Source organism: Podarcis tiliguerta, assembly GCF_965153285.1.
Source record: "Podarcis tiliguerta genome assembly, chromosome: 3".
Lineage (NCBI taxonomy): Eukaryota > Metazoa > Chordata > Lepidosauria > Squamata > Lacertidae > Podarcis > Podarcis tiliguerta.
Genome location: NC_139536.1, coordinates 63,668,793 through 63,812,971, shown reverse-complemented (window position 1 = coordinate 63,812,971; position 144,179 = coordinate 63,668,793). Strand labels below are relative to the sequence as shown.

The 144,179-nt window shown below is 42.8% G+C and overlaps 3 protein-coding genes and 1 long non-coding RNA gene across 9 annotated transcripts; 2 read left to right on the top strand and 2 right to left on the bottom strand.

Annotated features, from left to right (window-relative positions):
* Positions 1-24,862: 24,862 nt before the first annotated feature.
* RSPO3 (R-spondin 3) lies at positions 24,863-77,914 on the top strand. The gene is made up of 5 exons (XM_083435123.1): positions 24,863-25,973; positions 49,282-49,470; positions 50,442-50,588; positions 53,052-53,249; positions 76,658-77,914. The coding sequence occupies exons 1-5, from the start codon at positions 25,877-25,879 to the stop codon at positions 76,846-76,848; spliced, it is 822 nt and encodes a 273-aa protein (XP_083291249.1). The 5' UTR covers positions 24,863-25,876; the 3' UTR covers positions 76,849-77,914.
* A 12,483-nt stretch (positions 77,915-90,397) lies between these two features.
* RNF146 (ring finger protein 146) lies at positions 90,398-104,843 on the top strand. 2 transcript variants are annotated; one of them, XM_083435092.1, is made up of 3 exons: positions 90,398-90,918; positions 100,818-100,972; positions 103,098-104,843. In XM_083435092.1, the coding sequence occupies exon 3, from the start codon at positions 103,099-103,101 to the stop codon at positions 104,146-104,148; it is 1,050 nt and encodes a 349-aa protein (XP_083291218.1). In that variant the 5' UTR covers positions 90,398-90,918; positions 100,818-100,972; position 103,098; the 3' UTR covers positions 104,149-104,843. The 2 variants fall into 2 exon arrangements, with proteins under 2 accessions (XP_083291218.1, XP_083291217.1); XM_083435091.1 differs by lacking the exons at positions 90,398-90,918; positions 100,818-100,972 and adding an exon at positions 101,608-101,793.
* A 2,767-nt stretch (positions 104,844-107,610) lies between these two features.
* Positions 107,611-108,794, bottom strand: LOC310675075. Its single transcript, XR_014509924.1, has 2 exons — positions 108,702-108,794; positions 107,611-107,826 (listed from the first exon to the last, which is right to left on the bottom strand). It is a non-coding gene; the product is annotated as an uncharacterized lncRNA (long non-coding RNA).
* Positions 108,795-109,031: 237 nt separating this feature from the next.
* On the bottom strand, positions 109,032-135,792 carry ECHDC1 (ethylmalonyl-CoA decarboxylase 1). 5 transcript variants are annotated; one of them, XM_083435116.1, is made up of 7 exons: positions 131,148-135,478; positions 131,043-131,090; positions 125,731-125,952; positions 123,911-124,053; positions 119,196-119,248; positions 117,399-117,479; positions 109,032-109,454 (listed from the first exon to the last, which is right to left on the bottom strand). In XM_083435116.1, the coding sequence occupies exons 3-7, from the start codon at positions 125,948-125,950 to the stop codon at positions 109,049-109,051; spliced, it is 903 nt and encodes a 300-aa protein (XP_083291242.1). In that variant the 5' UTR covers positions 125,951-125,952; positions 131,043-131,090; positions 131,148-135,478; the 3' UTR covers positions 109,032-109,048. The 5 variants fall into 5 exon arrangements, with proteins under 5 accessions (XP_083291242.1, XP_083291241.1, XP_083291244.1 ...); XM_083435115.1 differs by lacking the exon at positions 131,043-131,090 and having other exon boundaries at positions 135,477-135,792; XM_083435118.1 differs by lacking the exons at positions 131,043-131,090; positions 131,148-135,478 and adding an exon at positions 135,618-135,792.
* Between the last annotated feature and the right edge of the window lie 8,387 nt (positions 135,793-144,179).

Genomic DNA, 144,179 nt, shown 5'->3' with positions numbered 1-144,179 from the left:
AGGTAGCCCCAACAAGGGCGCGGAGGGGCGCCAGAAGGGCGCCCAGGCGAAGAGCCTCTGCCCGGGCCAGGGCCGCAGGGGATCCCTCAACGCAGTCCTTAACGGCTTTGAGGTCTGTGCCGGGTCATTCACAAGTTGTCTCCTTTCAGTCGGTTTCAGGCTCTGCCCAGCAGGACGATGGTTCAGAGTCATCGGTCGAGGACAGCCTTCCCCCTCCGCCAAAAGCCTCTTCCGGTGGGCACCGGCGCCATAAAAGGAGTTCTAGAAGACGCACCAAGAGGAGGCGTAGGGACACCTCTTCTTCTTCCTCAGGTACTTCATCCCAGACCTCTAGTAGTGATGAGGAAGCCTCTCTTAAGCTTTATTGGGGCTTTGGAGAGGCTTCAGGGCTCCCAAAATGGGCATGGGAGCGTAGGGCAAATTCACACAGGGCAAAGTATGGGGCGGTGCAGGAATGCCGGGAAGGAGTCCTGGTGCCCGACGTTAAGGTCTCCACCAACTCAGCCAGAGACATTATTCCTGGCGCGCACTTGTCCGCCAAGTTGCGCTCCAGGATTTTGGATGGCCGTTATGTGGATATATTTAGCCTGGCCCCCTCGCTGGAGGGCCAGGACTCGCAGGAGAGGGCCACGCCCTCTTCTAGGAAGCGGGTGGTCGTGGCTAAGGCGGATAGGACATTCGAACGCTGGCTGGACAGCTTCCAGGTTTTCGCTGGAGTGGTGTCAGCAGCTTATCCTAGGAGGTCTCTGCACTTATGGGTGTACCAGACTATAGTCCGTTCGGCCTTTACGATGGCTGGACAATCTGCTGCGATATCCTATGATGAGAATTTCAGGCGCAGGGCTGCCAAGATCCCTACGGCCCGTTGGGACCGGAAGGATCTGGATGTCTGGACCACCTATGTGGCCCCATGTATTGATAAAAAGGCACCGGAACCGCAAAAACCCAAGGCTGGCCCAGCGCGGCCAGGTCGCAAGCTGTTTTGCTGGGATTTTAATAAGGGCACTTGCCAACGGCAATTTTGCAGATACTCCCACGTTTGTGAGAAGTGTTCAGGTAGCCACCCGGCGTCCGCTTGTGCTGGGGGACGGCGGCCTTTTCGTAAGGGCGGGGGCTCTCAGCAGCCCTCTAAGTCTGCTCCCCAAGCCCCAGTTGTTGGGGCAGGAAAGTAGCGTGCTCCTTACGTTGGCCGATACCCCGGTCCGGCTTCAGCCGTTGCTTAACTCGTTAAAATCCTACCCGGACCGGGAGGCAGCGGCCTATTTGAGTGATGGTTTTTTGTTCGGCTTTAGAATCCCGGTAGTTTCAGCCCCGGTGGCGAGGAATACGGCAAACCAGAAGTCTGTCAAAGATATGCCAGATGTGGCGCGTAAGAAGATTGGGAAGGAACTGGCCTTACGTCGTATGGCTGGCCCCTTCGTTGCTCCCCCATTTCCTAATTTGCATGTCTCCCCTTTGGGTATAGTTCCTAAGAAGGCTCCTGGGGAATTTCGCCTAATTCATAACCTTTCACACCCTAGGGGCACATCAGTAAATGATGTCATTCCCCCGGAGCTTTGCTCAGTGAAGTATGCTACTCTTGATCATGCGATCAAGATAATTCGGAAGTTTGGGCCTGGGGCCCTTTTGGCCAAATGCGACATTGAATCTGCATTTCGGCTACTCCCAATTCATCCGGATGACTTCTGGTTGCTGGGTTTTTATTTTGATGGGGGATATTATATCGACAAGGCCATGCCCATGGGCTGCTCGGTGGCCTGTGCCGCCTTTGAGTGCTTTAGTTCATTCCTGGATTGGGCATTGCGTAAAAGGACGGGGCTGGGTGGAGTCACCCATTATTTGGATGATTTCTTACTGGTCGCAGCAGGCGATACAGGTGACTGCGTGGTGTTATTACAAGCCTTTGCGGCTCTAACGGAAGAGCTGGGTGTGCCTTTGGCAGCTGGAAAGACGGAGGGTCCTTCTACGCAAATGACATATTTGGGCATCTTGCTGGATACCGTGGCCCAAACTTCCAGCTTGCCGGCAGATAAGATATTCACCTTACGGGCGGTCATTGAGAAGATGCTTCCTTTGAGAAAGGTTACCTTGCGACAGCTGCAGTCGTTGCTGGGGCACCTGAACTTCGCCTGTAAGGTGGTCGCTCCTGGACGACCATTCTGCTCTCGCTTGGCCAGGCTCATGTCGGGCTTGAGAGCCCCGCAGCATAGGGTGCGCCTCTCTAGTCAGGTGCGGGCTGACCTACGCATTTGGCTGGAATTCCTGGCGGACTTCAATGGGGTGTCTCTGTGGCAGGACACTCTAAACTTACAGAATGATTTTCAGGTGCATTCGGACGCTGCGGGATCGCTGGGGTTTGGCCTGTTTTGGGACGGTAGGTGGTGCGCAGAGCACTGGCCGCCGGCCTGGCGTGGGGAAGCTATAACTCGGGACCTAACTTTTCTTGAGTTTTTTCCCATTGTAGTGGCCGTGCATCTGTGGGTCGAGCATTTCAGGAACCGTCGAGTTTGCTTTTGGTCTGATAACATGGCAGTGGTGAAGGTGCTGGCTAAGCAGTCTTCACGATCTCCTAGGGTGTCTGCTTTGTTACGGGCTTTTGTTTTACATTGCCTGCGTTTCAATATCGTGTTCTCTGCCCGTTTTGTACCTGGTGTATCTAACGAGATTGCTGATGCTCTGTCCCGTTTTCAGATGGAGCGCTTCAGGTCCCTGGCGCCAGAGGCTCGAGACCGTCCGGAATTTTTCCCGGATCACCTCTGGAACCTTGGCAGCACTTAGTTTTACAGGGAGTAGCTGCATCCGTTGCGCCCTCCACCTTGCGGTCTTATAAGAAGGCCTGGACTGATTTTTTGCATTTTACGGGGCAGTCAGTTGCGGGGGTGGTTAGTACCCCCCATTCCACCTCTCAGCTACTCCAGTATTTGGCGCATCTGTATCAGATGCATCGCGCAGCTAGGACAATGAGAATCCATGTAGCAGCGATTTCCTTCTTCAGCAAAGCATTTTTTAATAAGGATCCCTGTCGGAAGTTTGTAGTGAGGAAAGCTCTGGAGGGCTGGGGACGCCTTCGTCCATCCAGGCCAACCTCCAGGCGGCCCATCACGTTTGATTTGCTGACAAGGATACGCAGCAAACTAAGGGGTATCTGCTGGACTAAATATGAGGCTCGGCTATTCTCCGCAGCATTTTCTCTGGCATTTTTTGGGGCCCTGAGAGTAGGGGAGGTGGTCCTTGAACCTAGGCGGGACGGAGGTTCGAGGGGTTTACTGTTGCAGGACGTGAGCGTGTCTCCGTCGGAGCTGCAGGTGAATGTCAGAAGCTCAAAAACGGATCAGGTGGGAAGGGGAGCGGTTATTCGGCTCCCGGCAACTGGGGAGGTGGGCCCATGCCCTGTTAAGGATCTCCAGAAATTCCTGGCGGTACGACCTCCAGGTGGGGGCCCCCTGTTGCTACACGAAAACGGGCAATCGTTGACAAGACAACAGTTCACTAAGGTATTACGCAAAGCTATTGCAGCATGCGACCTTACGGCTTCTGAGTTTGCTCCTCATTCCTTCCGGATTGGGGCAGCGACGACAGCCGCTCATTGGGGTCTAACGGCGGAAAGGATTAAAGAATTGGGCCGGTGGAAGTCGGATGCCTTTAGGGGTTATGTGCGGAAATGATGCGTTTTCGTGTGCTTACGTCTTTTGTTTCCACCCTAGGCCCTGTTGCCATTCGCATCTGGATTGTGGGGCACAGTATTGTGCATTGGGCGGCTAGCAGAGCTCGACAGTCCGGATTGGGTGCCGGCCTGGGTCTTCCGCAGCACGTACGAGTGTCTTGGATCTCCAGACGGGGGATGCTGTGGAAAGAACTTTTGCCACTTATACAGAGGCGTGTTTCCTTGGAGGGCCCTCCTACGGCGATGGTGATACAGCTGGGAGAGAATGATATGGTCTCCTCCTCATGTTTTGTTTTATGTGCGGTTATGTTGCAAGATGTGAGGGAATTGGCAGCCTTGCTGCCCGACACTAAAATAGTTTGGTCACAGTTGCTTCAACGTCGCATTTGGCGGGGTAGTCCCTGCCCGGCTGCCACCGAACGAGTCAGGAAGCGGATTAACTCCGCAGTGAGCAAATTGGTGGTTGAATTGGGTGGGCTTGTGATTCCTCACCCTCTTCTTACATTTCAGGCTGTTGAATATTTTAGGATGGATGGGGTTCATCTTTCCTCAGTTGGGAATGACGTTTGGTTGAATTCGGTGGTGGCCAAGTTGAAGGAATGGTTGGGTTTGTGAGTGGTTGGCGGCGAGCGTAAGAGCTCGAGTGGCGGTTAGGCATTGGTTTAAATTGGTTCGAGGAGGGGTATGGATTGGCTGTGCCTGCCCCTCAAAAGCTGCTGCTGCACGGGAATTCCGTTAAAGGAATTCAGGGGCTTACCATCCTTTCGTCCAAACCCCTGGAATCGGGTTTGGGCCGTGTAAGCCCCTAGGAGCATGCGGGGAGAAGCTGAGGGTCTGTGCCGCAGCTCCAGTTATCCCTGATCTTGTTCCTCCACACTGGCTTCCGCTGGAATCCGGGAGTCAGTGCTGTCCCCAGGCGGGGGGGACAGATAGTCATAACCAATGCCTAAGCAACCACTCATAATTTGTATGATTAATAAAGTTGTGGCCAAAATTTATGCCAAAAACCTTAAACAAAAATCATGTGTGATGTGTGAGTTATTGGGGAAGGGTGTTTTGGGGGACCTCAGCACGCAAAGCGTGTTCTCAATAAAGGAGAGCACGTGTTGCGGATGGGGACGGTCAAAACACTCTGTGGTAAGTAGGCAGGTTGGTATTAATGGGCCTGTTTGGATCCTGTTGCTGGGGCAAAATAGATGTTGCCAATTTAGGGGTGGGATCAGAGGGTATTTAAGCAGGGTCCACAGCAAGCTACTTTCTCTTTCGCTGTGGACATCGGATCACCCGCCCGCCCTCCCTTGTTTGGGCTTGCGCTTTTGACCTTGCTATCGCCTGTCTAGGGGTCGTCCGCATTGGTGCGGGGGCATAGTAGGAATTTTCCTGATTGGCTGATTAGTGTGTGCCTTTCGGGTTTTGCCTACTACGTAGCAAATCGTCACAACTTGTAAGGTTGGCGGTTAGGCATTGGTTTAAATTGGTTCGAGGAGGGGTATGGATTGGCTGTGCCTGCCCCTCAAAAGCTGCTGCTGCACAGGAATTCCGTTAAAGGAATTCAGGGGCTTACCATCCTTTCGTCCAAACCCCTGGAATCGGGTTTGGGCCGTGTAAGCCCCTAGGAGCATGCGGGGAGAAGCTGAGGGTCTGTGCCGCAGCTCCAGTTATCCCTGATCTTGTTCCTCCACACTGGCTTCCGCTGGAATCCGGGAGTCAGTGCTGTCCCCAGGCGGGGGGGACAGATAGTCATAACCAATGCCTAAGCAACCACTCATAATTTGTATGATTAATAAAGTTGTGGCCAAAATTTATGCCAAAAACCTTAAACAAAAATCATGTGTGATGTGTGAGTTATTGGGGAAGGGTGTTTTGGGGGACCTCAGCACGCAATAATTTCTGTACATAATAACGAGTCCTGTATTGATATCAGGTATCAGGTTTCCATTGAAGAAAAAAGAAAGTGTGCTACCTGCCATTTCAAATTACTTGCTGTCATGTTTTTTGTTTTTTCCCCTCTTCCTCCTCCCTTGGGAAGTTAGAAATCTTGGAGAAATATGTGCACACTCTTGAAAAATTTCCTGAAGTCAGCCAGTGCCATATGTTCTTAAGCAACAAACTGTTCTCTCTGTGGGTCATTCCTCATGGCATTTAGGTTTTCTAATTAGTGTGTTTGGACACCATGTAGTTTGCATTTTTCTAGGCTCCAGTGAGATGGTGATTTGTCTTCTCTCCCTGTAAAATGTCTTGGTTCTTAATTATTATCACCATTATCATTTATAATTGCAAACTTGCCTTTCATGAACTATATAAATTATGTGTGGCTGGTGTGAGTGCTCATTTGTCAAGTGCTCCAAGCAAAAGAACTGTTTCATGCCTTCAAAGGTTAAAAGGCTATTTGAGGAACTGTATGACAAGGCACCAGTTATAGGCCTTGGTTCTAGCTGGAGGTGGGTGAAAGTTGGCAAAATCTCTGGAACTGATTGTTGACAGGTTTGCTGCTGCTCACCTCAGACCTATCTAGCTTCAATCAGCTAAACAAATGCATCATTTATTTTATTTATTAATGGTGCAATCTTATGACAGTATACTCAGAAGTAATTCCTATTGGGTTTACTTCCAGGTAAGTCTGTAGAGAATTGCAGACTTGCAACACAGTCCTAACCATGTCTACTCAGAAGTAAGTCCTCCTGAACCCAGGTAAATGGGGTTTGGTTGCTGGCGGGGGTGCCAACTTGAATAAAATATTGGGGGAGGCTGCAGGTAAGCCCTGCACCACATTAATTGATCACATGACATGATGCACGCACACCATTTGAATGGCAATGCCCATCAACTTGGGGGTGGGGCTCAAATATTTATTTGGCGGGGTGAAGACCTCTTGGAATTAACAAGCTGTGTCTACTCAGAAGCAAGTCCTATTTAAATCAATTGCGCTTATTCCCAGGTAAGTGGGCTTAGCATGGTAGCATTAATTATGCTCAGAGTAGAGTTGTTGGCATCTGTCTCGAAAGACAATGGAGTGTTACTCGAGGTGTGTGTGAGATTTAGCTCCTTGAAGAAAATATACAGAACTCCCAATGTTGTGTGAATTTCTGCAATGTCTCTGTTAGAAAAAAGTAACCTGTTTGATTTGAAAAAAAGGATAGTATTTGTGAAAATACTAAAGTCTTTCCCTAAAAATGCCATTATCCATGTACTTCAATTGTATTCTACAACATCCCTTCTAAACCCACCCTACAACTGCTCTAAATAAATTCCATCACAAGTGTGGTAGGTTTTCTGATGTAGAGAAAAGTTCACTAGGGACTAATTTGACACCATCAAACTCAATTTCCCTTTATTACCCTTACACAGGAATTAAACTAGTTTTCTAAGGTGAAAGGTTATAACATTAACCTGCTATGCTAGCCCCAGCAGGATTCAACTACTTCACAAGCTAAAGCATTTTTTTTAAGTGCACTTTGCTCAATGAATGCCTTTGGCAATCTTCTATATCCCTTTCATGTTTACTTCGGGCTGTTGTTTCCCTCTGCTTTCTGTGAATTCATATAAAGTCATAGGCAATGATCCCATCCATGCAAAATTACATCATGGTAAATCGCTTTGAATTCAATAGCTGCCATCCCAGTCCCTTAAATTTGCTGGAGCTTAAGGGCATCCATGAGGATCACATGGAGTAAGTGTCATATAACATTTTTTTGCCATATTTAGAACTAAAAATTAAAAATAAATGAATCCTGGTTTCTTTTATGTGACATAGCTACAAGGGATTGAGACCACAAAAGTAATTCATAATTGTTTTCTGGGTGTCATTGCTTATTCAATTAACCAGAACTTTCATCCTATTAAAACTATTTTCTCATGTTGCACTAAGAAATGAAATAATGAAATGAAATGAAATGAAATGAAATGTAAGAGGCTTCAGTCTTAGCAAGGGATGAGCCTAACTCCTGCTGGTGACCTGGTGTCATCTATTCCCTATTACTGTCTGTTCCCAAGTTCATTGCTCGGGAGCCCTTCCCATTACCAGTACCACTACCACTACCCAACAGCACAGAATAGCTGCCGATAAGAATAACATTAAAAACCTATTTGGTCCAGCATCCTACTTCCTGCAGTGCCCAACCAGATGCCTCTTAAGAAACCCACAAGGAAGACATGAAGGCAACATCTTATGCAGAGCCACCTTAAGCATATCCTGCGCCGTGGTGCAAAGATCCCTCCAGCACCGCCCCCCCCCCATTTCCCAGAGTTGCTGACCTTTTTTAGGGAGGACAGCGCTGCCAGTGATGCACCCAGCTTTGCGGGGCTAGAGGAAGCGGACAGTGGCTGGAGGGCTGCTCCTCGGGCAGGGAAGAGGCGGAGGCTGGGTATGGCGGCTCCCTGCTCAGCTGGCCACTTTGTACCATGGTGGCCATGGCAGGCGGGGGCTCTGGGCGCGGTGCTGCTTCAGTGCGGCATGGTGGAGGTGGGTGAGGGCAGTGAGCTGATGCCGGGAGGTGCCACGTCCAACCTCCGCCTCTTCCCTGGCGCCCTCCAGAACTTGGCACCCTGGCGCCCTGTGCCACTAGCCTCTATGGGTAAGACGCCCCTGATCTTGTGGAAGCAAATTCTGTAACTCCCCAGAACACATTCGGCATCAAAGATTTGATTGTGAAATCAGCTTGGAGTGACACCAGCATGGGCAAAGCAGATGGCTTTAGCAGGGAGAGGAGATGTTCCACGGATGAAGTGGATGAAGGATGGTAAAGGCTGCAGTAAATACAACTAAATCTGGGCACTTCCAGAAAGTGCACCTCAGTTTAAGAACAGTTTCAGTTTCAGAACGGACTTCCGGAATGGATTAAGTTCATAAACTGAGGTACCACTTTATTGTGTGGACTGGACCTCTTGATAAGATGGCGTTCTTGAGCAAATGTTATGTTGGATCTCAGCCATAACATCATTTTTGTCAGAAGTCTTCTCAAAATTTGTCGCTAGCCATTTTAGTGTGTTTTACTAATCATCACGACAAATACTTTGAGGCCGAGCCATTGGCTGTTCTTCTCATGTTGCAGGTGTTCAGATGATCGAGAGAGAATGACCTACATTCATTTGTCTACTGTACACAAGGCTGATACAAGGACTGGAATTGTGGCCACACTTGGAATGGACCAAATCCACGAAGAGTCATTTGCCAAAACAAACAAAAAAATTGGTTTTCCTGGTGAACTGGACGTCCTCTTTCCTAGCTTGCTTGCTTTGTTTCTTAAGAGCATAATACACACTGACCTGATTCTTATGAACCGCCTGCATTCGCCGCCATTGTCACCTGCCAGTGGAGATGCCCTTCTTGAGTGACATTTCATTAGCTGATAGTTATACAAGGGTCATGGGGAACAATCCAGCCAAAGTTAATCACTTCTTAATCCCATTCATTTCAATGGGAGAGTTGTTTTTATTCACTTACTTAAGGGATTAACTCTCCTGCTTAAATCAACAGGACATTAAAATGCTAAACTTTGGCTTCAGGGGCCCAATTCTTGACATTTCTTTTCCAAAATTAGTTAATAAAAGGGCATGCCTAAGAGGCAACAGCTGAGAAAATGTCAAATGACTTTGTGTTACAGAGCTATAAATGTATGAATGGTGCCAGAAGAGGAGAAATTAGGACTTTCCACCTTTCTTTTTTCATAATTTTAGACCAGGACATTGCTCAATGCAGTGGGCTTAGAATACACAAAAGGAATGAGCCACTTCTTCACACAACTCATAGTAAATTTACGAAGTTCAATGCCACAATACCTCTACTAGCTTAGATAGAACTCTTATGAGCTGTAAGACAGGGGTAGGGAACCTCCAGTCTAATTACTCCAGCCAGGCTTCTCCAATTAGCCTGCTACACACCCCAGCCTTACATGACATCAAGTGTGAGACAAGTAAATATGTTGCTGGGCCAAATGTGGTTTGCAAAGCCCTGTGCATAGCACTTTGGAAGTGGCAACAAATCAGCTCCATGCATAGAATTCCGCAAACCCTGCCAATCAGCTGATCATCCACACAGGCAAAAATGGGATACCCAATGTCATTGGGACCATGAAGTCTCCATTTCTGAAGTGGTAGAAATTACAATAATCATGGTACCTTCTTCCAGGGGCCTCTTCTGGGTTAATCTTGTCTATAAATTGCTGAACTAAGTGGTCTTTGGTCTGATTGAGCAAGGCTATTCTTCCAATTTTACATTCACTTAATTACTACTGCAAAAGTTTAAGATGGGAAGAGATATGAAGGACCTTAGATGATGATGATGATTTTGCAGTCTCTATCAAGTAGTTGGAACAGCAAAGCAAGGATTACCGTATTTTTCGCTCTATAACACGCACCCAACCATAACACGCACATAGTTTTTAGAGGAGGAAAATCCGTAGGCATGCCACCCATAGGCATTCCCTCCATAACACGCACAGACATTTCCCCTTACTTTCTAGGAGGAAAAAAGTGAGTGTTGTGGTGCAAAAAATACGGTATATATTATTTTTGAAAACTGAAAAGAAATTGCTATTCACTTTCCAAACACCTAGGTGATCTAAACATTTATTTCCAGAACATTGTACTGTCTTTGGGGAAATGACCCATTTTGAAAACAATACCTCTCCATATTTATTTGGTTTATGAAATTTCTTTCTTCCTCGTTCTTAGTGGAAAAAACCCTGTTGTTTAGTTAAAACTTAAAACCAATTCTTCTTTTTTTCAGACTTAAAACCAATCCTTTTTTTCCCAAAGACTATTTAATCTTGTGACAATGACACACAACTTTAAATAATGCCTTTTTGAGTGCTATGTGTTCTTGTCCAATTTGAACATGTACAAATATGTACAAACAAAAGCTACTTATTAATAGGCAGGGATAAAATAGATAAACAGGAAGCACATGGAATGTTTTTAAAAAGGCCCAAGAGCTCAAATGCATGAAACATAAATAAACTTTCTTAGATTTGACTCCCTCTAGAGTATTTTTAAGGGAAAAGCTTCATAGCAGGCTTCATTTTCATTACAGAAAGCAGCATTCCCACAAAAATGCCCCGATTTTGACTTTCTGACACACTTTTATTTTTACTCAATATCTTTCCGCTTCTGCATAAATGATTCAGGGACACTAAATTATAATGACGATTGCCTTCAAGAAGGAATAGAAATAAAATATATGTAAAGACATTGGAAAATACTCAAATTAGTCCTGCAGAAATCAAAGCCACAATCCAACACAGAGTTAATCACACTGTAGTCCATAGGAATCAGTTATTTTCATCTATCTCTGGCCTAGACTTAGGACTTTAGCAACAATGTGCATATACACATTGAGATATCACACAAGCCAGCTCTGTCATCACGTATCTGTTGGGACTATCTGTTGCATTACTTTTTTCTACATGAACTTTTCAAGCATAAGGAGTCAAGTGACTAGGAGATAAAAAAAAGGTAAAGGACCCCTGACAGTTAAGTCCAGTCACGAACAACTCTGGGGTTGTGGCGTTCATCTCGCTTTACTGGCCGAGGGAGCTGGCGTTTGTCCGCAGACAGTTTTCCGGGTCATGTGGCCAGCATGACTAAGCCGCTTCTGGCAAAACCAGAGCATTCCTAGCATGGGGTGTGGAATCCATCGTGCACATATTTAGCAAATGCCCTACCAGGGAATTGACTAAATGCCTAATGACTGATTTCTGATTGAATGAGTCTATGACTTAGATGTCACCTGCCTATTCCCACATTACAAAAATAACTGCTATTGGGATAGTACCCTGTCCTTCTCCATGCAGGTAAAAGTAATATGAGAATAAGCTTTTATTCTGCGGAGCCAATGTGGCAATAGTACCAAGTCACCAGGGATGCCAACTGGATTTCTTGGGTTCAGTATGTTGTATGTGGGTTCCAGCCCCATCTCTGCATCTATTGACAAGAACAGCTTATGTACATACTAACAGCTTATGTACATACTAACTTAGCCTACCTAACAACCTCACAGTATTGTTGCTGGTGGTATTAATACTGCAGCATTAGTCCTTTGATTTCTTACCCTCTCTTCACCGTATGGTCCCACAGCAGATTACGACATTGTAGAATTCATTATTAAAACAAATTTTAAAACAAATTGCACTTAGCAATAATAGGGTGGGTCCTATTGCAAAGATAAAAGCAGGGGAGGGGGGGATAATGTATACAACCTTGAGCTCCTGAGTGGAAATGCAAGATTCATATACATCTCATGTCTTCACAGCAGCCCCCTTGCTTTAACTGCAATATTTCAAAGCCCTGATATTGATAGCAAAATCCTCTCCCCCCCTTTCCCCCCCAACAAGCAAAAAGAAACCCCTCTTATATACAATTTCGCAACTCTCAGCCTAGCCTAGCCTACCTCACAGGGTTCTTATGAAGATAAAAGGATGGAGGGAAAGATGAGAAGCTCCTGGGATAAAATCACGACACAAATCTACAACAACAGACAAATATGTGCAATTTCACAACTCTCAGCGAAACACATACACAAAGCATTTTTCTTCCTGTCTTTGAGAAACAAAAAGTATCATTGTGTTAAGATAGACTCTATGGAGGAGGGAATCTTTTCTGGTGGGAGGGTCAGATCTTTACCTCCCCCACCCCTGGTGGGCTGTCTATCTGCCAATCACCAGATGTCTGCTAATCACCAGGACTAAACTTTATTATGTGGGGATCTTTACAAGAGCGTTCAAGTGAAGCACGTTTACCACTCATACATGCTGTAAAATGCTATGATTGTCATTCTTCTGAATCAATGACAGCTAACAAACCTGTGTGTTGAAAAGACCCAAAGCTGTTTCTCTGATCTCCAATGGCCCCTTCAAAAACTGTTTTAAAGCTGTAAAACAGAGATGCTACCTTTAAAATTACATCTCTTGGAGTGGGGATGGCATGTAATCTGTCTTTGTAAATGTACGAGTTGTTACTTCTGGATGGTATAAACGTTAAGAAGCTGGCTGTTCCCGGACTAGTCTGGAAAAGAAGGGTCCTTGACACTACTGATGTTGGCTGCTGCTGTTCAAGCTGAATCTTATGTTTATCAGGGGTTTTCCCTGCACATACTACAATATTTCTATAGTTCTGACTTCATTACTAGAGCAAACTCTGCTTTCTGTGTTTGTCATAGAGATCAATGTACAAATTACAACATGTGCTAAACAATGTGCATGCTATTACACTGGATAGTTTAAGAGTTGTGTGATGTCCACTAATGCTACCAGACCGACCCCAATCTGAAGTTGCTTGTCTTTTCTGTTTATTTAAATGACACTGTTGTTTGAATTGATTGGAGAGGGGAGGGGGGTCTTCTTAAGTCTTGAGTCATGAATTCTCAGACTGGGATGCTTTGCTGAGCTACTCTTAGCACCTCATTAATTACCAACTGAAGCAAAGTCAAACTGTTTTGCAATTCTGGTGCCTTCCCTGATCAGATCACAATCCTGTGTCGAAATGTTAAAAAGGTTGATTATCTGCCATATGTCCTATGTGGTTCCATGAAACACAATTGGCATTTTAATCCCTGTAAATATAAATACTCAGGGCATTGGCACCCGTTATCAGTCAAGGCAGGCCCTCGGTGCTTTTTTGTGCAAATAACTCTATTTTGAATGCAATATCACATGATGTTTTCACCATTCCTGACAAATGGGTGCACAGCCACTCAAAGATAGGGATATGAATAAATAGCCCTGATGATGGGTGCTTTGCTCTGGAGATAACCTTAGTGCTCAAGACAGCACTAACCCACCCAAGCATGGTTTGAATAAATGCATGCCTTGTGGAGATTGGGAGAAACTGGAGACAGTTCACAGTCTCCAAAGAATAAAAAATAAATACGACTTTAAAGAAGAAACAGATTTCAATTAGTGCAGGCATGGAAGAGTGAAGAGTTGTGAGTCTTATAATTAATTACATCACAAACACCATCCAGGAGTTGGCTGTTGCACTCATCGAAGCAAAACAACAACAACAACATTTCACGCAGCAGTTGTTTCATTTGTTTACTTATTTGATACAGTGACAGAGTGATTAAAACACATTTTTTTAAAATTGCATTACAATTCCATAAAATTCACACATTACAGAGTGATCAGTAGTTTATGCAGCCAAATATCCCACCCTCTGTACAACAAGGATGGGAAGCTGGGGCCATATTTCTAGACTACATTGCCCATCATTCTGACCATTGGCCATGTTAGCTGAGTCTGATGGAAGGTGGAGTACAACTTCTGGATGGCCACAGGTTCCCCCATCCTTGCCTGACAAGATTATGTCAGTGGGGGAGGAATCACCTATTTATTTCCCTAGCAAAAGTTTTCCAATTCAGCACTTCCAGCTTCATAAATTGAATAATATTATATACCTTCATTATAAGGGGGCTTTTTACTTTAGGGGGGAAGGTAGGTAAGGGAGAGAACATGGAGTATAAGGTTATGCATGGTCTGGAGAAAGTAGACAGAGACAGGGGCAAATTCCCTCTCTCATAACATCAAAATCTGGAGCCAGCACAACGCCAACACCACTTTGCAACAGAAAAGATTTGGGAACTCGGTTGTCTAACTTGATATTCTGCGGAAATCCCCTTGGGAGCCTATTTTAGAGGGGAAGAGACACTGACTTATACATTCACTGTACTATAAAGTACAGTGCTGAAGCTGAATTTTGGAAGATTCAGAATGGACAAAAGAAAGCACTTCTTTGCACAGCACATAGTTAAACTGCAGAATTTGTTCCCACAAATTATAGTAATGGCCATCAGCTTCACTGGCATTAAAAAGGGATTAGGCAAAAACCATGGAGGATGAGGCTAAAAGTAGTGACTAGTTCCGATGTTTTGCCTCCACTGCCAGAGGCAAGATGTCTCTGGGTGCCACTTGCTGGGAATCACAAATGAGGAGAGTGATGTTGTCCTCAGGCCTTGATTGCAGGCTTCCCATAGACATCTGATTGACCACTGTGATAGCAGGATGTTGGACTAGATAGGCCTTTTGTCTGATCCAGCAGGGATCTTCTCATGTTCCTAAATTCCTAATTTTCATACTGTGACTGCATTATTTTTTAACGTTAAATATAAAATATATTATCTGTCAGCCAGTCAAAGGCTTATTATTTGTAGCTGCGGAATGATACACACAGCCTATTTCTTTCCACTTATTCGGACTATGATATGGTACCGTAATAAGCCTCTGTTTGCAATGTTAAATTAACATCTTTTGCAATTTATCTTCAGCATAGCAGAAGATTAATTTCAAAAGCTGGATGTCAGAAACAAAAGATCTATGTCCAAAAACATGTGGGAATTGCAACAGGATAAGGAATATGGAAAAGAATGGTTTGATATAGATTTAAATCATCATACCTATGGCATCTCAGAGTTCAAAGACAGTTATTAGCCATAATAACTAAATGAAACCTGTTCAGAGATGGAATGCCTCTGAACACCAGATGTTGGGGACAACAGCAGAAGAGAGAATTGGTGCCTTCATGCCTTGCTTGTAAGCTTTCCAAAAACATCTGGCTGGCAATTGTTAGAATAGTAGACTAGATGGACTTTCAGTCATATATATTGAGGCTCTTCTTATGTTCTCATTGTCCTACAATATTTCTGGCTTTTCAGAATACTGAGCTTTCACTAGCATTATCTCAGAAGCCCTGTGCATTTTGTCACTTGGGATGGGGGATTCTTAAGTATTGTGTGGTTGAGTACATATAAATTTTTTATCTCTCCTGCTCATTCTTGTCTCGTGAGAACATCTTATAGGCAAAATCTTGGTGATGTCCAGCCGTATTGAATTCAATGGTTGTATCCCCATTGGCTTAAGTCCAGGGTTGGGTTGTTTTCATAATCTGCGTCTTGTCTAGTTAAGATTCTGAGAGCTTTTGTCAAGAGAAATGTTATTGCCTGCCCTGTATACAGGGAAGAACAAAAGGAGTTTTACATTTGGAATATGAGTTGGAGACAGGCTTGCCCCTCTGCAAACAGGTGGACTCCTGTTCATGGAGGGAAAGGATCCAGAAAAGGCTCCCTGCTGAATGAATGCCACATAGTGCTGATTTTTCCCAGTTTTCCCCTTCAGCAGCCAAGTTTCTGGGGAAGCTTTTCAGGGGACACAGGGGTAAAGGATAAATCGGTCAATATCACAACCCCTTCTCCTTCATCCAATGCAATCAGAACTCCATGGAGTGCAAGTCTTGGTCAAGCCCTTCACTTTTTTCTCTCTATATTATATTTGTACTCATCCGTCAACCTGCTGATGATCAGGTGTGCATGCTCAAGTAGAGTGAGCGGGCAAGAAAGTAGGCAGCCTAGGCTGGCCTTCCTGAGCTTCTCCTGCCATCGTGCCCACCGCTTACAAGGGCAAGCAGAATGAAGAAAGTTCTTCTCCACTTCATCCATCCCCCTCCACCCGCTGCCAACAACAAGAGAAGGAAACCTAGATTTTAGAATACAGGGTTACTTCTCACAGTAATGGCAAGAAAGTGGACAAAGGGGAGAAAAACATTCACTGCTTTATTTCCTCCCCACCACCACCACCAGTGATGGCAGTGTCAGTGGGAGTGTGGAGATGGGTAAGCTGAGAATGGAGAGGGGGCATTTAGGTGAACTGTAAAGGGGTGAGTTTTCAGGGGTGAGTTGTGATGAGATGGGAAGGGAAGGGGGATTGAGGATGGGCAATCAACACGAACAGAAGCGGTAGTCCCTAGTACATTAAAGATATACTAAATACTTCTGGGACATGGATGGTGCTGTGGGTTAAACCACAGAGCCTAGGACTTGGCGATCAGAAGGTCAGAGGTTTGAATCCCCGTGCCGGGGTGAGCTCCTGTTGCTCGGTCCCTGCTCCTGCCAACCTAGCAGTTTGAAAGCATGTCAAAGTGCAAGTAGATAAATAGGTACCACTCTGGCGGGAAGGTAAACGGCATTTCCGTGCGCTGCTCTGGTTTGCCAGAGTCATGCTTAGTCATGCTGGCCACATGACCCAGAAGCTGTACACTGGCTCCCTCGGCCAATAAAGCGAGATGAGCGCCACAACCCCAGAGTCTTTCATGACTGGACCTAATGGTCAGGGGTCCCTTTACCTTTAATAGATAATTCTATGCTGACTATATTGTACACTGCCATATCTTTTTTTGAATGAGTTGACAGTGTAGAAATACTCCTATAGATAAATAAATGAATATGGTAGACTGTGTAATACATTCTCAAGTTACCAAGCATCTCTTCTCCCTTACATCAGCCAGCTTGTAACTAGTAAGACAATTGCATCGCTCATTAGCAAGACCCAAAAGTGAACGGAGCCAGTATTTTCATGGCTTTAGGATAAGATAATAAGGAATAATCCAATTACTTTTCATTAATATATTTTCTAACTTCATGGAAAAAAATTAATCCATTGTCCTAATTACTACTAGGATTATGCCATGTGCCCTTTCTGGTAACAACTAAAATATTATTCTGCTGAAAAATGTAGGCAAGTAAGTTATTGAAAATATTTAGGAGTACTCTCATTTTCCTACTCATATTGAAATACTGCCCCTCAATGAGCCCAAATTTTGAATCACAAAATGTTTAGGGATAGGCATACCCCTGCGTTCCCCCAGAAAAAAGCACTGCTAGGGTGATTCTCAAATTCTTATTTTGTATTGATACTAGTTCATTAATTCCAGTTTCTAAGTGCTTTTGAAAATCTTTTCATGACAACATTAACATCACGTTGCATGTTAAGGAAAATAAGAGACATAGTTTCGGAGGAGGAGGAGGAGGCAGATATGGAAATAGTGTAGCCTTATCAGTAGTACTACTAGGAACAATAAGTTTCTAAATCACAATTAACATTGTGTTCATATCTCACAACTGCAGTCACAGGTTCTGGATGATGATTTTATGTTAGACATATGTCCATATCAAACTTTACCAAAATTATATATAACATGCACAAAGGCATTTCTTAATTGATTGTCATTTGGAAAATAATGAAAAGTTAATAGGATAGGTTGTTGCTGATAATAATTTACTTAAAATCTTATAGATGAACTTAAGCATATTAAGGTCCCATGGATTTCTATGGGATAGTTAAACATGTGCATAATTCTTTTCTAGTAAGATCAGTGGATCTTTAAAATGTTAATGTTGGGTGTATCGTGCCCAATATGTTTTACTGTGCACGGGAGAAACATTTTATAGGTACTTCTAACACATGGTAACCAATCCAGTTATGCACAGTTAAGGACTACTGAAATCAACATGTATGCCTAGCTTTAAATTGGATCACAGCTAAGAAATATTTATGACAAATGGGTGTTTTCAACTATGTGCATTGAACACAAGCCAAGATCCATTACATATCAAGAACATGTAAAATATTTTGCTTTTCTAAAGCAATGTAAGTTTCCACCAGTCAATTCTCATTTAGTACAGTCCCATTCCATGTCTACGTGAAAATCCTCCAAGATCTATATCTGATTTTAGTGACAAAGATGCCTTTAGCTCTCCATATGTTTGCTTCTTGGGCTCCATGATCACTGCAGATGGTGACAGCAGTCACGAAATTAAAAGACGCCTGCTCCTTGGGAGAAAGGCGATGGCAAACCTAGACAGCATCTTAAAAAGCAGAGACATCACCTTGCCAACAAAGGTCCGTATAGTTAAAGCCATGGTTTTCCCAGTAGTGATGTATGAAAGTGAGAGCTGGACCATAAAGAAGGCTGATCACCGAAGAATTGATGCTTTTGAATTGTGGTGCTGGAGGAGACCCTTGAGAGTCCCATGGACTGCAAGAAGATCAAACGTATCCATTCTTAAGGAAATCAGCCCTGAGTGCTCACTGGAAGGACAGATTATGAAGCTGAGGCTCCAATACTTTGGCCACCTCATGAGAAGAGAAGACTCCCTGGAAAAGACCCTGATGTTGGGAAAGATGGAGGGCACAAGGAGAAGGGGACAACAGAGGACGAGATAGTTGGACAGTGTGCTCGCGGCTACAAACATGAATCTGACCAGGCTGCGGGAGGCAGTAGAAGACAGGAGTGCCTGGCGTGCTCTGGTCCATGGGGTCACGAAGAGTCGGACACGACTAAATGACTAAACAACAACAACATGTTTGCTTCACAATATTCTGGCACCTGAAGGCTTCTTTAAATCCTTCATCTCAAGAGTCTACAGTCTCCCCACCATCAGGTGCTATGGGCACCAGGGTTTGTGGCAGAACTCTTCCACCAAGATATGCATCCTGTATTTACACTGTCAATGTCAACTTTGCCGGTGGTGTAGTAACATGTTGGCGGACATAAAAATAAAATCCTATGCCTACATTACTGTAAAAAAACAACACACCACACACAGTCTTTCACAATGACAGAACTGGATTTCAGTGAATTGTCATCATATAAGACAATTAATTAATATACTTGGCTGGGCCTTGAAAGCTAATAAAGTGCAGAAAATCTGATTTTGAACAGAACTTCCTTTGTTAATCTCCCAGTGTAAAAGAATTCTCCTAAATCAATCAATCAATTATAAATCAATCTCAAAACCCAGTCTTTCTTTTGGATTCTTCTATAATCAGCTAAATAAATTCTGATAAAACCCTCTTCATTATTACAGCTGCTTCTATCAGCAGTTGATCTTTTTATAGTTAGAAACAAAGGGCAAGAAAATGAATTTGTTCAGCACCTATAGCTAAAATGGCATAAGCCTCAACACCAAATTTTACATTTCACTCACAGTCAAAATAGGCACCAACGTGATTTTCTGTTATTTTCTTCTGCAATGCTGGCTTTATTTATTTATGTATGTATTATTTATTATTAGCCCACCCTTCACTAGGGCAGTTGACAACAATTTTCAGTCAATCTTCATTACGGTCCAAAGACCCAACAAATCATTACAAATCAATACACAATTCATACAGCCTACCTCCAGGTTAATCAAACATTTTGTTTAGAATATAGGGCTCATTTGTTCTTGCAACCACCGATAAAAACTTTGCCACTGCTAACGTTCTAGCATTTGTCCAGTCTTCCAGTAGGAACCTGACATAGTGAGCCTCTGATTTTCCCGGGAAAGGTACCAGCAAGGGTAGTATCAGTTCAGCCCTGGCCTGCTCATATTTTGCACAATGCAACAAAATATGATTTATGGAATCGATGCCTTGAGCACACGAGCAAAGTCTGTCCTGGTAGGGAACTCCTCTCAACCTACCTCCATCACTGCAGAGGGAAAGACATTTAGTCTGGCTTTGGTGAAAAGCCTTTGGTAGACAACAATTTTAAATACAACATTAAAAACAATTTTAAAACTTAAAATTACAAAAAATACAATCACAAAAATATTGATATCAATATGCAATAAGCCTTCCCAATTACCTCCAATGAACTAGGGAATTATTGTGTTTTATTTATTATATATATATGTCACTTACTACAAAAAGATTTCTCTGGAGGCAGCTTAACTTAAAAAGAAACACACCCACCATACTGTACCAAATTTGAAATACATCAGAATATTAATAAACTATTAATTATGAACTATGAATATTTTAAGATAGTGTTCAAGTTTTATTTTGCTTCTCGTTTTGGAAGTGCTTAGCAAATATTACTGCGTTTCCCTCCAATATATCAGAGAGTGGGACAGGACCAAGAGTCTAGATAAAACCAAATGCATCAATTAAAATGGACCTGTCTCTGGTTTGAAACAAAGTATGTATTCTCCCTGAGATGGTGCAGTGAATGCAGGGTATAACCCAGTCTGAGCTGACGCTGAGAAGCCTTTTATGCGATCTGCCTAATAACTGGAAGCTGTGCATGAACAGCAATATAATGAATCTATGCAATGTGTCTGCATTGTGAAGCACTCTGGTGAAGGTTAGTCTGGAATACCTCGTCCCTGGAGAGAATGTACTGTTTATGTAATGTTTTCCTTATGTTTCCTCAACATTCCCACCCGCTTTTAAAAAACATACTTTTAATGTTAACACTTCTCCAGCAGAGCTGTCCAACTTTGCTGTGGGTTAGTATTGAATGTATATTCCTTTAGCTTCTTCCTGTGATTGTTTATTAACACCATTCCTTCCTCTGGTTACAACAGACATTTCAAAAGGCAAAAAAGAAAACTGCACACACACGCCATCCCCAAATAATGCAGACTGTCTGTATATGGGTGTATTTCTGAAGTTGAAGGCTGAATTGTCTTTCATTTTTATGTCTGTGGGGCAGTTCTCATCCCATCTAGCTCAAGTATCCTGGATTTAAAAGATTTTCCTTGGATCTCTTTTCAAAGGGAACCTCCCATAGATCTTTAAATCCCCCATATTTTCTGATTCAGATATTTAACAATGCAGCGAGAAGAGGAAAACTACTCCGAAGAAGTATTTTTCAAAGGAAGCCTGCTTTATGATTTCTGGTACAATACAAGTGCTTGTAGGTATTTTCCTTCTCTTAAAAAGTAGCTGTATGTTGATAATAGGTAAGAGAAAGTAGATAATGTCTCCCTCCCACAATTCCATTTTCTTACAAAAACATTCCTGTATAAATGACAGTCTTCTGCATAAAAAAGGAGGTGAAAATCAGCATGACTTCTAAATAAATATGTTTGGGATTAAGGTGTGCATGCATTTGGGTAGTCTTGAGGCTGAAGAAATGCAAATATCAATTATTTGGAAAGCAATCTCCTGCTGACGGTTCTGATCCTGTGGTGTTTTACAAGACTGAATCTCAGTGATGGCATGAATTTTTAATGGGCAGAAACTCTTTCCCAGATTTCTGGCACTGTTTCTGATTCACAGGGACCTGCATTTCTTTTCTTTTCTTTTTACTAGGAAAACAATGTTTCAGTGTATTGGGTACGGTAATAAAATCACTGGAAATTCTGTAGGAAAAAGATAAAACAGACAAGGAATATGATAATTTTTAATTTAAAATTCAGTATTCTTGGAAATGAAATGATTTAGATGGGGGCTAACTAAACACATTTTTTGACAGTGCAGTTGACTGCAAAGGCACTGCAATGTAGCCTGTGCATTTGTGCCTTAATGCTATTAAAAGATGTGCACAAATTTACATGGGAATTTCTTACATACTGAGCACATTTCCATGGGAACATTCTGCATACATTTATTTGAGAAAGGGAACAAGTCCCCGTGAACTCTGTGGGTCTTGCTTGTAAGTAAATATACATAGGATCAGGTTGCTAAGACTGTGCTCAGAACACCATATATTCCAAACATTTCATTTGATTTCAGCAGTACTACTTCTGAGTAAGTTGCTTAAGCCATAATTAATGATCAAAGTTCATCAGCTTCATAGAAAACTTTGCATGCTATGTTGTGTGCAGTGGAGTACAGTATAGTAGATTTTATTTTTAAGGGGTTCAGTATGAACCCAAGTTCAAACTCTAATCTCATGGTGAAGTCACTGTCTTTCAGTCCGATCTCCAATGCGGGGCTCCTGTAAGGAATTATGAATTATTTTGTACACTTGAAAACACTATACGTGTGTGTGTGTGTGTGTGTGTGTGTGTGGTTTTAGAAATTCCTGCAATGAAAACCTCAGTAGGAGACCGCAGGATATTTAGGTTGACAGTCTTTTTGTCAGTAGGGCAAACATAACAGTTAATAACACAAAAAGTGTATAGGGTGGGGGAAGATTTGAATGATACTTTTCAATCAGGAACGGTGTTCTAGAACCCTCTAATATCACACAGCAGTACACTCTCTTTTTTTAGTTTCACGGTACACTTTCTCACACACAATTTTAAAACAGAAAAATGCAGAGAAGAGAAATGATAGCGCAGGGTGTGCTGGAAGCCCTGTACGTATGCAATCCATTATAGTTTTAAGATGATGATCAGGAAGCTGTAGCATTGCACTCCTGGAAGGACTACTGCGTTTTTAAACCCTCTTCCCTCATAACCATAAGTTTTGATTAGCACTTCATTCGCGTTTGAATAATTGTATTGTTTTTATACTTTCAGAGGAAAGGTGGCCATTGCCTCTTTCTCATACTTCGTTCCGGTGCAACCTGAAATCCTTTTGCACTAGGCACAACCAAACCTAAGTAGCCTGGCTTGGAATGTGTCCTTGACCTGGGATAATACCTCTCACATGCCAGGATGGAGAGCAATGAGTGCAGGTGTAGAAATCTCTGTCTTTTGCACAGCTGGAATTTAGCCTCACAGCCACTGCACGGCCCAATTTTTTCTTCTGGCCCCATTCAGCAGTCACATGTGGCCCCCCAGGAGGTTATGAAAAGTTATCCTCTGTTGGAAAAAGATACCCAAATCCTGCTGTTACATATTGCAAAAATAAGTTCCCCCTGGCCCTGTACCAATATACTTGGTGACGGCGGATTAGTAGATGAACACATGATCTGCATGTGGAAAGTCCAGGTAAGGCTAGGGTCAACTCCCTACCTGAAACCCTGAAGTGCTGCTGCCAGTCAGTATGCAGATAACACTGAACTAGAGGACCAGTAGTTTGATTCAGGGCACTTCCAGATGACCTGCTTAATAAGTATTCATCCTGACTTGTTTGCCAAGACATTAGATGGTGTTGGCTCCTGGATGTGCTCCTGGACTTAGTCCTGAGCCTGGATGCCCAGGTCTCTGCAGAGGCCAGGAGTGCATTTGCACAGTTATTGGTTGATTGATTGAATTTATGTACCACCCTATACTTGGAGGTCACAGGGTGTAAATGAGTACCTTGGTGCAGGGACTAAAGGTTTGGGAAGCATATATAAAAACAACAATTGCATTTAACAATATTCAAACTGCCTCTTCTCAAAGCTACTGCACCAGCTGCACCCATTTCTGGAAATGTCTGATTTGACCATGGTGACACAAATCATTCCATTTGGATTACTGTAATGCGCTCTATGTGGGACTGCCTTTGAAAAGTGCTCAGAAGCTTCAACTGGCCCAAAGAGCCGCAGCCAGACAGTTGACCAGGGCTAGTTATGGGGAGCATATGATGCCTTTGTTCCAACAGCTCCACTGGCTACTGATCTGTTTCCAGGCACAATTAAAAGTGCTGGTTATGACCTATTAAGCCCTATATGGCTTAGGTTCAAGATGAAAGACTGTATTCTCTCATTTGAACCTGTTTGGGCTCTGAGATCTTTATGGGAGACTCTTCTCTGAGTTCTGCCACTCTCACAAGCATGCTTGGTACGGACACGGGAGAGGACCTTTTTGGTGGCTGCTCCCAGACTTTGGAACTTCCCCGCCCTGATAAGAAGTTTGACTAGCCTCTTCCTTGTTCTCCTTCTGCCAGCAGATGGATACCTTTTTATTCCAAAAGTTCTTTAGGAACCGACTCTTTTAAAGGAAAGATCTACTGTGATGTTTTCATCGTTATTATATCATTTTAAAATAAATCTTACTATTGTATATTATTATAAGCAGATTATATTAGTGTTTAATTATTTTTAATGACTGTCTCTTCTATATTTTTAGCCTTTTTCTATTTTATCTGTGTTTTTGTCTTATCTGTAAGCCACATTGAGTCCTTTGTCTGGACGAAAAGGTGGGATATAAATAAAGATAATAAAGATATTTAATGAGCATTCACTCTGATTTGTTATTGGGGAGGCTAGACGACAGTGCATCAAAGCAGGTATTACCCTACACCTTCCCCAACCCAGTTTTTCCCACTTATTGGAGGAAGTCCAATCTTTGGGGGGGGGGGGCAGGTTTGTTGCGCAAGACCTCCATATCGATTATAACTGTGCAACATGCATCTGCCTATACTGTATGTGATTAAATCCCTCAAAAAAGTGATCTCCTGGGAGGGAGCGCCCTCAGTACAACGCAGCTTCTTATCTCTAATCATCAGAAAGTAGGGGGGGGGGGCTGACCGACTTCTGTGAAATCTGAAATCTAGCTGCACTCGCTGCTTTATCCTTGTTAGTTGGCCCCAAGAAATGTTTCATGAGGACACGCTCAGGCATCATGCAGACTAACCCCACCCCCGAAAACCCCCCGATATTGACAGAGAAAAGCGTGTGGCTCCTCGCATTGTGTGGGAAGCGAAGGCGACGGCGAGCGACGCCCCGGCATCAGCAAGAAGCGAGAGTTCTGGGAGCGCTCTCGCACCCCCACGCGCACGCGCGCGTTTCCCCGCTCCCGTCGCGCGCCGCGTCCCTCCCTCGGCAGCTAGAGCCAAAGCCGCCCGCCAGCGATTGGAAGTTCCTCGCCCAGGCGGCTGCGCGTCCGATTGGAGTTTTGCTTTCCACACTTCGACGCGGGCTTCAAAAATACCCCTGGACTCCCGGAGAGGGAGGAGTAAGTGGGAAGCGCTCTCTCGCTCTCGCTCTCAGGCAGAGTCCGAGAAGGCAGCGGAAAGAAGCTTTGCTCCGAGTCCGGCTGTCGCCCAGCTGCGAGGGACGGTCTGAGGGGGCTGCTGCTGCTGCTGCCGTCGTTCGCCCCGCTGCCTTCCGAAGCCCTCGCCCGCTGCGAACGGAGCCGCTCCTCGCGCTCTGAGGCGCCTCACGCCTAGTGTAGCTGAGGCGGCGCTCCTACTACCCACGCCTTCCCTCAGAAAGATGCTGCTGGGCTTCGAGGCGTCTGAGGCTACAGCTCCCAGCCAGGTCCGAGGAGGGCGCGCTCAGCCCTGAAGCGGAGGGAGAGGGAGAAGCGCTGCCACCGGCTCGCCGGCCCCGCAACCACCAGCAGCCCGGGCTCCTTCCCCGCGCCTGCCCTTGCCCTTCTCTATGGGGTTCCTCAGCGAAGGGGAGCAGCGCCCAAGAGGAAGGCACACCTGCCCATGGAGTTTCTGACTGGGAGCGCCGACCTGTAGCCGGAGCCGGGTGGGAGCGCCCCGCGCCACGAGCAACCTTTGCCCAGCCCTCTTATTGCCCTCTTCCCCCCCCCCCTCGCAACATGCTACCTGCCCTGACATCGACCAGGCGCCTCGCTCCCGGGTTCCCGCCGTTCTCTTTCGCCGTCCTTCCGAGGAGGCTGCCCGGAGGCCATCGTCGGGGCGACTTGAAAGTGCAATAATTAAGAGCCCGCGCGCCGCCGCCGCCGCCAGTGACATTTGTTGGCTCGCTTGTTTGTAAACAAGAAGACGCTCGGGAGCCCTTGCCTCCCAGGCAGGTATTTCTGCCGCCCTCCCCCCCTCCCTCCCCACTCCGCCGCCTCCACTTCCCCTCCGAAAAGGACGAGAGACGGGAACTTCTTACAGGGTTACTATGCAATTGCGACTGGTTTCTTGGGTCTTTATCACTTTGAACTTGATGGAATACGTCGGCAGCCAGCAGAACCCTTCCAGAGTCCGGCGGCAGGGAAGTAAGTGCGCCCTTTTTCCTAGTGCGGGGCTGGGAAGGGTATGGGGATCACCTGTTGAGGATCTCTCGCTTCTCTCGTGGTGCCGGGGATGTCCCAGGGGGAGTCACGCTGAAGGGGGGAAAAGGTATTTTGGTACGGCAGCAGCAGGTCTCGGGCAACCCGACCCTCTGCATATTGGCTCGCTTGCAGCCTCGGTGAACGACGCTGTTCCTTAGCCGCGCAGCGCTAAGAAGTAAGTGCCGCTGGTCTCTTCTCCACGAAGTGCCGCGCACAGGGCTGCGGAACTCAAGGAGACTTGTCTCAAAGGAACGTGGATAGGATCGCACTGCGCAGTTTTTTTGTTTTGCATAGAGGAGCAAAGGAGGATCACGCCCTTCTTGGGAAGCTTTTTCCCAACCAACTTAGAAACACATCATCACTGTTTCACACTATCATAAAGATTGAATTAAAGCTATTTTCCTTATGTATTGTACGATGCATTCCACACACACGTGGTTCAGGATCGAGGAGGCATCTCGGTGTCTCCCTCGGTAATGCAGCAAAGGGTCGCGCAGGTTCCTTTTGGGTGCCTCCTGATCTTTGCCTGGCGGTTTGAATGGGATCTGCCTCCCACTTAAGTGAATAGGGGGTAAGTTGATACCGTCTTGGATGAGTGCTACTACGTTGTACCTAATAAAAAAGGAAGAATAACGTTGACCCCAAGCATCTCTTCTCTTTCTCCCTGGTGGTTGCTCGGCTTTGTAATTTGTCTGAAATTTGGGGGTGAGAGAAGCATCCAGTGTACGCATCTCTGTAGGTTATTATAACATCACATTTTTACAATCAGAAGGTGGCAGAGAGGGCCAATCTGAAAAATGGAAACATGTTATACATCAAATAATGGTGACAATGTTCTACTAGCGAGCAGGAGTCGGCTAAAGTTAAGCACGTTGCAGGTTTGCCTCGAAAGCTAAGTGCATCTGAGTTAAGTTGGATTTGCAGGCCCCATTGATTTCAATAGGCGAGATGAAAGCACCGGACAGGAGCCCAGTTGAAGTTCGTGCAAGATCGAAAAGTGCCCCTGGATCGTGCCCCTGTTTAATTCACACGGGCATCGTCCTCGGAGGAGTTCGGAGACATCGTTGGAAGTGTGTGTGTTGGAAGCGTGGGGCTGTGGGTTGTGTGTGTTTTCCACCGAAGGAAGGCCAATGCGACCCTGTTTGAACCTTAGATTCCAGTAGATTGGCCTGGTCAGATTACGCAGGAGACACTGGTGAAGTTTGTGGCGAATGGGGCCATTCTTTCCAGGTTAGACAACACCTAGGTAGGACTTGCCCGTCAATGAGCCTCAATGGAGAAGGCAGGGCGAGTGGGTAGAGGGGTTGAATGAGATAAACCCAGATGAGCGGGTGCAAATTTGGTCTCTCCTCTTCATTTCGTGCAAAGTCTACTAGGAATCTCTTTCCTCCGTCGACCTCGATAGGGATCCTCCTCCCCTCCCATATCTCCCCAAAGGCCCTTCCTAGAGAGCTGTTTCTGAGCTTCCTTTGGCGCTTTGTACTACTTGGTGAAAGGGGCTGTGTATTTCCCTCTTGCTTGACAGCTCTGCCCTGATAGGAAGAGGCCAACACACACAGCAGCCTGTTTTCATTCCGCCGGCCCCCCCTCCAAAAGTACACAAGGTTATTTCCTAGGTTTTGCCCAGCCTTCCCTTTCCCCACCTTGGCACAAGTATCCCTTGAAAGCTTCCTTTGTGCATCGGCTTCTCGAAAACAAGGTCTGATTCACCGAAAGTGCCCTGGAAATATCGCTTTCGCGAGGGATCTCTCCGGGCACGGTCGTGTCCGCTTCGCCAGAATGAAAGGCTGACGACGGGACGCCCTCTTGTTGCCCCGGGGGCCACGGAGCGGTTCGTTTCCTCCAGAGCTCCCCAGAGCCCCTTGAGCCCCTTGAGCTGTTGCGAGATCTGGACGTGGTTTCAGACTTGGCAAGCCGAGTTGGGGAGACGGTACTGGAAGGCACAGCACACCTTTCAGAAAAGGAAGTGCTGAAGGTTGCTCGTTCAAACAGTGCTATCTAGATGGACCGATGCTCTGGTTCAGTATAAAGCAGCTTCCTCCGTAGAAGGGGGAACCTTCTTTCTCTCTTTCTCAGGCAATAAGCATCTGACTAAGGACTGATCCGAGAAAGACGTTTCGGCATTTGGTTTTCTACACATCTGGACTCCAGTAAATAGACTTATCCAGGAGAAGTAAGGAAATCGTTCTGCAAGACCAAACTAGCCCCGATTCCTGCGCTCCTCTCTCATATATGAGGTGGGGCTGTGGGGCGAGCTGTTTGGCACAAACTTTAGGCTTGCACATCATGGAGCGGTGATCTGCACGCTTGTCTCCGTGGGGCACCACAGATCTAACGCGGAGGACTGGACTTTCGCTTCTCCTCCGACGCGGTGCTTACATCGGAGTCTTCGGCACACAGATCAGCCCCATTAAGTTCAACTGGGTAGGATAGGGTTGCTGCCTCACATAGCTGCCCCTCATTGAGTGCAGAGCGTATGCCAGTGTATTCGAAATGTTCATTCATTTCGTATGTCAGGCAGCCGAGAGCGCGCGGGAGTATCTGATATTACTTACTCATGGAAAAAGAAAGCAACGCCCTGAGTTATTCTTCTTCTTGGCATATGAGGATATGTTGTTGTCTCTTTTAGTTCGAAAGGACTGAGGATAAATTTGTTAGATGGTGATGGTGGCACGTTGTTTGGGCGTCATCTGCTCAGCCCAAGGTGGTTTGCTTTCTCCAAAGCCCAAGGATCCTTCCCCCTTGCCCTGAATCTCCAGAGTTGTGAAAGGCGCGACCCCTGGCGTCCGCTGCAATATACGGGAGAGGGAGGGAGGGAGCGCTCTTTGCAGGTGCGGGCTCTTTTCATACGGAACTTGTCCCAAAGCTACGGAAAATTCAGGGATGCAGAGGTATGGTGTAGCCGGCCGAGCTGCGAGCGCCAGTGTGTTGGTTTGACCCCCCCCCCCCAACCTGGCTTCGTCCCCTACCGAAGCTTTTCCGTTGACTTCAAAGGCAACTATATCGGTCCTTAAACTTGGATTTGGAGACAATGAAACAACCTCCCCCGCACGCGCACACACAACCAAAAACCGAGCGCGGGGATCAGATGACGATGACGAGATCAGAAGAACAGATGTTTAAACAGCACGGTAGAGAATAGCTTCTTATCGCTCTTACAAACTAATCAGGCAGTGCAAATCAGGCAGAAGATTTACTTCAAAGGCAGATACACCCCTTACTTGACTTCAGACCAGAGAGAGAGAGAGAAATATTCAAGGAGAACCAACGGGTGCAATTTTAGAAGATGGCTGGGAAGGGGATTGCTACATCTGCCTTCTTTATGCATCTCAATGAATGGTGGGAGCCATATAAAAAGGAGCCTTGGGGCTGTAATAATATGTTGCTCATTACTCATCATGCTGCTGGTATTTTCCAAACTCCCCAGCCTCGTTGTCAATAATTAAACCCATCAATCCCAGCACATGCAAGTCCTGGAGGGGGGTGTCCAGTGCTTCCTCCTCTGCCCACAGAGCATCTGTAGCATGAGAGACAGAATGTTGTGGGGTTATTTGTTGATGGAGGAGAGGCAGGCAGCATGCTGTCTCCAAATGGGACTTAAGTAGAGGGTAAGACGTGAAGGGGACTGGTCCCTCCCTCCCCCCAAATTCGCAACTTCAGTCCAGGAACTTGGGAAGCAGGCAAAGAACAATAGGGAATATGGGAAGGGGAAAAGTCCAATGAATTAGGAGGGAATTGGGGGTGGGATGGGATGGGGGTGTCCTGCTGCTTTCTGTTCACCCCTCCCATCCCATCCACCTCACCTGTGAAACGTTATGTTATGTCTGGGATCCAGACAATAAAGATTTTTTTGACATTTTCCTCCTTTGAGCCCCAGAACCTCAGGCTAAACCATAAACTGCATTTGAAACTCTTTTAAGTTTTAGACTATAAGACTTTGACTTATGACTGAGAAAGCTAAGACAGTTAAACCACAACCAACAGAAGAACAGGGAAACTGCTTCAACCACAATGCAATAAAATGGTGCTATGTGGTAAAAAAAGAACCCTCTTCTTTAGTGGGCAGCCAGTTCAAAAAGAACCTAAGCATAATTGTGTCCTGTATTCATAGGGGTTTGGCATTATTTGGCTGTGTACACCATACATCTAAAACACATTTTTCAGCACCTGCCAAAGAATTATGAGAACTCTTGTTTACAGCTCACAGAGCTACAATTCCCAGCATCATTAACAAACTACAGCTCCCAGGATTCTTTGGGGTTTGTGCTTTAAATGCGCTATAAATTCATAGTGTGTACACATACTATGTATAAACAAAAAATGGTCTTTCAGCATTAAGTTTTTTAAATGTTTTATAAGACAGATAATGGTGAAAATAACAGGCTATCAATACAACCAAACAAATATTCTTTACCATATTTCCCCATATGAACCAACCTGGACCCTGTGATCATGACCTGAGGCCCTTCTTTGTGTACCTCCTCCATGAAAGGTCTAGAGGGCGGGCAACATGAGAATGGGCCTGCTCTGTGATGGCCCCCCGCCTGTGGAATGCTTTCCCCAGGCAGGCTCACCTGGCGCCTTCATTACATATGTTTAGGTGCCTCTTCTCCCAGGTCTTTGGATAACGACAATAATGCTCATTTAACTAATCACAATGAAAAAGGGAAAGTATTTGTACTCCCTCTTTTACAATACACAGATTTCCTGTGCTGTCAAACTTGCTTGTAAATATAAATTGGACTTTTGAAAATTGTCCTTTCAGAGAAAGAGAACAAATATTTTCTAATTTTCACTCTTTGGATCTGTCAAAATACTTTGGGGCTAAGCCTAAAGAAATTAGTAGCCTCACCGCATTGTTAATAGAGCTACTCACTCCCTGTTACCTACATCTCCTTCTCCACTGAAGTCAAACATCCATTTCAATTATATATAACACAGTGAAAAACCATTGAAAAATATCAGCTGTATAGGTTTACATTATAAAGGACTCTGAAGGAGAGTCTGTTTATGGAGAAATCACCTGTCTAAAGTTAAGTAAATACCTAGTTTGATGCAGTTAAAGCACCAGTCAACTTCTCCTGATCCATTTTCTTAACATGTTACATGTATGCTCAAAGTAGATTCTGCTAAGAAACAAGCAAGCAAAATCTGCAAAACTATTTACAATTACTAAGTAGAAATAGGAGTGCATATATATCTTTTGGGAGAGAAGTTGTTTGAAGTTGCGGACCCACTCGCAGCGACCCCTTCCCACGGAGCAAGGCCTAAACTAAGGAAGGTGAAAAAACTGGACAAAACAACATTCTGGGCTTTAAAAAGTTCTGGGGTCAGGCGCAATGGGCTTTTATTGGGGGCAGACTAGAGTGAAGCCTGGCCCACTCTGGTCTGCTCTCAAACCATGCCCACCCAGCCTGGCTGGATTGATCCAAATTCAAACACTGGCTGGCGGGAAAGTCTGCCCACTTAAGCAGCTGGCCAGGGGAAGCCCACAATTGCCAGCTGACTGTCCAGCAGTCACCCACCCCAGGATTGGGTAAGCAGTCATTTCTTTCCACTCCTCTCTCTTTATAGCTATTTGCCCTTACAATTTGAAGGATGGTACAGAGGGCTATTTTGGAGAAGAAGGGGAGAAGTCCCACCTGCCTTTCATCCTATGGGTTTCTGCTCATCCCATCTCCTTCACTTCTTCAATTCTTCCCTCTTCACTTGTCACCTCTCTTCTGCTACAGCCTTCCTTCTGTACAGTACCTATTTTGTTCAGCTGCTGCCACAGCCACTTCTGTTTCTAGGCACGAGGTGAATTTATTGTAATTGTAACTAACTCCTGTTTACAGTAATAGCTTGGGTTGTGATCGCTGTGGGTTGCATGTTTTCAGGTTATGGACGCGCCAAACCCGGAAGTACCGGAACGGGTTACGGCACTCGCACATGCGCAGAAGCGCTAAATCGTGCTTTGTGCATGTGCAGAAGCGCCGAATCGCATCACGCATGTGCGCAGACGTGGCACTGAGGGTTGCGAATGTGCCTCCCACACAGATCACGTTTGCAACCCGACGTTCCACTGTATTTTAATCACCGTTAACTGGCTATTTGGTATCTTAGTCCTCTATTATTGTTATTTTGCTTAGGTTTACTTTTATGGCATTTGCATTTGTTTGCTACTTTGGAAAGAGTAAAAAAAGGGGGAGTTTAAAAAAAAACACCTCTTCATATAACGAACTAACTTGCTAAATAATTACCATCTCCTTTCCTGATGCACATGAGAATTGCCTGTGAGAAAAAAGTACACACACTCAGGATGCTAGACAGTATGTCAGGACATAGTCTTCCTTCCCCAGATGTATGCAGTATGGAGAGATAGGAAAGGTGAGTTCCTCCACCCACATGGCTGCCATGCTAGACCAAGAACTTGCTTCATGTATGGGAGAAATGAAGTGAGGCATCTCTGATCAGAGATGGTTTTACTCCCTGTCTCCTTCTCCTTCTGCAAGTCAGTTGTCTGACTTTTCTATCACACTCTAGTGCAGCCTCCCTCAATTTGGTGCACTCCTGACGAAGTAGGACTCTCCTCAACCCCAGCCAGCATCACTGATGGTCTGAGATGGTGGAAGTTGCAATCCAGAAACATCTGGAGAGGACCAGTTTGGGGAAATCTGCTTGCTTTTGACAAAGAAGGGAATGTTGGGAAGTAGCTATAACAGATGCTTGTGTGTGCTAGCAATATAAGAAAGAACAGAATATTGGGAACTGGCTATTTAATACATGAGTATGTGTGCGCGCACACACATGTATGCTGACCTAGATACAAAGAATGGTGTCACATGGTATGGTTACATTGCTAGCAGATGTGAGCCTGGCTAGTGCCTGGTTTGGAAGCTAGGTGCCCCCATGTCTTCTGCCCAGAGTTCCATGAAGGGCAAATTTGACCTTTGCAAGGACCACTGTGGGTTTTCTTCTGAAGTAAGTTTGCTTCAAGTGCTCCTTAAGATGCAGTGGTCGTAAGCCATATCATGCTTTAAAGGCCATAATCAGCACTTTGAATTGAGCCAGAAGCCTGGGCATTTGGATCAAGGCTGGCAATATATTTTCTGAATACCTGGCCCTGGTCAGCAATCCAGCTGCAGTGTTGTGCACCAACCTAAGCTCAGGAATGATTTATTGAGTCAGCCAAATGTAAAACACATTGCAGTAATATAAGTGAAATGTCAACACATGGATAAAAGTGACAAGGTTGTCTCTGATGAGGAAGGCTCTGACTCCCCAGGCTCAGCTGATGAACAGTGCCTCGTGCACTTGGGCGTCCCAGAACAAGCCTGTAACTAACAGCAGCTCCAAACTGTGCTTGTTTCTTAAGGGATATGCAATCCCGCCCAGTTCAGACTGAATTCCACTTCCCTATTCTGATAATCTTCAGTTTATTGGCCTTTATCCAATTCACCACTGATCTCAGACACTGGTTCAGGACTTCAATTACTTCACCTGAATAAGATAAAAATGAGTGGCAGAGTTGGCACTGCATACCAGGCCCCCCAATTTAAGAGAAATGTCAAACAGCATGGGGGACAGAATAATGTGCTGTGATGTACCATGGGGCCCCAGGCTGGCCAGTGCTTCTAAGGATCACTTTCCTCCTCGCTGTACTCCTCCTCCCATTGCTGTCTTACCTGGGCATCTTTCCATACTAATTGGCAGTGGGAGCAGTAGATCAGCAGGCTGACCACGACCACTTCTGGATGTCTTCTTCCTCTCCATATTGCTCTTTCTGCTGCCGCCATACCCAGACTGACTCTTCGTCCTAAATAGGCAGCAGCAGCAGCACTGGATCCCCAGTCCAACCACTGGTTCTGCTTACCCTTCTCTGACATTTGCGGGAATGAAGGGGGGAATGGGGAGGAAGAAGGCAGCTAAAATTCACAAAGTTTCCTGGGAAGAGGGGTTGATTGTTATACCACTCTGGGAACCATAACTCTCTTAGTGAAGCAGGAGTCTCCTAACAATTCTCAACATCCTTAACAAATTTCAGTTGCCAGGATTCTTTGAGGAAAGCTATGAATGTTTAAAGCGTTATGATACTGCTTTATATGTATAATGCAGATGGGGCCTATGGCTGGTTACAGAATACTGTTTATACTGGTTCCAGTCTGCTCCCACTACTGGTTTTTCAATCTCTGTTCACATAGTATTATCCAGGGGTAGGCAACCTAAGGTCCGTGGGCCAGATGTGGCCCAATCGCCTTCTCAATCCAGCCTGTGGACGGTCCAGGAATCAGCATGTTGTTACATGAGTAGAATGTGCCCTTTTATTTAAAATGCATCTCTGGGTTATTTGTGGGGCCTGCCTGGTGTTTTTACATGAGCAGAATGTGTGCTTTTATTTAAAATGCATCTCTGGGTTATTTGTGGGGCATAGGAATTTGTTCATCCCTCCCCCCCCCATGGTCTGAGGGACAGTGGACCAGCCCATGGCTGAAAAAGGTTGCTGACCCCTGGTATTGTCAATGATGCAGATGTATTTTGCAGTTTTTGTGAAATACTGAGGTTTGATGCATATCCCACAAACCAGCTTTGATCCGACTTGGAAACTGTAGCCTTATTCAATTAACAGTGAAGCCCCAGTGTGTATACTTGAGACAATGACCTTTCCTTCTGGGTGTGGCTCTACATGTGTAGTGGCAGTATGGGCATGCATGCGCAGATGAAGATGGTGCCAGCAATATATCTGCTTCTGCTTAAGTTTAAATACTTTCCAACTGTTTTGTAGTGGACTTAAAGCTGTTCTCAAGAACCTGTAATATGAGGCTCTGGCTTCCTAGCTCCAAGTGCCTCTGGGCTTAGCTTTTCACAAGTTAGTTCCAGCAGGAGAGAAGGTAGGTGGAAGGGTGAGGACACCCACCAGGCAGTTTGCATTGGGGTATCCCCACTCCATCTCCACTCAGTGGTGCGGGCAGGCTGTGGGTGATGTGGAAACATGTCAAAGCATAGGGATGCAAATGCAAATTGAAACACAATGGGGGGAAAACACCTCATTGTGATTTAAGATGGTAATGTGTAAGGATGTGTAGTTCAGGTAGGACTTGGATATGTTTACCTGCCTGGTATTACCCGGTAACGTCAGGCTCTGTTTTATGTTGGAGTGTTTTTGAACTGAGTCCAAATATAAATCACAAAATAGAAATGACTAGCTGATGTAGAAACACCTGCAGTGCATCCCCGGATCCTCATGCACAAATCCAACTGCAAAAAACATGGCACTTTAATGTATTTTATAGAATTTATGTTATGAGCGCATCCAACATTACAACAGAATTTACTGAAGGTAACTTTTAGAACATGATATTTGATTCCTATCAGCTCTGTGGGTCAAAGAGAGGGAAACCACCCATGTTCCCTGCTGCAGGTCTCCCACAGACACGCTTAGCAACAGTAAACATTATTCCAGTGCTTCTTCTCCAAAGCTACAAATACCAGCATCTGCAAGTATTTTATGACTTTTACTACATCACCTTCTTGACATTGTCATAACTCACCCATAAACTTTCCTCCTATTCCTAAATAAGTGCTTCGAAAACTTACATACTTAGCTGAACACCAAATCAAGCCTAAAACTACTTACAAACAATTGGCTTCAGTGGGATAAATACAACAGGGGTGCAATCCTGTGCATGTATATTTGAATGTAAGTCCCATTATGTTAAATGTGCTTATTCTCAGGTAAGTGTGTTGGAATCCTAGGTAGAGGTTACTTCTTAATAAACATGCACAGAAGTGCAATGTGGAGTATATAAGAAGCAAAGAGCTGTACTATTATTTTATAATTAATATTGTATAAGAAGACAGGGAAATATGATTGCACTACTTAAATGAAATCCACAACTGGAGTAAAAAAAGAGAGTAAACCAAAAAAGTACCGTTATTATTATTTTACTGGAGTAATGACTTTCAAGCTGCTGAGAGCAGAAAGCCCATAGGTTAAATTACTGTATAAGAATACATGTTAAGAGACTTTGTCTGGAATGAAAAATCTAAATAGGCAACAAAGGTTGGGAAAAGGAAGCACCTCAGGATTATCTTGAAATATTATTGGGCTTACCACTCCTTACACATAGAACTGACCATAAACCTTGACAAAAGTAACCTTGAACTGAAAAGATGATGACAACTAGGGATTGTTCAAACAAACATTCAACTCCTCAGTCAGAATTTTTAAAATTTCTTTTCTTCACAACTCTCAAATACCAACCACAAAGTAGTATATTGCATTATCGTCACATCACCACCAGCTTGCCTTGATCCGTAATAGAGTACTATCAGGGAGTGTCCAGCACTGCTTGGGAATTTAAAGAACTCCCCTTTCAGAATTATGATTTTTAAATGGATTGTGTCATTTGTGAGTTTGGGGGTTTTGTCTGTATATACAAACAAGCCAGGGTGCACACACATGCTACAGAGGGCTCCAAACTAACCCGGAGAGCACCTGACCGAGTCCTGAATCATTTTGGTGTGTGGAGTTAAGGTGCATTTGGTGTTAATTTGGTCCACTATCTTCATTCAAAATGGCGCCTGGCACTCAAGCCATTGATGAAGACTGCTGCCTCTACCTTGGGAACTCTTGTGTCAAGTAGAGTGATGATATCTTGAGAAGCATCCAAATTGGTACAGGTGAGGATCAGCAAATTGGGCAACAATATCTTCAAAGGCATCCAAATCAGCAGAGTTTGGAACAGTCAAGCCAAAAGCCAGGTGAAGTCATGCCAAAGTTATGTTTTGGTCCACTATCTTGATTAAAAATGGTTCCCAGTGACCCAATGTCAACGAAAACCTTGTGCAGAGTTTGAAAGTGGCACAGTTTGGACCCCTTACACCAAAAATCAGGTGAAGTCACATCAAAACCATGCTTTGGTCTGCCATCTTGATTCAAAATGGCACCTGACATCCAAACATCAACAACAACCACTGAGCCCATCTCAGGAACCCTTGTGTAAAGTTTGGCAATGATATATCAAGAGGTGTCCAAACTCATAGAGAACAAATGGACAAACAGACAAACTACTTTTCAAAATATATACAGTGACCTCACTACGTGAGAGTTCAGTTCCGGGCATCCACATGCAAAGCCAAATTGTGTAAAGCTACCAGCATGCGTTTGACTAAACTGCGGGAGGCAGTGGAAGACAGAAGTGCCTGGCATGCTCTGGTCCACGGGGTCACGAAGAGTCGGACACGACTAAATGACTAAACAACAACAACAAAGGAAACCCTCAGAACCATGCCCCCCTCCTGTGCAACCATCCCTACCTGTCCGGAGCGAGCTTAGTCCTCTGCCTTGCTTACCAGGCCTCACACGACCTTCCCAGAGCCCAGGAGGCAAGGCATGGGGATTAAAAAGCTCTGTCCATGGTAAGTTTTCCCCACTCTCCATTTATTTATTTGGAGGCTGCAGTCGCATAAGTAAATTATGTGGAAGTGGCAGGCCCAGTGTAGTAGATAACAAAGCAGGTCCCTACCCTGAGGTGCTTTCATACTAAAATTGACACAGGGAAACATTAGAGGAAGAGAGGGAAGTGGAGGCAGGGATAGGCATTGGGAAGAATGTAGCTTTTTCAGTTGCACATTCTTAGACTTTGTTGCAGGCTAAGTCAGAGTGGTACAGAATGGAAAGCTGGGAATTTCATCAAAGAGCACATGGAAAAGGTGAGTTGCCTTGGATATTGTAATGGTTCTAGGGGTTGCTCGTGCATAAGCCGGTGCAAACACCTGGCTGGATTGCCTGAGTGAACCTTTTCTGTCTGGACAGCCGTGCAGATTGAGACTCACCCGTGGCTGTCTCAATCGCTGGCAGAATCTGTCAGTGAAAGCCTTCTGCGCAAGGAGGGCGTAGGCAGCGGAGGACCTCTACTCTAGTCATGGGACGGCCTCACCGCTTCCCCATCTGCCCCCCTTCTCCACTGGTGCTACGCTGATTCTCTTCCCCAGAAGATGGGCTGCCTCTCCCAATCGCGGGATGCTCTCCGGAATCCCTCTGGATTTTGCTCTCTCCCTCCGGCACTGATAGCAGTTCCCTGACAGATATTTTATAGAAATGTGGGGCATGTGACCCCATATCTCTCCAAAATCTGCCCTGGAAGGCTCCACAGAAGAGAGCGTAGAAGCAAGGGAAAATGCTTGTATTGACAGAATGATATCCTTAGTGCTACATTGTTCTACCCATAGTTTGCAGATCTGCTTTAAGCCATGGTTTGCCAATTTGGATGTTGCAATTAACCACATCTAAGTCTTGTAAACCATAATTTGGCATTTCAAGTGAAAGATATGTTCATATGTGAATAATTGTCAACCAATGGCTCCAGCATTGTGATGACTTACATGTGTGACAGCACCAAAAACAAAAAATGAAGAGAACTTAACCTGATTATTTTTGGGTAATGCATTCCTTTTCAGCAGAGGCAGTAATTTGTGCATTCAGCTGTGAGTTATTAAGTGTTAAGCATCTGAGTGATGAGATACCAAATGGTGTATGTGCATGTGTAAATCAGCCCCAAGTAGAGTTACCTTTTCTTTAAAATGGCAATGTAATCAAAACCAGCACTTGAAACAATGAGTATGATCTAATGAAAGTTAAGCTCTTTTAACTCTCATTGATTCTAATAGGAGGGGTGTAAACATGTGCTTAATACTCCCAGTGAAATTAATGTAACTTCACTGAGCTTTATTTTGGCTGGACTGTGCCCAGCAAGAGTGTCTTGAGTGTGGAGGCACTGCTGGACGTCTTGGTCTGCCTCTACACCAAGTGCAGCCACGACTCTCTGCTCCAGAGGGACAGGCTTGTCTTGGACTTTCTCGAGTGGGAATGGACCCCCTGATTACTATGCTGAGTCAACATATCCTTTACCACTGGTGACAGGCCTGAGAGCCCCACTGGCTCCACCATGGCCCACTCACTACACCAGAACCCCAGCTGGCACAGCATTTGGCTGAGCTGTCTTAACAACAGGCATTATGTGTGCTTTATTTTATTATTTAAATTCCAGTTATTTCATTTGACACATTTTCCAGATTTTGAATATATACATCATACATTTCCCAAAACAAAATAATGCAGAACAAAAATCACTTCCTCCAGGACTTCCCAGTCCATCCCCTGTGTTTTAATGAATAGAATGGAAGATAATAAGACATGTGATCGTGAAGAGTGTGTGTACAGACTTGACTGTGCATAGCTCTCGCTCTCTTTTTAGTTGCTATTTTGTTAACGATATTGTTTTATGGATTATTGTGATGCTTGGCTTATTTTTCAGTTGCTGCTTTGTTAATGGTGTTTTATAGATTGCAATTGTTTCGTTGATGATTTGTAATTTTTTTTCTGTGATTCATGTTGTATTCATGATGTTCCGTTCTGTTATTGTTATTTATTGTTTGTAAGCGGCTTTGAGATGATTTTGAATGGAAAGTGGCATAGAAACACAATGAATCAAAATCAAGTCAATTGGATCCGTGTTAGCGACTGATCCAACAGGAAAAAAGCCTGTTTTATCTTGCACTTCAGCATATATTTGGATGTGCTGGAGCTTTTGGAACTGTCTAAGGTTGCTCTCCATCAAAATGACTTGAAATTGTCTAATGCTGATGCTGAAACAACAAAGGAAATACCCCAAGAGCCCGGGGGAAGCAGCTGTAGGGGCATCTGCTGTTTTCACTGTTACATGGGACTCTCCCTGACATATTTTTTACTATTTTTTAAAGTACAATCTCCGTTTCTTATGCCATAAATATATTCCCCATGCTGTAAATAAGTAGCTTGCAAGCATCATAAAGCTGATACAGAAGAATAAATCTTAACTACATAATGTCAGGTCAGAAGTATAAATCCTATCTAATATGCCAGGTCAGAAGGAAAGAATACTTTCAGTGAAAAAAATAGCAAGCACCTTCCAGTAACAGAGCTCTGTGGGGTTTTTTTCCTTCACTCCTCTAAAAATATGCTGCTGCCAATAAGATGATTTGAACGGTCTCATTTTAGAATTTCCAAAAGAAAAATAAACATGCGGACCAGAATTAATTTATAAAATGCTCCAAGGTTTATTTTGGCAGAACACTTTTCAGCAGTGAGATTTTTCTCTCCCCTGCTTTCTTCCAGACATGCACACATTTACTTTCCTCTACTTTTCTTATAAAATGGACAAGTTATTTAGCTGTAATATAATAGAGCAAGACTGTGTATTCTATTTATAGCTAATACAGTGGTACCTTGGGTTAAGAACTTAATTTGTTCTGGAGGTCCGTTCTTAACCTGAAACTGTTCTTAACCTGAGGTACCACTTTAGCTAATGGGGCCTCCCGCTGCCGCAGACATGCGATTTCTGTTCTCATCCTGAAGCAAAGTTCTTAATCCAAGGTACTATTTCTGGGTTAGCGGAGTCTGTAACCTGAAGTGTCTGTAACCTGGATTGTCTGCAATCTGAATTGTCTGTAACCCAAGGTACCACTGTAGTAGAAGCCATGGTTTTTTCAACCTAAGAGGGCTCTCATTTCAAATACAGTGGATTTTGTTACAGCAGGGAACCCCACACCCTTGGTGCTTTAGCCCCAAAAGTCATTACTTTCTGTGGGCCCTGCAATGGGATTCTTGCTCTCATCTTACCAAGAAGTAATTTATAAATTCATTTATTTCCCCTAAATAAATAGGAAATTATGATTTGCCATACCAAAAATATTTCTTTGCTGTTGTCCCTTGTCCTGTTTTTCATGGACAAAGCTATGCTAGGTTAATGCAAATGCCTAAAACCAGTAAGCCATTTTTGAAAGCCTTGGGGACAAAAGTCCACCCAGTTCCCTCCTTCCTGTAAAAGGTGGGGGAGTTATAGCAGGATGCCATAAGTGAACAGCCAGCTACAAGATAGCATTGTTTCTTGGACCTGGTGGGAGATGGGATGCACCCCATTAGGACTGGGAAGAACGTGCTTTTCAGGAACCTTGTCAAAATGATCAAGGAAACCTTCAAACTAAATCCTGTGAGGAATGGAGGCAAAAGCCCAGAGCTGTATACTGAGTCAAGTACAGTGGTACCTCGCAAGACGAATGCCTCGCAAGACGAAAGAGTTTTTTGTTTTTTGAGTTGCTTCGTAAGACGAATTTCCCCATGGGCTTGCTTCGCAAGACGAAAACGTCTTGCACCTTTTTCTTAAAACCGTCAATGCATTCCTATGGGAAACTGTCAATGTGTTTCCTATGGGAAACCGTGCTTCGCAAGACGAAAAATTCACAAGACGAAAAAACTTGCAGAACGAATTAATTTCGTCTTGCGAGGCACCACTGTACTAGGAAGAAGGCAAAAGAAAAAAAGAGGCAGTACAATGGAAGTGGGGCCTGGTAATTTTCAGGTAAATACAACAGCAGGAAGGTGCAATGGCCATGGTCTCTTACGACACAAAATATGGGAAACAAACAGGAAGGATCTGGCATCCTAACCAGGAAATTAAGGTATTACTGAGGTGTGATGAGGGGAGACTCATTCTTGGAACATAGCATCTGAAGGGTATGCCTTGTTCAAAGTGGGAGGGGGGACAGGGAGTCTTATTATATGTAAAGAATGTGTACACCGAGTTCAAATTCATAAATCTGAGAGTGCCTCCACTGGGATCCCCCCCCCCCCCAGTTCTTAGCAGCCCTTCCTTCCTTTCGATGGTGGGAAAAGCATATGGAAGCTCTGGATGGAAGGTGACTTTGGCTCCAGGAAGTCTATTTCTCTTATGACCTCTACACTTACAGATTTGAAAAGGTGTAAGTAACTAAGTAAGTAAGTAAGTTTGAAACTTGATCCCAGGCTTGGCTTGCTACTTGTAAAATTACCAAAATGTAGAGGCCCAATCATAGTGGGAAGATGCCAGCCACTCCTAAATTGAAAATATTAGATAGTTTTACAAAGTATTCCTCTTGGCTCCTGTAGTTTGTATGGATCTTCCTCACTGCATTTTAAATCATGCATGACTGCATTGCTTTCACAAAAATATCACAGTTGAGTGCTGTTGTTGCTCCATAAAGGATGCAGAATTAATAGGCAAGGACTCTGTTAAAATGTTCAGGCAATGGAATGAAAACTTTGGGCAGATTCACTGCACCTTAACAACCCTGACTCTGCATATATTGTACCTTGACCAAATGCATGTGTGTTAATTTGACTGGTAGCTTCTTGGCTCATGTTCTTGACTGATCATCTACCCTGTATATGTACTGACTATGTGTTGCTATCCTTGGCACTAATCTTTGCCTCACTAGTATCCTCCATCTGTATTTTTTCAGGGTTTCCCCCCCTACCCTTCCTCCTTTAGCCTAGATAAATTTACGCATGTTACAAATGCTTAATTCCTTGATAATATACTACAAACATGCATCTTGTGTTTTGTGAGTTTATGTGTAATCTGCAGAGGAGATCATGTGCTTTAGTTAATTGGCTGTACAAATATTTCTAATATTTTGTTTTGTGCATGTGTCACATTGTGCTACTTTGGATCATGGTAGATTGATAGTGGGACCTCATATCTTTGGGGGTCAAGACCTTCTTGTGTTAGAATTCCATCTCTGATTAATTGCTGACAAATGGTGACATCTAGTGCTATGTATTTATTTGCCATTGGAATTAGAACAGTGATATTGCCATACTTTTCTGTGTATTAGACGAGGGTTTCGATTGGCTGCCACTTCAGCAATTTGGCTGCTTTGGATTGGCTGCCGCTTCAGCAATTTGGCTTGCGTTGCTTGCTATTATTAGCATTTGCCAGTTGGGTAAGTGATTTTCGGCATCCCCACCCCCCACAAAAAAATTGCTCAACAGCTTTGGGCCATCTCCCCCCATTTTCTTTAATTTTAGTCCCCAAAAATGGGGGCGTCATACACGGGGGCTGTTATGCATGGAAAAGTACGGTAATTAGAAATGCTTTTCAAATGCCTTTTCTGGTTGTCTTTTAAAGCAAATATTTCATTTGTTTAAATATATGTAATTTTTGTTCTGGCAAATTCTAAAATGTGCTTGTCTGTCCAACATTTGCCTTTCTCAGTTCTGAGAAGGGTTTAGCATAAATAGTCTGAAGGAAGGCCGCTTAAAATTGATTTCTAGACTGCATTTTAATTCAATGTAGACTGCAGCAACCAGTTTACTCTCTCTCTCTCTCTCTCTCTCTCTCTCTCTCTCTATAGGTTTTGGCATTTATATACTGCCAAGTTAACCATGTCCTCTGGGTGCTTCACAACTTTTAAAAGCAATAAAATACAGCTGCAATAAAATAAAAGAATTCTAATCAATATAAAGCCACTATGATGGTGGGTAAGATCAAGAATGATAAAAACAGCACTGAAGTCTGGCCAAGGGAGAAAACAAAATACCCTAGGTCAGAAACAAAAATGTTCTGGCAGAGCAACCCAGACTTTAGCCTGGCAGCAGAGGGTGTGACTGAGCTGTGTACTGCCACCATACCTGTAGTTATTGGTGCTCATGCAGGCTGGGATGGGAGTTGAAGGTGGTGCAGGCAAAAGTCTGATCTGCAGCAATTGAACCCATATTGAGCCTGATGCCGTTACCTAATGGCAGTGGCACTGACTCAGGATCCAGCAGATCCTGGGCTCGCTCAGCCCATTTCCATCTCCAGAACGCTATCTTTGGGGCTTTCCATGGGCTACCATTTCCTGCCAGTGATACTTTTGCCCACCTGCACTTTCAGCACATGGAGTAGGGAGCTCTGCACCATCCGAGTGATGCTAGCAGAGAGCGTTGGAACTATTCTGAGCTTGGCAGATTGTGGGTTTGGATTGCACCCTAATTATTAAATGACCTGCACGAATAGAAGTGTTTTCCCCTGGCACTGAAATGTCTTTATATAGGTTCCAGGCTGCCAGGCAAGCCTTTATGGAGAGAGGGCTTTATAATGGGGCACCACCACTGTAGAGGTCATTTCTCAGGACACCTTTAGTTCACTAAGGGTGGAAATTTGGAGAAAGTCCTCACCTAGTGATGGGAATTTTAAAGTCTGGACAGAATTATATGAGAGGAGGCGATCATTCAGGTATATGGGCCCCAATAAAATTAGGGCTTTAGGGATTAATGCCAGCATTTTGAATTGCAACTGGGACTTAGGGTGCAAATGACAAAACACTGAAGTAATACACTGATAGTTGTCAATGCCCATCAATAATCTCACTACCCTATGTTGAGCCAGATAAAGATTCCAGGCAATTTTGAAAGACAGCCCCACAGAGGAGTTTTTGTAGCCTACACCAACCTAGTGCCTGATGGGAATTGTAGTTCAGACCATCTGGAGGACACCAGGTTGGCGAAGACAGTTTTGCCGAATAACATTTCCACTTGTCAGGAGTGTGGTTTCAGTAATCCATACAGCTCCTTGTCTTTTTTTACGGTTAACAAAAGCAAAACAAACCATGTAAAGCTCCAGAAAACCATGCAAAATAATTCAGTTTGCATAATTTTCACAGATAAGGAGGCGCCTGGGAGTGAATTTTTTAGAGGGAGTTTCTGCTAATGTGGCTTGCGTAACAGTCTACAGCTGCCACATATTTTTTACTTGGTTTCCATCTTGCAGAATTTGGGTTTCCTTGTTGCAGAATTTTGTTTTTCTGACTGCAATTTTATGCACCCTTGCCCAAGAATAATTCCCATTAGTGTAGAGCATACGCTGGCTTTCACGAGACTGGGAAATCACAGCCAGTTGAGCTAAAGTCAAGATGGTAAACCATGCCTGTACTTGGACCCACCAATTCAAACATAGCCATATATGGTGGGTCCCAAGGGCTTGCTGAAAGTTTCTTGTTTAGGTTGCCTGTCTAGGGCTTCAAAAACAAATGGGATGTCAACAAGCACCAAAAAGGCTGTAATACATGGCTGGTGAGCTGTGTTCAGTTTGGTGGGTCACAATTTGTGTAGGCATGCAATAAATTTGAGTGACTACATTAAGTCTTGTTTCTTAACAGTGCAGGCAGTGCTATAACTTCTAAGATGGAATTATGGGCTTTTTGTAGTTTATATTCTCTGGGATGGGGGAAAGGGGAATTTAAATATGCTCCTGCTGTTTTTCCCCCTGTGGTTTCTATTTCTTAAAAAGCCTGTGTGACATTAAAACGCTTGCCTCAAAAGGCTGTATGAGAAACTTGCTACTGTAGTTGTGTAAAGCTGATGGTATGAACTGAATGATCTCTGTACAGTTTGAAAGCTGATGAGCAAATAGGCAGCGTTACTAGCCAAATAGCTAAACTCAGCTTTTGGTTACATTAATACATACTCAGTGACTTCTCAGTATTTCCTACAAGTGCATTTTTTGGTATTGTGCAAATTATCAGTGGCAGCTGTAAAATCTGGCAAGATGCTAGGGTTAATTGTAACTATATATTTAGGCCTAAATAAAGTCTGTGGGAAAGTTCCATGCAATTTTCATTTGCATAAGGCCTGTAGTTTGATTGCATAGTGGAGCCTTCCCAAACAGGAGCTTTCCATAGCCTAACATTATAGTCCTGGTTCAGACCTAACAGGAATCCATTGTTTGCCGCTCTGTTACCTTAGGTGGGTACATTTCCCGCGCCCCCCCCCCCCTATTTTGGACAGCAGAGGATGAGATCAGAATTTTCCATTTCCATTTTTAAACATACCACAGTTCCCATACGGAAGTCCCAATTTGAAGAACCATGATTTGATTAAACTCCAGTTTGTTATAATCAGCCAGGTTTAAACTGTGGCTGAACCACTACATCTGAACGAGACCAAACACTTTAGAGCATGACTGAAAAGGCATCACAGTCAGGATCTGAATAATGTATTTGATCAACTAGTTCCCTAGGCCAAAAGGCAATTTAGATGTTTTTCATGAGTAGCAGCAACTCTGCATTTCACATAACAAACTGCCTATAAACCTGGAATCTCAAAAGTAGGTTGTGATTTGTGTGTTGCCCAGTCAAAAGTTTCAATGTGTGCATGCAAGTCCATGGGACTCTTACGAATCCCAAACCATTTGTATAGGCATGAGTGACTAGATAATCATAGGAATCTGTTATGGCAACAAAGGGTAGGTGTATTTTGCTTTGCATGTCAGAACAATTAAAGATCCCCACAATGCCATCTTGAATGTTCACATTCTTAAAGGGGTACCACCAGAAGAAGCTGGCAGTAAATAATAGGACCGCCCTTGAAAACTGGATATTTTAACACAGCCAGTTTGTATGATGTGTGTTGAGCGAAAGGAATCACAGCCAGTTGCACCACCTGTCAGGAGCACAGTCCTGCCTCTGGGTGCATGTGCACAAATTGATCTCTCATTTGAATAGTAGGTACGTGTAGGGGGGAAACCCCAATGTTAATAGGGACAAAATGTGCAATTAATATTCTGTTCCTCCACAATTCATGGCTGGTCAGATTGTCTGAGCCCAGCCCATAGAAGTTAATAACTTCCATAGTCCTCACTGTAGGGAATTCATTATTTTATTCCATAGTCCCTTTATTATTGTAGGCTCTTTTTTCTTGCATGAAAGAAAGGTAATCATACAGTCTGCAGTCTTCAATTATAAGAAGTATCAGATTTTATAGACCTCTTGTCTGAGTAGAACAGGGTCAGATTGGATTGAGAGTGAAAAGTAAGTTGCCTTTGCCAGTAACAATGGTAATTATTTCTAGAAATTAGTGCCTTTCTTGGGGAGTATTGTTATGTCATGTGGATTTTCCATTCAAATAAACCTCAAGGTACATTGACCCCTGTGGAATTATTTGCATTCTTTCCTGAACTGATCTATAAATATAGGAGAAACTAGATGGTATATTGGAGGAGGGGGGGAATCTTTCATTCAATATGAAAATAATTATTATGCTTTTATATTATATTATTATTACCATTATTTTTATTTATTTATTTTAAACCAACTGGATTAAGCTCAAACCAGTTGTCATTCATGTGGCTAATCAAAGCTATTTCTATTGTGGTAAAGAAACTTAACAGACTGAATAAGTTTTGCATACTTCTCTGGTAGATTTTCTCTTGGAACATTTCTCAGCAAATTCAAGATCCCAGTTTTCATAGCGCAGGTTTAGGTGTTTGACCTGTTACCGAAGAACAGACCCATTTTGCCTGATATATTATTTGGTCTTTAACATTTCGTACTCGGACTGCATACACCCGCCCCAAAGCCACATCTGATTTAGCACCTGATTTGGTGGTTCAGACCAGCCTGACCTAACCTGGAACAATCTGAACCTGACCCAACCCCTGGATCCATATCACGATCTGGAGAAAATAGATTGTCGGAAATCGCACTTACTTGTATTGGGAAATCCAAAATGGTCACATCTTTGCAAGACTGGGAACCTGCATTGGAATCAGATATACTAAATTTTATAGAACAAGTTAAACCTGGAAAACCTCCAGTTTAGTTTTTATTCCATTTGAATTACTCTACTCTTATGCTGATTGGTGTATCACAACTCTCACCAGACTATTTACCCACAATGCTAAATCTGGCCATGTCCCCCTTAGTGGGTTCAAAGCAGTGGTGGTGCCAGTTTGTTTAAATGGCTCCAAATTGCACCCAGTGAATTACAGACCAATAAGCATATTGTCAACCACTGGAAAACTGTATGCCATACTGTGGTGCCTCTGGATACGAATGGGATCCATTCCGGATCGCAACCTGCGTCTGTGGGTCGCGATTCGCTGCTTCAGCGCATGTGCGTGACGTCATTTTGACCGTCTGTGCATGCACGAACGGCGGAACCCGGAAGTAACGCGTTCCATTACTTCCGGGTCGCCACGGCGCGCAACCCGAAAGCACTCAACCTGAAGCATATTTAACCCGAGGTATGACTGTACATTGAAATTGTGTGTTGCTGAAGTGGATCAATATCTTGGAAGCTGAACAAATTGCTTTTCAAAAACGCTGTTTTCAATATTAAACAGCAACGTTTGTAAGTTTAGTTTCAGTGATATAGTCTTCAGAATTGTTTAGGCTCAGAAGGACAGTGAAGAAAGTATACATATTTGAACCTTCTCATTTTTAGGTCTCATTGGTGATGATTATGCATACATATGCAATGTGGAGAAGACAATAGGTTATTCTTATTGATTTTTCTTCTTTCATGTCTTGTGATGTTCTTCTTGGATTGGTTGAACCAAGTATTGTTTTAGAGCTGATTGCAAACTTAGTTCAAGGTTTGTTTTTTGTACATAGGCAATAACAAAAGCAAGATTGCAAAAACCAGGTGAACCAAACAATAAAATAAGTAAGCCAAAACACAACAAATTACAAAACAATTAAATTTAAAATTAAAATATTCTTAAAACAACATAAAACATTCACATCTGCATAATATTGCTTTGATTTCTCTGTTGTCAATGCAAATGAAGCTACTTTTTCTATACTGTGACTATTTTTGCTTTTCAAAATGACTCCTCTGTGAAGGAACTCTTCCTCGTGTCTGTTATAAAACTCCAGCATGTTCTAGGTCACATGTTCAGTTTACGTAAGGCATTGGATAGGCCTTTTGGGCTTCACCATTGCCTCAAATGAAGTAAGACTGCAATCTGAACATCCCCACAGTATGAGATATAGGAAAGCAATAGGTAACACTGATGGTTTTAATAGTAGTATAATAATCTACTATTATTGTTCCTCTCAGTAGTAAGGTTTTGCAAAACACAGAATTCCCTAGAGCACAGTTTGGGGGGGGGGCAAACTTACTGGATCAGTGGATAAAGATTAAGGCTGTATTAGTCTCTCTTTTTAAAATTGAAATATTTATTCAAAAGTTACAATACAGCTTTGTCCACTTGCCATAATATCACAGAATGATCCAGTCCTCAATCTACTTACTTGGGAGTAAGGTCTAGTTAACTTATTGGAAGGTATATAATTTAGTAAGACTTATGAATAACCATCACATGTTCTTAAGGTTGCAATCCTACAGACACTTCTTTGAAAGTAAGCCTCATTGCGCACAACATATTATTCCAAGTAAACATATATATGTTCAGGCTGCTGGTATATTTTGTTATTTTTCTCTTTTTTCATAAGGATTGCAGAGCTTTATTTTGCACGAGAGTGATACTGTTAATCATAGTAAAGAAATAATGCCCCTTGTGAAATGTGGGGTTCCAAGCTGCAGAAAACCCCCAAAAACCCTAATGAGGTTTCAGCAGAAGATTTATGGATTACGGAGATGTTATCTAGCTAACTCCCCTTTGTTTGTTTGTGTTACTTTTCTTCTTAGTGAATCTCGATATGAGCCAAGATTGCCAAGGATGTGCAACATGTTCCCAGTTCAATGGATGCTTAACATGTAAACCTCGACTCTTTTTTTTCCTGATGAGGAGTCAAATTAGAGAGATAGGGATGTGTTTTTCATCCTGCCCCAATGGATATTATGGACAACGGTACCCAGAAAGAAATGAGTGTAAAAGTAAGTTGAAGGAAAAGTTGCAGCTACTCTTTTTATGCTGTCTTGTGAACTCTTGTCATGGATATGAGCCACTATTCCAACGCTACCCCATCAGATAGTCCACTGGCAATGGGCTCCTCTGTTGTGTTGCTCTCTTCTTGACACCACCTGCTTCTCTGTCAAACCTGGGGGGGCAGTGGGGATCTCAATGACTTACCATCCATTTACTTCAGAGTAGAGTGATGGCCAGCCAAATTCCCAGTCTCCACCAGGGAGCTCCAGTCCTTCACCTCTCCTGATCTCCTTTTAACTTAAAGTTAGTAATGTAGCTAAGCATAACCCTCAATGTTAGAAGAAACTGGTACAGCCCAGGAATCCAGTTTATTTGAGTTTGTCTAAGGGAGAGAAAGCAGTGGCTATGCACAGTGAAAATAAAATGCTAAATATCGGTCTCTCCTAGGGTACAATCTGTTGGCTGGTTGTCTTGCTATTTAAAAAATAAAATAAAGTAGCATAATATTTAAATGTTTGTTGTGTTGTTATTAATGATTATGGTAGGAATGATGAAAGTTTTTTAAAGCCTCATTTTAAAAGAGATGTAAAACTACAGTGGTAGTATGTGGGTGATGGGTTTTGTGATGTTGCAAAGTGGCAGGACCTGTTTCCTTGAACCTTGATCCTGGATAGAAAATTATACAATGGGACATAGTATGTTGAGTGTGCTTCCACAGAGGCTTAACCACTCAAAATGATTCTGTCTGTATGCACCAAGCTTTATAGGCTAGCCACACTGAGAAGCAGAAAGATCATGGGCCAGCCTAGAGCTATAACTGTCAGTCCTTCCAGCCAGATTCTTCTTGCAATGGGGTTGACTCAAGCATCTTCAGTTGCTGATCCCTAATGGATACAAACTCTGTCTTGTATATGGCACCACACTAACTTAAGTAGATCATGGCACACATGGCAGTAATTGCTTATTTCTCGCCCTTCAGAATGTAAAGCTGACTGTGAAACCTGCTTCAATAGAAATTTCTGCACAAAGTGTAGAAATGGGTTTTACTTACACCTTGGAAAGTGCCTTGGAAACTGCCCTGACTGGCTGGAAACCAACAATCACACTATGGAGTGCAACAATATTGGTGAGTAAGCTGTCTGTCCCAAAAAGCTGTACCCAGTACATCATTTGTGGAATATAGTCTCTGTTGGTTTTTGCTTAGACATGCAGTTTAAATCTTGCAACGGGGAAATATTCACAAATAAAATGTTTGTACTTCAGAAAAGGGGTTTCCCACCTTTGTAGACATTTGAAAGATTTTTTTGGGGGGGGAGTGTTCTGTGGACTTACTTGTTATGATGGTTGTCATAACTTTTTGCTGTGGTTGTATGAGTATGGTGGAGGCCTGCTGGTGTATGGTAGTATTCCTGCTAGTGGATCCTAGTTGAAATACAGTAAACTGAGTGTTTCAAAAGCATGGTGGGATGGGATGCACTGGATCCCAAGCCAGTGTTACAGACGTTGATCACCAACATCAGACTTCATCAAGATCACTGTGCCAGCTTGGAACTCACAATGGGGTGAAGCCTGGTTGCCCTGCCCCCTCCCTAGATTTTCTGCTACTGCCACCATGAGCAGCCTAAATCCTAAAATACCAATTCATTTCAAAACATAATACCACAACCCAAATAAATAATTCATTTTTTTTCAATTCTAACAGTTGTGCCATTTTAAACTCACTATATAATATGTATATGTATATGATGTATATGTATATTTATGTGTGTGGGGGGGAACCAGTGGCCTATCAGATGCTTTAATTTCATTTCACTTTTAATTTGCATACCACCTTTCTATACACAATGTGGTTTACAAGCTGGAAAAAAAGCAGATAATAGAAGAACACACCCACTTATAACAATTCAATACGAATGTTGTTGAACTCCCAACTTCCTTCAGCCTCAGCCAGCATGGCCAGTGGTCTGGCATTATGGGAAATGAGCAACATCTGGGGGAGGGTGCCACATGTTCCTCACCCCTGTGTTAAAATACATAAACCAGAGTCAGGTATGACAAAACTTTCTGGCGCAGTTTATTATTACAACCAGCAACCAGTTCCTCAAAAGTGCCAAGTGCAGGAAGTGGCAATCAGATTTCTTAGACCCTGTAGTAGATGATCTGTCTCACATGCCCCACTGTGTATTATTTCCTGGTGCAGTTCTTAAAAGCAGCAACAGAGACAGGGTTGCTGTTCATTCTCTTCCCCTTTGCTCTGGATGCTCCCAGTGCTTCCATACAGTTCAAGTGTATCTATTTTTTATGTGTGCATTCATATTTTGACACATGAAATTATGTCTACATCCTCTATAAGACATTGCAAGTGTTTAGTCAGAGATGACTGGTCACAACTTGGATCCATTCAATGGCCTCGTTCTGCAAGAACCATGTTTATTTGACCAATGCCTAAATCTGTACATAGGAATCAATTCAGCCAGTGCTACTTTCCAAGGAAAGCCTATTCGTTTAGTTCAAGCTTTTTCTTCTTAGGAGTTGTGTTTACTAGATTACATGCTTAGCATATTGATTCAAGCTTTCTGCTGCGAGCAGGTGTGACTCTCACCAAATTAACAGAATCACACCTCAGAAAGCCCATGTTAATATGTCTCAAAGAGTACAGAACATATCAAGTTATGTCTAATCACACTGATGTGCTAAAGCCATCACTATAAAGTTACCATTAGTAGTAGGACCTCTGTTGCTGAATCTTGCATCTTACATTTATCTGAAATACTTGAATGATACAATACTTGTTTGGCAGCTAACTATTTGCTAAGCTGTTCAAGTTGTCTCACTTAACAGCACTGAAAACCCAGTGTCATGCTAGGTGATGGTTTCCAACTGGCCCAAACAGATGATCTTGCATCAACCAATGAACTACTAGTCACAATGGCTACTACCCACAATGCCTATGTTCTACCTCCACTGTGCAAGCCTCTGAATACTAGTTGCTGAGAATCACAGGTGGGGAGAGAGCTGTCGCACTCAGGATCTGCTTGTGGGTTTCTCATGGGCTTCTGGATGGCCACTGTGAGAATAGCATACTGGGGCGGATGGGCCTTTGGCCTGATCTAGCAGGGCTATCCTTATGTTAAGCTTTCTGCAGCATGGAGACAAACATTACCACTTACTAATGTTTGTGGATCAGAATGCTGCTAATGGCACAGAAACAGACGAAAGTGAAAAAGTTGGCAGTGCTACTCCATGAAATTGCCCTTAGCTTTTACACTCTGATTTGAGCAAGCACCTCATATGAAACAAGCCTTTGAGAAAACATACATTCAAGATCATAAAGATTAATTTTCTCTAGACCTCTGACGCACATGTAGATTAAATATGTGATGTGCAAGGTGTGAAAAGAATATATTGTGTAAGTTCTGCATAAATTTGGGGCTATTTGGCCATACTTACTTGCTTTCTTTAAAAAAAAATTTTTATTAAAGATGTCTCTCTCTCTCTCTCTGTGTGTGTGTAACAAAAAACTACATATAGCGTCTCCGCTTAAAATTTATAGAGGCCATACTTAATTTATGTCATATTTTTGTTGCAGTGCATTGTAAAGTTAGTGAATGGAGCCCATGGAGTCCATGCATGAAGAGAGGGAAAACGTGCGGTTTCAAAAGGGGGAATGAAACGAGGAAAAGAGAAATCTTACAACTTCCTACTACAAAGGGCAAACCATGCCCACATACAACTGAGACAAAAAAATGTGTTGTACCGAAAACGAGATGCCAGACAGGACAAACAGGTACTTGCGATCATTATTCTTTCATATTTTTGAACTGATGAATACCAATTCCTTATAAAGGCGTGATTTCGTCAGAATTTTTGTTGGGGCTTAATAGTACTTTGGTTTGAGAAAATCCTAAAACTTGGCATGTTGGGAATGTTGACTCATGATTTTCATTCCTTTAAACAAGGTTTGTTTAAACAAGGTATTATCCGGAAGCTGTAAGAGTCATTTATGCCATTATGCCATTCCTCAGTTGTGACACTTGGAGTTAAGTCACTGTTTAAACAGTCTGGCAGAGGAAGATTGGAGAATGAAAATAGCTAGATATTCTGAATGCAATATTAGCTACAGTGTTTACAAGTTGTGAGTAGCTGAATACGATGACTAACCAAGCAAGCCGTTACTCCAAGTATGGTCCAATTATACCGGATGGTGTGGGGTGCAGGGAGGATATAAGCCGCTGCAGCAGCAGGGCAGTGCCTGCCATATCCTTTCCTGATCCAGAACAGGAGGAAGAAAACACACAACTCCCCAAAGAACAGAATGGAACAACAGTGACAACCACTATGTGCATAGGAGCACTGCCCCCAATATTGACTGGTGCAGGGATGTTGCGGCAGTGTCATGGAGTGAATGTGACAACATTATGGCATTGCCTTCATGATGGAAACAATGCATTCAGTCACAGGGAAAGCTTGCCAGCCTCCCCCCTCCATGATGCCACAGCAACATCCCCACTCCTGCACTCCACAAGCTCTCACTGCTGAGTCAACAGCAGGACCATAAAAGCCCCGCAGGAAGGGGTTTGAGTCACACCACCCACATTTGAAGCTTTTCGACTGCATACCACAAAGGAAACAAAGTTGTATAGGACACAGCCTCCCTATACAGTAGATGTTTTGGATGGAGGCCTGCCGAAAGAGTTCAGAAGTCTTTCTGTGGAAAGTGGGGAGAAATGAGCTTTTTGCCAGGCAGAAAACTGGGGCTTGCAGCAAAGAAAGCCACAAACATACCCCCTGTGGGATAGCTTCCCCAAAACTCAGTGCATAGGGCATGGGGCATGCAAACAGGTTGGATTTCAAGGACGACCATAGGGAATGCCAAGAAGTCCCACTCAGCTTTGGCATTTCTAGCCAGCAGCAATCATGTCAGAGACAAACAATAGGAAGCTGCCAGGACTTCCTACCACAAACTTCACACCACAAACTCCACAAAGAAACACCCAACTTCTTCAGCCACAGCAGTCAACTGAAGGCAGATACATATTATGACATTCATGGAGAATGTCTCAGCTGCAATATGACCAATACATAAACCAGGATGACCATGGCTGCAGAAGGCGGCCTAGCTCTGTGGAACAGCTCAGATGTTACATGCAGGAGGTTCCTGGTTTAATCTGGGAGAGGAGCGCCTCCTGGAAGAGAGTTCCCAACACACAGTGTCCCAGAGAGAGTCGTTTCTGTGCTAATCAAGGTGTGCTATGTGAGACAGTAGCCTAATTCATGTATAGACCAACCAGCCCTTTTGGCAACCATTGTGATCAACCCTCCCCTGCCATTTTGCCTGGTAGACTAGCCACACTAGATAGCAGGCCTAATCATTTATCACTTTCCCCTTGCCAAATAGTAGTGGCAGCCATCTATTTGTGTGTCATGAGAGGTCTAGCTGTTTGTGCCAAGTGCTCCCTTTGTATGTAAAGTGCCCTTTCTCTATGGATTCCATTGTCAGAATTCTTCTTTGTGTGCTCTAAGTGTTCATGATATGTGAGGCCAGAGAGATATAGCCCCATGCCAAATGCTTTGTCATCTGAGTTATGGCCTTTGTTGGGGAGTTTATAGACAAGTCTTATGGGTTGTGATTGAGTGCATAGTTATGCCATATTCTATATTCTGTTGTAATGATGTGGATGGGGCAGTGGGCAGTAGGTGTAACCCTGAAATAAGTTTTATAGATGGAATTGTTGTTATCCCAACTCTGTGATCGCCTAAAGTTTCGCCATTGTTGAAAACATACTTGAGGTCTGAAGAAATATGGGATTTGGTGTAAGCATGGTCCTCTCCTGTCCTTCCCATGTATCCACCTGTTTTGGTTGCTACCCCTACTTTCCTAGGTCGTATGTAGAAAACTGTGATGTTGCTAACTATAGCCAATTGAATTGACTGCTGCATGTCCTATATAGTCGTTTGGTGACACTCTTTTTTTCTTTAGAGTGGTGCTTTCATGAAAATATCCCTTTGTGTGTGATGTGTTTTTAAAAAGGTGGGGTTTTTTGTCTTAGTATTTTTTAAAATTCTGTCTTGTGTTGTTTTGCATTTATTTATTTCATAAAATTTACACACCTCTTGATTGTTTTAAAAAAACTTAAAGCAGTTTACAAAAAGAATAAAACAATAAAATTATTGGTAAAGATGGTTAAAAGCAACTATTTAAAACATTTTTTAAAAAAATCAAAATCAGTGATAAAATATGTTAAAACACACATCAACATTCTACATACAGTATATGTGGAGGTTTGCCTAAACAAAATGTCTTTAACAGGCACCCAAAAGAATACAGTGAAGGTGCCTCCCTGGTGTCAATATGTATTAACGTAGAAGACTGTTAGCTGCAAGCCAGGTCTCAGAGAACTCAAAAGTTTAAGTCAGAGTGGGGACACAACCCAGCCCACAGCTATGATATAACAGAGCAGTTGTGGATCAGAAGATGGCCAGGCCTGCCAAGGGTCATTGCAACAGCTTCCACCACTCACAGTTAGTGTCGAAGGCTGTTTTATGAATGCTGGACCATGTGGTATCTGGATCCTTATTGTGCCTGGTTATAATAAGGGAGAAAAGGAAGAGTAATAAGCAGAACACAGTGCTGTGTACTGCAGTGCTATACAGCACAGTTGATTTGTGGACCACACCCTGTAAAAGTTTTATATGCCTTCCTGTTCGTCTGATCTCTTTTCTACTAAACCACAGTACCTTTTAGTTCTTTTTCATTGCTTTATCCTTCCTGCCCCACTTAGTGACTTGCATGCTGCAAACTGGTTTGATATGCGTAATTCTAAAGGGATCCCAACAGCTCATTATATTAATGTGATTTCCAGAGATATTCTAGATACGTTAAGGAAGTATTTGCTATTTAATGACTCCGTTAACTTTCCATTGATTTTTCACTTCTAAAAATAAATGCACATTAGCAATCTTCACTTTTTGCAAATGGCCTTGGTTTCTACTGGCTAGCATGTAAATTTCAAAGTTGTTTGCAAGAAACCAGTGTTATGTATTCACACATTTTATGATGTGTCTGTTCACCTGAATGAGCCAGGAATCTATTTTATGGGATATGCCTACACGTCCAATTATCAATAACTTTTCGTTAGGTACTATTGGGGAACTTTAAGAGAATATGAGATGATAAACTTCTAAAATACAATAAGCTGTAGTGAAATATTTCACTTGACCTTAACGGCTATAGAATCCAGCACTACAGGATAGTTCAGAGATGGTGTGAAAGGATGGGCAAAAAGAGGCAGCCTAGTGCAAATGAGACTGTTGTCCTCTTCCATTGGCCATGAGTGGTTATAGATATATAGCTGGATCGAGGTGTCAACATGCACCTGCTTCCTACATATGGCTCATCTTTTGCCCATATGTAGCCCACAGGGATTCAGTTGGAACACTTTTAATTGGAAGAGGCTTTATTCAAAGCCACAGACTTTTGAAATATCTTTGGGAAACTTTTCACATTTACTTGTCTGCCAAGGGTTCTTTATACATTGCAGATAGTTCTGGATCATATTTTAGGCCACATGCATTGTACTGGACAGCCCTGCTAGGACTCATCCTTAACCTTATGTGAACTGAATCTGGGAGCAAAGTCTGGAACACACCCAGCCAAAGTGGAAAATCTTCAATGGTGAACAGGATGTCTTTCATGAAAGCTTGCCTACTATTCTTGCCTTTCCCACTGAGGAACTACAGATATATTTCCAAGCAATCCTGGGGACACAGTTTGCAAACCCACGTATTTGAGTGATCTAATGATGGAAGGCATACCCTAACATCTCTCTGGTGAAAATAGGGACATCCCATTACATAATTATAATTTTACTATTTATACCCCACACATCTTACTGGTTTCCCCAGCCACTCTGGGCAGCTTCTAACATATATAAAAGCATAATAAAACATTAAACATTAAAAAAACCCCAACCCTTCCCTATACAGGATTGCCTTCAGGTGGCTCGGGTGTCAGATAACTCCATACCGTCCAACATTTATCCAATGAAAATAGGGATGTCCTAAGGAAAAGTGGGACAAACCGGGATGGCTTCTCTAAATCAGGGACGTCCCTGGAAAATAGGGACACTTGGAGGGTCTGGGAAGGGTTTTTTTTTTTTTTTTTTTAATGCCTTAAGTTATGTCAAACATTTGAATTCATATAAAGATTTCATTTGGTTTTGAAGAGAGGAAGGCCAAAATTTTGGCCACATCTAATAGTTTTATTTATTTTTTCAGATCAGTTCATCCATCCCTAATTAGTATATCTGTCCATGTAGTGCATCCAACATATTTGTAGACCGGATCTGATAAATATGCAGTTGACTCTTGTATATACAGAGTCCAGTCGGACGTCCTGTTGGGCTTTCAGTAGATTTCCTAGAACACTGTTTAGCTAAAATTCACAAAGCCATTCCTCAGTGTTAGTGTTGCTGTGGTTTTAGATGAAGACAATGTAACACAATACCAGCAGGCTCAAAGAATTAAGCAATTAAATTCCTCTTATTTACGCCCACTCTCATACCACACAGATTCGGACATCAGTGAAATGCAATGAGTTGCAAAGAAAAGTGGGCTGCTCATTTAGCGTTCCTGTGGGACACGTTGTTGCAGAGTTCATCTCTGTTCACTTTTCTTTGTTTATGAGCAAAGATTCAATTAACATTCTGTGAAACTGCTCCAGAGAAAAACAACAGAAGCAGCATAATGCAGTTTATTAAAAGAGAAAGAGTTTTCAATTCTGTGCACATGTGCCCTGGAATAAGATGCCTTGCTCGGATGTCAGACAGACTTCTGAATAAATATCCTAACTAGGCATAGGTTAGGCTGAATATGAAAGAGGGTACAAAATATTTTACAGGCTGACATACATATGCAAAAAAGTTAAACCAGAGTACTTCTGATAATAATCCAAAGCAATCAAGTCCCACTGACTTTGGCTTCCATCGAAGTATTTTGGTGTTACCACTGAACAGTCTTTTACCAACCAAAATTTATGTTGGCGGTATGATTTGAATTCATGAATTTATAGTGAGTTTCAGAAACATTCAAAAATGTGTCTGAAAATTGCTGTTATATAGTTTTTAAGTATGTTTGCTGTGAGCATGCTACAATATTATTCTGGAAGCTCTTTCATTCCTACCTACCAATATGATTACCGCACTTTTCCGTGTGTAAGACGAGGTGTTTTTTTACTCTAAAATAATGTTCAAAATCAGGGGTCATCTTATACGTGGATAGTGCTGAGGGGGGCGGGCGATTAGTTACAGCCGCGAGCAGGAGCTTGTCAGCAGCGATAGGGTGGGTGATTGGTGGCTGCGGCAAGGGCTGCTTTGGATTGGCTGCCGCTGCGTCAATTGGGTTGGTGATTGGTGGCTGCGGCAATGGCTGCTGTGGATTGGCTGCCGCTGCGTCAGTTGGGCGTGCACTTGCCAGCTGCTGGTTTATGGCTTCTGTGACGCATGCAATTGGCAGCATTTGTCAGTCTGGTGAGTGATTTTTGGCACCCCCCCCCCAAAAAAAGCTCAACAACTCTGGGCCATCTCCCCCCATTTTCTTAAATTGGATTCCCCCAAAATAGGGGTCGTCTTATACATGAGGGCATGTTATACATGGAAAAATACGGTATGTCATGCCTGCAGGTTTGGATATCTTTTGTAGATAAGAAATGCCTTCTCTTTTACAGAGGGTATTTTTGGCTTTTAGTATTATTTTACATTGTTTTATTATTAGTATAATCAAGGGGAACAAGCTAAGGTTGCTTTTTTTAAAAGCTGTGATTCAACAGCTGAGGACTCACATAGGCGTTTTGGGAACCACTAACTAGAAACATTGCAAGAGGTTGCCCCAGGTTCAAGAAGAGAGCCTCATCAGAACCTAGGCATCTTCCTCTTGTAGTTTCCTATCAGATTCCAGCATGGTAATGATGATATTATAACTACAGTGGCCAGTGGCAAAAGAGGAGCACATTCACACACCTTATATAGATTAAGTTAGAAGAAGGAATTTCAGCAGGATTCTACCCCCAGTCAGTCTCAAAGTGCCCTCTGACAGTTTACCAGGTAAATAAGGGCCTTCTGTGGGTGCCACCCTGTGAGGTGAGGTGGGTTGGTATCTGGAAGAGGACCTTCTCAGTGATGGCAACACAACGATGTGTGTTGGAAAGTATGCCTGGTGCCTACTTTGTTGTCCTTTTGGTGCGAGGAAAGGGCAATCTTCAGCCACTATGACTTCTAAATCATTTTAGCCCTGCGGATTGCCATTATCTGGCAGCAACCATTTTGCTATGTGCTTGGGCCCCACACACATTGGCAGAGCATGCATAAGCCCATCCCATTGTGTTCCACCTTGTTCTGCCCCTGTTCTGCCCTCTTCCAAGTCCCAAAAGACCCATGCATCAGCAGCAGCGCGTCAATTGGGCGCGAGGAAAATGGTCGCTGCCTGTACTTGTATTTTAATTTGATTTTTCTTCTTTTGATGTAATCTGTCTTGGAAGTTTCTTTGGAAGGGCAGTATAGGCATTTCTATACTTACAGAATGTTCTGAAGCCTATTCTCAGGATCAGCCTTCAGTTCTGGATTATATGACAGCGTGTTTCTCTCTTTTGGAAATATCGGCAGCCTTTATTGGGCACCTCTTACTAAGCAAACAAGGGTCCATCTCTCTCTCTGCACTGAAGGATCTCAAGCAACTATGCCTGCTGCTCCTTTCTCTGCCCTTCCCTTCTGGCAACCTAAGCTGTTCTCCTTCAAATATAGTTTTGCATGCAAAAGAGACCATGTTAGTCCCCAGCAAGTCCAGAAGTGTTTGGGAAAGTCTCCTTGGCTGAACCCTCAGACAGCTGCTGCCAGACAGAGGAGACAATACCGAATTAGATGGGCTACTGATCTCAGTAGGGATAAAGTTGTTTCAACCCAAAGTGGCATAAGTTGAGTGAGTGAATAGCCAGAACTGGATATGACCCACAGCTGTCCAAGATTTTAAAACATAAAAGGGATTGTGCAAAACCTTTCGTCAACACAACTCAGTTCATATAACTAAGATACACTTTCATTTGGCAGTATGATTTCAGCATGTTAATTATAAGATCTTCATTTGGCATTTAGGGAAGATCCACATCATGCACTTGAAGTGCATTCAACATATATTAAAAGCACAAGACATCCCCCACCCACCCCCAAATCCTGGGAACTGCAGTTTACCCCTCATAGACCCACAATTCCCAGGACCCTTAATAAACTACAGTTCCCAGAATTCTTTGTAGAAAATAATGAGCTTTAAATGTATGTTGGATGTGCTTCAAATGTATGCTGTGGTCCTGTCTTTATGTACTTTATTTACTACTAATATTCTCTGCCACTGTTTTGCTCTAGCCCAGTATTCCCTGTATTGGAAAAGGGTGTGTGGACAGAACGCAGCATTGCCCTGGATTATTCTAGTGTGTCAGGAGTGTACAGTGCATAGTGCAGCAGGAGTCTTGGATGGCAAAGAGTTAGGTGCAGCTCAGAGCTACAAAGCCTCTTCCCATTCCTATGGGGTAGTAACAAAATTGTAACCTGCAGTGGAGGATAACCTGCCTCTAGTATTCAAAATCTGAAACATGTGTATGGTGGAAGGCAAAGCATTTCACTCCCAGTCTACTTCTTTCCCTGTCCCCACATCAAAAAACATGCTGCCTTGAGGAACTTGGAGCAGATGCTGAGACTCTTGCAGCTGAGGCGTATCACGCCAGCACGATCCTCTAGCAACAGCATGTGAATGACACCAATGTGGTTACGGTTAATGCCCTTTCTTTGTGGTTATTCCCCAGGCTGCTGAGGCTTCAGAATTAACATGAAGCTAATTACCGTATCTCAGTGTTGACATTTTGCATACGCTGCTGGGTCATCATAACTTGGATTCTGTGACTCCAAGCTACTACTATAATTATGAAAATCCTGTGAAGGGTTTGGCTGTTTATTTTTAATGGTTTTTTTCTGCCAGCAAATCCTCTTTTATTCCCCCCCCCCTTTCTTCCTTGCAGCAATTCCCGCCCCCCTCCTAAGGTAGCACATTTCTGCTTCATTTTGAGTACTCCTGAGAGCTCAGTTGCAGGCTCCCAGTTATAATCGTGTTGTGACAGATTGGCTTCAGCTATGATGACTTAAATACAACCAACAGAGGGGAAGCATGAGAGATAATCCTTACCATCCTTCTCCATTAGCATAAGCAGCTGCCTTAGGGACAAGCTAGACATGAAGTTAATTATGTGAATGTGGTTAAGGCACGGATAGTGAATGTGGTGCCCCCTCAAGATGTTGTTGGACTACAGCTCCCATCATCCTTGCCCATTAACCATGTTGGCTGGATCTGATAGGAGACAGAGTCCGGAAACATCTGGAGGGCACAATCTTAACTGGGTTAAGATGCACACCTAAAAAAACAGTATATAGCAGTCACAGAGGGTTCTAGCAGAAGCAGAACTGTAGAGGTTGTGGAAGAAGTTTAACCCTTTTCTTCCCTGCCATGTTCACCCCCACCAAATCTTCCACAGCTTCTATTTGCATCAGGAGGGAATCTTTTTATTGGTGCCAACAGAGTCAGTATATTAGTTTGTTCACTCAAGGAGACAGTACTTTCCACATCCTTTTTATTTACCATTGGTGGCCAATGAGGTGATTCACCAGTAACCATTCTGTGGCGATCAAGGAGTACCATGGGATTCATTTCCATGCTTTGTTATGACTGACTGGTAAAAGAGACGGGATATAAATCTTTGTGTATAAGGTGCATCGCAGCACTGGGAGGTTGTGGAAGTGAAGAGGGAAGAGGCCATAGCCAAAGCTATCCAAGCACATGGTCGCTGATATGATATCCCAGCGCAGATCCAGGCTGCTTCTGCCTCCACTACCACCTCCCATCTCTTACGGTACAAGTGGGAATTCCATTCCTCTCTTGATTGTCAGGCAGCGGCTGCAGGCATAGCAAAGCCACCTCACCAGCTGCCACTGCTTGCTACCTAAGATGCCAAGGATTGGACCTGGAACCTTCTTCATTCAAAGCGGATGCTCTCTGTTGCTGAACCATGGTTCCTTCCCCAGCTAGCAGTATACTAAATGAAAAATGCCTGAGAAAATCTGTAACACAGACCATCTGTCACAGAAAATCCGTAACACACTTGAGTTACCTATACACAAACAGTGCATTGGGATTTGCAGTGCGCTGCAACAGGGTTTTTGTGGGGTGTAGTTAGCTAGTTTGCACAACACGATAAACCAAACCATGGCTTAGTAAGAATGCATGGGCTCCAAGAGAGGAGTTTACAGCTGCTTTTCTCCTTTTGACTGTTGTGGTTTATTGGGCTAAGCCAAGACTTGGTTTAGCATGTCCAAACTGGGACTCATGGTTAAGCTTTATCCTCACTAACCACAAACTGTAGCCAAGAACAAACCTTGACTACTGCTCATGGTTAGTGAGGTCAGAGCTTAACCACAGACTACATGCTAAGCCAAGCCATGGCTTACTTTAGCATAGCAGGCCAGCAAGACGAATGGGCAGGAGGAGCAACGTGGCTGCAAGCTTCTCTTCAGGAGCCCACACATTCACATCGTTTTGGTAAGCCATAGTTTGGCTTACTGTGTCATATGAACAAGGAGGATGAATACGGGAGCCCAAGTTGAAGAAAGAGCCGAATATCTCCTTTCTAGCATTTCTGTACCAGTTCTATCACACATTCTGCATCTGATCCATATATGGACAAAAGTCAATTTCCCCCTGGGTCTCAGAGTGGTGCTTGGTTGCTCATTGCATTAGCAGAAAGCTCACCTCTTTCTCCCCCAGCTATTCTCTCTGCTTCTTAACTCCTCAAACAGGCAAAGATGCAGCAGAGGGGTCACTTGGCAGCCTTCCCCCCTCCTCTGAAGCTTGTGCTGAAAATGTGTTGGACTTAATGCAAGTAAACAACTTTATTAACCAGATTATAAATCATTTTGAAACTTTAAAGCATATGTTGAACACTCTTGTACTCTGCAACCAGAGAAAACATTTTTTAAAAAAATAAAGAATAAAGAATTGACCATATAATAGCTACTTTCCCCCAAACTGCTAAGCAAAATAAATTAATCAATGTACATTTTTATGAACTTTTTATTATTCAGAGCTCTGATTTCAACATTCTAAATACTGCCCTTCCTTCATCAGTGGCTGGCAGCTTATTAAATGCTGAGGGCCACGTAGGCAAAATGTAATGAGCTGGATCACTGTAGTTAATTTAAGATGTTTTTAATTGCTAATTTACATAATTATCACATCAAACTCTAATTGATGGGTATGTTAACCTCCCCCCACCTCACCTTTGCAATACTTTTATAGTGAAGCTGATAAGCTTGATATTTGGAGATAGACCTAATCCTTAAGTTGTGTGAATGGTATGGGAAGTAGCTGTCTTGTGGGTTAGTACATTCCTGTTAGTGGAACTGCTCATTTTCAGGTGGTTCTATTTATGTGGTTTAAATTTATACCAAACCATATGGGAAATGCTTCACTCAAGCGGCTTCTGACATGGCTTGGGACCTCAGTGCCACTCCAGTAATGTGGAAATAGAGCCTTGCAAACCAAGAAACCCCAAATGTGTAATACTGCAGACAGCATTCAAGGCAGAGAAAAAATAAGAAGGGACTGCATAAGACAACTTTCAAGGGTTTCATATATTTTATTTTATTTTACTCTTATGTTTGACTGACTGCCACATTTCAGGATTCTCATAATGCACATTTTTTTCCCCTTCAGGAGTTGATGAATGCATTAGATTTCATAAATAAGTATTTAACCAACTTTTAGTAGTCAAAAACTAGTTGACTGATTCAGGATACACATCTAGAAATTCACAGTTCAAGGCGTGAAACTTAAATGGTAAATAGTACCACCTTCTGACACTCATGTGTCTGGCAAAGGGCTTATCCAAACTTCCTATTATTATTACCCCCCCCCCATTCACCCAAAGGTCCCAGGGTAGGTCGCAACAATTAAAACACAACATGGATATTAAAAACACAATATTACTCAATACTGAAAACAGTTTAAAACAACTTAACAGTATGCCTTTGTGTCCGTTTACACAGAAGTTCACTGCTTGTTTGCAGCATTTTATCTTATTTTTTAAAAAAATTATTTGTAATTTTCATTTATATACATTACAACAATTATTTTGCCAAATTTTAACATTTTCAGTTTTGACCCCCTTTCCCCCTTTTGCAGTTCTTTACATTTATTTTCGTCCTTTCCTGCATACTCCAAATTGTTTTAACTTATTCTTTTATTCACACACACACTTGATTTCTTATTCTTCCAGTAAGTTTTGCCATTTCTGCATACTCCATTAGTTTCTGTGTCCACTGTTGGCATCTTTCCTTCAGAAAGAAAAATGGTTATAGATATGGAGGAATATGGAAGAACAATATACTAACTATTAATTATGTTTTATTTACTTTTAGAACAAATGAGTGAGGAATAAGATTTTCTTTTTTTGGGGGGTGGGAAGCTCTGTTGATGATCCAACGTCACGTTGAGCATGCCAGGCAACTTGGCTTTAAGCCAGTTTAGTGTCACATAGAGGAGACTGCGTGGGTTTTAGTCACTTGAGGCAAAACAAAACCATACATTCGCACATCATGTTTGCACCAAGAACCAGTCTGCTCCACCAGACCCTTCCATGCACCCAGTTTTCCTTCGCCTGGCATCTTTCCCAGGACTATTCTAAACAAGCAGTTCGCCCTGCTGCTGCAACAGAAACAAGCAGCTTACTTTCCCCTGCGCTCCCGGAATGGCTGCTGTTTATCTAGAGAATACTGACACATAGTGGAAAGGCCAGGAACTGGACGGACTGGGTGGAGGAGTTGCTCCTGGCTCCTTCTCTTCTTGGATCTGGCATTTCAGCCTTTGAATGTTGAAAATATCGTGAGTGGAGGGGAAAGGAAGGGCAACGTGGAGAAGGAGAAATAATTTATAAGTACCTCCAATAAAACACGGCCAAAGTATGCAAAACATTTTGGAAATGCCAGCCGCAGAGGAGGAAACATTTTTAAATGTAATGAAAGCAAAATTTAGTACTGTTTAATTATTTTTCCATGGAATATTTCCATGTATAGCAACGCTGTTACGACGCTGCTAACCACAGAATTCAGTAGTATTTACTTACTATTACTAGCCGGAGTCTTTATGGGCCGATTTCAAAGTGGAACAAAATCACTGGCATCTCTTTCCCTCAGACAAACTATTCCAAGCATCACCTTTACCAACGTTTTTACAAAGAGAAGGCCTGCAAGGCACAGGCAGTTCCACTTATTAGGAAGTGGTCTAGAAAGTGTCCAAGTCAGCGTAGGCATTAGAAAAATGGTTACTGTTTGAGAAATGGACTGACATCAGGCCCAAAAGGGACTGGTAAATCATCATCTAGTCTAGACTCTTGCCTAATACAAACCACATTTATCAAGCTATTGTGGTACTACGTGCAGCTAAACTAAAGCACATATTAGAGGGGGTGGGGGAAAGACATCCAGGATTGAAGTAAATAGCAGCTTGGGTTTGGGTTTGTGTATCCTCTCGGACTGAATTAAAATGGAAGTAACTCTTCATTTTATGTGCATTTCTTTAAAAACATGAGTTTTATGTTCTTGCGCCTATGCTGGACTACTGTATAAGGGGCAAGGGCCTCTGCTTCTACAGATGCACAAAAATATATTTCAAAAATAAAATTATCCTTTTGAAAACATTTTTTTTCACGCAGGTGGGGTGGTGGGAGAGTGGACAGAGAATATTTTTTATTACCAGTAACGAAACAGGTACCAGTTCACATGTGCCTAAGATGGCTACATAACCACAGTCCAAGAAAAGCAGTAGAATAATCAGCTTTGGGAGAAATGGCATACTTCTACTAGACGTATGTAATGATAGATAATGTAGTTTTTCTCAATAGACAGACTGGAGTGTGCATGTGTGTCCCTGCAGGATCTGACTAAGAAATGTGCATTCAGTTGTATGCAATACACATTTGTCTCAAGGCAGATTTAGACCTGAGCTGGGCTGAATATTCACAATCACTCAAAACAGGAGTTTTTTGGGGGGGGAATATACATTGTGAAGGGTTAGAAAACTAGCAGAACAACGGACTGAGAAGCAGGCATCTGTAGAACTGAACAGCATTTAAGAGAAGGAAACCTTCATTGGTACTGAAATGCAGTCACATCTCTGCTCATAAAGTTTTATTTAGATTCATCTGTTTTTCCATTGTTTTATTTAGACTCATCTATTTTTGTTGTTGTGGCATATCTGCTTAGGTTAGCTGGCACTCACCTATGCATCTGTACAGGTGTATGGGTAAATAAAAGATAGATAAGGTGAGTGGATAAATTTTATATACACACACAAACACACACTGCCCAAAAGTTTTTGTCTATGGACATAAGTAGCCTCAGTATAAAGATATTCAGGTATATCAATGCCTTGGCTTAGAATTTCTTCAGATGGTTTGCTTTCTATTTGTCATCATCTGAGGGATTCGGTTTAAAACAAAAACAGGCTTCCAGCATAAAACACAATGCTACATTCCTGAAACATGAGATGAACAACCTTTAATTTGCACAAGCTTTCATTCGCAGGAACATGAAATGGATGGCGCACCATCATTATGGACAATGTCTCTTTTTGCTTTTAAGCCAACACAAAAGGCTAAGTAAGATGTTTAAACATTTAAAGAAATCTCCTGGTGGTCTCTCCTATTCTTTCTGTCTCCCCTTCATTTCTACTGATTACATGGATTGCATGCTGTGTTCTTCAACCTCTACTTACTGTTGGCTTGGAGTATAAGGCTCCCTCTTAGCAGAACCCTTTCAAAACTCTTAAGGTCAGATTGCGGAAAAATCTCAGCTGCTGGACTTGGATCCTCTGAGCTAGTAACCATTTATAATTAATATTAATGAATGGCAGATGACAGCTGTTTATTGCTTAAGTAGAAATGCGCATTGCAAAACCAGAAGGATTTAGTTTAAACTCCAAGGAATTGACTTCATTAGTGGGACAGATGACTGGAGAAGGGAGAAATTGCCAGTGTGGGATCCAAGTGCTGGAATACCAAAATCTGTACAATGCAGTGCAATCCAGAAAAGGTGCTCTGCTTGTTCTTTATTATGAGTTCATCATACAGGGCACTGTCTGAAGAATTTACCAAAGTATTCCAAGGTTTAGCTTTATTACGTTTATATATTGCTGTCCACTGGGAAAAGTTCCAGAGTGATTTATAATAATAAAAATACATAAACATATTAAAAACATCAAATCACTGATGCAGCGCATATGCCTGAGAAAACAAGAATGCATTTGGCTAAGGTCGAAACAATGAGAAAGTTGGCACCAGACTGGCCTCCTTGGCGCCATAGACAGGAACGTACAACAGAAAAGGCCCGTTCTACTGACTTACCCATGCACTGAAGAATTCAAACTTTTGCCAAAGCAGCTATAGTAATGGTAGTTTTTAATACTCAAATGTTACCCCTGCTTTGCGGATGTGGTACACACACAGTCAAGGCAGTGATAGAAAATACAGCATTGGAATTTAGGTCTCTTGGCTTTTCAGTCCAATGCCTGATTGATTGATTTATTACATTTGTTGATTACATTTGTATCCTGCCTTCCTTCAAGAAACTCAAGATGGTGGACACTGTCCTCTCACCACGGCCACCCAATTTTACCTTTATAGCAACCCTCTAAGGTAGGTCATGCTAAAATACAGTGAATAGTCCATTATTACCCATTGCGCTTCATTGCTGAGTAGGGTTTTGAACTGGGGTTCCCTAGTCTAATACTCTAACCACTGCACTACAAAGCTCTGGTTCAATCAATCCCTTATTAACTACCCTTCAACTGAACTTGGTTCCAGTTCTGATAAAATGTTCCAGTCTCAAGAACAGACTGGCATGCCGGTCAATCTGCAGTGATCATACCAATGAATCCCTCTTTGCCTGAACCTTTGGATTCTCCTACCCTGCCTCTCAGCATCTTCAACCAAAGAGTTGCCAAAGATCAGTCCAACTGCAGTTGAGTCCTCTTTTCATCAAATTAACCCTCAAGACCACAAACCATCAGGGGGTTGTGAATGAATTATTTATTACGATCAAAGGCCAATATTATCAGACACGCAAATAAATCATACGGGGGGGGGGGTTGTCATATTGCCTGTGTGACTAATTGGCCCAAGTAGTGGCTTAAAAAACACACCACACACTAGTTTTTACATCCAAATCCTCAACCACCAATGTCCTGTCCCCTCTGCCACCCAAAATAAAGCATTTTCAGATACATTTTCAGATGCATTTGTGGAATGGTTGTTTTCATGTGGGAGCTGTGATTCCCCCCCACCCACCCCGGGCATTAGTGTGAGAAGAACCAATTCAGGTTCTTGACTAAATGGTACTAGTGGAAAGAACAAAATAATTGTCTCGTTAGGTCAAGTCACAATGCTAGTCTGGCATTCTGTCTCCAGCAATGGCTAGCCAGGCTGTGTAGGAAGCTTACTAGTAGGACTTAATAAAGGTGTTGCTTGTCCCTAACATTTGTAATCTAGGGCATACTTCCTGTGAACACAGAGATTTCACTTTAGCTACCATAGCTAATAGCCATTGATCATTTTATCCTTTGTGAATCTTCTTCTTGTTCTTCTTCTTCTTCTTCTTCTTCTTCTTCTTCTTCTTCTTCTTCTTCTTCTTCAAAAAGGCTATATAAAGTCCAGTCATACATTGTGGTGTGATTTCTGCTTGCATAACACCACAGCGGTTACATCTGAAACTGGCAACTGTGTGATCCAGAGATCTCATGGAAGGCATTCTTCCAGGGGGGTCTGTCCCTCAGAAGAGTAAGGGTACCTAACCCTCTCCCACCCTAGTAACCCAGCAACTGGGATTCAGAGACACACTGCTTCTTCTGCTCCAGACACCCTATAGCTGTAATGATTAATATCCAACGACAGCCCTATCATCCTATGCATTTTTAACCCTCCTTCAAAACCATCTAAGTTGGTTGGCAGCATTACATATTGTGCCAAGGAATCGCATAGTTTATGCTTTGTGAATAAGTGCTTTAAAAAATAACAACAAAGCTGTCCTAAATAGCTAATCACCAAGTGATGAACTTCCCAGCCCATAATATGACTTGGGGATCAAATGCACTATTAAAATACGAAAATGTTAGAGAGTCGTTGTGATGTTTTGGGGCTCTTGTAAGAGCACAACTGGATAACAAACTGGTAAACATATTGTTAAAAACCCCACAGTGGCATCTATTGAATAAAATGAAGATGCAGCCTCTGTCTCCACATGAATGAATCAGAGCATTAATCCTTCACATTTTCCCTGTCTCTTTATAAACAGTTGGCTGCTAATTTCAGTTTCTGTAAAAGCTATGGCACTACAAACAACCATAAATTCACTGCTCATTCTTTTGGGGGATTTGGAAAAGAATAAACTTGCTACATTCTTGCAAAAGTGAAACTGGATAGAACCTACATGTAGAAGTTTGTAGTTTGCATTTATATTCCCACCAGAGGAAACAACCCTAATTCACAGTATCATGATTTTTATTCCTAAGGGGCTGCTGGCACAGTGCAGGGTGAAATCAATATAGAACATGGATCTTACTTACATGGTTTTGCTCATGTTTAAAACCAACTTCAGTTTAAGGAGCAGTAGAAAGGGGGTATACAGTGGTACCTCAGGTTAAGAACTTAATTCATTCCGGAGGTCCGTTCTTAACCTGAAACTGTTCTTAACCTGAAGCACCACTTTAGCTAATGGGGCCTCCTGCTGCTGCCGCACGATTTCTGTTCTCATCCTGAAGCAAAGTTCTTAACCTTTCTGGGTTAGCGGAGTGTGTAATCTGAAGTGTATGTAACCTGAAGCATATGTAACCCCAGGTACCACTGTACTGTACAGGAGATTCCTGCAGTTGCCAGGTTTATGAATGGAACAAATGAACAGCAGCTAGTGAGAAAATTGATGAAGCATAAATAGTTAAATGCCACTTCACATATTACAGACAACTGTGGAATAGAGGGCCATAGTGATGGCTGCTTCTCTGCACAAGATTTTAGCTCAGAAAGGATGCAACCTATTCCCTTTTTCAGTTCTGCTTTCACTCCAGGAGCTAAGGTGGAAACTCCACTTCAATACATAGGATCAAACTCATTATGTTTGAGGAATGCCAAAAAAGTATACTGACTTTTTCTCTGGTAACCAGAACAAATCTATGTAGGTTACACCACATCTTACCTTAACCATGGTACCTGGCTGCCCTTTTATTTCAAAAACTGAACATCTAAATATTCCTGCCACCTATGCTTTGTATTCAGTTCAGCATATGCTGTCTCATTCCATCACTACACGGCAGCATTTGGTGGTCTACTACCTTTTGAAGCCTAAACACAAACTGAATAATAATGTGAATTAATTCCACTATATCGAGTCCTGCAACAAATCCCATTAATGTCCCCAGTGATTCTCTCTGCTAGCATTTTTGGTGTCAGCCGTAGCAACCAATCGCTTCAAAGCAGTTTCACTAAATAAGACCTACAGTTTATATACACCTAAAGGGTAGTGATGGTTCAAGAGATTCAGAGCCCATTCAAACAGAAAAAAACCCTCTTCTCTACATCAGAGATGCCCAGATCTGCAAGTGCTCATGGACTCAAGGAAGTGTGGCAATTGCTTGGAGTTCTGCAATTTGATTTGATTTGATTACAGCCCCCTTCGCAGGATAAAGGGGCTGCAGGGTTGCACCTTTTAGGCCCATTCCTGGTGTCACCTGGCTTCTTCTGACCTGTCAAGTGCAAGCAGGCTGCCCCTATGGGTTGGAACCCTGACTATTCAGGGCTACAGTGCATGAAGACAGCTTGCACATCTTCAGCAGACTTCCATCCTTCCCCCAGTGCATGAACAGCATGGGGTCAAAGCCAGAAAGGGGTGCACCACTACAGGAAGGGGGAGCATTCATTTATTTTTCAGCTTTATTGTTTCATTCATCTCATAGTGACATTCTGTTGGCAGGTAATACAGTATGAAATTGAGTCAATAAATGCTCCTGGGCAGAGAATTGGAAACTTTCAGAAATTACTCTTTCCACATATCACCATACATTTAAAGCCCATAGCCTCCCCCCACAAGGAATTCTGGGAGCTGTAGTTTACCCCTAACAGAACTGAAATTTCTGTCGCCCTTCATGAACGACAGTTCTCAGGATTCTTCGGGGGAAGATGTGCTTTAAACATATGGTATGGCTGTCAGTGCTTATGTGGGCTAATGCTATTCAAACCTGATCTGAAAGGGTGCATTCGGTTCCCTACGCTGGTTTTGCTCCCATATTTGGTATCAGGAAGTAGTTTAGAAAATATTTAACTCTCTCCGCCCCCTCTTCCTTGTAGCATATGGTTTGGCCTGAGTTGGATGGAACCATCTGTTCTACAGGTCTCTTGCTATGTTGCAGTCCATTTCCTTCTGTTCTCTGTGATATATGGTATTCCACGTTATGTGTTAAGTAGCGGAGAGGAGAACGCAACAGGACAAATGGCAAATGGTGCATGGATTGATTCTCTCTTGAAGCAAAGTCATTGGACTTTACAATCATCTAGCCCTGATTTTGGGAACTAAGGAAATAGATGGCCAATGGCATAAGAAAAGTGTTGCAAAAATTTCAAATAGTGCACAATGTATTTACACATTGGCTTATTTCAGTTATTTTTAAGTGCGAGTTCAAAAAGAAGCAGTATCATTGTTCATTACAAAGTGGTTGGATTGCAAATCCTTTTAACATGAAATCAAATTATTCCTTTGGGTGCTCTCTCCCATTGTAATATTGTTCTAGAATGAGTTCAGATTATCTGCCAGGATAGAAGCATCTGTCTCTTATCATGTATAACTTTTCCTGATTATTTCTCGAAGGGCAGACTAAACATGCAGTTCTGACATAATACAGCATCAGATCTGTGTTTCTGGTTTGCTCAAATGCCTCCACTAGCTGAACTAAAATCTCAAAAAGAAAAAGAAAAAAGAAAAGAGCAATAGCCGTGACCTCAAGTGAATCTAATGGGAGAGGTTAGAGTGCTGGAAGACCAATAACACTCACCTTATGTGGAAATGTTGCTGCTGAATGCATACCTGTAGCCATAACCTTTTTCAGAACAATTCAAACTGTATACCACCTGTTCAGTTCCTGTCCTAAGTGGTGGGAATTACTACAAAACTTTGTTGGTTGTTTTCTTCATGGTACGTCTGAAAGAAGATGGTCAGATCATGTTGAATGTGTAAAGTCATTTGCAGCTCCCTTGCCTAGCATTAAATTAGCACTGGAAGACTTCCTAGGACTAAATTTGACAGCCCAAACGAGAAATGAATTCCAAGGAGATTTAATATGTGACATCTTTTGCTTGTGTGTTACTGCCAGTCATGTGGTACAAAATATTAGCTGGCATTAATATATGCAACAAAGTCATCCAAGATAAGAGATGCCACACTGGATATTGAAGGAGCAAACACAGAAACACTCTTCACAGAGCTGACAAAACTTCAAAACAACTGGAAATGCCTGTGGAATGAAGCCAAACTGGTTGCATCAAACTTAAATACAGAAATAAAACTCTCCCATAGATGTGATGGAGTCAGGCTCAAGAGGGCAAGGCTGCATAATGACAGCACTGCTAACGTGGAAGAAATGAATGGCATAGATGATATTCCAGAAGAGGCCTACTTCAGAAAGTGTGTGTTTTACATTTTGGGAGCAGGATTAACTGTCCGCTTCAATGCTTTTAGGCACTTGGCAGAAAATTTTGATTTCTTATAGAAATATTTCACCATGTGCAAAAGTGATGTGGGGAGAAAAGCCTTATCTTAGCAGAACAATATCCTGCTGACCTTAATGGTGAAGATTTTGGAAAGGAAATGCAACATTTACCCTCAGTATATAAAGCAAATTTTGTAAATGCACAGTTAAAGCCATTAGATCTGTTGAACTTGTTAACAGACTACAAAGTACAGATTTTCAAATGTTTGTGTTAGCTTAAGAATACTATTAACAATAGTAAGCAACAGTAGCTTCTGGAGGGAGGTAATGTAGCAAACTTCAGCTAATTAAAAATTATTTAAGGTCCACAGTGTCTTAGGAACATCTTGTGGATTTGGCCAGGCTAAGTATTGAATCAAACATTGCCAAAGCAAGTAATTTTCATGCTGTCATTCAAAATTTTTCACAAAAAGGCCAGGAAATATCTTTTTAAAAAGTAAATATTAAGTTTATCTGCCCTTTTAAAAAATAATATGAATAAATCTGCATTCTTTCTCCTTATCTGCATTGTAGCATAAGCAGTTATTCAAATCAAATTTGCTTTATTATTTCTGATCTTCTTTTATTTTATTTATATTTGTATAAATTTATTGTGGAAGGAGTATACAGTGGTACCTCTAGATACGAACAGGATCCGTTCAAGAGCCCCGTTCGCATCTAGAGGTAAACGTAACTAGCGACGGCGCGTCTGCGCACACACGCGTCACTTTTCGGTGCGTCTGCGCATGACGTCATGTTGAGCGTCTGCGCATGCGCAAGCGGCGAAACCTGGAAGTAATGCGCTCCATTACTTCCGGGTTGCCGAGGAGCGGAACCTGAACGTGCTCAACTCGAAGCATATTTAACCCGAGGTATGACTGTACTAGCATAAGGCCTTAAATGCAGAAAATTGACAGAGCACCCTTCTCCACTCCTTTCTCCTCTTCCATACCCCTTTTGACCTTACAGGCTGCAGCTCATTGGCCTAAGACTGTAGTGGATAAAAACAGAACGACTAAGAGGCCATGTTTGCTTCATAAATTGTCTTTGTGCAAATAATCTGGCTGCAAGGATGATTTGCCATAAGGTGGACCAACGGGATAGCCTGTTGCTGCTCAAACCTCTCTCTTTAAATGATACGGCTGTGTGCTTGAGCCCAAGGGAAGAGTGCAAGTGTGTGGCTGCTGACAGACAGCATGATGTAGTGCTTGGACTAGGACCAAGGGAGGCCTGAGTTCAAATCCCCATTTGGCCATGAAACTCGCCTGGGTGACCTTGGGCCAGACTCTCACTTGCTCAGCCTAACCTAAAAATGTCATTAGTAATAATAACTTGGAAGCCACATGTTCTAATGCCAGCATCCATAGAGCTCTTCATTCTGCTTCCCGTGCCAGCGGGACTGTGCTAGTAGATAATTTCATCCCAGCCTGCAACCAGGGTAAAGCTTCTGGGAGGTTGGGGAGCAGGCTTGGCATTTACTCTCTTTCTTTAGAAATGGCACAAGTCATTGAGTACCTGAAATGCTGGGGAATCGTGCTGTTCCTTGAATGAATTAAAAAAAGGCTGGCAAATGAAAATGCAATCACTTTCGTGCTGGATGGGAGCCTTGGGAGAAGGGGTCCTTAAAATTATGTTTTTGGCAGACATCTGTGGAGTTCAGTCTGAGTGTATTTGAAAGTTGGCCCTTCTCCAAAAAATTGGTCATGCTTCTTGGAAATGAGAAAGGAGCTAGGAATTTACGTAACGTTGCATTAATGGACTATAGGTGACTTGAAGTTGACCCAGGAGTAAACAAGAATTGCATCAGTGGTTTTGGAGACACTGGCTCTTCCAGAGCATTTTCCCAATCGGGGATTGTTAATTGGAGTTATATATCTGTATGCTTTCCTTTTTAAGCCATATTGAATTGATTTATGGAAAGAGGCAACAAAAGCACTGCTAGCTGGGTGCACCTTAACGAAGCTTTCCCCACATAGCCTTGCACTATTGTCATTGTCCTCCTACCATGGTGGACTTGCAGGCTAGTAATTCCAGGTGGGACACGCTCAGGGAGCTTTAAATTATACACCTTCCCCTACCGCCTTTGCATTCCATGCATAATTCAGTGTGCAAGGTTCAGCAGGTGAAAGAGTAGACTTCATTTATACAAACATTCAGCACATTCTTGCAATTGTTAATAAGAATCTGCATCTCCGGTTCACTGTTTTTGATTACAATTCCCACTCTTGTTTCTTTCTGTGGGTTAAGCAGTAATACCACAGCACATTGGACTGGGAGTAATTCCCATTGAAGTCAATGGGACCTACTTCTGAAAAGTCAAATACAGGGTTGCACTGTTAGTTGTTTTATATTGACATTTCTGCAGCTGAATACCACAGCTGACTGTGTGAGTGATATCTTCCTGTATCCTCTCAGTGTGGTAAACCAGATTGATTCACAGAGCACCAGTGTGGTTGAAAGAAAAAGAACATATATAATGTATACACCCAGGATAATAGTGCTCTTCACTCTCCTTCCTGTTTTAACCCCAGACTTCTGCACAAGAGGATGAGTTTTTTTCTTTTCACGTTGGAAAGAATCCTATTCTCTCTGGACAGACTGCAAAAGATGGGTTCAGAAAGCTCAATGGTGCCCCTTAGTGGATTTTTATTGCTACTTCACCTAAACCAATACAATTTGTGACATTCAGAACTACAGGAATTGTTCGTTATCCACATTAATTGTTGCATTACAAATAATACTTCCAATACTGAAATCCAACTTAGTTTCATTTACATATTTCTTTCCCCAGATATTTGTAGATGCAGGTGTCTCAAACCTACAAATGGGCACACACTTTTGAAATCCAGTTGCCACCAGCTGATTTATATTTCCTCCTAGCAGAATATATACAAATACTTTATGGGAAATATATTGCTATAGGACATCACTAATGGTTAAAATGTATGCAGCAAAACTTATATTGAATTCTAGCACATTGCCATTTGTTATGTCTAATTTATTTTTACTGATATGGCGGCTGCAGGCTATAGAATAACTCCTATTGGAGAACAACTGGAGCAATCCTAGAACGAATTTTTTACAAGAATGATCACCAAAATGTCCATGAAGTGTGAAATACTTAAAAAAAGAAATGGGTGCATTTTCTGTATTGGAGTAACGTGTCATGATTAAGACAAGAGTTTGAAGTGGTGTGTGCTTCCAGTTACTGTTCACATTTGTAGAAATGCAGAGTTAAAGGGTGGGGGAGGGAATAACAACAACCTCTGAAGAACAGTGAATATACGTTTTAAGGAACAGTCTTGTTGCTTTTTGCTGTAGGAAGAAGAAGCAGAGAGGAAAGAAGAAAAAACCAAAAGACAGAAGAAAGCAAGGAAAACAGGCAGGAAAACAGTGGTCGAGAATCTAGAAGACAAAACCGAGAACGGGACAACAAAAGTAAAACACAGTTGAAGAAAAGAAGAGCACAGGATAAACAGCAGAAACCAGTAGCCACCAGCACTGTACACTAAATCGCCTTTACACCACTGTTTAAGACTTTTGCTGCTGCTATTTCCACCAGTTCTCTGAGGCTGGTGCTCCCCAATTAAGCCACAAATGGACAATATTTCCAGTTATTCTTAAATCTTAAATGACATTCCAAATAATTCCTATTATATTCTTCATGCAGTCATAGTTTATTCAAGAGACTGACATGAGCCAAGATTCTTTTTAAGTAAAAGAAAAACCCTTTAAATGGGATACTTTCAAACTGTTATATTATATGCTTCCATGCATCTCTAAGAGGCAATTTAAAAGTTTTGTATATAATTATCAATATGGTATAAGGTATAGCAATATATTGAATGACATCTGCGGGGGGGAAAGTCTTTTTCCTTTGTAAAATATTTTTTCAATCCAATGTTTATGAAGCAAGAGATATCTAAGTAAAATATACAGTATCCCTTTGTGCATAATTATATATGCTACATAAGAGTCCGGAGAAAGAGGAAATCTGTTAAGAAGTGTTGGGAATCTAAGCTTTGAGGCTGCACATTCTTATCAGAACTCAGCTACCTGGTGGTTCCCTGGTTTTCATCCCAGACTCATGTGAGAAACTCCCAGCTGAACAGTTTCAGGGCTCTGAAAGCCAAGGGGGTAAAGTAGAGGAGGCAGAAGCCACATTAAACACACCAGAGACTCTTTTTCTGAAGAACAAGCAATAGCGCTTAGCTATACAGCGCTCCTATCCGCAGGACAGCACAATAGTTTCTGGTCTAAACCATGATTATACAAGGTGTGCTGTTCTATCCTTCTTCTTCTTTTTGTAACTCTGTGTAACTTAAATCAGCATTTCAAACCTTCCAGTGACTGAGAAATCATATTTGTAGGAAAACAAACGAACGAACAAAACACGGAGCGAATAAAGAACAGAGAAGACAGACCACGTAAATATAATGTCATTTTGCACTGTTGATTTTCCCCCTTTCATTTTTTTTTTTTAAAATTAAACACCTATCACACAATCTGCTTTGTAAACAGAGAAAAAGATGTTCTTTAGAAATGTGCTATCTAATAAACTAAGGCCACTTTACTGAATCATGTATATTTGTGAGTGGAATACATGAGAATTAATTAGAAAAAGAATACTTCCAGACAAAGGTCTTTGGGGTGGCAAGCATCCTTATTCAAGATAGATTGAGAACTAACCAGCTGTTTGGGGAGATGTGCAGGGGGAAGGTGCTAGCAGCACAAGACAACTTTCAAACCAGCCCTGTAGCTGTGCCTTCAACAGGCTCCTGATCTGTAGCAATTAGCAAGCAAAGCTTTTGACAGCATGAAGGTTAACGTCGCTACCTGCTAATTCCTGCAGATCAAATTGCTTTTAAAGGCATAGCTAGAGGTGCAGTTCATAAGTGGGCGACTCTAGCACAAACTAAGAGTCCAATCCTTCCTGTACACAGTCTGGTGTAACTGGGGAGTTTGCACAGTACAGTTTACATTATAGTGGTACCTCTGGTTACGAACTTAATTTGTAACCAGAGGTCTGTTCTTAACCTGAAACCGTTCTTAACCTGAGGGGCGCTTTCGCTAATGGGGCCTCCCGCCTGTCGCTGCACCGCCGGAGCACGATTTCTGTTCTCATCCTGAAGCAAAGTTCTTAACGCGAGGTACTACTTCGGGTTAGCAGAGACTGTAACCCAAAGTGTATGTAACCCGAGGTGTTTGTAACCCAAGGTATCACTGTATTCACAAAAACAACAAGCACAGTAGAAAAAGTCATTCTGTTTCCCTCACTTGCTGTGATTCAAAATATGATTTAAGTGACCTTTGGGTGGTGGTGGGGAACCTGGAGTAAGGCTGCCACAAACTGGAAAAATCAGTTTTAGCATTTGTTTCACAGAAAGCTGAGCAGATGCTACACCTTAACTCTAGTTCCACATTGTGAGGGGCAGCTGTATATTCATTTGTCATCGCGAGCAAAATCGGAACTTTGGCGAAGGGCCCTCCCTACCCAGATTGGTTTGTGTGTGTGTTCTGCAAAATATCATTGAAGCAATCATGGTGCATTAGTGATACACTTATGCCAGACTGCCCACACATCAATCTACTCCACTAGTTGTTCTGAGATGCTCTCTCAATATTAATGCATTATTGCCATTTCGAGGGGCACTCATGTTCTATAGTGCAACAAAAGTGGGATGAAAAGCAAATAAATAAAATATTTGTGGGGTGAAAAATTACAGGATTTCAGCAGAAAGTTATGGGATGTGCCCTGATCAGAAATTAAACAGTATATTCATTCTAAAAAAAATTACAGTACTGAAAACGGTATAATATATAACTGCTCCAATGCTGTCTATATTCACATCTTTTTCTTTCTCAATTTTAGCAAAACATTTGCCCCTCTCTCGGGTAGCTCAGCATAGCCTCTAAAACAGAGGTTGGCAACCTAAGGCCCATGGGCCAGAAGTGGCCCATGTGGGTCACTTAACTGGCCCATGAGCCACCCCTGAACCAAGCTGCCTGCTCAGCGATTCCCTGCCTGCTGCACTAAACCAGTGCAGCGCAGAGACTCTCTTCCATGGCTCCAAAAATCGCTTCTGCGCATGCCCAGTCGCCGGAAATCATGTCTGCACATGTCTGCAGTGCCGGAAATCGCTTCTGTGCATGCCCAGATGCTGAAAATCATATTTTCGGCGTCTAGGCATGTGCAGTAGCGGTTTCTGGTGCTGCGGACATGCGCAGGCGTGATTTCCAACATCGCACTGAGCCGGCCCGGCCCACAGAGGATCTCCACGGGAGTGATCCGGCCCATGCCCAGTAAGCCTTGCCAACCCCTGCCCTAAAACCACCAGCTCTGCAGAACCATATAACAAGACAGGTCATTACTGACATTGAGTGAACTCAGTATGAAAACCAATATTTGGCCTTCTTCTGCCCTCTCTCCCTAAAACGGGAGCTTAATCAACTGGTCATAGAATTGACTATACAGTTGCTCACGTCCATACTTCTGTTTAAGTATGTGATTTATGCTGCTCACATTTGTAGTCGTAGGTAGGTGAAGAAGTAGGTCGCTTCTGTGTGAAGCTATAATGAGTAACATTAACAATTTTTGAAATAAAGTGCAAAAACATGCCAATGTCGACTGTCACATTGTCACTGCCCCTGGCTGCCAGCTCTCCTCACTGCATTTGTTAATTAAGCAGTAAGATATAACAGAAGGTGGAACACTGCTGATTAGTGCATGCCTGGGGAGTGTAGAAAAAATCCTGTTATCATGAAGCTGGTGTCACCCAAAGAGTTCATCATTCTGCACCTCAGAATAGCACCATCTGGAGTGCCTGTGCTTTGAACATGGACATAGAGTCTTCTTTTATTATATTCACAGGATGCCAATAAGAAGAACAAGATTACTAACAATGGAAAGATCATCCTATTTCCATTCCAGGTCAGTTTCCTATGTGTTCAATTATAGGTCTGTTCTGCTAACCCATATTTGTGGATTCTTATTTTTTTAAATGAAACACTACAGTATTTTGTATGCATTCTTCCCCTAAAACATTCATTTCTCCATGCTTTTCCATGTACATTCCCTTAATATACACATTTTTGTGCAGATTTTTGCACAAAATTTGCACAGATTTTTTCTGCAAAAATTGGAGAAGTGAGAAATCCGACGCAGATTGGAAACTCAACTAATAATGAGTCCAGTTCACTTTAAAATATGGACTGAACAAAATCTCCATCTCTATCATGGTCTCCTATTTCAACTGGAAAATGTCACTTTTCACAGGACTTAGCAAGTGTTTATCAATGTTAGACATGATTATGGCAGCTGTGGTAACTAACTGAAGTGGCCTGTTTGTGTAAGCAGTGCAATGCATGAGCTTAGATGCTAGTGGATCTCAACTGTGGGCAGGTAAAGTGGCTGGTATCTATCTCTAGTTCTGAAGTACTACACAGATTATCAGCATATCCTGCGCCATGGTGCAAAGATCCCTCCTGCACACACCCCAGAGTTGTTGACCTTTTTTTAGGGAGCTGATACATTATCTCTGCTTGGGAAAAGAAAAAAAGGAAACATAAGCAAAGAACCAGTAAGAAGCTTAACTGTATCAGAAACTTACCCAGTCAATTTGGTTGCCAATAAATATTCCTGCAAACATTTCTGAGATCATGGTCTTTCCAACTAGTGGCTTTGTCTTACTTTAAATGTTGTGATGATCCTATGCCCTTTTAAAATGTGGCTTTTGGGAGTGGGGGTTATTAGAGTTGTTGTTTTTATTTTGATTATGTATTTTGTGGTTTTATATTTTGATTTTATTCAGTGAAGCGCCCCGAGACCTTGGGGTATAGGGCGGTATGTAAATTCAATTATTATTAATAATAATAATCCCACTTCCCACCATCCACATGCCCCTTTTTGTTCCTTTACACTGGCATGTTTTGCACCAGCTTTCTTTCAACTAGCATAAATAGACAAAACTGGAAGTGGGGGGGGGGGGAGAGAGATAGCAGTGAGAGAAGAGAGACAGACATCCCCTCCCATATCCTATGCCTTCCTGTAGCACTACTCAGAAGTAAATCTGACTCTGTATACAATGGGGCTTACTCTCAGGTGCATTTACATAGGATTATCATTGCTGCAGAAATTATACCTTTATATTGCTTTTAATAATCACCTGCCCCAGGAAGGTGACCTTTGCAAAATGAAATCGCAAGGCTGCATTGCAAGATCAGAAATACCAAATATAAAAGTGGTAGGCAAGGGGTGAACGGTGGAGACAGACGGCTGGTGACGCACAAACTACCAATGCTTCATCCAGCCCACATCATAGAAACGGCTCCCCCCACTTTAAATTTCATGGTGGGGGGGGGGGAGAGCAGGGGACCCTTATCAGCTGCACTCAATAGAAATCATACCCCACCACATAGGTAAAGGTAAAGGGACCCTGACCATTAGGTCCAGTCGTGGACGACTCTGGGGTTGCAGCGCTCATCTTGCTTTATTGCCCAAGGGAGCCGGCGTACAGCTTCTGGGTCATGTGGCCAGCATGACTAAGCTGCTTCTGGTGAACCAGAGCAGCACATGGAAACACCGTTTACCTTCCCGCCAAAGCATCGACCCCTCTCGCTCTCCAGACTTTAGGAAGCTATCCGCAAGCCTTGGGAGCCCGGTGGGAGTTCCCGCCAGGCTCCCAAGTCTTGTGGACAGCAGCCTGCAGCCCGAAACCGGGGAGCACAGCGGGGTGCACCCCGGGCTTCGGGCAGCTCTCCGCAAGCCTTAGGAGCCCGGCGCGACTTCCCGCCGGGCTCCCAAGGCTTGCGGACAGCAGCCTGCGGGCTTTTGGTAGAAAACCCAATGGAAGCCGCACAGCCCCTTTAAAGAGCGTGCGGCTTCAGCTGGCTTTTCAGGGAGGTGGGGGAATTCCCCCATCTGCTAGAAAAGCCAGTAGAAGCCACACAGCCCCTTTAAAGAGCACGCGGCTTCTGCGGGCTTTGCAGGGAGGTGGGGGAATTCCCCCATCTCCTAGAAAAGCCAGTAGAAGCCGCGCAGCCCCTTTAAAGAGCGTGCGGCTTCTGCGGGAGGTGGGGAATACTCCCAGAGCTTGTTGGGGCTGGTGGGGTAAGCTCCTGAGCAGCTCTGGGGTAGCCCGCGAAGCCTTGGCAGGGCAGCAGCGAGCCTTCATTCCGCTGCCCTGCGGAGGCCCCTGCAAGCTCCGGGAGCGATGGCGAGGTTGAGCACAGCCTCGCCATCGCTCCCGGACCCGTTCTGGGTTCAGGGGACGCTCGGGCTTCCCCCGACCCCAGCCCCGCAAGCTCTGGGAGCGATGGCGAGGTTGCACAACTTCACCTTCGCTCCCGGACCCCCAGCCCCAAGGCTAAAAACGAAGCCAGGACAGCTAGCGGGATACATCTTTGAAGCTCGGGGTGAGGATTTATTTTTCTTTATCCCCCCCCCCCCAAAAAATATAAGTGCGTCCTATGGGCGGGTGCACCCTATAGGGCGAAAATATGGTACCTATTTATCTACTTGCACTTTGAAGTGCTTTTGAACTGCTAGGTTGGCAGAAGCTGGGACCGAGCAACGGGAGCTCACCCCATTGTGGGGATTCGAACCACCAACCTTCTGATCAGCAAGTCCTAGGCTCTATGGTTTAACCCACAGCACCACGTGTGACCCAACTATTAAAACTCCCTCTTGCCAAGCGGCGCATGGGGGGCAGACGCAGCAGCGGAGGAAGCCTCTTGGCGACACCCACAGAGCGGGGCATGCACATGGCACCCATTGGGATGGCATGTGCGGCGCAGCAGGGGTTGTGATCGGCTGTGTTTCCTGCCCAGGCAAGAGGAGCTGCCCAGGAGGCAGCAAAAGGGGATGTGGGGCTGGGAGGGATGCAGTCCTTGGCTCCCCCCCACAGCCACCTACGTCTCCTCCTCCTCCTCCTTTCGGGGCAGGGCAGGGACTCGGAGCCTCGCTGGAAGCCTGAGGAAGCTGGAGAAAGCCTCTCTCAGCATGGCACCAACAACGGCGGAAGCCCCTGAGCGGGCCCCTTGACAGCCCAACGCCAATCCCAGGTGCACAGGGAGGAGCTGGGCGGCCACCTCAGTGCCTCGCTTGGCCCTGAATTCACACAGAGCCCACAGCAAAAGAGCCCGCTCAGCAGCCTTGGGAGCCCAGCAGTGTGCACCACTAGAGACAATGGTTAAGACGTCCCTGCAGATGATTGTGGGGGAGGCAGGATGATGTAATTATTCATGAAGGCCTCACATCCAGGCCTCTGTACAGATGCCAAGCATACTGAAACAATCCCAGGTTAATATGGAGATACAGATAACCTAATCAACCAATTGCAAATTCTCAATGCGAGCATTTTCGAATCAAATGAGCTCAGTCCTCCAGGGAAATCTGGCTCTGGTAGGTTTTAACAAAAAAGATACACCTCTAAATTACAATTCTCAAGGCAAATTTCATCGCTGAGGTCATGCTGAAGTATCATCCAGTGATCCAAATTAGTGTCAGGTATTTTTCTTAGTTATGTAGCAACCTCAGTATATATGACACTTTACAAAATATCATAAGCAAAAAAATGATGGTCCCAAGAAGCTTACAATCTAAATTTTGACAAAGATAGAGGAACAGAGAGAGAGGAAAAGAAGGGGGGTCGGATTCAGAGAGACCAGAGTATCAAAGGAAGACTGGGGATGGGATATAAAAGCAACAGGCATAGTCACATCAGATAAAGTGGAAACAAAAGACTTCTAAGTACCGTATTTTTTGCTCCATAAGACACACTTTCTTCCTCTTAAAATCTGAGGGGAAATGTCTGTGCATCTTATGGAGCAAATGTGTGGTCCCTGGGGCTGGGGAGGGGGAACAGGGGCTTCCCCCGTCAGCCCCGACCTGCTCTTTGGGGCTGGGGGTGGGAGAAAGCTGCGCTTCCCCCACCGCCAGCCCCACAAGCTCCTGAGCAGCTCTGGGGTAGCCCGCAAAGCCTCCGCAGGGCAGCACAGAGCCTTCATCCCACTGCCCTGGGGAGGCTTCGCGTGGCTATCCCTGGCTTTTGCGGGAGGTGGGGGAAGGGACAGAGCAAGGCTCTCTCACTTCCCCCACCTCCCGCAAAAGCCCCCAAGAGCCGCATATGTTTTCTTGAATCCCCCCCCCCAAAAAAGTAGGTTTGCCTTATGGTCAGGTGCGCCGTATGGAGCGAAAAATACGGTAACTTACAAATGGAAGTCAATTAGAATAAAAGGTTGATTCACATGTTAATTCCTATGTAGCAATTTTATCACATCATTTACACATGGGGAGTTGTTGGTGTGAGCCAGCAGTCCCTTGAAATACTGTGTTGCAGTTCTTTGACATCCCTAGTCAGAAGTGACCCTTCTCCCGTGAGCACTAAGACTGGTCCATTCATCATGGTTTGAAGGTTGTTGCTTTACTAATTTATCTCAGCTGCAGAAGTTGCAGAAGCCAAAAGCAACCTGGGTTGTTAAGTAAACTAAAGTCCATCGTAAACATGGTTGGCCTCCAGGAGTAGCATCCTGTGTCCCCTAGCATGTGGTTCAAGTGTTTGGAGGTGTGCATTACCACCACCACCACCATCATTATTTATTTTTATTTATTTTATTAGTTTATTGAATTTATATACCGCCCTATACCTGGAGGTCTCAGTGCAGTTCACAGAACAAAATCAAAATAGTATTAATTATTATTAATTGCCTACCCTTCAACCTAAGGTCCCACAGCAGGTGAAAACTTAAAATTCATTAAAAACCAGTTGAAAATAAATTACAGTCACAAGAAAAGACAGTGTCCTAAAAGTATACATTTAAAGTGTCAAAGGCCAGGGTAAAGAGGTACATGATGGAGACAGGATTCTACTGTGGCTTTGTGCCCTTGGAACACTACCTTAATCATCATCGGTCATTATTCTGCTGACTTAGCATACAAATAGGCTAGGAATATAAGGCAAAATGGATGCACCCCACCAGAGAATTAGCTAATTGACAGTGGTCCATTCCTGTCGATGCCAAGTATGAATTATTTATGATATATTAATTTGCTATAGTAAATGCAGCGGGGGGAGGAATCCTAATTAAGGTTTGGTGTCCCATTGTGTGACACATTGCATATGCATGGATGCACCCTAATTAGTCCCACTGATGTCAGCACAGCAAAGAGATAGAGGGCTTGAGTTCTCCCTGAAAAACACTCTCAGGAGCAGCCACAGATGTTTTTCATTTTTAATTATAACCCTTATAACTGGCAAAACATCATCGTCATGGTTACATACCACACTATTATTTTAAAAACAAGAGCCACTGGAATGTTCAGCAAGTGGAGCAGCCGAAACAGCTTGGGATTCTTACTGTATAATATAATAGTGATTCATTAAAAGAAAAGCTCAGGTGCTTTGCCGTGTTGCTCCTTGCTAACATGCTTTGATTGCCCCTCCTGCCCAACCTACCATGGCTCTCATGTCACCAGAGAGATGCAAAGTGTTAACTAGCACTCCAGAGACTGAAACTCTGATATTTCCAGACAGAACTTCAGTGTTAATTTTGATAAATGAAAGATTCATGTCAGCTCTTTTTAGAAACACACAGATTTCTTTGAAGAATGCAAACAATATTTTTTTTTACAGTTGAATAAGATTGCCTGTCTGTCTGTCTGTCTGTCTGTCTGTCTATCTGTCTGTCTGTCTATCTGTCTATCTATCTATCTATCTATCTATCTATCTATCTATCTATCTATCTATCTATCTATCATCTATCTATCTATCTATCATTATCTATCTATCTATCTATCTATCTATCTATCATCTATCTATCTATCATCTATCATTGTATCATGCCTTTGAAGCCCCCAGCCCCTAAGCCACAGTTGGCAAAGGACATGATACCAATACAGAAACAACTGTTTGCCATGCTTATTGATAAATAAGGCAGGGATGGAAAACATTATTCAGCCAATGAGTCAAATGCAAACATTTCTGTATGACCAAAAGCCATAGGCTTCCCATAGAATCTCAGAAAAGCCCCCACTCCAAGCTTTCTATCAACCCTGTGGTCTTGATCCCTGATGAAGGTGTGGAGGGTGGCCACACAAGAACAGGCCTTTTCAATGTTCTCCCCAGGGAGACACACCTGGAACCTTCCTTGTATGTCTTTGGGTGCCCTCAGGCCTTTCATAGAATCATAGAATTGTAGAGTTGGAAGGGTAATCTAGTCGAACACCCTCCAGTGAAGGAATCTCAACTAAAGCATCCATGACTGATCCGCTTACCTTGGTCCACATCCTTGAGCCTTACTAACTGAAACTCATCCAACATAATAGGACTAGACAGTGCTCTGGACACCTCTTGAGATTCATCTGCCATAGCAGTGGAGTCAAGGTTGTGGCATATGCAAGTGACCATCCTTATATGTCTCTTGCCTCTGCAGAGGGGGAAAGGTGCCAAAAGCCTAAATCTCAACAGGAAGTGGCCTGACCATGACAAGGGGTTGATGTCAATATCCCCCACTTTCAGATCACCCTCTTCCTGCCCAGTTGACGGGGGGAAAGCCCAGAGTGGGGCTAGCCACATGCATTCGGCCAGTGACAACTTGGGATAGCCCCATGATTATCATGGCAGCCATGAAGTTCTGAGCCATCCAAGAGCCAGTCGCCTCAGCATGGATGTTGAAGTCCCTTAAAACCAGTAGTCTGGGAGTCCTCAACATCATTTCCTACACCAGCTCTGTCAGCTCAGGCAGGGAGATTGCTGGGCAGCAAGACAGATGGTACATCAGCAGAATCTCTAATCTGTCCAATTGCCAAATGCCAGGAACACACACTCTAGATTTACCCCACCCCTCCGCCAATCAACTGAAAAATGGAATAAATTGAGAACTCTCATTGTGATTTGGAAACCTCACTTTGAACTGACTTTAAGGTCAGTTACAGAGTGTTCTAGAAGCATGAAATCGGGACACTTCATAGCTGAGTGGAAAGTGGTCATACTGAAAAGAAACTTCAGAGTGAAATTTGAAAATCAGTAATTAAAAGGTTCAATGTGAATCGATTTTTAAAAAATCACCCTACATGTGTTAATTGGCTTAACAACAAGTGGTTTGTTGTTGTTTTTTTGAATGGCCTCTGCTAATAATATAATTATTACTGACTGTAGCTTCTGCATTTCATTCCCTCTGACTTCACTGTTTACACTCCCGCCTGAACCTAACTTTCTCTGTGTGTGTACAGTGGTACCTCGGGTTACGAACTTAATTTGTTCCGGAGGTCCGTTCTTAAGCCTTAAGAATTTAACTGTTCTTAACCCGAGGTGCGCTTTTGCTAATGGGGCCTCGCACCGCCACTGCACGATTTCCCTTCTCATCCTGGGGCAAAGTTTGCAACCCAGAGCAACTACTTCCAGGTTAGCGGAGTTTGTAACCTGAAGTGTTTGTAACCCGAAGCATTTGTAACCTGAGATACCACTGTACTTGAGGCTCAGGGCAATATTTCATGCATATTATGTATATGGAAGTTTTTAATGTCTGGCGTCTTACTGTGTTTTAATAGGTTGGAAGCTGCCTTGAGTGGCTGGGGAAACCCAGTCAGATGGGTGGCATATGATGATGATGATGATTTCTACCAGTACGGTTTGCTTACTGCTATTTTGTTAGTTAAGTACTGTGTGACTACAATTACATTTGCTTTATAATAGAGAATTTAAAGCACGAATTTTAATGCAATCTTCTTCTCAGAGTTCTTTTTAGAAATATAATGCTTTTCTACTTTGCATTTATTAATGAAGAACATTTAAAATACAATGCTGCTATTGTCTTTAGACTAAAGAGTGGAAGTAAGGTTAGTAAAGGGTTTATGTTTGTTATCCTTATGTTAGCTTTTAAATATTCATTATCTTAACAGCACAACCATATCTTCTACTGAGAGTTGGATGATCGGGACATGATCACATTCAAGTCCCCTTGTCTTGGCATAACACGGGTAATTGCCAGCTTGTGCACTGAGTCAAAAGCTGTGCTGTTCCAGCAGAAGACAATTACACATGTAACTATGGCAGCTGAACCATGAGGCGCAAGGGGAAATATGGGCATGCAGGCCTGAAAGAACAGATGCTAGCTTATTTAGCATTTCAAGGTTGGAGTTGTCTCTTGTGCATCCATGTTCTAACAATAGAATACAAGAACACACCAAGGATCCATCAAGCCCAACAGCCTGCATCCAACATGACCAATCAGACATATTTGCAAGATGGAGTAAGTCATATTTTGTGTGATTAAAACATCAGGTAATCACACACATGATAAGTATGATTAAGACTACAGTGCTGAAAATATGGCAATGCCAGTGAAATACAGTGGTACCTTGGTTCTCAAACATAATACATTCCAGAAGTCCATTCGACTTCCGTAACGTTCGAAAACCAAGGCAGGGCTTCTGATTGGTGCAGGCGCCCCAGAAACAATAGCCAACAGCCGCATCGGACGTTTGGCTTCTGAAAAACATTCGAAAACCAGAACACTTCCAGGTTTTTGGCGTTTGGGAGTCAAAATGTTCAAGTACCAAGGCGTTCGAGAACCAAGGTTGCACTGTACCATAAAAGCAGTGTTGGGATTGGGCATGTCTACATTATGAAGCCGTTTCCAGAGGAGTAGCTGCATTGGGCTACAATCCTCATCCCAATTACCTGGGAGTAAACCCCACTGAACTCAATGGGACTTAGGCAGAGTTAGAAATGTTAGTCTTACAGCAAAAACAACAAAAAGTGTTGTGTGGAACTTTACAGACTAACAATTTTTACTATGGAAAAAGCTTTCATGGACTACAGTGTCTGCTTCACCAAATGTATGAGGTGCAATCCTCAGTTGCAGGGATGTAACATAGTTGCAAGGGTGCAGGGAGTTCTTTGCAGTGGGGTGGGGGGGGGAAATGAAAATGCAAAAAGAATAGATAGTGATGGTTTAATTAGGTAGAGAATGTATGCAAAATAAGCACAGTACACTGTTACCTCGGGTTACATACGCTTCAGGTTACAGACTCCATTAACCCAGAAATAGTACCTCGGGTTAAGAACTTTGCTTCAGGATGAGAACAGAAATCATGCTCCGGCAGCACGGCAGCAGCAGGAGGCCCCATTAGCTAAAGTGGTGCTTCAGGTTAAGAACAGTTTCAGGTTAAGAACGGACCTCCGGAACGAATTAAGTACTTAACACGAGGTACCACTGTAGCTATTTACATCAGCGCATTTTGGGAAATGAGACAGTGCTGAGCTGACACAGAATCTGCTGGATCTCATCTGGCCTTGATGCTATCTTGTGGCAGGACTGATGGTCCAGGTGGGCGGGGTATAAATGATGATGAGGATGAGGATGATGCCTCTTTGTTGCAGCAGCCTGGGGATTGGTGTAGTAAAAAGCTTTCTCCCATATTTTCTGCCCTGACTGGTGGGGCTATGGATGCTGTTCTGCCCCACTGCTGCTAACCAGGAGTTATACTTGCATCCTTGGAGTTTAACTTATCCTTGGAGTTTAACTTATGGATGAATTGCAAATGTACAGTTTCAGGCTGGAATCTCCCAGTGGCATTCCTTTGTTCCTATTTTCAGGTAGGTAGCCGTGTTGGTCTGACGCAGTCGAAATAAAAATAAAATAAAATTCAGATACATTAGACTGAAACAGAAGTCACCAGACTGGGTGATTGACTCAATTGACTGCGTCAGACCAACACGGCAACCTACCTGAATCTATTTACCATACCCATTGAGTCCATCACCCATCTCCTACTACCCTTCTGAGGAAAACCCCACCCCACCCTTCCACTATATATAAGGATCTGGTGACTTCTGTTTCAGTGTATCTGAAGAAGTGTGCATGCACACGAAAGCTTATACCCAGAACAAACTTAGTTGGTCTCTAAGGTGCTACTGGACATTTTTTTAAATTTATATTTATTTCGATTTTGTTCCTATTGCGATTGTTGTTGTTGTTGTTGTTGTTACAGCGTGACCTGGCGGACTGAAATGTTCCCCTACTGGCTTAGGGTTATATTGCCACTGATTTCTCCTGCCAGGCTTGAGGCTCTAGCGAAACCCTCTCTCACCTGCCACACAACACAGCTGCCATCCTGGGGCTCCTACACACGCTGTACATAGAGTGCCGGTGACTGTCCTACTTCCTCACCCGTTCACTCGTAAAAGGAGGGAAGTGACCTGCGCAGCCTCATCCGCAAGGGGCGCTAGAGCGCCCACACCATCCCGCGAGCCCCACCTCTCCCTTTCCGTTCCAGCCGCGCATCTCAGCCTTGGCTCCTCCCACCTCCGGCGCCACTTCTACGCCCCTCCCTTCTTGCGTGCTGACGTCTCCGGAGCTCGAGCGCCTGCTCGCTGCCCCTCACGCGGAGGGAGGGGGGGGCGGCGGCGGCGGCGCAGAGCAGTCTCTAATCGCCAGGCAGAGAGAGAGAAAGGCAGACGACGGCCGGCAGGAGGAGGAGGAGGCGGGAGCAGAGTGGCGACGGCAACGACGCTGCTCCTTCGGCTTCAACCGCCTGCGGAGGGATCAGGCACAGCGGGAAGGCGACTCCCGTGAGGGAGGTGAGTGCGCCAGTGAACGCTGCCCTTCGGGGGATGATGGAGGAGTCGGCGCTGGGGTGGCGGAGGCGGCTCTATTGTGTCCGGGGCCTTCTTCGCTCGCCCCCCCCCCAGCGCCAAATCCCCGCCTCTCCGCGGCCGCTTCGCTTCTTCCGGGCAGCGGCAGACCCGAACAAAGGCCCCGTGTCGTCGTCGTCGTTGTCCGCGCGCCCCGAGTGCACGAGCCGGCCTTTTTTTTTGGGGGGGGGGAGGAGGAGGTTCGCCTGCCAGTCCTCCCTCTGGGTCACCTATTGGCTCCGGCCTCTCGTCTCCCTCTCCCCTCGGATAGTCGCTTGTTTGGTGAGCCATTAGCTCCCTCCCTCCAGCCCCCGACACGCGCAGCCACACTGGGGAGGTGCGTGGGGTCTCCTCCTCCTCCTCCTCCTTTTTTAATGGTGTTATGGGGAGGGGGGTGTTTCTCTGCCTGACCATCCTTGCTGTCAAGTGCGCATTTATTTCCTAGAGGTGTTTTTCTCCCTCTCTCATAGCCTCAGTCGCTGCTGCTGCTGTTGCTGTTGTTTTTCCTGGAGGTGGGGGGGAAGCGTAAAACAAAAACCGACTCCCTCCTCCAGGCAGAATTTGGGGAAAGGCTGTCGTACTTGATACGCGTTAATAATAATAATAATAATAATAATAATAATGTGCGATGACAACTTCTTGTTGGGCCGATTGTTGTTTACCGTGGAAAGCTCTCTTCCAGGATTTCAAATACTGGTTGGTGGAAAGAGATATTGTTCCACTTGTGCTTTTCCTCTCAAATGAACAGTGGGGGGTGTATGAAAAAAACAACACACACACTGCCCTGGCTCTCCCGTTGCTGCGCCACCTTTGAGGGGAGGGGACTAGAACAAAGAGCCACATGATACCATCGTTTGATACAATTGACAGCAGCTGATATTCAGGAACTGTCATTGTGAGGGGTAAAATAATCCATATAAATATGATATTGTTATAAACTGAGAGAACGGCTGTAGTTGAAAAGCAGTACACAAATGCTTTTAAATGACCGTGTCATTTGTATGCTTTTAATTTTACTTTTTTTTCAAAATGTTTTTCAGTTAAGAGAAAATGAGATGCTTGGCTAAACATAAGTATTTGGCCATGGGGCCTATTGGTAATTGTTTCTAATTTGAAAGGACTGCAGTTGGAAAACTTTACATTTAAGTACTGTAGTAGCTGCTGCACGGGGTATTAAAATCTAACGTTTACGCATTTTTGTCACAACCACATTTTTTTTGGTATTGAGATCAAATGAAGCTAGCTCAATTTGAAATAGTTCAAAATATGTAATTTTCAGGTAACATAGCCACAGCTTTTGGAACAAGAGGTTTGAAGTTTTAAAAAAGTGAAATGATAAAGTTTGCTGGACAAATTACTTAGGCCATAGCTTTTTTAATGTTGATGGGTGTAATTGGAGGTGTACTCATTGACAATGTGAGTGTGTAAAGGTGCTTCATAAGTCCTAGAAGTATTAAACACTAAATGAAGAGAGGACTATCCTGGCCTGGAAATCATTAAATGTGGTTCATTGTAGCCCATAAGAGATGGCTGAAAACATCAGATGTGCCCTGATCCAGGTAACTGTAGCTACAGTATGCTGCTTCATGTCCATTGCTGCCCTTTGTACTGCACTCAACACAGCTCAGTTGAATGCAGTAATGCATGTTAGCCCACAGGTGCCGGCCCATAACTAGATTTGTACCATTTCACCCTTCATCTTTTGCACCTTAGAACAGTAGACATGCAAGTGGAAGCTCAATAACACTAGCTTTGGATTGAGAATATTGGCTTGATAGTTCATGTCCTGATCCTAAATTTATATTGTTAACATGAAAACATGGCCTCACGTTAGGGGTACTGTATCTAGCTTTTTCTTTCAGCCTTTCTCAATGACGTTACAAGACTCCTGATAATATTTTCAATGTTTTCTTTACTTAAAGTTAAATTGCAATGAGATAACATGGATAGAAAGCACCCAAAAGTACTTTACTTCCATGATTCACAACTCTGAAATCTGACAACTAAGTGCTTTTAATGCTGCTCGTTATAGCAGTCAGTTTGAGTCTTGCTGTTTCCTCTGTGTATAAATGGGAGGTGAAAATAAGTTCCTGGTCTACTTTGTAACAAACAGGAGATTGCTTCTGTGCTGAATGTGGAATACTATTAGGAATAGATAGTAAGGAGATCTTATATTTGAACAGCAGCAAATTGGGTAATCTAGGCCAGAATAATAATTATATGCAGTGTGCCTATTAGGATGCTTTAATGTGCTTTATACATAGGTTTTTTTTTGGTTTTTTACCAGCAGTAAGATGGGCTTCTATGTTTTCGCTGTGTTCATATTTGATCTAGATGACAAAGTCCAAATGAAGAACACAACAACAGACACATGGGTTAAAATCTGGTGGCCACTGAGAATACATGATCAGAACCAAAAAGCATTTAAGAACTCCCATAAGCAGCACAATAAAGTGAATTGAAATGGAACCAGTATTTTCCCACTGGAGCACATCACAGTAGGATATATACTATATCTGAATTTAGAATTGAACATTCTGGGTCTGTAATCAGTTTCTGCTGAAATGAGAGGGCCGATTGCTTTTGCGCCTGCTAAGTAATAAATTGATTTGACTGTGATTGTTGAAATTTATTCTGTTTTAGAGAAATGCCATAGCATGTTTTTCCTGATGCCTCTTGGTCCACAAGGCCTTTCAGTTGTACGTGTTCCATCAAGTTAGTCTTTTTTAAAAAATAGGGCACATTATTTTTAAGCTTTTTAGAAATTTGAGATGAGGTACCCAATGTTATACAGCTTTAGAACTGTGGCTTCATATGGAAAATCAAGTTTGTATCAAGGAATATCAACTTAAAATAGAAGCAAATAAATTTATTGTGTATAAAAAGATGAACACACATATCCTTATGAAAGATAGTTAAAAAAAAATTACCTACAACCCTAGGATGCTACATATCCAAAGAAAACAGTCATTTATCAAATGCAGATGTGCAAACAACTCCTGGTATCTTATGCATTCTTTTCTGAGAAAATGCCTATTGGTCTGTAAGTGCTTAGACTGGAACATAGGGTAGATGAGAGCATCCTACATGAGTATTGTAATATGAGTAAGTTATATTGGGGGACTTAATGGCAGTGATATTAGACAGTAGTAATTTCAAAAAGAATGAGACTCTAATCTCATAGATTTCACTGGGTCCACTAGCTGTATGCCAGTGCCCTTGATCTAGAGAAGTTGGCAAATATCAGAGTGAGCACCTGAGTGCAGGTGCTATTAGCACTGTATTGTTTTCAATGGAATGTTAATCCTCTCCCTGTATAAACTTTTTTAGGAAAGTAATTACAGATGCCAGTTTTCACTTGTAGAATCATAGAATCATAGAGTTGGAAGAGACCACAAGGGCCATCGAGTCCAACCCCCTGCCAAGCAGGAAACACCATCAGAGCACTCCTGACATATGGTTGTCAAGCCTCTGCTTAAAGATCTCCAAAGAAGGAGACTCCACCACACTCCTTGGCAGCAAATTCCACTGTCGAACGGCTCTTACTGTCAGGAAGTTCTTCCTAATGTTTAGGTGGAATCTTCTTTCTTGTAGTTTGGATCCATTGCTCCGTGTCCGCTTCTCTGGAGCAGCAGAAAACAACCTTTCTCCCTCCTCTATGTGACATCCTTTTATATATTTGAACATGGCTTAACCTCCTCTTCTCCAGGCTAAACATGCCCAGCTCCCTTAGCCGTTCCTCATAAGGCACTTGTATGTCGTATCTCCTCTTCTCCAGGCTAAACATGCCCAGCTCCCTTAGCCGTTCCTCATAAGGCACTTGTATGACATAGAAGTCATAGTTTGGAAGGAAAACGAAGGAATCGACAGAATGTCCAGGTTGGCATAAGCTACCATATTTTTCGCTCTATAGGACACACTTTTCCCCCTCCAAAAATGAAGGGGAAATTTGTGTGCGTCCTATGGAGCGAATGCAGGCTTTCACTGAAGCCTGGAGAGCGAGAGGGGTCGGTGCGCACCGACCCCTCTCGCTCTCCAGGCTTCAGGCAGCTATCTGCAAGCCTTTGGAGCACTCAGAAGGCTTGCGGATGGCAGTCTGAAGCCGGAGGAGCGCAGCGCCAACTGCCGCTGCGCTCCCCGGGCTTCAGGCAGCTATCTGCAAGCCTTCTGAGCACGGCAGGAGTTCCCACCGCGCTCCGAAGGCTTGCGGAACGCAGTCTGTTCTCCGCAAGCCTTCTGAGCATGGTGGGAGTTCCCGCCGGGTTCCGAAGGCTTGCGGATAGCCTGTTTTGGGGGCTGGGGTCAGGGGTAGCTAAAAACGAAGCTGTGTGCAACCTCTTCCGGCTGGAGAGGTTGCGCGTGGCTAAAGAGGAAGCCAAGACAACGAGCGGAATGGATCCCACTCGCTGTCTTGGCTTCTTTGCTCTTTGGGGCTCATCTACATACATGTCCTCATCTACATACAGTATATTGGCAATTAATGCATTATGCCATTATAATTTAATTTAATATAATAGGCTATTTTAGAAGTCCTCTCCTATAAGCATATTCAATATACATCTCATTGAAAGCAATTTAATGTGGAAGATGTCACATAAAGATGTGTGTTTTGAAATGTGTCTGAATTATGCACATACAAGCATCTTGCTCATACTTGTCTCCTCCAGATTGTGGAAGTGGCTGCGTTTTCATGGATATGGTATTTTATACTTGATAGATGTGGCAGGACCATCTTTCTACATTGTGATTCGACATGGCTGTGGCCAAATAGTAGAAGTATACGATTGTGCCAAACCTAGCTATGGTGATGGTTCTTAGATGTGATGGTGTCTTGACTCTCTATCCTCCATACTGTTTTCAGTGTAATGCCTTGACTTTAGATCTAAGAGAATTACTTTAGTTGAAGTTCATCTGCCAACACATTTTTTTCTGTGAAATTTCAAATGAGCTACACAGTCATATTTGGTTTTTCTGTGTCAACTGGGGAAGGGAAACTTTTGGGTTCTAGGAAGAACTTTTGTTCTGTACAGCAGCTCACTTGACAATAAGGAATTACATTCCCAAGGTTACCAGCTAAGCTGCTTTTGTTGCATTTATACAGCACCATTCTAGTTTTCAGCCTTCTCATTTCTCTCTTCCTGACTTATTTCATTGCTCATTTGTGCCCCTTTCATGCCTTAATAGATGAATAGCTTACCTTTTCTGGGTGTCACCAAATGACATAGTAACTGTAGAAAAGTAACTCACAACTTACATGCGTTTAACTTGTGCACATTCAGCTTTATGCACTTGACAAAAAAAATTAAAAGGGGGCAGGCATCTGGGAATGAAGACTTTGGGAATCCCACTCACCATTGAACCCAATGTGTTTTGACTATACTGTATGTGATTTTCATTTTACGCACTGTCCCTAGAATGTAACCCCAGCATAAGTTGAGAGTCACCTGTATCTAAAACACCTCTTCCTCTGTGTCCTACACTTTCTTGGTGGTTAATCTCTATTTGTCAACCCATCTATCCTGGCAATCTCCAAGACTGAGAATGTTCAGATGTGCCATAAGACTTTCCTGATTTAGCCAGTGTTTAGTGAGTGGAAGTAAATAAGCAGTGGTCCACAAAATAAAGCACACAGATCCTTTATATAAAGATAGATGAACATGTAATTGAAGTATTTTAATCTTGCTAGTAGAGTTTGTAAGTACTGGATCTTCAGTGCATCATAGGTTAAATGCAGTGATTGAGTGAAATCATTTTCTAAACTTGCCTTTAAAACATTTATAGCCTTTAAAAATATTATTACCGTATTTTTCGTCCTATAGGGCGCACCGGCCCATAGGACGCACCTCATTTTTTTTGGGGGGGGGGGAGAAATGAATAAAAAAAATATATTCCCCCCCCAGTCGCGGCTGCCGCCACAAGGCTTGCGGACACCCGCCCGAAGCACGGGGCACCCTCCGGAGTGCGCCTGGTGCTTCGGGCTGCAGGCTGCTGCCCGCAAGCCTTGTGAGCCCGCGGGAACTCCCGCCGGGCTTGCAAGGCTTGCGGATAGCTTCCTGAAGCCTGGAGAGCGAGAGGGGTCGGTGCGCACCAATGCCTCTCGCTCTCCAGGCTTCAGCGAAAGCCTGCATTCGCCCCATAAGACGCACACACATTTCCCCTTCATTTTTGGAGGGGAAAAAGTGCGTCCTATGGGACGAAAAATACGGTACTTCAATCTTATAATTATACTGTGGTCCGTTTCCTAAAGATAATTACATGCTTATTTCAATAAAAAGCACACTTTCTTAACTCTATGATAAATCTTTAATTTTTTATCTCCTCTTTTAATTATTGATCCATCTTCCTTCCATTCTGTCCATTGGAGGCTGGTTTATCCTTGCAGGTGGAAAACATTTTGACTTTCAAGTAGCATGCACTTATGATTCAAAGGCTGTTGCACTGCAACATTTTTCAGAATAAATTTGTTCTGTCTGATAGGCAACTTATGAGGTGGTGGATGGTTAATGGTATTAACCTTGATGTACAACATAAGGCCAAGAGGACTGGTTTTATCTCTCCTGGGGGAATTCCAAATGCCTTTTGTTTGCAACCTTTTCCTGTGCTTTTTGGGGAAACAAGGCCTGCAAGTATGTATCAAAATTTGAGATGGGAGAATGACTACATCACTATATGTACCTTGTTTCTTCCTGAATTTAGAAGCATGTTACAGAGTTTGTGACAGTTTTTCTAGCCTCATACAGCCAGAGCACCTGAGGCACATTTACCATATGAATTTCTGGGAGAATGAAAAGCTAGTATGCTTCTGAAGCAGAACACTGGAAGAAGCAGATAGGGATCAGGGATGCGAAAGAAATGGAGCAAAACAAGACAGTGGATAAAGGCAGAACTGAGACCTGGTTGAGAAAAATAGGGCCTTCAGCAAGACAGTACTGCTACATTAGAGCTGGGAGTGCAGGAACCTGCAGTGTTGCAGATAACGAACAGTTGTGGGGTACAGAAAAAGGGGTAAGATACTGGGAACAAGAGAGTGCACTATGAGGAGTTCAGGCAGAGCTGTGTGGATGCAGAGAGGAGATCCCACTGTGAGGTGCAGAGAGAGACAGGAAGTTGTATGATAGATTAAAAAAACATACGGAGTTACAATTTTAACTTAAACTATTTTTTACTGTTAACATAGCACCTGGCTTTCATGAGTTAGTAGAAATCTAAAAGTGGCACTCCAAGTGAATTGTGTGTCTCTGCCCTAAAGTAATGTTTTAAAAAGAAAAATCACATGACACCTGTCTGCCTGGTTATAGCCTTTTTTATTTTTTTAAAAAGGAAAAGGGTTGTGAAACAATTACATGCAGCACACAAGGGACTTCAGTGCAGAGGTTATTACTCAAAAGTTTTAATTGGAAGTTCAGCCAAAATCTTCCCAAAGCTCTTTTCAATTATGTACATTACCATTAACCTCTCTGCAGGACTTGTCGATTTCTTGACGTTATTTAGCAGTATTCATATGAGATGAATTTAATGTATGCAGTAAAATTTCACTTAAATAGATCTGCTTAGGCAATTGAAAGTTCTGCATCCCCAAGTTCAATAAAAAGTGCCTTTCAGTGTAACCTCTCTAGCAGAAAATGAAATGTAATGCATCTTGGTTAGATAGCCGTCTAGACATTGTGTTTTAAAACACTAACTGCACAGGACTGGTAAATGCTGTGAAGCAGAACCTTTCAGTTTGGGATGAGTTTGAGGTTTGCCATGAGAGAAGTCTGCATATGATGAGGAGAAAGGAGAGCATTGTATTAGGTTAAGTGGTAGGATTTGAATTTTGGGTGCCTTTGCCCTGGAACCTGCAGACCTCAAAATATCCTGCCCTAATAGTCCAATAGAATATTGAAGAAATAATATGATGGCTTTTGACGTTCAACAGACTGGTTCCCCAGCCTTCCAGTGGACTAACATATTCTAGAGCAGCTTACTTTAATTGCCAGCATGAATTGATTGATTTTTATTTTATTTAGCAAAATTAATTGTATACTGCTTGATCGTTTTATTTTTGTAAACCACTTAGCAGTTCTACTGGCAAACATCAAAACTGTCAAGAGAATACAAAGTTAAATCAGGTATTTTTAAAAATTCAAAATGGAAATAAAATAAGCAGTTAAGCAATAAAAATAGATTAAAACACATGTCAGCTTCTACATATCTGGATAGGCTTGTCTGAACAGAAATGTTTTTAGCCGGTACTGAAAAGAGTAAAGTGAAGCCTCCTGCCTGATGTCAATAGGCAGGGAGTTTCAAAGTGCAGGTGCTGCTAAACCTAAAGACTGATTTCTTACAAGTGCAGAATGAATGTTTTGTGATGTTAGTCCTGCAGATCAAAGTGGTCAGGTAGATATATAGGGTATGTTGATCGCTCAGGTAAACTCGTCCTAAGCTATTATATGCTATAGTATATGCTAATAGTAACACCTTGAAACTTGCTTGGTAACAAACAGAGAAGTAGTGCTATATGTTGACAATGTCTCTCTTCTGCCAGCAACTTTACTGCATCATTCAGCCCTAACTGCAGTTTCCAGTTCAAGCTCAAGGGAAGACCCACATTGAGTACATTGCAGTAATCCAGTTTTGAAGTTACTAATGCTTGAACTGGGATGCGGGTGGCGCTGTGGGTTAAACCACAGAGCCTAGGACTTGCCGATCAGAAGGTCGGCAGGTCAAATCCCCGCGACTGCCAACCTAGCAGTTTGAAAGCATGTCAAAGTGCAAGTAGATAAATAGGTACCACTCCAGTGGGAAGGTAAACGGCGTTTCCGTGTGCTGCTCTGGTTCGCCAGAAGTGGCTTAATCATGCTGGCCACATGACCCGGAAGCTGTACTCCGGCTCCCTCGGCCAATAAAGCGAGATGAGCGCTGCAACCCCAGAGTCAGCCACGACTGGACCTAATGGTCATGGGTCCCTTTACCTTTACCTTAATGCTTGAACTACTATAGAAAAGTCCTCCCTGGCTGTAGGTGTTGTACAGGCTGCAGTTGGTAAAGGGCACTTCTAGCCACTTAAGTTGCCTGGGCCTCCAGTAACAAAGATAGATCCAGACTGCAAACCTGTTGCTTCAGAGGGAGTGCAACCTGTCCAGAGCTGATCGGTTTCTCAGACACGAGAACCACTCACCTACACAGTCTCTTTGATCTCAAAACTGTTTGCTACTTTGATCTTAAAATGACTTAAGAGAACATATCCATGAAATAAAAGAAAATGCTTCAGATGTAATAACTGAGTTCACTGTGGAAGAACCTCCAGCTGGCTTAACTGAATCTTTTGCCATTGCCTCCTCTGCTCCCAGAACCAATTCCATTCACATCTGTTCTGTCTCATTGAAGCAGCAGGAGAGGCAAGACGGTGTACGTAACGCCATCAATTGAACTGACTGGGACCAGCTGCCATTTGGCTCCTTCTCTCCCAGAACTGTTTTGTTCACTGATTCTGACATCCTTGTCTATGGCACAGTGGGTCAGTGCGGCTAGCTGCTAACCACAATATTGGCAGATACAGGCCACTCAGAGATGGCTGTGGGCAGGATTGCATGGGGTTGGACTAGATGACCCTTGGGGTCTCCTTCAGCTCTACAATAAAATAGCGGACTACTAAATTTGCTTATTTTCATCCCCATCTCTTTTTGTACTTGTATTGTAAGCCACTATTATCATTGTGTGTTAGTTGGATAGAAAGCTGCTATTTATAAATATAGTTCATATTTATAGTTCATAAATATATTTATATTATATTTATAGTTCATAAATATAAATAACTGGTTACTCTAAGTCTGATAGCTCTTTATTTTCTCCTTAACTTGCAGTGGTACGCTGGCATTGCCCATGTCCAGAAAGCAGCATGCAAGAAGAATAAGTTGTTAACTGGGAAACAAGGCACTCAGCTCTGATTAGATACATATAAAGATGGTTTAATTTTGCAATATGTTCCAAGAAGAGTGATAAGAAGAAAAAAAAGAAGGTAAGGTCAATGTGATGTAGATCTTGTATGTGTCCAAGTATGGAGTTGGCATTTCAAATGTGACTTGTACTTGATATGGTAAACTACAAATGCATAGTAAAAAATTCATCCCTTCTCAGACATCAAGCTAGAGAGAGGTTAAAACTAGCTGTTTTGTCAGTACGAGGAACTCTGAGAACCTTGGCTGCCCACTGCCAAAACAAGCTCCATTCTTTTGTTCTGTCTTCAGGTGGGGAGGATGGGCTGGCTTTTGAAAATGAGCAGCTGAGGTATTGGGAGTAAGTGGGCAGGTTAGCACTGTAGAAGCCCCTTCTGCCTTGCTACAGCTGTAAACTAGAGAGGGAAAGGGATTGTCCCTAGTCATCTGTGAAGATGCTGTGTGAGGTTGGGGACTAAAGCTGCAATCCTTAAAATTTCTTACTTGGCACTAAGCACTACTGAATGCAGGGATTTACTTCTGAGTAAATTCATAAGAAGGTGGTAAAGGGGAGTAGGTGAGGAATGTTTAACGGTGTTTCTGGTGCATTTTTAATTTTTTTTACTTATTTTGGTTTTCTGTACACTACAATATTTTAAAATGTGAGCCATCTTATAAATCTTTAAAATAAATAAATGTTTCTGGCAATCTCATGTTTTTGTTTGATTACAGGGGCCAGCCTAAACTTGTTGAACTCTGTTCCATTGCTAAACAAATGCTATTGTACTGTTAATGGGTATTATGAGGCTCTCAATGCATGCTGTCATTTTTTAATTGTGGAATTACTCAGGTGTACCAAGTTCTCCTTTTTCTACTTGGTTTCCCAACCTGCTGGGACACCCAAGTAAGTGGATATAGGATTGCAGCCTTAGTCTATGTGTTGCACAAACCTTCACACAAAATCTCACCTTGGAATTTGTAAAATCCGGAATACATAAGCCAGATTTTTTTCAACCTTTTTGAGTCCACAGCTCCCTTGACCAACTGCATTCTTTCTGTGGTACCCCTGTGGGGCTCAGAATCCCAGTTATGTCACCCCTTGCCTGCAGAGCTGGCAGCCTCTCACCCTTTTTCGAACACCCTCCCTTGTGGAGTGTTCCCTCAGCCTCCTCTCCTCTCCACTCTCCTTGGGAGTCTTCTGGGCAGCTGCTGCTGCAGCCCTTAGTCTCTGAGCTGCCCCCCTTCCCCAAAGGGAGGTGCCTCCTCACACTGCCCCACAGGGGTCTGGGAAGGGGATGCCCCCAGCCTTAGTGGCTCAATGGAGACTGGCCAAATGTGAACCTGAGGCCTGCACCTTACCTTGGAAGCCAGCCCCAGAGGCACCATTTGCTTGTGGAGGTTATAGCCAGGGTTGCTACAACAAACAGTTGTGCAAGCCTTTGGGAGGCAGAGATGCAAGAGGGCATCAGAGGAAGGAGGGAAGGAAAGAAGGCCAGAGGCCAGTGTTGCCGTGGCACCCCTGAATGATTTCAAGGCACCCCAGAGTGCCATGGCACACTGGTTGAAAACCACTGACATAAGCAGATAACCGTGGTTTTCTATTCCTGAAGTCACATGTTCAGACATCCTAGATGGATCAAGCAACTGTTGACTGAATTTTGTTAAGTAAATACAGTAGACTTGGGCTAAAATCTTAATTCAAATATCTTTCTGGCCTTGTGTTTGCGAAATCCAAACATGTAATCAAGATTTGGGACCCAGATCCTCTGACTTAACTGTGTCCAATTTTTTGATGTGTGATATTGTGCTGTGCTATATGCAAAAAGTAGGGAGTCAAGACTGACCAAGGCCAAACACTCTTTTGTACAGATTGTGATGGGTTCATTAATTCTTTGACAAAAAGCCATGACATTTGTTCACTTCATCCTGTCGTTTATATATATTAGGTTGCTCATTTACTTCATTCTTGTAGTGTGAGCTTCATGTGCAGGCAGCAGCTTGAACCCCTATCTTCCAGCCCATATTTTCTGCAGCACACTGATGGTCATTGCAGATTGATATTTTGTTTTGTCTGTATATGATGCTGTTCGTGTACATTTTTGTAGCTTTTTTCAGTTGTTATAAACTGTTTAGGATAAAGTCCTGTGGTTAAGCAAAGTAGGCTAACAGTAGGTCCTGCCAAATTATGATACTTTTGTTGTTCTCTAGGATGGCCGGTTGCGGTGAGATCGATCACTCAATCAACATGCTTCCCACAAACAAGAAGACAAATGAATCATGTTCCGCTGCAGCACCGTCTCTCATGGTCCCTGAATGTGCTATCTGTCTGCAAACATGTGTCCACCCTGTGAGTCTGCCTTGTAAACATGTCTTCTGTTATCTGTGTGTGAAAGGAGCTTCCTGGCTGGGAAAGAGATGTGCACTCTGTCGTCAGGAGATCCCGGAGGACTTTCTTGATAAGCCAACCTTACTGTCACCTGAGGAACTCAAAGCAGCCAGTAGAGGCAATGGGGAATATGCCTGGTACTATGAAGGCAGAAATGGATGGTGGCAGTATGATGAACGTACCAGTAGGGAGCTGGAAGATGCCTTTTCCAAAGGTAAAAAGAGCACTGAAATGTTAATTGCTGGGTTCTTATATGTGGCAGATCTTGAGAACATGGTTCAGTATAGGCGAAATGAGCATGGACGTCGCAGGAAAATAAAACGGGACATAATAGATATTCCAAAGAAGGGAGTGGCTGGGCTTAGGTTGGACTGTGACTCTAATGCTATCAATCTAGCAAGAGAGAGCTCTGCTGATGGTGCAGACAGCACACCAGCTCTAGGAGCTGCTGCTGGGCAGCCTCTCGCAACTGCTTCTGTTAGACCCCTTCCTTCACTAGATGGTCAACCGACAAGCCCTGCAACGCCATCACCTGATGCAAGCACTCTAGAGAACTCTTTTGCCAACTTGCAAATAAATGGAGACAGTATGGTTGAAAGGAGCCATAGGGGTGAGGGAGAGGAAGACCATGAACCATCGTCTTCTGGTAGGGTGCCAGTTCTTGACACCTCCATTGAGGAAACAGAATCGGATGCTAGCAGCGATAGTGAGGATGTGTCTGCCCAACTTCAGTTGCCTGTATCCTCTGCCCAGCAGAGACATCTGAATGCAAGTCAGCCAGCCTTGGATAGACCAGTGGTGGGGAGTGGGGTGGGAAGCACCAGTGTAAGGTCTAGAAGGCCTGATGGACAGTGCACAGTAACTGAAGTTTAAATCTAGAGCCATGTTTTGAAAACTCAGTCTTGTATATGTACATTTTGTCTGTATTGGCATTGCATTCCAGCCTAGCAATGTATTCAAAGTGTTTCAGGGTGGGAGGAGGGGAAAGGGAAAACCAAGCCTGGTCCTTGAACTTGTAAGAAAATCTCTTAATGTCTTGGCTGGAAGATTCAATGTTTGAAGAAAAAAATAAAACCCTGGGGTGTGTTAATGGTTTGACAGCTACTTAGCAATACCCAGTTTCGTAAATGTCTCACGTTTTATTTTGTAGTATATGCTCATCCCCAGTAAAACCCTGTCCCCCTTTTTGACCAGTGTATATTCACTGTACAACTTGGAAATGTCATCATTCTTCATTGCATTAAGTATCTTTACTATCTGCATGGATTGATGTATGGAAGGAAAACTAAAGCGAACTGGAAATGAACAAGAATTGGGGGTATGAACCAGATGCTTAATTTTAACATAAAGTAGGTGTGACTTCTAAAGTTCAGATGTTTTACTAAACAAAGAGCAATCATCTTCCTGAATGAAATGTAAAATAACTTCTGTTGCAGAGTTTTACTTGTAAACACTTCATGGTGTCTTCATCGGCTCTTCCGTCTAGTCCCTGTAGCTTGTTTGTTTTCTTGTTCTGTCTGGTTTTTGTTACAAAATTTATAATTTAATAAACTACATTTTATCAACCACCTGAGATCTGTTTCCACATGGGTCTGCACCCATGTCATCTTGAAGTTAGTTATCAAAGGACGAATGGACACTGCCTTTGGTTAATTGTAGGACTTTGTGTGCTGAAAATCAACATGAAACACAATGTGCTGAAGATTACACAGTGCTTGAAAAAGATGGTATAATATATGGCTCTATAAAAACCTATTCATTTCTCCTGCCTTGCCTAATCTGCCAGGATAGGGAATCTGCAGAAATTTGTAATGTAGTGAGATAGACAGAAAGCCAAACTACAGCTTGCTATTTTGGTTAAGTACCATCTGTGAAAATATACCTCTCACAGACTTTATGTACTATTGCTAACATTGGGCAAAGACATCCTTTTGTGTGGGGTGTGGATAGATTACTTGGTGGAAAAACCATCACATCCATAGCCCTGCAGCTGGGTGGGTGGTAGTCCAAAGCTGATACGGTGTTAGGAGACAAAAGGAACATTGGGTCCTGTGGATTCACAGCTATTGTAGAACACTCTATTTTGCCCTACACTGTCACTAAGAACACCACTACTGGAATTTCCAGTGGGTGTCTTGGGAGGTCACTGGAAGTGTGGTTGTCTTGCCCATAGCCCATTTTGTTCATCAACAGAGCTACACCTCTACTAGCTCCTTACATAGCCTTTGGCTTTGACGCTCTAGCTTTGTAGCTCAAACAATATATGAAGGGGATATAGATGCGTGCAATTTAGAGCAAAAGAAAACACAATGATCTTACCTTCCCTACATAATAAGACATCTGGCAATTAGAATAAGATGGCCTGCACGTTATATGCAAAGGATAGGCACTTTGTAGTGAGAGCCCTTTTGCAGATACTGTTTTCTGCTATAAGACTGTCAAATGTCCAGAAAGCTACTTCTGTCAGTGCACTGGTTTCTGTGATTTTATGGATGGCTCCTTTGCAATTAACATATGCAATAGCTGACTATCAATAGTGTTCAGTACTGAAAATGGAAGGCTAAGAATTGGAACTCCCCCAGTCTTTCATTCTAGGTACAGTCTTTGCTTCAATTCTTGGTGGCTGCCACTGAGCACTACCTCCTTTCACATTTAACATTAACCTGCATAGACATTGTAAAGTATCAACAAGTGTTATAACTAGCTATGTGAACTCATTACCATTTATACATGAAGTAAATGACAAGCAGGCCTCCATAGTAAAGCCACAATCATGGCAGCATGAAGGAGATTCCTGACCTATCCATTAAATACAGCTGAATAGCTACTGCAGAAAATAGAAATCTCTTTTGTTATAAGTATATCTGTAAGTGCCAGGGTACTGTGTATCATTTGGTGGTTATTTATCAGTCATTTCTGGTAATACTGTCTTCAACAAAAACACAAACCTAAGTTTGTGCTTCTGCACAAAGCTATTCTTTCCCTGGTCTATTCTCAAGCTTAACATCCATGTGATCCCCATATCAGAAGTGGCAGCTAACTACTTGAGTTACACATAAATAGGGGCCTGAATATAGATGCTACCTTCATAAACATCACAGTACAAACCTCATTTTAATCAGCCTGTTTGCACATGGATCTTTTGCAGCCTGTTTGCACATGGATCTTTTGCAGCTCTAAAACAAGAAATGATACTCTTTAAAGTACAGTTCTCCATCCACAATAAAGCAATTTAAATAATTTATCCTAGTCCCATAATGTGAACTAGTTTAATAAAAGGCAGCTGATGTTTTAGGTCAGGAAAAGAGAGGGCTCCAAGGAAGAGTATACCTCTAACCAGGGCTTTTTCCCAGCAGGAATTCAACGGAACTGAGTTCTTGCACCTCTCAGGTGGTTGCCATTGTGATTCTAAGAAGTGGGAAGTGTTTATGGTCAGTTCCGGCACCTCTTTTTCTAGAAAAATAGCACTGCCTCTAACATATTGCCAGTTTTTCAGCTATCAATGTGTTTCACATAGCTGTGGGACATTGATATATACTGATATTGAACATGCTCTGCTTTTGCACCCTGGCACCATGCCTTCATGTCAACAATGCTGCTGTATCAAGCAAAATGAAGGACGGCTCTAATAACACTTTCATCAGGAATGATTCTGTAAATTAAGTGAATTCAGAGAGCCTAGCTGTAGTTATTTTGGATTCTCTGTGCAAGTCTCCAGCAGGGATTCACAATCCTTGGCTTGCCTTGATAACAAGCCAAAATTCATGCTTGTTATGACTCACCATGCTGAGAGATGAGCAGGGTCTTACTTCATATCACACTATTCTCCGAGCTAGGAGGTCGGTGGGCGTGGGGGAGACTCTTGCTGTTTTCCAAGAGTCTCCAAGGCTCAGTTGTTAGCTGTTGAGCACCTGCTCTTCTCAGGAGAAGCACATACATTCTTTCCCAGTATTGCACTCAGTAGGTTAGAAATGTGCTCACCAGTGGTATGTCTGTCTATGAGCACTTCAGATTTTCTTGATAAATTGAGTTATGAGAAAGCTGTGCTGCAGAAAGCTTGAGTCAAGAGGTTGCCATGCTTCACCCACCACTGCAAATGTCTTGCTGTAACAGAATTTCTGATTTGCCACAGCTTTGTATGCCGAGTGTATCACCAAAAAGAACAAAAAAATAAAATAAAACAAATCTGTACTCCTCTTTGCTGGATCAACTGCTATCATAACTGGCTCTGATAAGGTCTATTCCACACCCCGCCTCCCAGGTGACATAAAAAGAATAACAGTAGGGTCATCATTAGAAAGGAAGAACTACAAATAATAGTATTACAAACAGAAAAGAAGTAGTGACTTGTTTGACTCAAAGTTCTTGCAGTCCTAACACAAATACGAGGAAGTTTATACTATAGAAACTACAGCTTTAAATGCATCAAGGATATTGTGTACAAAACCAATTTACTGTTTCCACAAAGTAGCTAGATACTGGTTTTGGCACTTTGAATGCAATTGAAAGTTTGCAGATGCATGTCATCTTGGAGATGCTTTCTTGTATAGGCTGAAAAAGGTAAGGTCAATTAAGTTAACCAGGAAATCCATCAAATATGCCTTTGATCCATATATGCCTAGACACCATCACTGATATTTGCAGATACAGCATAAGATTGTGTGAAAATCCATTTTACATTTAACAATGTGTCTGCCAACTTTATCTACACAAAGACCTAAGGATGAAGGTGAGATGTTCTTGCACTTAATACAAAATCTTATAGCACCTTCAAGAATAACAAATGCATAAGCTTTTGTAGATGAAATCCACTTAATCAGATACAATGTGGACTTGGGTTCATGAAAGCTTATGGCATAATAAATTTGTTGGTTGTTAAGGTGCCTCAAGATTCTTTGTTTTTCCTGCAACAAACGAACACAGTTTACCTTTCTAGTGTAAGTTTGAGATGGTTTAATAAGCTGAAGGCAGGAGCTTTGGGCTTGTGCATGTAGTGTATGAGCTCACTGAGTACCACCTAGATGAAGTTTGAGGAAAGCTATACTGTTACTTATTTTAGTTCTGACCTGGCCAATTCTCAGTGTACATGTACACAGGGCTAAAGTTGCTTTTAGGTTAAACCTACTTTTGATCAAACTATGTCAAACTTGGACATGATTGTTTCCAAGAGCTTTGAACTGGAGCCATCAACAACAACAACCAAATCCATTTGAAAAGGATATCATCTTACATCCATCTCAGGTCTTTGCAAGGATAAACTTGGCTAAAATGTTGCACTTGCCTTTCAAAATATTATGCCCGTACATAACATAATGCACATGAAAATAATGCATTCAGTGAAGATGCTTTGAAAGAGTAAGTTTAATTACTACTCCAAGCATGATAGCTCTTACTACGAGAGAGAGGAACATCTTACATATACTGACTGGGATGCAAATGTCTCCCGGCTGATTTGCAGACTTCCATATACATACAACCTCCACGTGCAATATGCAGCAAGTTGCTGGAAGGGGAATATATATATATACACATACACACACATACACACCCTACCTGGGACTAAGCTCCCAGCATTTCTTTTATTTTTCAAGAACAAATTTCCCTAATCTCCACTTTAGCTGTGATCAGAGTATAGGGGGCTTATAATCAAACGTCCCAGAAAGTTAATGCCCACTGAGTTGATACAATTCTTAACAGTTTCTCCCAAATCCCTGTTTGGCAGCAGCTGTTTGTTTGGGAAAGAAAGATCAAAACCATTTCTTTTGTGTGTCATTTATTTATGTTTTGTTCTCTGAGCCAAAGCCTGTAAATTGGCAGGCCCACCCCAAACAGTTCCAAAAATCTCTTTTTCGGTCATCAAGGCAGCTTCTAACTGCAGCTCTCGTCCTGCAGAAACCACTTTCTTCACAGCCTGAATTACTGCAGGAGGGCCCTTTGTGTATGGTCTGAGCCATGTACGTGTTTCTTCCAGTGACTCAAGTTCATCAGATGAGGACAACACGGCTTCTACCAGGCCAATACGAAGGGCGGTCTCTGGATCCACTTTTACAGCACCACTCAGCAACTTGAGGGCAGGGCTGCTGCCAAGGATTTGTACGAGCCTGGCAGCTCCTCCCCAGCCTGGTACTAAGCCCATCTGCTTGTGGACAAATCTAATTTCGCTCTCCGGGGTCACTAACCTGTCAGTGAGAAACAAGTATTCAGTTGTTAATTTATACTGAAGCTTAGCAGTCAAGCCATCTCAGTTCTCTCTGCCTCATTCCTATGCAAAGCACAATTTCGGATGGCAAGATGCAGACTGTAAGTGTTTTCTAACGTTAGGCAGGCTAATGCTACATCAAGCAAGCAATTTGCAGAGACTGAATCCAAAGTAAGGCAAAACAAATGGATCACTTTGAAAGGGAAGACAACAACCTTTAATCCAAAATGAGAATCCAGCATTTTTATATTAGGTTGAATATTACCTTTCAGATCAGCAATACGCAAGGACAGATTCTTACTACCACCTCAGCATGGGTCAGGGGTTGTTTAAGGACAACCTATGCTCATTTTCAACGACTTCAGTCTGAGGAGTTGCAATAAACACATATCTTCTTCTCTGGCGTTGTAGCTGAGTAAGATTGTCTTCCATAAACACGGTTTTAACAATGAGTCCGTAAGTGACTGGAGGCCAATTCTGGACCCACACGTCCTTCCACAGTGTGGACATTGGTTCCCGGGCGATCTCGGTGTGGATTTGCCAGGCGTGCCTTCCTCTTAGCACGTTTCTCCCTTGAGTTCGAGTGTCTTCAAAGTCCATGACACCTTTGGTAAAGACTGTTCTCCGACTGGAGCACTCGCAGGCCACTGGTTCCCAGTTGTCAGTGTTTATACTACATTTTTTTAGATTTGCCTAGACAGTCTTTAAACCTCTTAATGAGCACACATAAAACCCTATGGGCATGGGGCTGAAATCAGATGGCAAGACTGGGAGGGATTGTTTTGCCATGAAGCAGCCCATGTTTTGCTGGGCTTTCATAGCTAAGCAAACGTCTGTGGTCATCAGGATTCCATTGGTCCCATTTTTATTTTTTTAAAAAGGAATGCCAAATATGCTAAATGGGGCTTACTCCCAAGTAAATATACACAAATTGTCAGCCCTAGTCCTAGTCTGTTCTCCTCCTAGTATGAACATGTGGATGTGATGAAGGAGAGCAGGGCTGTTTTGGAACCAGTTGGCTAAGATATAACCATTTCCTTGGCTGCCTGTCACCAAAATGACTATCCCCAATCTTCTCTCTTGGAGCCACAGGGACCGTCTGGAGTTTATATTAATAATAGCAGTCAAGTAGCTCACCATGAAACAGGTAGCTTCAGACCAACCTAAAGCAAACAAATTAATAATTACTGGATTAGAGAACATCTCTACCACTCAGAAAAAGGGGAGCGAATATATATTTCCAAAGGAAGTGAAGAAAATACTATAATAAAGCAAAATAATTTCAAAGGCTTTCAGTAGCTAAATGACGTTTCAGTGGCCAAGGGGGGTATTTTTAAAAATCATTTGTGGAAAAAGGAACTTCTTGAGGGATACTGCAGCTGTTAGTGGTAGCGGATAAGTAGAAGAAATCTTCAGATAGTATTGGGGAAAACGCATAGCAGTATAACCCACATAATGGAAGTGCAGCCCAGTAAAATAAGTGATAGATATTATATAAATGATCAACAAAAGGACAAAGCTTTTTTCGGCCAAGCCAGTTGGAAAATGGCCCAGATATTGATAACAGAACTGAGAAGACAGCCAATATTCCATGTCCTTTTTTGATAGAGAGAGAGAGCTGGTCAACTATATCCTTGTAATTTGGACAAGATCAAGGGGGTGGCATTTTAGAATCCATTGCATAATTAAAACTTTCTTGATATAAGATTTAAAAAAGAAAGAAAGAAAGAAGAATGAGAAATAAAAGGGCTTCTGATTTTCTGTCTGTCAGTTACATAAAAAGATTTATTCGAAACATTCACATTTTAGTGAAGAATCCAGGCAGCACGAGAATCAAGAAGTGATGGGGAAAACAACAGAGAAAAATGAGATTCTGTTCTATAATTCAGTAAAAAAGAGAGAGAGAGAGAGAGAGATGGCAATTGCTATAATGGTCAGGACCTTGCCTTTTTTTGCGTCTCGTGAATGCTCTTTATTGTGCTTTAAAAATAGAGAGAGAAGCACAATGCTGAGGTTAATACCACTTTACAGAGGAAAACTAGTGCAGTTACTAGCTGAATTGGAAAAGGGAAAGCAAAATGATAAAGGGCCTGAAGTAACTCCCATATGAGGAAAGGTCACAACATCCAGGACCCCTTTTTTTGGGGGGGGGGGTGGATAGGGCAAATAAGGGAGAGAGAAAATGATATGTGCAAAATTATGCATGGTGTGCAGAAGGAAGGTAGACTTTTTTCTCTCACGCAATACTCAGGGACACCTCAGGAAGCCGAATGTTACAGGTTTCAAGGCAGACAAAAGGAAGTGCTTCACCCAGCACACAGGTAACTATAGGATTCGCTACCCCACAACATAGTGGTAGCCACCAACTTGGACAGCTTTAAAAGGACCTTATACAGATTAATGGAGGACAAGACTATCAAAGACTCCGGCCCATGATGACTATATATTAGCTCCAAAATCAGCGGCGATGTCTCTCACTACCAGTTGCTGGGGAGAACAATTAGGAAGGGCTGATGCTGCACTCGTGTCTTGCTTGAGGGATTCCTGCAGGCAACTGGTTGGCCACTGAGAGAACAGGATGCTAGACCAGGCAGGCCTCTGGTCTCTTCCATCAGGGCTCGTCTTATGAACCTGACAATGTTTCTGTACTTTGTTGGAATAGGGCCAGAGACTTGAACAGGCTTGCAACAGTAAATTGTTCGGCAGCATCCCCTGGCCTTCGCAGCTCACGTCTTCCACAACATCTTTGAACTTACCTTATTGCGTACTATAGTTGTGGTGATAAAACCTTGGCACAGGGAGGAGAAAGAGAGACAGTCACACATAGGTCAGGAAGGAATGAGGGGTGGATAATGGAGGGGAAGAAGAGAGTGAGCAGCAGGCAAGTATGTTTGTGGAGCAGCGGTTACGAAGAAGGAAGAACGAGGCTGAGATCAGGATCATACAGAAGACAGAGGCAATATGCAGTCGGAAAGCTTCTGGAGGAGCAACAATACATGCATAGGTTTCATTTGCTGGGTAGGCAGAACTCTGAGTTTCTCCCACTGATTTTAACTAGAAAAAAAGATTAAAGGAATGTATGCTGTAACAACCTGAACATGGAAGGCATAATTTTTGAGAGAAAGAAGCTCTTACAAATGTGCAGCCACTGCTGCCACCATTCTCCATTCTTCCCTCGCAGGCCTACACAGGAAGAACATTATGTGGACATAAGCCAATATTATCACGTGCGCTACACAGAACTCAGTCATGCAGACAAATAATCTTCCGCACTGAACATGGGCTTTTAAGGTTGTCTGGAGAATGCCCTGTTTAATATGTATCTGCTTGAATCTGCTTTCAAATATAGAGAGATTTGTCTGGATTATTGCTATTAATAGGTAACAAACAGGAAAACACACCAGCAACTAGACAATAATCCAAAACACTGTGGTTCATGCTGCTGGGAAAATGGCAACTCTGGGCTATATACATAGAATTGTAGAGCTGGAAGGGACTCTGAGAATCATCTAGTCTAGCCCTTCTCAACCTGTGGGTCCCCAGATGTTGAACTACAGCTCCCATCACCCCTAGCTAGCAAGGCCAGAGCTCAGGGATGATGGGAGTTGTAGTCCAACAACATCTGGGGACCCACAGGTTAGTCCAACCCCCTGCAATGCCAGAATATGCAGCTGTCTCATACAGGGATCGAAGCTGCAACCTTGGCCTTATCAGCACCATGCCCTAACCATCTGAGCTATCAGACACATTGTTTGAAGCAGGATGGAAATTGACCAGCACACAACCAAATTAAACATAAGGGAAGGGCTGTGGCTCAGGAGTGGAGCCCATGCTTGGAATGCAAAGGGACCCAGGCTGAATCCCCACCTTCTACGGGTAGTTCTGAGACAGGCTAAAGGCAGGCAGACTGAGTTAGGTGGAGTCATGCCCATTTTTCTTAACAGGACAGCCTCCACGGCTTGCAGGTCTAAAAACGTGTTTAAAATGCAAATGATTAAAAAGGCCGGTCTGACTTTTGCAGGTCACTGCAGATATCATGAACTCAGCTGACCAATGGAAGATTAGAAATGAGTATCCCTCACACTTCATGCATAAAGCGATCCCTCTGTTTCTTAGCCTGCACCTTATTTCTGTGAGCACATCATTGGCTCACATGAACACACTGCACCAAGCTCGCAGCAGTGTTTTGTCAGCTTACATTTCTCAAAAAGAGCTCATATGTGAATGCTCGGTGTGAAATTTAGGCCATATATTTGTAAGAAAGGAGAACTGTGAACAGAGGAAACTTCATTTCGCATTAAAACCATCTTGTTTACTGGACCGCTGCTTTGGATTTAAAAAGAAGAAATAAAACGACCATAACAACGCCTGTGTGTTCCTCTCTAATGATATGACTTGTGATTCAAGTGGCATGGTCTGGAATACTAATGATTTTTACAGTTTTCCTAGAAGAGAAGGATAAGCAACCTAGAAAATGCAAGAATTTGATCTGCCATAGCTCCAAAGCTTCATTCACGGGCAAGCAGGGGGAGTGGGGAGAGGAAGGGCGTGTGATGGAGCCACATATCTCAGAATCTACTTTGGTATCACTTACACACACAACAAAGCTGTGTGTATTCTGCCCATGTACAAATGTGCTTTGCAAATATAAAATTCAACATAAGTTTCTAGTTAGGAGATGTGTAGAGATAAGCTCTCCCACATTTTCAGGCCTGTTGAAGTATCAAGAGTTACAAATCCCAGACACCTCTGGCAGTATTCTAGACTGACTGGAGGGGGGGGGGACTTTACAGATGTAGAGTCTGCTTCAAGAATATCATAGGAAAAGCTAAAGGACCCCTGGATGGCTAAATTCAGTCAAAGGCGACTATGGGGTTAAGGTGCTCATCTCAATTTCAGGCCGAGGGAGCTGGCGTTTGTCCACAGACAACTTTCCGGGTCATGTGGCCAGCATGACTAAACTGCTTCTGGGGCAATGGAACACTGTGACGGAAACCAGAGCGCACAGAAATGTCGTTTACCTTCCCACCTATTTATCTACTTGCACTGGCATGCTTTGGAACTGCTAGGTTGGCAGAAACTGGGACAAAGCAACAGGAGCTCACTCCGTCGCACAGATTCAAACTGCTGACTTTCTGATCTAAAGTGTCTATAAAGGTCTAGGCTGTGCCTCCTCCATTTATCCAGAAAAGGTAAATGTGGGTTATTCAGGATAGAAACCTGCTCAGCATTTTATTTTCTAGTCCAATTCAAAGGTCACCTTCTCCCAGAACAGGGTGATCAGTGGAACTGACCTCCAGCTTACAAACTTCTGCTTCCCAGCTCTGCATCTCCCTTGAACTGCAACAGAGAAGGGGGACCTGAGGACTTTGTTCACATAGAGTGTGTGCCAGCAAGTTCCTCCCTATCTTCCTCGGATTTCTTTATTCTTCCCTTACCAGAGCACTGTGAGACAGAGCTGCAGAAAAGCCAGCCATGTAATGTAGTAATCAGACCTGTGTTAATGCCCTATTCTCCGCCCCCCCCCCCCCATTTCTATATCATTGCTAGTAGCACTGGGCGGAGTTCGAAAGTGATTGAAGTTAAAGCCATATCTTCAGTTAGCAGAAGCATTAAACATGAGATATCAAACTGAAGTTTCCCACCTCAGGCCAGCTTGTAATTATACAGTATTTCATGCTTGTAATTATACAGTAATATCTAAACTGTGTGGCTAAATGCAAAGCTATTTTTAATTGATGCTCCCCCCCCCCCACTTCCCCTTAAAAGAAGTTGAAAATTTGTTTCTGCACAGAGCTCTTCAACTTCATTTTTTTCTGTGATAACCTGATCGTGGTATGAGGCCTAATTACATAGATTCAGACACAAGGAGCTGACATTAGCACAGGAGTCGAACACAAAAGGAGGATGGTGGGTACAGGAAGTGATCCATAGGTCATGGGTGCTTTAGTTGAGATTCCTGCATTGCAGGGGGTTGGACTACATGATCCTCAGGGTACCTTCCAACTCTACAATTCTATGAACACCCAGTAGCCCTGACCATTGCCCAAGCTAACTGGGCCTGAACTCCAAATGGCCGGCATTCTTCTGGCTTGCCTGTAACATTACTCATCCCCCAGCAGCACATGAGCATGGTGAATGCCCAGCCACCTGGAGAGCAAAGCCAGCCTATGACACTTCCACTTCCACCCCAGCTACCAGTAAAAGGAACTCCCAAGAGTTACAGGTTAATTCACCACCTGGGAGGGGACAACTAGGGCTTTTTTCAGCCAGAACTTGCCGGAACTCAGTTCTGGCACCTCTCAGGAGGTGGGCGCCATTGCCATTCTAAGAGAACAAGTGTTCTAGAAAAATGTCACTGGGGACAACCACTGGCTAACTCTCCTGTCACCAATGAGTGAGTTCGTTATTTATTCAGTAAGTGTCTATCCCACCCTCTCCCTAAGGGAGAAGTTCTCCCCGCTTGTCATTTTATCCTAGCAACAAAACGATGTGGTAAGTTAGGCTGAAAAACAATGACTGGCCCAAGGTCGCCCAGTGAGCTTAATGGCCGAGTGGGGATTTGAACCCTGATCTCCCAAAGCCTAGTCCAATGCTTTAACCACTGTACCAAACTGGTTGTTCAGGTCAACCTGTTTAGCCCTCCCCTGCTTTCCACCAAAGCATGAAGTCTGAAAGAGCAGTCTGACATGCAGGGGGAAGACCCTTGGGTCGTCAGAAGTATTCAATCAGCACCTCACCCCCAGGTTTCAAATGAAGAAGTTTTTTATTAAAGTCAGAGATGAATGTATAAGGAGAGGAGAGAGAGAACAGGTAAGATAGCGCAAGCAGAAAAGCAAACAGTTTACTGTCTAAACAACCCACACTAGACAACAGAGCAAGGATTACCCATGATGTTGAGGAGATGACCGGGTTTTTTTAAACCCTGTAGATACAATTCTCTATGCAGGTATGGCTATGTGCACTCAGACAATCACTACAGGCACTTGGGGACTTGACAAGGGATACCTAAGAGGATGAAAGGTTGATACTTCTAGGCTAGAAAGGAGGAAGTAAAAAGGTGACAGCAGGGAGAGATTTCCTAATTACTTCAGGTAGACAGAATCCATGGGGGGGGGGGCGTTTCAGCTTGCAACGCGACAGGAAAGTTACTATGTAATTGGGAATCTATGCCATTAAAGAGACGGGCATTTCGTTCTCAGGCTTTTCTCCAAAATGAGCTGTTCAAATATAAAGAAAGGGGGTAGTGGAATTGCTTGACTTTATGACTAAGCAACAGGAAGTAGTGATGGACACCCATTCAGATGGTTTTAAAAGAGGATTAGACAAATTCAAGGAGGCTATGGCTATCAATGGCTTCTAGTCAAAATGGTTATGTTCCACTGCAGTATCCCTCTGTATACTGTATAGGTGGGAATAGTGAGCAGGCAGAGGTCTGTTGTACTCATGTCCTCTTTTGAGCTTCCCATAGGCATTTGGAAAGCACCTGAGGGAACAAGATGATGGGCTAGGTGGGACTTTGGCCTGATCTCTTCTCATGTTCTTATGTAACCAGTTTTCTTATTGTGGAAGTTTAAAAGATTCCTTCTAATCCAACATTTTTACAACACAGAACACAACACTCAAATGGGTGTAGGCGTTCCCTTTGAAATATTCCCTTTTATTTATAAAAATTTGTTAAATTGCCGTTCTATCAACATACACTCAAGGCAATCTATTCTATTTAAAGCCAAGAGCAAACAGCACAAAGGATTGTTTAAAAAACCCCACGATACTATGGCAGCTATGGCAGCATGAAAGAAAAGTGCTAGGAGAATGGAGTAGATGAGATTGTATCTGCCACTCTTTCCCTGGGCACAATCCAAATGTGAAAACAATGTCTGAACAGAGTCCCAAGCCTGCTCAGGGACGCATTTAACCCTACCTGAAGTCACATGCAGTGGTGAGTTCTGCTCCTCCTCCCAGAGCTTTCCCTTGCACTAATGCAACTGTAATCAGAGGTAACCTACACAAAACGGGGAGCAAGAAAGAAACCATTCAAAATTAGAACTACAGTCAAAGGGTTAAATGATCAAAAGGCATGCTATTCCAACCAAGACAAACAACGGTTTGTCTTGGAAAGTAAGCATGACACATAAACATCAGAAACAAAAACAATTATCATAGCAACAGTAAAAATACAAAAAAAGCAGTAGATCTGCTTCATATTTGTTTTACGGTTCTCTTTTGTAGGCTATCTTGAAAATCTAGATTAATAAAATTACATTTTAATTTTTATATTTTTAAAAAAGGTGAAAGTAAGCATTAAAGTGCACACACATTGTGAAGACTGCTGGGTGGGGGGGGGGTGGAATTGTAAGCTTTTATGTTTTTCAGACTTTATGGAGGACTGGCACCTGTTTAGTTTTGTCCATTTATGGTGCCCTGTCATGACACCCCCTCCCCCCCGGAAAGCTACCTTATCTCTGCATATATAAATAAGTTTATTTTGGGGAAAAACACATAACCAGAGTCAGACATTCTGTTAAATTTTCTAATCTTTTTTATTCTGTATGACACATTTAGAAGAACAACTCAAAAGCTAATACAGTGGTACCTTGGGTTTCATATGCTTCAGGTTACATACGCTTCAGGATACAGACTCCACTAACCCAGATATAGTGCTTCAGGTTAAGAACTTTGCTTCAGGTTGAGAACAGAAATCGTGCTCCAGCAGCGCAGCAGCAGTGGGAGTCCCCATTAGCTAAAGTGGTGCTTCAGGTTAAGAACAGTTTCAGGTTAAGAACGGACCTCTGGAACAAATTAAGTACTTAACCCGAAGTACCACTGTATGTGGCTAGTGTGGTTTTGAGCTCTCAAGAGGCCAAAATTAGAAATAGTATATGAAAGCTACAGCCCCCAAAATTGACATGAACTGATAATGAAACTCAGTTGTAAGACTATTCTTTCAAATGTGTCGTGAAGAACTGGGGACTGAGAGGTTACTGGCTACGAATTTTGGGGGATTCGTTTTCCGAAGCTCCCTCTCCCACAAGTTTGCCTCACGGTCCTTCATCCTCTGTCACCTTTTTCTCATGTGACCTTGAGGAGTGATTCTTCTATGCAGCAGTAAGTCTACATTCTGTTATAGAAATGTCTGAAACAATGGGGAACAGGATTAAATGTCAGAGAAGGATGGACTTTTGTTTCTCATCTGGAAGTCCTTAGGTCATTCTACAAAAAAAAAAGCCCTCTCATAAAACTGAAGGTCAAAAATAATCCAAAACAATAGCGGCACGAGAAATACGGCTTCCCAGTTACTAAGAGAGCCTTAAGAAATGCTGGAGAGAGAGAAACCTTTGTGGGGGTGGGGGAACAGATGGTGGATTAAACTAACAGTCTCCTCCTCTGCACATGTTGCTTCCATACCCCTATGTAGGTTGTGGACATACTGCTTGCCAACTTTTAAGAGATGACTTCAACACTTTCTAGAAATTGAGACAGAAGTTTCAGGGGGTGGTATGTCCCTGCCCCTACCACCAAAGGCTTTGCTGTCATTTCGGAAAACTTCAAGAGTTCTAAATGTCATCTGCTTATAAGAACCAACGTTTTAGTTTCCAACATCTCCAGGCTTACAAATCATGCAACATGAGATGCCACTTTTGGATTTATTTATTTATTGCTAGGGCTACAATTCAAGCTGTTGAACATTTTAAAAGTTAAGCAGACAAAACACACTAACCTCATGAGTCTGGTTAAGGTGTTTTGCATGAACATACACATGTCCATCCCATCCTATAAAGAAGGAGGAAAACAGTTAAAATTATCCTGAGGTACAGAAATGCCCAAAGGGAATAGCTGCTCTGGAACGTTCTACTGATTCCAACTGAGCCTACATATAAAAAATTTCCTAAACGTTTTGCCTAGGTTCTGTACTCTAAACTGTACCAAAGACATTGTGCTCCAAATCAGCTACTGACTGCTACCAATGGCTCCATAAAGATGCTAAATAGCACTGGAGACAAAATAAGCATTGGGACATTCCACAGGATAACTGCCAGGACTCTGGTGCACGGGTCCTGTTTACAGGTTTCCCACAGCCATCTATCCGGTTGGCCACTGTGAGATCAGGATGCTAAATGAGATGGCTCACTGGCGTGATCCAGCAAACTCTTCTCATGTTCCTTAGACACATAGTCATCCAGTGCTACTCTATGGAACCAGCCCTGCAGGTAAGTACAGAACCAGTGCAGAATAGCATCTGCAATCACTAACCTACAGAGCTAATTCAGGAGGAATCTATAGTTGATGGTCTCAAGTGCTGCTGAAAGATAAAGCAAGACTCACTTGACCTTCTCCTGATGGTCATCCATCAGGGCTAGCAAGGTCAACTGGGCTGCAAAACCAGGTTCTACCCAAAACTGGTAAGAGCCAGAATAATTGGTTTCATCCAAGAACATCTGTACTAAGCACTGTCCCAAGAAAAGAGGTCTTTGCATTTAGGTGGAAGGTGTTGCCTGCTACTGGATCCAGAGCAGGCTTTATTAGGAGTGGTTGCAGCACCACCCTGCCACATAACGAGGCATTAACCACTTGCTGGACTATTTCCCCCCATCCAAGCGGGTTAAGAGGGCAAGTCAGCATTGCTACAAGCCCGTTGTCCACATTGTCAGGCCCCAGTGGAATGCGTGATTGGAGAAAGTGTTTGGTGACCAAGTGGGAGTGACTGGGTTAATGGTGTGCTTGTGTGTGCTGGTGAAGATGCAGTATGGGTTGGGCGATATTAAATTAGTGCATATTGTATGATTTATGCAGATGTAGCACAGAATTTGGGTGGGATGATGAACAGTGAGGTGAGTGTTGCATTTTGGGTCAGGGTGTGCCTTGGCAAGGGAGAGGCTGAAGAGGGAGCGGGCTCCAGACTAAAGACAATTCAAAACGTGCTGCTGTGTTTTTGCTTTGGGCATTTTTCTTTTTGTTATATTGTATTATCTTGTAGTTTCTCAAGCTGTTTGTTATATAAGCATATTGCATTTGTTATTTTGTACACTGCTTAGTGGCTGAAATAGGGACTCTGCAGTCTCTAGATGCCGATTCCTAGCTTTTACAATACACAGGCTTTTTTATTTTGCAAAACATTTTTAAAAAAATGAATTTGAGACCCTTAGCCTTTTCTGTTTTTATTTCTATCTATTTGGCACATATTTTTGTTCTCTTCTTCATCTACCTAAAGGTAGCCTGAGTGGCTGTACATCTCTCTCTCTCTCTCTCTGCAATTTTATTGCTGTTTTGACATGGTATTGTTGTTTGCTTGCATTCACTTTTTAACTGTTGTAAGACACTGCAAGACAGCTCAGGGTGAAAGGCAGATAGCAAACCCTATATATCAATAATATAATTAGGAATACAAATTCTATTCATAAATGAAATAGGATTGAATAAAGCTGAAGAACAAAGACATTTTCCACCCTAAGCAGTGATCTCACTATTTAACTTAAAAAACACCCTGAGCAGTGCACAAAGCAGGCCAGAAGAGAAGTCTAAAGTGTTGATGAATACAAAGATGCCTGTGTTTATGGAAGGGAAGGGGGGGAGGAACTATTCATAGTGAAAAGTTTCAAAACAAAGCCACATTAATGATCTCAGAGCATTTCTGCTTCTACAAAGTAAGACTGTCAGCTGGTGCTAACTCTTGAATGGCAACCAGAAGGCGGACTGGGGAGTGCAGGCCATTATTAATATCTTATTAATTAAATGCCATGGGAGGCAGAGACTGAAAAGGCTTTGGCTCTTGGCTTCAGTTAAATGAGCCTAGCAGATTGAAGAGGAGCCCTTGATGAATAAGACCAAAAGCACCTCTCTGGTTCAACATCCTATTTCCCATGGTGGCCAATCAGATTCCTCTAGAAAGTCCATAGGCAGGTGAAAGGAGGCTGCATATATAGCCGTCGTGACTAGTAGGTAGCCACTCATGGCCATATCTTACATATCAAACATTCTCCTCTGACAAAACTGGCTGCTACAGAAAGGCATATCCAGTGGTTTGGGTAGTTCTTTCAGAGAAGATTTCCAGCTAACATTTAGCTGCTCTGCACTGCACAGTAAGTTAAACTATGGGTTACTGAGACCACACAAACATGTGAACTCCCAGAGAAGAACTTTGCTTCTCCCCAGTCCTTTTTGCTGCAATGCTGTGTTAAGCTAACCAATGCCAAGTAGCCAAGTCACCAGAGGGATGGCCTTTTCACCACTGCTGGAAAAGACCAGTGACATTTTTCGTATTTTCTCAACACCCACAGGGCAACACCATTCCCCAACAACAAAACCTGTTTGCGACCCTGTAATATGCTGTACAATAAGCCTGCAACTCACACACATTTAGCTTGTGCGCTTTAAGCACTTGGTAATTTATTTATTTTTTAACAATTAAAAGAAGGGAAGAAAGGAGGCAGGCATCTGGGAAGAAAGACTTTGGCAGTCCCACTTGCCATTGTACCCAATGTGTTTTGACTATATGCATTTTGGCTTTAGGTGCAATCCCCAGAATGTAGGACTTACTGTAATTATTTTCAAAATGTGCAGTGAGAAACATCAAGCAAGGGTGAAAATAAATTACTGCCAGGCAAGATATGGTCTGAAAACTCACACTCAAGGTTCTTGAAAGACACTGGGAGTTCTGAGCCATTATTTAGAAACAACTCTCCTATGATTCAGATACCAGAAAGCAAAAGAACCTCTCACTGTAGTTAAACAGAGGGTGATATGCAACATTTGTCATATTCAGAGTAGGCTTAAATCCACTGATTTCAAAATGACTAATGCTGGATATCAGGGAATTCAGCCAAGTGAAAGGAATTTCAAAAGGGAGAGATTACAGCACATGATTACAGCACATGCTATTGTAATCAATGGGACATAGAATGTGAGATAACTTTACACAGCTAATTACCAAAGTGATTTGGGAAGTCTGACATGCTTTCAGAGAATGGAATTTAACAAATACTTTAAAAAAAAAACTGAAAAAACTGGGGTAAGTCTGCTGCTGAGAAAGTGTTTTAACCAAATCAAGTCAGACCTCCCTGTTTCATACTGTGAGGAATATACAATGTGTGGTCCATGCCAAGAAACCCAGGAAACAATTTTATTGAACCAAATTTGGGTCACAGTAATTGCACAAGTTTATGACTCACGCCAAGGAGTAAATTTATTTTATTTCTCACATTTTGGAAATGAGATTTCCAAAGGATAGAAACATACAGCGATCAGTTAGGAGAGCACTGTCTTTTATTCTTGCTGTAACAATAAACAAAGCCGGTCGTTTCATTTCGTCCTGAGGAAAGTGAGAGCACTTTTCAACGCTGGCTTGAAAACCGCTGTTAATTGACATGTTACAGCACTGGACAGGTTACTCAGCACTAATGACAGCTTTTAGTTATCCTACGTCGCTTTATGGATCCAAGTCCTTTTTTAAAGCCTAGTATTAATCCTGCCATTATTTAAACAAAGGCTGTGGCTGAATTCTTGCAATGAGTGAGATGTGATTGCAGGGAATAAAATGGACAAATATCCTCTGTGGCCAAGAACAACAACCAGATTGATACTGGGAATTTCTGCCTCATCCTATGTAGGTTTACTCAGAAACCTATCCCAGTGTGGGACTTACTTCCAAGTGTGCATAGGATTGCTGCCTGAGGAATAAAATAAACCTTGCAAAAATCTTCTCAGAAGTTGTCCTGTTCAGTTCAATGGAGCTTGTTCCCAGATAAGTGGGTACAGTGGCACCTAGGTTGTTAAATGGCAAGTCCTGAACAAGTCGGCTTCCGAACGCCGCAAACCCGGAAGTGAGTGTTCCGGTTAGCAAATGTTTCTTGGAAGCCGAACATCTGATGCGGCTTCTGATTGAGTGCAGGATGGTTCTGCAGCCAACTGGAAGCTGCACCTTGGTTTTCAAACGGTTCCTCGAGTCGAACGGATGCCCGGAATGGATTAAGTTTGACAACCAAGGTACCACTGTATTTGGAATGCAGTCTAAATAGCTTCCTTTTAACAGGAGTCTCCCTCCACATAGATTTCTTTCCCATTAACTGAACTGCAGGTGAAGGAGACCGATCCACTTTAACAGCTTGGGAAACCAATCAAGCTCATCTTACTGTCTGCAACTAGTCTCATTTCTCTGAAGATTTAAAAAAGTTTTAAAGAAGAAATGCAATAAACTGAGGGAAGAATTTCCAGCATGGAAATTCTGAGTAATAAATCAAAGACACAACCCCTACACTTGCACTACTTGCAATTTGTCATTCACTTCTGAAATGCGGACAGCACATTCAGCATCCAGACACAAAACAGAATAATTGTTATTGTTTTCTTATGATGATTTGCAGGGTCATCTTTCATTGTGGAACAAGTGGCTCAGAATATTAAACAGTGCATGAGAAATTGATTTCTACTATCACTTACCTGTGGGCTGGACAGCGCCCTGACAGCATTCAGATCAGACCCTGAACAAAAAGTGTTTGCTGCACCACGGACAATTAGCCCTTTTCCATCCGTCCAGTTTTCCAATTCAGTAACCCTCTCCTGTAGCTCTAGCATCATCACACCTGCCATCAAAAGAAGGAGCATGTGAGGGTCACCTTTAGAATGCACTTTATTAGAAAAACTAGTTTGAAAACAATTATATGGTTCTATGATGATGATATATGATTCTATATGAAAAGGCTATACTATCAGCATCTATACTTTCTATTTTTAAAAAACAGAACTCCTATTGTCAACTCTGTCCTGGCTGCACCTCTGGCTGCACTTTGGAAAGTGCTGGTGGAAGGAAGGTGCCAAGTGTCCGTCCAGGGGAATGGCTGGGTAGGGGTCACCAACCTTTTTTAAGCCAATGGGCACATTTGGAATTTTGAGGAAGTGCTGTGGGTGCCAGTCACATGCCGCAGGGCATATAGTCTCACAAAACGATGCTGTGGAGTGTGACGTAACATGAAATGGCTGCTGGGAGAGCATGATATAATGGCTTACACATCTTTTTTTTAAAAAAAAACAAACCAGAAAAAGAGACAGGACTAACCACAAAATCACGGTGGCCACACACACACACCCAACCTCCCAGAGGAAAAGCATTATCAGTCACTGCTCTACATGCTCACATGTAGATGCTCCTTGCGCTTCTCTAGTGAATTTTCTTTCCCTTGGTAAACTTGTGGCTTGACACTTTTAATACCCCCAGATGATTTAATGGATTCTCGATATGGTATATTTATTGATTTGAATCCTTTATTAATTTATTTATTAGTATCCTATCCAAACTCTTGAAAGAACATAAGCAGGCAGTGGCCAAACGCCAGCCAATGGGAGAATGTATCAGTATTCCAGGGTCTCCACTGTTATAAGCTTCTAGCTGTAATTCACAGTGAGAGGACTTGACCTATGATTTCCTAAATCCTCGACCCCTGTGGTCATATTACAGTTTCCATGGTCAGCAGTGATTAGCCTAAGGTTACCAGATTTTTTCCAATGAATCCGGGGACACTTTTCAACTTCAATGGATTTTGTATGGGTACTGATTTGTAAATCCGAGGACTGTCCCCAGGAATGGGGACGTCTGGTACCCTTAGACCAGCATACAGGTCTATAGAAAAGTGCTTGTCCAGCTTTTATGCCCTTTCTCTGGAACACTGAGGAAGTCAGAGCAACTTCCAGAAGCATTACAAGACTTTTTTTTTAAAATCCATGATGGCATTTAGTAGCAATTTCTAGATCAGCATTTGGTTAATCCACCTACATTTCTATATTGAAAATCCTTATGAATATTGCTTTGGACTTGGAGCCTTAAGAAAAGACCAAGTTAGAAATTTAAATAAACCAAGAATTAAGCACATTTGGGCAGATATATAAAACAAAGAGAAAAGAACTGGGGCATCTGGCTTCAGGCTCACTGAACCGTTGTGAGAAAAGGCTTTTTCAACATCTAAAGTGTGGTATTACAGAGTCCCTGTGAAGAACACGACCCATTTAAAATCTCTGTGATTGCAAGATAATTCTCATCACATTTGAAGGCAAGTGTTAAGGAGTCATTTCTGCCTTTGCACATACTGAAGAGGAAGCAAACACATATTATTAAATGTATTAATAATTAAGAAAGCATTCACTTATTTGCTATACTAGACACCCAATAGCTATCACTCTCTGGGCATCATACAAAGAAGAGAGAGAGAGAATATATAAATGTACATAACAAATTGCAAAAACCATCCACAACACATTGCTAATACCTGTAAACGCATTCATAAACCTTGGATTGTTCAATGTCAGTATCCCAATCCCATCATCTTCTTTAGAAAGGTCAACAGATCCACCTGCAAATTGCTGAAGCTTCTTCTTTATTTTGTCCTCCTCAAAGCCATGAGTATGGGTATGGAGGGACAAACTCACTTGTGGCAACAATCTGCCATGAGTAATTCGATGAAAACTCTTCCATAGTAAAATGGTCATTTCTGGAAAGGAGCACAGAGGATAAATCAATCCAGGTTGATGATGCCTAATTGCGTCTTATTTTTCAGACCTATCTAAACAAAATAAAAAAATTCCTTCCAGTAGCACCTTAGAGACCAACTAAGTTTGTTATTGGTATGAGCTTTCATGTGCATGCACACTTATTCAGATACACTGAAACAGAAGTCATCACAACCTTATATATAGTGGGAGGGTGAAAGGGTGGGAAGGGGTCTTACTCAGAAGGGTGGTGGGAATGGGTGATTGGCTGATAGGTGTCATCCACACCCATCAGCTACCTGAAGGTACAGGTATATCCCTATATGAGCCTGCCTGGGTGTCAAGATCTTCAGTGAAGGGCCTTCCTCTTGGCTCCACCACCCTTACAGACACATTTGGTGGGGACACGAGAGAGGGCCTTCTTGGTAGCTGCTCCCACAGAAGGCTAGGCTGGCCCCCTCTCTGCTTTCCTTTCGTTGACAAAGACTTTTTTGTTTGGGCAGGCCTTTGGCCACTAATTGGCTGTTGCAGCAGGGTCTTTTAATGGCTGGCTTTGTATATTTATTTTCTGCTTCTCTTGTTGCATTTTCAAACAGTTTTAAGTTATTTTGATTCAGTGCTGCTTTTAATTTAGAATCTTATTTAATAGTTGCTATTATTTTTTACTATTTATAACTAACTGGTTTGTTTTTTTAGCTGTATCTGTTTCTAATTCATGTTGCAAGCCGCCTTGGGTCCAGCAATGAAGGAAAGGCAACATATAAATAAAAATATTTTTTAAACAGCGTAACTACGGTAATTTTGCCTTGGCAAGTCAAAGGGCAGGTAGCAAATGTGGACATTACAGCCAGGTGATGCTCAGGAGTCATGAACAACAAGTAACACAATACAAGGTACTATCACAAAATTATTTTTCTCTCCCCGCACCCCACCCCTCTTCTCTAATGCTAGTCATTGGCACACCATGATTTGGGTCAACCACAAAAAGATTGATATTTCCAATAGCTTAATCTGAAAAACACAACTGCCCTGGAAAGTCTGATGTCAAAGCTCACGTTTAAACCTCTTTTTTAAAAAAAATTAAGATATTAATATTTGATTTTGAATAGGGTTCTTAATTTATGGAATGTCTGACATTTAATCTTGCAGGCGTTCAGCAATATAAATGGCCAATTAGCATTTTCATAATGCCTCCTTGATTTATTCCACATGAAACCAACCAAGTGTGTTTTGAAGTTCTCCAGCAATAACTAGGTCAGCCCTTGAAATTTTTGTCATAAGTCTAGTAAAGCATAACCACTAATAGTTCGACACCAACACCAAGAACCCAGTCAGCCATCAACACCACTCTCTAGCCACAGTCCCCACCTTCTCTATTAAACTATGGCTACTCAATGGCTTTGCTATATTGAATGCTGGAGAAAAACCAGCAGCAACTTTTAATTGTTATGTTGCTACTGCTACATAGAAACATTCCCCCATAGCTTCCAGTTACTACTATAAGATTAGCAAATTTGATAAAATGGGATTAGCACTCATGTACATCCCGAGGGACGCGGGTGGCGCTGCGGGTAAAACCTCAGTGCCTAGGACTTGCCGATCGCATGGTCAGCAGTTCGAATCCCCGCGGCGGGGTGCGCTCCCGTCGTTCGGTCCCAGCGCCTGCCAACCTAGCAGTTCGAAAGCACCCCTAAGTGCAAGTAGATAAATAGGGACCGCTTACCAGCGGGAAGGTAAACGGCGTTCCTTCGTCACGCTGGCCACGTGACCCGGAAGTGTCTGCGGACAGCGCTGGCTCCCAGCCTATAGAGTGAGATGAGCGCACAACCCTAGAGTCTGTCAAGACTGGCCTGTATGGGCAGGGGTACCTTTACCTTTACCTTTTTACATCCCGAGTAGGTTCACAAAGTATTCATATGAAAAACCATGGTGCCTGGGTGATGCCTTTTAAAATATCTATTGGATTTATTCTAACCAGATACTCCATTGTTTGCATGTATTCCACTGACATCTCCAATTTAAATAATGCTAATCTTGTATCACTGTTACTTGATTTATTATTTTAAATTGCTTTTATTTTATCTCAGTTGCCCTGATAGAAGCTATTGGGTACTTTTTCTTTCTCCCTCTCCTTTTTTTAAACTTGGAGGTCCTGTTAGGCATTTCATTAACAAAACAGATGAATAAGTCTGAAGGTATATGTTAAAATCAGCATTCTTCCTAGTTATTTCCCCAACAAAGTGACTTTCTACCTAACCTAGTTTCACCTGCAACTGCTAAGGTTTTCAAATCCCATTCAGGAAAAGCAAATCCTGCAGCATTCAGGGGGACGGGACTCCTCCCTGATACAGAGGATATGAAGATTCAGGCCCAAATACTATCCACAAAGCTACCCTACGATAATTGATTTGTTTCCACAAACAGGAGAATGGTTAAGGTACAGCATTTGTAAAGACAACATCTTTCTGTTTCAGAGTTAGGCTCTGAGGCTTCCTGAATTAATACCTGGCAAAGTTCCCCCATCTCTGCAAGATTCATGAGCCTAAAACACCAAAGTACTGGAAGTTTTCTGCTTTTTATAGTTATTAAGAGAGATTATAGTATAACCCAACAAAGCCCTTACTTTCCTTTCCCTCTGGTAATAGCTAAGAGGAAAAGTCCTCAGCTTTTAGACAAATAAAAACTGGAATGGGCAAAGGTATTTTTTTCCCCATTCAGTTTTACCTCTGAACAAGACACGCTTCGCCTAACCTAAATGAGAAAAAAGGAGATGAAGATAGCAATCACCACCAAAAATTACATCTGCTCCCTTTATTGTTTTTCCTTTTATCTAACTTAACATATATTTCACTTCCCTAATTTCATCCCATTTCTTTTTCCCCACAGGCATCATTACTTTGAAGTGCTCAATTTTTTGGATGGCAAACCAAGTGCTTTCAGATTTACATAGAATTCATTTGTTCTGTCTCTTTCATGTTCTATCGAGATTTTGGATTTTCTTTAGCCAACTGAAAGCCCACACATCTCTTGGCCTGGTTTGAGGAAAAGTTAGAGGCAAAATATTCCACATGGAGTTTTATGGTTGTTTTTATGTTGGTAGTGACTCCCTTGTTAATTAATAAAATTATTTACTTTTGATGTTATTTATTTTCAAATGAATAATTTCTTTCTTTCTTTCTCTTTCCCAAGAGGGCTGATAACATCAGAACATCTATGTACACCATTTTTTTCAGATGAATGCGTATTTATTTTTTACCCTAACACTTATTTTGAGTATTTATAAATTGTCTCTATATTTTTAAAAGAATCTAACATGGCTCACAGCACACATTTTTAACAGCCAGATACAAAACCCCCACATTTGCTTCCCTACCCACATAAATTCATCTGAAAATGAATAATAATCTCCCTTCTCTCCAGAACTATAATCCTAGCTAAAAATAAATATTGAGTTCATTTGAAGGACAGGTGACAACCGATTTAAAAACAACAAAAAACACCCAAAATGTCTTATTTAGAATTCAATTAAATATAAATCAAAAGCTATAAACCACAATGGAGATTTATTGATTATTGATTTGATTTATTATCCACCCATAAGCCTAAAGTACCAAGGTAGGGCACAACCATTTAAAATACAGCATTAAAAATAGTTTAAATGATATGACAATCACAAGAATAGGGTGGGTCCTAAAAATACGCCTCTCAAGTGTCAAAGGACAGGGTAAAGAGGTGCATAATCAGCGTAATTCAGTGTAAACTGTGCAGTGAAGGTGTCAGGCACGTTCTGTGAAGAGGGAGTTCCACAGTTTATGGGTTGCCACAGAGAAGTTTTATGGTTGTTTTTATGGTGGTAGTGACTCCCTTGTTAATTAATAAAAAAAATAAATCTGGGGCAGCAGAACTACCAAGAGGGCGCCTTCTGCTGATCTTAACATGTGAGAGGGTCTGGAGGTAAGAAGGCGGACTTTCATATACAGTGGTGCCTCGCAAGACGAAATTAATTCGTTCTGCGAGTTTTTTCGTCTTGTGAATTTTTCGTCTTGCGAAGCACGGTTTCCCATAGGAATGCATTGACGGTTTTAAGAAAAAGGCGCAAGACGTTATTGTCTTGCAAAGCAAGCCCATAGGGAAATTCGTCTTGCGAAGCAACTCAAAAAACAAAAAACTCTTTCGTCTTGCAAGTTTTTCGTCTTGCGAGGCATTCGTCTTGCGAGGTACCACTGTATTTGGGGCCTACCACATTTAGGGCTTTAAACACCAACATGTGCACCTTGGATTGGGCCCCCAAACTAACCAACAACCGATGCAGCTGTTCTAAAAGGAGGTTTACTGTTACATGCCACCCTGATTTCCAAGTGGTGAGAGATGCCAGGGGTTCCAGCGGTTACTCAGGGTTTGGAATCCTTGGAATATTTATTTACACATGGGCAGAGGTTGGAGGGGTTCACAGAATTAACACCCCAACAGATCTTGCTTCTCCGCTGTTACCAGGAGAGCCCCAAAGTCCAGCGCAGAGCTAAATGTGTCTTGCTGTCCTCAGCTTTACAATATCCTTCTGATTCTTTTGCTCACTCACACAATTCTCTGCAATGTAGCAGCCCTTCCTTCCTCCCCATTTGGATGCTCCTTGACCCTCTGAAGTGCATATCAAGGCTCTAGAAGTGGCCATCTGGTCTCTGTGTACAAAGGACTCGCTGGACCGGTTTCTTATATTTGCATCATATACCTTAATCTTCACCCCCCTAAAGTCAGCAAAACTGAAAGGTCTCAGCTGATTTTCAAGAGTTGTTCTGGCTAAGCCTTTGGTGTATTTTCAAATGTTGTTTTGAAATAGTAAATGTGTTGGCTCTTTAACCCTGTCTGTATGTGGCCACTACACAGGAGCATAGAAGCCGGAAGCCCAAGAACCAAAGTCTCATAAATGCAACCAGTGCCGAGGAGTCAAAGTGCATTTTTTCTAGAAAAAGAGGTGCCGAAACTCACCATGAACCCTTGTTCTCTTAGACTGGCGCCCACCTGAGAGGTGCCGGAACCCAGTTTTTAAAGAACACATGATCAAATGCTCTGGGAGCTGTTGCTTAGTACTTACTTTGTGCTAAAGCCAGGAAGCAGTTTCTGTCTCCACCAGATGCCCAGTCTGTATGTGGTCTTCCGGCTTCTATGCTCCTGTGTAGTGGCCACATACAGACAGTGCAATGGATGCCCAGTTCATAGTTACAGGAGCGGTTTATGGCAAATTGTAAAATGTTTTTATTGTTCTGACTACACAGGCTCACATCAGCACGATCAGTCACAGAGTTGGCTGTAAAAACCCTCACTATAGCCAAACCATTTCCAATTAAAATTCACACAGTCTCACAAAGGTGAAGTAAACCTATATTCCTTCTAATACATCTTTGCTTTGAATGCTCAGCTCCAGACTCAGAGGTTTTGTTACAATCATGTGGTTAAATAGATTTTGTTAAACACAATTAGAAAAGCCTTGCCTTATAGATATAGACACATGCATGCAGGACATTCATATGTAGCAGCAGGAGTGGGACTGTGCTATTGGCCCAACCCCCAACACTGCGTTCCCTTCATCCTGACTTTCACACGTTGAGCAAAGAGGTCTGAAAGAGAACTGTTGGCACAAGCTCCACACAACTGGGAAGCCCATGCAATCAGAGATGCAATGTTGGGGTGGGGAAAGAAGCATAGCCCTGTTCCTGCTGCTACATTCAAGTGCCCTAGACACAAGTCAGTGTATGATTAGAGCTACACTGAAGGTCCTTTAGGACGCAAAGTGGGAACATATTGATCTTTAGACCACAGCAGTGACAGAAAACACCAGGCCTCTCTTGTCTTCAATGCCATTGGATCAATTCTAATTGACATTTCCCACACTCATCCCAGTTGAGCACTACACTTTAACCACAGGGCATGGTACCAAGCAACTGAAGGATCTATTTAGCATGGTGGCTTCCCTTGTGTGAGTTGCCTACCTTCACTGACAGAAAGGGATGGAGGAAGGAGAAAGGGAGATTCTCTGGTTCAACGCTTTAGACTAATCAGTGCAGACTGTGACCTATAGCCTGAAGGGTGGCAGATGCTGAATCAATGCGTCAGGAAACTGGAGGAAATGTGCCAACAGACCCTTAGAAATGCCTTCTGTGCCCACTCTCATATAGCTGCATCATCTCAGGGTGGGATTTTTAAAGGAAAAAGCAGAACCTGGATCTAGTGGAGATAAGCACAGCAAAAAAAAAAAAAAAAAAAAAAGAGAAAAAAGCAAGAAGCACTCCCCTCCCTTAGTCACGGCTTTCTTTTGTGCTAGAGCCAGGAAGCAGAGAAAACTGAATTGGGCACCTGTCCATGGAATCTACGTTCATGACCTCAGAGGAGAGGAAAAACCCAAGCCAATAACCACACAGCACACTTTTATTTGAAATGGTTCTGACAGGCAAATATACATTTGTCCCAATCTTGGAAAAATGTGCATCTAAGTATATTTGCTAAATGACATGGGCAAACTACGAGTGTATATTTGTAGGATAAGAAACTGTTGGCAAAGTGGTTCTTTTGGCCCTATGTAAAGTGTCATACACACCAGTGGGGGGTTGATAAATAATAATAACGTTCACAAATTTTAACTGCTTTTTCATTCATCAAGATGACATATCATATAATCAGAGAATTGGAAAGGACTATGAGGGTCATCTAGTCCAACCCCCTGCAATTCAGGAATCCTGCCCACAGTCATCCCTGGGTGGACTCGAACCACCAACCTTCTGGTTAAGAGCCAGATACACTGACACACTGTGCCACTGGAAGGATTTTAATGCCTTTCCAGTTGCTAGGTAGACTTGAGGCATCTACAAACGCAGTGTTAGCAACTTATTATCAAAGCAGCTTTTCTTCATAGGGTTTCTATTTTACATTCAATATTCGTTGGGTACTTTGAATGAGAACACAGGAGAAATGACTTTGGAATGGTGGCTTTGAAAATAGTGATGTTCTAGATTTTTAAAACTGCACAGTATTAACCTTTGTTTTTCAAAGAACAAAAGTAGTCAGAAAATCATAGGATTGTAGAGTTGGAAGGGATTCCAAGGGTCATCTAGTCCAACCCCTGCAATGCAGGAATCTCAACTAAAGCATCCATGACAGATGACCCTTTAGTGTTTTATACATTTCTCCAATTGGGAGCTCAAAGCTTCTTTTTAAACAAGATTGCAGTAAGGATTTATACAATGCACAACAAATGCCCTACATACCACACAGTGTCTCATCCACCTCTCTAGGTTAGAAGCAGTTTTAAGGTAATAACACATATTAACCTAAAAAACCCCTCACATTTTTTTAAAAGTTGCATCTCTGGATTTATGGCTCATTCAATGGCTGCAAACTTTCCCAAATAGGAAGCAGATATAAACCTTAAGGAAGAGATCTAATCTACTCTGGTTTGAACATAATTTTTGCCTTAGCAGCTGTCATTGTCCATTTCTATTCCCCCACCCTGCATGATATTTACATTTACAGAGGTTTCTCAAACTTCTGTGGGTTAAAATGAGCAAAGACATTCATAGCACAGCAAATCTGGAAATAATCAATGCAGTATAGATTAAACTGGTAGTCAGTTTGGTAATAAAATTCCAAATTAGAATTTCTTGCCTGGCACTGATTTAGAATTCTGTGCACACTCTACACTGACATTTCACTGTCAAATCTTTGTACATTAAGCTTTAGGAAGAGAGATTGTGCAACAGCCTCAGGATATGCTTGAAGAAAACCAATTTTTGTACCATCAACTCTAATTGCCTTTAAACTAATGGACAGAGCGAAAATAGTTAAGAGACCATGAAAAAGGGGAAAACTAGAAAGTTTATGCTGCAATCCTTAGAAGTTCCATAGCACATTTAGGCAAATAAATACCATTTTTTCTTCATTTTAAACACGAAATATCTTACCTCTTATTTCTCCTTATTGTCTAGTATTCAGGTATATCCCAACTTAACAGGACAGACTCAAAAAGCAGCGAAGGGGATCTCTCTCTCCATCACACACAGTATACTCTATCCAGGCCACGAAGAGTTCAAGGGCACATTAATTTAAGGGATAAACATTTGGAGAGAGGAGGTGTGGTAGACAATGGGGTGTGGCCCAGGAAGAGTCCCAAGGGGCAGACAGAGAGGCTTGGAGGGTTATGTTTGGTCACTGAGCATGAGGTTAGATACAGAAATATACCAAGCCAGACCATTCATCCATCCACACTGGACTGGTGGGAAGCTTCTAAGGTTCTTAGGTAAGAGACATTCTCAGCCCTACCTGGAGATGCCAGGGGGTGAACATGGGACATTCTGTGTGCAAAGCAGTGCTCTACTGCTGAGCCATGCCACTTTCCCAAGAAGATTCCCCATTCCTGCTCAAAAGGGTTTCAAAAGTCATCTAATTCAATCATTGGGCAAAACTCATCCATCACGCCTGTACCAATCACTCCACTTAATCCAGATTGCAGTATACTAGACAGAGCACTTTCTGCCCTAAGCATGTTTCCTTGGCTGTTAAGTGCTACCAGATTCAATATGGGTAACTCTGAAATAAATACACTTATGGTCACGGCCTGTATTTCAGAACCTTACAACTCCTTCAGATTCCGAAATTACATCAAACCCTTTACTTTTGAGATTTTGATCATGACACTATAAAAAAGAACAAGCCCAAGAACTGTCAAGAGGCAGCAGGACTCTTCTTTCCATAAAATATGGAAATAAAAAAGTACGGAAGGAGATGACTGTATCACCCCCTGCAGCATATTAAGAGCTTAATTTGAGCCAAGGTTAATGCCTAGATTCCTCTTAGATGAGATAAAACACCTTTCCCTGCCAAACTAATTATCAATGCATGTGGTAGTTGCACAAACCTGCCACACAATAAACGTTTATGTAGAATTTTGTAATGTCTAAAGCTACTAGAAGGAACCACGACCAAGCTGTACTCCGTTTTGGGGGTGGGGGGTAAATGCTATTCCAGCTAACACTGGTCTCCAGCAGGTGGGTCGAGACCCACATGGTTGCATTCCAGGATGGGTCGCAACAGCTGCGCTACCACCGTGCAAGTGCAGGGCAAGAGAAAATCAAAAGGCGTCCTCACGCCCCCGTTTAAATTAGATGTGGGTCCTAAGTCTGAAAGCACCCCAGACTAGGGTCCCACGCATCCTCCTTTCCCAACCAGGCACGGTTTATTTACTTATGTAACCATCACGCGTTAATACAAAAGGGAAGACAGGAAGGAGAAAGCCAACCAACAGAAAGCAGCAACTTAATTACAGGAGAAAGGGAAAGAAGCCAACAATTAGCGTTCATAATTCCCGAAGGGGGAATCGAAAGCTCATTTCCCCGGAGTCTGGCGGTAGGGTTCTTGCAACTAAGCGTTATGTATTTGCAGAGACTAGTCCACAGCAGCAGCAGCAGGAGGAGGATGGAGAGGTCTGGGCTGCCGCATTCGCGTCCTCAGGCGAACGTGCCTCGCCAGGATCACTAACCTGCAGTCCGCCAGCAGGAAGCGCCGCAGCGAGACGGGACGCGTCGTGTGACGGGGAAAGGGTTCCTCCAGGAAACCACCCCCCTGCACAGAGGTTCCGTGGAACGGGACGGCGCAATGGTAGAGCTTATTTGTTACATACGGATCTAAGGAAAGATCCTCGCAAGCCTGCGGTGAACGGGGTCGGGACCAGCTGTTTTCAGCCCTCAGTTTCTAAAGCTAAAGGGTTCAACAGAGTGGCTTCTCCGGTGCTGCTGCTCGTCAGCAACAGATCGGTGATTAGAAGCACGCAGCCGTGTTTCCAGTGGAGCAATTGCAGGCATGGTCGCACGCGTGCACGCGCCCTCCTGTGGCTTCGCCTTGCACACCCATCCAGAGCAATAGCCCGCTGCTTTCATTTCTTCTGCCTTTTGCAGAGTCGGACCGTTGACCCTTCTAGGCTCCAGTGCCGGATTTACGTAAAAGCTAAACAAGCTATAGCTTAGGGGCACCCCCCAAAAAAATTAAAGAAAAAAACCCCCTGGATGTACATTTCCAAAATATAAGATAAAAAAAAATATGAAACCTACATACAGCAACAGTGTTTTGTGTTCTAGGCTCCTATGATGTAAGTAATGGGCCCCGCCTGCTAGCCTGCGCCCTAAAATATCACTGGTTTTCTCATTTCTATATATAGAGTGCTTACATAAAATATGTATTTTATGATAAAATACATATTTTATTATGTACAAATGGTTTTAGATGCCTATTAGGTCCATAAATTACCATACAGCATATATTCAACACAAAAACCAGCGACAATTTGTTGACAAAGGACAGCTGGACATATAAAGGGCCCCATTACCTTCAGTAGCTTAGGGCTCCATCAAACCTAAATCCAGCCCTGCTTCTAGTCCAACATTCTCCTGGTCTAATTGGGAGCAGGTTCTTGCTTTGTTGCCTGAGAGCTGCAGAGATGCATGTACTTTCCAAGGTATAGCTTCCTAGGTGGAGATTGCCACAAAATTCAAGCTAGGACCATACTAGTCTGGACAGCAAGAACTGACCAAGCAGCACCAGTGATACTGCTCATTAAATGGCCAGGGAAGTATGAGAATGTAAGCCTCCTTCATATGACCTGTTTATTGAGCATTTGTCCTGAAAGCTAACGCAGAGGTTAGATTAGATCTCGTCTTTCTTTATAATTTGTTCCTATTCATTAGGAATGAGTGTTCCACCCAAGGAGCATTCATCCTGCATTGTTTTGCAGGGTGTTTATCTGTCTTCCCGTTAATCATTAATTCAGCCCACCATTTTTAATGCATTTCCCTGCCAAAAATCATTTTTTAAAAAGTGGATGTGTTGTGCAAGGGCAACAGAGCACATGAATCCACTTTGGTTGTGCAAACCTACATTTCCCAGTTTGTGCTTGGATTCCTCCTGCAAAATACTGTCTGGAGGTGACCTGACTGCCAGCACAACCAGGCAGTATTTTACTGATGCATCCAGTAAAATTGTGTTCTCAGCCAAACAGCCAATGTCATGGTCTGAAAAGCCAATAAACTCCTAATTCTGCTCTAGCTTGACTCTTCAGGGGCACTAGTTAAATCACAACAGTGAAAAGAATCCTTGTGTATAATCTGCTGCACTGGATAAAATAAGACCCATCTGAAAATTTGTAACATACATACGCACACACACACACACACAGAGAGAGAGAGAGAGAGAGAGAGAGAGAGAGAGAATGGTGGATGACTAACCAAACAGTATTGATCCTGGTGTTTTTGAAAGTGCCAACTTTGGGGAAATTCAGATAGCGAGAACTTGGTAAGCATCCATGCTGTTTACTGTTTAAGGATTCTGTTCTTTCACACTCATTTTAATGGGGTGAAATGATCATGTTATGGGATTAATCAAAGTGCTTGTGAAATCCACACAGGTGTTCCAAACACAGGAAAAAGAAATCCATACCTATTATATTCAAGAAGGCTAACAGTGTCAGCTAGGGAAATGTTAATATTACACTAGCTATATGGAGGGTCTGTCATATACCAACACATTTCATAATTGTAGACTGCAGTAAATTAGTGTAGTGTTTCTCTAGGTAGTATGCTGTCACCTAGCAGCAGAACAGGGAACAGCATGCTTAATATCACCAAATAGGTACTGTATAAGGAGAGCCTTTTACCAGCTTTATTTTTTATTTCATAAAATTCAAATACTGCTTGATTTAAAAAAACTAAAACCCTCAAAGCAGGTTACCAAATGAATAAAACAATGAGATTATTAGTAAAATTAATTAAAAATTAAACCAATAAACTAAAAACGCTGGCATTCTATATATCTGCGTCTAAGCAAACATGTTTTTAGCCAAAAAGAGTACAGTGAAGATGCCAGATCTGAATCGAAGTCACTTGGTCACTGTAGTCCATCTATCTGTAACCTCAAAACTGGATTGCTGTGATGTGCTCTGTGTGGGGCTGCCCTTCAGCCTGGTCCAGAAGCTGCAGCTGGTAGAAAATCCTGACAGCATGGTACTCCTCTCCTAAAGCATCTGCACTGGCTGCCCATGTGCTTACTGGGCCAGGATCAAGGTTCTTTGGTTGATATACAAAGCCCTGAACAACTTGGGCTCAGGATAACTTAAGGACCACCTCAAACCTTACTGTCCATCTTGATCACTGAGATCTTCCAGAAGAGTGATGTTAGTTGCTCCCCATGGCCGCAACTAGAAAATGCCATTGCCACTCTTCTAGCAGAGATGTAGCAGTTGTCCTCTCTTTTTATTTTCTGGTGTTTTTTGAAAATAATTTTGAGCTTAAAGCTGTTTAATTTTTGATTAGTCAGTCACTGTAATGATTATCTGTATTTTTATTTTTTTAAATTGAATGATGTTTTATGTTTCAATAGTATAATATACCACTTTGATATATTATGATATGGTGGTATAGAAATACTTCTATAAATATAAATATTAAATATGTTGAATAATCATATTGGGTATCTGTAGAATTTGAAATGGAAGCCTTTTAGTGTGTTTCAAGTATGACAGCTCTTGGTCATACATGTCTCCTTCCCCCAAGGAAATAAATAGTAGTGTACTGCTCAAACTTCGGATGATGCTCCCTTAAACTTTTGAATTCAGAAATTTTATATCAAAATGCAGGACAAGATAAATCTTGGGCTAGGTTGAGTTGCTAATTTTCAAGGTGAAAATTACCTACGAAACCTTGTGATGCCAATTCTCAAAGCCATTTCCTGATTTACTGACTATTCATTGTTATGTAAATAGAGACTTGATGACACCCACTGCTGGGTAGGACAATGTCCACACTCCATTCTCAGTTCTCTTGCATACAAGCTGAACATGAAGCTGTGTGGCGATTAGGGCTGCTAACATTTTACATGTCCAATATACCTGCATGTAATATAGGTGATCATTTCCATTTGCATGCTTGGGAAAAGGAGTATCATTTTGCCCATCAGTCAATTGTTACATGCATAAGAACAGGCCATGCTGCCTTTTATTTTAAATATGCAGCACTACTGTTTTGCAATATCACAGTCACAAAAAAAGGCTAAGCTCATATGTACAGTAATCATGAATAGGACTGACACATGCAGACTTACATGTGGCAGCTGTCAATCAGAAGTCCTGCAGCCATGAGGGGAAACAACACTTGTGGAATTTAGTATGGTGATTACTACAGCACTGTCAATGTGAATGACACTTCCAGGGTGCACGAGGACAGATCTCTGCCTCTAGAAGCTTACAGTCTATAATTCACATGGTTGTGTGAGGCAACAGAGGGAAATGGAGTCTTCATTTGGGGAAAGGGGATGCCTGAGTTATTCCACTTACAGTAGAGCACTGGGATGATTGGGTTGTGCCAAAGTTTCCTTCGAAAAGCTAAGTTTTGAGGCAGAAACTAAAGGAAGTTCTGTGAATCAGGAGTGAAGCAGTTTCAGGCATGAAGGGCAACAGGGAAAGAGGCAGAAGGGGTACGAAACCTTTGGACAGCGGCGGGTGCTAGAGCTTGAGAAGCAAAAGCCACAGGTGGGGATGTCTTGGTGTAGGAAGAGCAGAGAGAGAAAAGAGGTCAAGTTAAGCTCTGGAGGACCAAAGCTCAGTGGTAGACTATCTGACTTTCATGCAGAAGGTTCCAAGTTCTTTCCCTGATGACATCTCCAGGAAGGAGTGGGAATGTTTTTTTCTGAGACCTTGGAGAGTTCCTGTCAGTCAGTGTAGATGGTACTGAACCATGCGAACCAAGTGCCTGACGTGGTTTAAGGCGGCTTCTTATCTTTCTAATCATGTCTTCACATCTGTAAAAGGTACAAAGTCTTTGGTAGGGGGTTTGTTTGGCAGACCCAAATGTGCACAGACATTCCTAAAAGTGTGGTTTTCTTCCTCGTTGGTACACCGCCTCCAAAAAATGAGTGGGACCCCTTCACACAGAGAATTCCACACTGTTCTTCAGGAAATGTAGAGTTAACTCAAAGCCAGTAGGCCCCTGTGTTTTCTGTTTTTACATTCAAATGCTCTTGGGAAACTAGTTTCAAATCCCACAAGGCTGCTCCAATTCTCACTTTTGTTTCCATAAATTAAACGTATGCTTTCAAACAAAACCTGCTAAGAATAGCAGGTGGGCTGCTTTTCTGTCTCCCTGTGCAGCATTTCCACCTATGATGTTACTAAGAGGTACAAAATAGAAGCATTTTTAAAAGAAAAGAAAGATCCCCCCCCAAAAAAAATTGAGAAAACAAACAGTAATAAAATGCCAGCGCTGATGGCAATTCACATACAGAGCAATCTTTTGAAGGCTTCCAGTTTTGACACAAATGGAAATTACAGAGTATATAATTCATATATCCATACTATAATTAACTTGTTGAGAGATATCCCCTCCATAGCATGGTGTGGGTCACTGGGAGCTGATGGGGGTGTTATTTCTGTATATATGTAGCTGGAGAGTGGCAACAATACAATGTCAAACCTACCATATTTAGCCACACCTCTTATTACACTATGATGAGTCAAGTGTTCTGAGAGAGCTACTTCCTGTTAGAATTCCTGCTGCTCCATGATTGCAGTCATGGGATTGTTGTCTTTCACATGACGGTATATGTTTTGACTCCACAGAGTGGGATGTGACAGAGACAGGATGTTTGTGTTACTGTGTTCCATGAAGTGCGATTATTGTCCTTTGTTCTTTTACTCTTTGCTGTTTGATGCTAGAAAGAGAGGGAGCCATGTTGCAGTGCTCCGTGTGTGCTTATATGTAAATAAAGTAGATTAGGCAAAATGTTGAGTTGCTGAGGTCTGTTACACAGCTGCGCAAACTCTGCGGATCCCTAAGTGCGCCAATGTCGGGTGGCATCAGTCACTGTGATGTTTGGGCTGAAGAAAGCTTTTGAAGCTCCCGAACCATCGACCAGGAGGGAGAGAACATGCCAGTCGGGCATGTGTCTCTACCAGGGTCCTACTCAAGTGTAGGCTAAGCTCCTGACACTTCCCAGTGTGGTGTAGTGGTTAAGAGCGATAGACTTGTAATCTGAGGAACCGGGTTCGTGTCTCCGCTCCTCCACATGCAGCTGCTGGGTGACCTTGGGCCAGTCACACTTCTTTGAAGTCCCTCAGCCCCACTCACCTCACAGAGTGTTTGTTGTTGAGGAGGAAGGGAAAGGAGAATGTTAGCCGCTTTGAGACTCCTTCGGGTAGTGATAAAGCAGGATATCAAATCCAAACTCTTCTTCTTCCCACTCTATGGCCCACCACTCTTCTTTGGGGGGCGGGGCTTCTGCTGCCCTTCACCATCTGGCCACCTCAGCCCGAACAGCTGACAATAGTGACACAAGTTATTTTTGATGATTCAATGTGTTCTCTTCTGCAAATTAGCATCTCTGGGAACCTCTTTCCCCACCCTGGTGCCCTCCAGACGTTAGATGCTACAACTACAACTACAACCACCCACCCCTAGCCAACAGAGGTGGATGGGGCTGATGGAAGTTGTAGTCCAAAGGAGGGCACCTGGTTGGGATCTTTCAATCCTACATGTCTGCAGTTGCTCCGTTGCAAAGGATCAGGTACTTAGGCTTCTGCCAAAGTAGCTATCTCTGTAGTAGATGAAATAACATTTGAATCATCTATACTCTTGCATGTTCTCTGCTCATTTCTGTCCTATGCAACAGCTATGAGTTATCGTGCAAGTGTACATATTAAATGATGATCACTGTTGCTTTCTGTTCCATCTTTCTGTTCAGACTACGAACTCTTTTTTGGGGGTGGGATTCAAATTATCAGTTTCATTCTAGATGGCAATATCTAGGGAAATTTTCATTGTGGAAGTTGTTTCTGGAAGAGACATTATCTACCTTCTGATTCCGATGCTATGTACATACGCACATTCATGTTTTGTTGTTTCCCATAAGGTCACTAGGTGGCACATAGCTCTTGAACAGTGTATTTGGAAGCAAAGCCTGATGATGCCAGATCACTGTGAGTTCATTCACTATATACTTTAACAGTACTGATCATTTATTAGTTTGTAGGCACGTTTAACAGCTTGCTTGAAAAAACCCCACACAGGTAAGATAGGACACTGCTGCATTATTTCATCACAATGGGATAATAAATAGGGTCTTTTTAATTTCCTTGACTGTGTTCAGATATTTTCAGTGTATGAATGAGCCTTGGACATGTGCACTCCTTCCTTCCTTTCCTTCTCAGTGCAGCCATGAGAAGGAAATAGGAAGCATTTGCTTCTTGTTTCAACTAACCACAATGTGACATTTTTTCAAAACTTAAGCACATAGTTTTTCAACAGGGAGACAAAATGTCATATTTTTATTTACTTTTTTTTATTAAATACAGAATAAAACAAAATCATTGCAGAACACAGGTAAGAAATATCAAAGCAAAGGAAAAAAGGGGGTAATACATTCCACATGTGACATCAGGTGTGAGGCAGATATAGACATGTCTGCAAAGGAACAATCAAAGTCCTTACAGTGAATTCCTAGTTATTTCTTTAAAAGTCCTGCTAGCATTGGCCATACTATGGCGTTCCTGATTGAGAACTCCATAGTGCAGTTGGTCAGAGCTAATTCTTTTAAAAAATAAAATATTACCTTGACAAACAACTCAAAAGTGCAGTTGGAGGGTATTACAGTTAAGTATATTTGTTTAATTGACACGGAAATGAGAAATGGCTATTGCTGAAAGGCTTTAACTGGAAAATTCCACTAAAGCTAAAGAAGTGGTTTCTGTGCTTTAACTGGTTGATAATTAACTGCTCTTATTCTCTACTAGCATGAGTGTTTAACCTTAGATCAGGTATTTCGTTGCAAATCTCCATTTTGAAAGGGAGTTGCCTTTAATCTTTTTTCTCAGGCTCTATGAGAATAAGATGCCTCTCCAGGACTTGCATACCTTAACGGGCTGGAATGCAGGCTAATGGAGCCTGTGAAAGAGAGAGCTAGGTTTATCAGCTCTGTTTATAAGTTTATTTCTAAGAAGATGAACCTGTGCAGGACTTGGAATTATTTGGATGCATCATTTACTGCATTTTGTTCTGTTTAGGAGAATGTTCTGCAAGTAAAGTTTTGAACAATCTAATGGGTCTGGACAATGCTTCATTCCAAAAGGACTCAGTTTTTATGCATCCAGTCACTTCAAACTGCACAATATTAATATCTGCAATAATTACATCATACTGTATACAAAGCAAATAATAAATAAGAGAAATAAATGGTGGCACACCAATATAAAGCAAGACATCCATATTTCCTGTGCTAGCATGGATTGTGAATGTTGAGCATCAAAGTCCAAAGCATCGGAAATAAAATCTCACCAGATTACATAAAAGCATTCTGGATCCTCTAGCCCCCTGGACACACTCAACTTATGTGTAATCTTTTCTGCCCTAGCCAAAGTCTGTAAGTTCTAGTTAATTCTGTCCAGATCTAGTTATCTATTTTAAACAATGGTTTCCTATTTGGATGCCATTGAAAACTACTTTAAGAAACTAAGATACCTTAAACTGAGCTTAAGAGGGGAAGAGAAAAGGGAAGGGAGAAAGGAGCATACAGGCACATATATCATATTCAAGGTGACAAACCATGGTTTACTGGACTGGGAATGTTATGTCTGAACTATGCCTAAAGCTGTATTTGCATAGCTTTTCTCACAATTTGGCATATCAGTGCCAGGAAGACAGAGTTTCTTAAAGGAGACTTGCCATGCAAGCCTATTCTGGCCTTGCTGTGACTTCTCTTTGCCACACCATGCTCAAGGTGCATGTGGCCTTAAAAAGTGCCATACAATTGTGCTCCTAAATATATAATACCCCCCCTGCAATTCAAACATTGCCTCTGTTCAGCAGCAAATTTCCTAGCTGAAGCCTGCTCAACCTCTACAGCCAGAAATATGATTCTTTCAGAAGAGTTTTGCCATTTCAGCATCAGGCACCTGTCCAATTTCATCAGAATTGTGTCTGCTACATTTTAGCAGATTCCCCCCTCCCTCTAATGATTAAACTACATGCCTGCTCTTCATTTCCCAGTGCTGACCCTCTGCAGCTGTACAGCTGCACTGTGTAAGCTGTACCATGGAAGCCCTCAGCTTTCTCTCTCTGGACAGTTATACTAAACATTTATTTCATTTCGCAAAGAGGGCAGCTTCTCTGTTCTTCCCATATATAGCCATGTCGGGGAAGAACAGGAG

What these genes read in the sequence shown, in the direction of transcription:
- RSPO3 (XM_083435123.1), top strand. Translation starts at nt 25,877, where the DNA reads ATGCAATTGCGACTGGTTTCTTGGGTCTTTATCACTTTGAACTTGATG. An exon ending in AGAAAGAAATGAGTGTAAAA is followed by an intron (nt 49,471 to 50,441) that starts GTAAGTTGAAGG and finishes CTCGCCCTTCAG; the next exon opens with AATGTAAAGCTGACTGTGAA. An exon ending in TATGGAGTGCAACAATATTG is followed by an intron (nt 50,589 to 53,051) that starts GTGAGTAAGCTG and finishes TTTTTGTTGCAG; the next exon opens with TGCATTGTAAAGTTAGTGAA.
- RNF146 (XM_083435092.1), top strand. Translation starts at nt 103,099, where the DNA reads ATGGCCGGTTGCGGTGAGATCGATCACTCAATCAACATGCTTCCCACA.
- ECHDC1 (XM_083435114.1), bottom strand. Translation starts at nt 134,291, where the DNA reads ATGTCCCATGTTCACCCCCTGGCATCTCCAG. An exon ending in GTTTATGAATGCGTTTACAG is followed by an intron (nt 124,054 to 125,730) that starts GTATTAGCAATG and finishes TTTTGATGGCAG; the next exon opens with GTGTGATGATGCTAGAGCTA. An exon ending in GGGCGCTGTCCAGCCCACAG is followed by an intron (nt 119,249 to 123,910) that starts GTAAGTGATAGT and finishes CCTTCTTTATAG; the next exon opens with GATGGGATGGACATGTGTAT.